This window comes from Chelonoidis abingdonii, chromosome 19 (genome assembly GCF_003597395.2).
Source record: "Chelonoidis abingdonii isolate Lonesome George chromosome 19, CheloAbing_2.0, whole genome shotgun sequence".
Taxonomy (NCBI): domain Eukaryota; kingdom Metazoa; phylum Chordata; order Testudines; family Testudinidae; genus Chelonoidis; species Chelonoidis abingdonii.
In genome coordinates this window covers 22,624,081-22,768,259 of record NC_133787.1, presented here as the reverse complement: position 1 = coordinate 22,768,259, position 144,179 = coordinate 22,624,081, and the positions used below count along the sequence as shown (strand labels likewise).

At 41.1% G+C, this 144,179-nt stretch overlaps 5 protein-coding genes across 13 annotated transcripts in view; 1 reads left to right on the top strand and 4 right to left on the bottom strand.

Annotated features, from left to right (window-relative positions):
- TDRD12 (tudor domain containing 12) overlaps positions 1 to 12,300 on the bottom strand; it is a 164,081-nt gene extending 151,781 nt beyond the window's left edge. Inside the window, exons 1-6 of the mRNA XM_075073652.1 lie at positions 12,258 to 12,300; positions 11,837 to 11,893; positions 9,339 to 9,392; positions 5,050 to 5,202; positions 3,882 to 4,018; positions 250 to 369 (exon numbers count right to left, since the gene is read on the bottom strand). Coding sequence (XP_074929753.1) covers positions 250 to 369; positions 3,882 to 4,018; positions 5,050 to 5,202; positions 9,339 to 9,368 — 440 coding nt within the window. The 5' untranslated portion in view covers positions 9,369 to 9,392; positions 11,837 to 11,893; positions 12,258 to 12,300. The remainder of the gene's footprint in view (positions 1 to 249; positions 370 to 3,881; positions 4,019 to 5,049; positions 5,203 to 9,338; positions 9,393 to 11,836; positions 11,894 to 12,257) is intronic.
- A 12,169-nt stretch (positions 12,301 to 24,469) lies between these two features.
- On the bottom strand, positions 24,470 to 29,500 carry NUDT19 (nudix hydrolase 19). Its single transcript, XM_032773374.2, has 3 exons — positions 28,781 to 29,500; positions 26,630 to 26,837; positions 24,470 to 25,396 (listed from the first exon to the last, which is right to left on the bottom strand). Exons 1-3 carry the CDS (start codon positions 29,486 to 29,488, stop codon positions 25,158 to 25,160), a joined length of 1,155 nt encoding a protein of 384 aa, XP_032629265.2. The 5' UTR covers positions 29,489 to 29,500; the 3' UTR covers positions 24,470 to 25,157.
- Positions 29,501 to 31,100: 1,600 nt separating this feature from the next.
- ANKRD27 (ankyrin repeat domain 27) lies at positions 31,101 to 134,193 on the top strand. 8 transcript variants are annotated; one of them, XM_075073622.1, is made up of 29 exons: positions 31,101 to 31,216; positions 65,623 to 65,753; positions 71,523 to 71,633; positions 72,879 to 73,035; positions 74,226 to 74,380; positions 74,713 to 74,772; positions 74,867 to 74,920; positions 75,016 to 75,081; positions 75,179 to 75,255; positions 76,333 to 76,454; positions 77,718 to 77,796; positions 79,011 to 79,143; positions 86,053 to 86,142; positions 86,931 to 87,058; positions 87,582 to 87,664; positions 88,483 to 88,598; positions 89,673 to 89,765; positions 90,162 to 90,359; positions 90,705 to 90,764; positions 90,864 to 90,983; positions 95,161 to 95,205; positions 111,317 to 111,439; positions 113,468 to 113,665; positions 118,069 to 118,188; positions 118,827 to 118,988; positions 122,147 to 122,258; positions 126,996 to 127,077; positions 130,998 to 131,070; positions 132,603 to 134,193. In XM_075073622.1, exons 2-29 carry the CDS (start codon positions 65,652 to 65,654, stop codon positions 132,882 to 132,884), a joined length of 3,201 nt encoding a protein of 1,066 aa, XP_074929723.1. In that variant the 5' UTR covers positions 31,101 to 31,216; positions 65,623 to 65,651; the 3' UTR covers positions 132,885 to 134,193. The 8 variants fall into 8 exon arrangements, with proteins under 8 accessions (XP_074929723.1, XP_074929722.1, XP_074929720.1 ...); XM_075073621.1 differs by lacking the exon at positions 31,101 to 31,216 and adding an exon at positions 56,467 to 56,600; XM_075073619.1 differs by lacking the exon at positions 31,101 to 31,216 and adding an exon at positions 56,467 to 56,693.
- RGS9BP (regulator of G protein signaling 9 binding protein) lies at positions 53,551 to 56,440 on the bottom strand. Its single transcript, XM_032773376.2, has one exon. The coding sequence runs from the start codon at positions 55,829 to 55,831 to the stop codon at positions 55,118 to 55,120; it is 714 nt and encodes a 237-aa protein (XP_032629267.1). The 5' UTR covers positions 55,832 to 56,440; the 3' UTR covers positions 53,551 to 55,117.
- Positions 134,194 to 135,062: 869 nt separating the features above from the next.
- Positions 135,063 to 144,179, bottom strand: part of PDCD5 (programmed cell death 5) — an 11,158-nt gene continuing 2,041 nt past the window's right edge. Inside the window, exons 4-7 of one of the 2 annotated variants that reach the window (XR_012657243.1) lie at positions 143,352 to 143,443; positions 140,148 to 140,219; positions 139,416 to 139,561; positions 135,063 to 138,638 (exon numbers count right to left, since the gene is read on the bottom strand). Coding sequence is in view for 1 of the 2 variants with exons in the window: in XM_032788536.2 (XP_032644427.1) it covers positions 138,591 to 138,638; positions 140,148 to 140,219; positions 143,352 to 143,443 (212 nt within the window). In the remaining variant the exon portion in view is untranslated. The remainder of the gene's footprint in view (positions 138,639 to 139,415; positions 139,562 to 140,147; positions 140,220 to 143,351; positions 143,444 to 144,179) is intronic. The other variant, XM_032788536.2, reaches the window with a different exon arrangement.

The following is a 144,179-nucleotide window of genomic DNA, read 5'->3' as shown; positions in this document are numbered from 1 at the left end:
TCTCACAAAGGAATCCTATCCAGTCCTTTGCAACCGAAAAAAATATGCACAAGTGGTACAGACATATAGCAACGCCAAAATCCAATAGGAATCCCAAAGACCCTACTAAGGAGGAAAAAAAACTATCAAAAGGTAGATTATAAAAATTAAATTTCTTCTTTTTTTCCACAATTAAGCTGTGCATTTAAGTAGAAAATGTATTATTAATTTTGCGTACAGTACACTGTATTTCTCTCAAGCCATACTTACACTATTTCTGCAGCGTCTTCACAGAAATCTATATGCAACGTGACTGGCTTTGTGCAGTACAGTCTAAACTTTTTCGCTCTATATGGGAGTTGCATAAATGCTTCCACTGCGACCCGAATGCTTAAACAGTGAAAAAAAGTTTTCAACATAATTAGATGTAGCAACCTGATACAAAACTCAATGCACTACACATTCTAGGGCACAGCAGGGCTCCCACATCCCACTCCACTGCAGTTGGCAATACAGTGTTAAGAAACCAATTGGCAGTTGAAAAAGCAGGAAATCTTGTTTTCTACTTCCAGTCTAAGAATAACAACTGTGTGTGAGAGGATAAGATCTTAGTTCTAAAATCTTGAAGGGACACAGTGACCAAAAATAATCAGTTCAGTTTACAAACCTACAAATAATACTTCCTTTGATTAATAATAAGTTAGGTTTAAACGCAAAACATGTTTCGGTAAATTTTTTTCTTCTGTATCCAGCACATTTATGGTAGTTTTATTCGTTAAAAAAAATTAAATGTTTTTGTGCATTTTAATTGAATTTCCTTCCAAATAGAGCTTGACACACAAATAAAAAAGTTATCTAGTAAACAGGAAATGCATCATTCACCATTTTCTAACATAATGAAGTAAAAATTAAGAATCTGAATAAATGTGAATTAAGTTATATAATTGCTCAAATAAATGCGTATACATGTAGTGCATCCATCTAGTTAGGAAAAAGGAGCACCAAATTTAGTATAAAGGATATATTGATTTGCAACTAAATGTGTTTTAATGGTTACCAAGCAAGGAGACTCAGTTTTTCTTTAGGAAATAACTAAGAAGTCCAAATGCAAAACATAGTTTAGATCGGGGTGGGCAAACTTTTTGGCCTGAGGGTCACATTGGGATTGCAAAACTGGATAGAAGGCCAGGGAGGGAAGGCTGTGCCTCCCTAAACACCCTGGTCCCTATCCCCTATCCATCCCCTCCCACTTCCTGCCCCCTGACTGCCCCCCTCAGAACCCTAGTCCCATCCAACCCTCTCCCCATTGCTCCTTGTCCCCTAACTGCCCCCACCTGGGACCCCCTGCCCCTAACTGCTGCCTGGGACCCTACCCCCTATCCAACCCCCCTGGTCCCAGTCCTCTGACAGGCCCAATCCCATCCACACCCTCGCCCCCTGCCAGGCCCCCTGGGACCCTATGCCTATCCAACCCCCCCTGCTAGGCAACTGCACACTTCCCTGTCTGCAGACAGGTTTCCGGACAATGGGAGTTGAGGGGGTGGCACTTGGGGCAGGGGCAGGGACAGGGTTCGGAGTCCCCTGGCTGCCCCAAGGGTAGGTCCTGGATAGGGGACATGCCGCTGCTTCCAGAAGCTGTGCGGAGCCACGGCACGTGTGGAGTGGGGCAAGTCCCCGACCCCACTCCCCGGTGGGAGCTCGGGGGTCGGATTAAAATGTCTGATGGGCCGGATGTGGCCCATGGGCCACAGTGTGCCTACCCCTGTCCTAGAGGAATGAACAAGTCATTGAACTGAACTAGCTGAACAGACTGAAATCAGGAAAATATTCTCTGTACTTGCATAAGTATCTGCTGTCAAAAGCTGGTTTAACACTTAGCAAACCCCATTTCCAGGTGCTTAGTCTGTAAATTCTACCATCTCAGCTGACTTTCCTTAAAACTTGGCAGTAAATATGTAGTCCTTAATATTATTTTTATTATTTAAATTATTGTAATAGGTTATGGTAAGTTTACACTTTCATATAGGTTGCCAATTTCAAATTTAGTTTTAAATATGTTTTTTAAAACATAAACCTGTTTTCTAATTTAAATTTAAAAAATACTTTTTAAAAAAACATTGATTTTATGCATCCTTTCTAGGAGACACACTGCCATTGGCTAACCGGGCAATCTTGGTTTATTTCTCTCTCCAATAGAAAGTTGAAGATGTGGAAGCCAGTTACTGCTAGCTCCACCAGCCATAAGCTGGTGGAGCTAGCAGTTTTATTTCTGAAATCAGTATCACTAAAGCGCGCTTGTTAAGGAAAGTAACTGAATCCTAGTTCTACCTCCACCCAACCAATCCCAAGACATTGAACAACCCTCCCCCTCACCAAAAAAAAACTACAGCTTTAATACTTCCTCCAGTTTCTGAGGCCAAAGGGAGCATGCTGCAGAGATGCTGCTCACTTCCTTGGTATTTGGAGGCTTTTTCGCCCAGTTTGATCCCTTCTGCACCAAAGAAGGTTTTTTTCGTGAATACTGGTGCATTTTTTAGGCTATGTCTACACAGCACACCACTGGCAGAGCACAGGATATGCATCGCCATACACTGCAATGAAAAGCAAGCTGCATCCACACCGCAGTGTCTAGCATAACTACTCATCAGTTAAAGGCTCTGGTGGGGGAAAGCAGTGGAAAAGGCTCTGGCAACTCCCTTGACTTTCACTGCAATGAGGAAAGGTTCTAGCCTGAGGGCATGGGAGGGACTGGCAGAGGGAAAAGGCTCCAGATGGTCCAGGGGTTAGGATTTGGCACTTTCACTGCCATGGCCTGGGTTTGATTCCCAGTCAAGGAAAAGTGACTTTAAACCAAAAAAAAAAAAAAAAAAAGAGTTTCAGTTATTCTTCACTTGCAATGTAAACAAATCCAGCTGGTGGAGCCTTTCCTGACTGCCTACGTCTTTCACTCCATGAGGAAAGGCTCTAACCTGCTGCCAGTCTGCGGAAGGAAAAGACTTTCAGTGAGAGCTACCCTGCTAAAAATAGTAATGTAGATGAGAGAGGCACTGTTTGTGTGTGTAGAGAGCCCTGTAGGGTACATATCCTAAGGGTTAAACCATGTCTTTACTCACCTCAGCAGCACCTCACCATCTACACTGCTATTTATACCTATGCTCCAGGGTCATGCAGAGTATGTACTCAATACACTGCTGTAAGGAGTGTGCAATGTAGGCGTACCCCTAGAGCAGCAGTTCTCAAACTTTAGCAACCTGAGGACCCCCATTTTGATTTACATTTTTTTGTGGACCCCCAAACTCCCCCACTCAGCCCCAGGCCCTGCCCCACTCCACCCTTTCCCCCTCCGAGCATGCCCCATCCCCACTCCTCCCCCTCCCTCCCAACTGTTCCACGGTGTGCAGGAGGCACTGGGAGGGAGTGGGAAGAGTTGATCTGCAGGGCCGGCAGCCCCAGACATGATTCCGCCCCCTCCCCGGAGCATGCCCCATCCGCACTCCTACCCCTCCCTCCCAGAGCCTCTTGCACACCGCTAAACAGCTAAACCCCGACATGCAGGAACAGTTGGGAGGGAGGGGGAGAAGTTGATCAGTGAGGCCAGTGGACCCCTTGGAGTACCCTCACAGACCCCAGTATGACAAATGCTGCCATAGAGGCATCTAGTCTCTGCAGTGACAAATGTAGCACTTGATACTGTAAACAACATCAGGTAGTGCTTAATACTGAGCATGATCCCATTATATGCCTAGTAGTGTTTGCAGGACCTGATTCACAGTCTTCACAATTTAAACTACCATGGCTCTCTAGTTTTAGTCAATATAAATCAAGATTAAAAATACTCAAGTGCATTAATATGAAAAAAAAAAGCCTCCAGCAATAACTTTGTAAATCACAATAATACATACTTTTTTGTTTTAACAGGAGTATACTTGGCATAATCCACAAGGAAACACTCTGCCAGGTAATGATCAGCACAGAACAGGATTGATTTAACAACTGCTCTACACCAGCATTTCAGTTCCTGACAAAAAACCACACAAACCTGGGGAAATAAAAGATACATATATTTCTGTACATGAACCTAGATTTGTACAAGTTATATATTCACTTCTTGAATACAGAAATAGCTACAGCACAAAGTCATTTATAAAGAGAGAAAAAAATACAGTTTTATTTCCAGTGATGTCCTCCAAAAAAGTATTTTGCAGCTTGTGATATATATATTTTTTCTATAAATGTATAAAATATGTACAGTAAAAGCTGTACTATCCAGCAGTTTGCCAACTGGAAAGCTCTAAAACCCAGCATTTCAGGAGGGGATGCGGGGCGCAGGCTCTGGGAGGAAATTTGGGTACGAGAGGGGGCCTGGGGCAGGAAGTTAGGATGCGGGAGGGGGCTCGTGGTGCCAGATCTGAGCTGTGCTCACCTCAGGCAGCTCCCCACAAGCGGTGACATGTCCCTGCTGCTCCGAAGCGGAGAAACAGCCTCTGGGGCTCCATGCACTGCTCCTACCCCAAGCGCTGGCTCTGCAGCTCCCATTTGCCACAGTCACCAGCCAATGGGAGCTGCGGAGGGAAGCGCCTGCGGGCAGAGGCAGTGCACAGAGCTGCCTGGCCAGACTTCCACCTAAAAGCAGCAGGCCAGACTTCCACCTAAAAGCTCCCAAGGTGAGCACCGCCCAGATCCGGTACCCCGAAACTGCTCCTGTGCCCCAAATCCTTCTCTCTTAACCGGAATTTTTGACTTACTGGCACCCCCCATTCTGCCAACATGCCAGATAAAGCTTTTACTGTATATGTGCTCATCCTCTAACTTAAATTATACAACAAATTAAAAAGAACTGCCCAAACATTCAAAATACCTCTAAACCCATACCACACACTTTTCTCAAAAACCCAAGAAAAAGATAGTGTAGTTACATTTTAATGTACTGCAATGAAAATACTTTCAGGATAAAAAATACTTATAAGCTGTGATTCTAACAAACAAAGAAACCTCTAACGACCCAATAAAATACCAGATTTTTCTACTTCCCTCACAATCTTTATGTAGCAAAATGACTGAAAATGTTACCTGCCCTTCTTCTAATGTTAATGGCTTTACTTCCTCCACATCTCTGTTATAGAACTGATTCATTTCAGCATGCAGTTTTTTATATTCCATTTCACGGTCTACAAAAGGCCCACATCCTTTTACAATGACCCAAAAGCAACCTGGGTCTTCAATCTAATCAAAAGGTGAAGCATAATTAAAACCACAAAAAAAGACGACAAGTAATATCAGGTGCTGAGATTAAAAACAAAAAACACAACCAACCTAAAAGCCACACATTTCCAAGAACATCTTAGCAATATATACACACAAACTTTCAATGACAAAATGGTCACTAATGTTCAAATCACATAACTGGCAATGTAATATGAAAAATGTTATTAAAAAGTCAGAGCTTCTAGTGGCTTAAAAAAGTCAGAAATCTTCTGACACTTACACTTTGTCATTAAAAGGTGAATGGAGGGGCTTCTGTAAAAAAATAATTAAGATAATCTGTTTAACATTCCAAACAACAGCATTTACACATTTAAAGTATTACACACTATACTCTTAGCATAACAAAGTCCAGTTCACCAGCTGCGTTGCCAGGAACAATTTTGCATTCCAGGGCCTCCAGTCCAGAAGCATACTGAAGACACCTGGTCTTTCCTCCACACTCTGGTCTTGGGGATCTGGAGCACAGCTTCTTTGGAACATGGTTTCACCTTTCCACTGTGCTTTGGGCTTAAGCACTGACATACAGGTTTTTCCAACGCCCACCTTTTCAAGGCAAGCTGGCTTCCCCAATTTTTTTAACTCATAATTTTCCAGAGTTTTGGATGAACTCAATAGCTTAAGAAATGCTGGTAACTTCCAAAACTGTAATATAGTCAACTTCATGTTTCCTTAACATATTTAACCCAAGATCTGTAACAGACTTAATTAAAATAATCCATTCCTTCTCTGTGGCATATGTTTACCAAGAATATGGAGGCTTCAATCATCTAAACCTAAGAAATATTTTTTTCCTCTGCCTACTGCCTTTACATCCAACATCTTCAAAACAAGACACTTTGAGCAGTGAGTAAAAAAAAACAAAAAAAAAAACACACACATCCCAGGAAGATTATTGGACTGTTTAAACTGTACCCAGAGATACAAAAATTGGGGGTCAAGAAAGGTTACTGACACACCATATTTTGTAACATTCCTGTCAAATCGCATGGGCTCATAATTATGTCTATTTTATAGTGGTTGGAAAATACAGAGATACAGGACCAAAGGATTCACTCAGCATGTTTCCTAATAAAATTACCTATCTCTTGAGGAGTGAGTTTACAGAAATGCTTTATAAGCCTCTTCAAAAGATTTAGGGGTTGCGATGGTTAATCAGCTGATGTGAACTCCCAGTGCAACACTATGGTCAAGAAGACTAATGTGATCCCAGAATGCATAAACACAGGAAATCTCAAACAGGAGCAGAGATGCTATTTTACCTCTATATTTAGTACCCGTGCCACCGTGGCTGGAATACTGGTACTGGAGTACTGGTGCCCACAATTCAAGATGGATGTTGAAAAATTAGAGAGAGTTCAGGGAAGAGTCACAAGAATGATTACAAGACTAGAAAATCTCCTCTATAGTGACAGATTGAGCTCCTTGAGTCTGTTACCTTAACAAAGACAAGGTTAAGAGGTGACTTATTACAATATATAAATTGCTATATGGGGAACAAATATTTAATAATGGGCTCTTTACTCTAGGAAAGAAAGGTATAACAATCTAATGACTTTAAGTTGAAGCTAGACAAACTCAGGAAATACGGTATACATTTTTAACAGTGAGAGTAATTAACCTTTGGAACAAATCATCAAAGGTCACAGTGGATTCTCCGTCACTGACAGTTTTAAAATCAAGATACGATGTTATTCTAAAAGATATCTGCTAGGAATTATTTTTAGAATGTTCTATGGCCTGGGAAATCAGAACTTAAGCATGTTTTCTGCATTTATAAAACATAAGCTTTCTTTCTGCATGATTAGAATCATCTACAGACAATTCTAATAAAGACACAGGGCCAGATGATAAATGAGTCAAGTCCCTTTTATGCTGCTTCTAGCCTCCCTCATGAGCATAAAGATTTATACTGCTCCTGCAGCTAGAAAAGCAAGCTTAACTGTTCTGCCCTTCCATGCAGGACTGAAGCATGGAAGAATAACTGGGACATCTTTTTCTATGCTTGCTTCTCTTTTGTTTATTCATCTTTCCACTGACAGCAAAGATAGGCAGAAGTGTTGCCTATGCTCTGCCTGTTTCCAGAGAAGGCTAATTAAGTTAAAAGGTTCAACTAAATTAATGGATCAAAGGTCCCAGCCCAGCAACAAGTTCTTGCTTACCACCAAGAAGGGTACAAGTAAGATAAAAGAAACCCACTGAAACCTGTTGGACATCAAGCCGAGAAATACTTGGTAACCACCAGCCATGGTCTGGTTCAGAAAGTAGGATGGGAACAGGGCTTGCTGACTGCACTGCAGGAAGAAGTTAACACCATGTACATGGGGAGGAAGGACTAACAGCAGTGTAGAAAAAGGACAGTTTTGTCTAGTGAGGGAGCACAGGATGGATTTTTAACAGAGTATTTACAATAAAAGGAAATGTTAGTTTTAGTTCACTATTGTACATTTAAGATATTTAGAAAATGTATCTCATATTGATGCTGGGCATAAGAAAACCCTATATTGTCAATTTAATTATTCGTAAATGACGTAAGTTAATCATCACTAGAATATTACTGAGTTCTGTTAAAAACTGACTGGGTAGTGACCGAAGATTTGGAGCTGGAGACTACAATTCTGGGTTTAGAAGCATCTGTTTCCCAACACAAAAAACTTAGCATTGAGTCCTGGGAGTAAGGACACATTTCATGGTTTCACAACAAACAACATTCTCCTCCAACAATCTCCTACATACAAGGCATACCTAGGATGCATCACACCTGCCCTTCCTTGAATTAAACCACAATTTGTTAGTTCCCTCCTCAGCTCAAGAATAATTTAAGGAGAATCCTAATTACTACATTTTCGGGAATGGAAGAAAAAGAGCAGGCAATTGGAACTGAGCTCTTCAAGTGGAAATGTTCAGTTTTGTCAGAACCACAAAATTTCTGTCTATTTTTTCCTTCTAGCCTTTGTTTTCTTTCTGTATTTACAGTTCAATTTTTCTGGTATTCAGAAGATCCCAAACCAAAGCAGCCTTACTAAATCATATTAACCTAGGTGGAGGATCACTGAGGTAAAGTGTGCCAGGGTTGGTAAATCTTTGTAAAATTTTTGCAAGTGCCCTAAACCATGCATAAAGACAATCAATCTATAATATTATGGGCCTCTCTTACACAGAGAGCAGGAAATGTCATGAGTGCCTATTCTCAGAGTTTCCACCAAGAGGGGTTGGCTTTTCCCACCCCGAGGAACAGACAGTGAATTCAATCATTAACACATACAGATCTTCTGAAATCTACATGGATCACAGGTAACTTGTGGAATTCCAGCGCCTCCGTAATAATTCCCACTATCTTCACAGTAGCCATGCTCCCACAGAAGCAGGCTCCTATCAGTCCCAAACTTGTTGTTATACTTTGTTTTGTAGAAAAGAGTCTCACCATAACAGAGGACAGTGAGTGATAATACCTACTTGGTCATCATTATCTTAACTGTTGCTTCCTCACTTATTTCCAAGGAATGACGCTGTCTCCCCAGCAGGCCTTCCATGTGGACAGGCGAAAAGAACATACTACTACAGAGCCATAGCTTCCTGCTTTCTACCCCTCACTCCCCCCAGGATCTGCTGAAACAAATGTCTCTTTTTCATAGAAGCAGTGGAAGGACAATCCAGATTTCCGCACGCACCCAAAAAATCACACTTGTTTTTCCACTCGTTGTAATAACACCCAAAATTACTATAGCTAAAATGTATTTCTCTATTTTAACATTTTGTTTACTTTGTATATATGTGTATGCCCAGTATCACATGTTGCTTCTATGGGGCTTCATGCACTAAAATGGGAGAAAAAGTTAAGAATATTAAAGTATCCCTGCAAATAAAAACTGGCAGAGAAAGTTCAGGAGCAGATAAATAACTGAAAGTACTTTTAACTTTTTTAAAATTTACTAGATTTCAATTTGATTGTATCCCCAAAAGGTCTGGCAAAAAAAAAAAAGATTGAACAATTTTATTCTGGATATTTTTTTCCTGTCCCTAAAGTTTCTTGTGTTCTAATATATGCACAAGTTCTTTACAATACTGAGACTTCTTTTAAAAGAAAATCAATATACCTTCAATACCAAGACTTCAATCATTTTCATCTATTGAAGTCCTCTTCTGCAATGCTGAAATGAGACGTAAAAGATAACTAAGTGCGTAGCTATCAATTTTATACAAATCTTATAAATGTTGAAGCTAAAATTGAAGTGATACTAATCATATTTAAAGAGTCTATAGATTTAAAATAGACCCTCTTAGTTGGCTGTGTTTTTAAAGATATCTATCTAGCTATTAGTGAAAGCTATATTTGCAGCTCTAAGTAAACCATTTTTTCTTAATGAGACTTAATTTGAAGCCTAATTAAGATTAACTACCCAACACATAACCATATTCATATAAAATATCTGTTTAGTGCAGTTGGAATATCTGGAATACATAACTTATTTTGATCACATATCTTACACTTCTATATCAAAACTCAATAGAAAAACTTTGCCTAAACATAGGGCAGTTGCAGATTAATTAACTAATCATGGGGCTAGGCAAGAAGCCACCTGAGGTGAAATCTTGTCCTCACTGAAGTAAATGACACATTTCCATTTGACCTTAACAGGATTCAGGAGTGAAATCCCGACTGCATTCCTATTGTCTGCATTATGCAGGAAGTCAGACTAGATTGTCATAATGATCTCTTTTGGCCTTGAACATCTCTCTGCAAACTTGGACAAGTCATTTATGTTGATTTTCAGAAGTGCAGAGCAGAGCACACACTGCTCCCACTCACTTAATTGGAGCTGTGATGCTCAGTACCCGGGGAGTGGGGGAGAAAAACCACACCATCACCCTTTTTTCCTCAAGTTACCTATTTGTAAAAAGTGATGTTTCCTCCACCTTGTAAATCATTTCGAGATGAATGGGTGAAAAATAGATTACATGTGGTAAACAACAAGATAATTAAGCTGTAACTGTTTGTATTCAGTTTTAATTTATACTTCAAAGTCCTATTAGAGGTTTAAACTATGCACAGGACTGAAATAAACACTTTTTCCATCACTGTACTTTCCACCCTACCTCACCCCAAAAATTGTATTTTTTCAGTGAACAACTGCTCACGCGAGATATTCAAACAAAAATATGTACTGTACCTGCACTAGTCCACTTACCAAATTACTAGTGCTGAATTTTCCAAAAATCTTACAAGGAATTTAAGTGCTGTAGTAGAGTTAGTATTTGTGTTTATGAAGATGTATTTGTTACTCATTTTTTCTCTTAATGAACTGATCTCTGAAATAACTGAAGAGTTCAGTTAATAGTCTTTCCTAAAAACAGAAATTTGGGGCAAAATGGTGAAGTGGTCAGAGCTCAATTATATGATCCAGTGACTGATATCCCGTCTTACAAAGGAAAAAAAAAATCTACCTTAGTGAAGATTCATAGATATAAAAGAATGAAAAATGGATACAACCAAACAAGAAAGATCCTCTCCTCCACATCTCTGATACAAAACAAAACAATGGGCAGGGAAAGATGAGTTTTATCTTCGAAGCTACAGTGAAAATTTACAAAGCGCATTAAGTCCATCTACAGAAACACATAATGTTTAAAGATATACCATCAATTTAAAAATCACAAGTGTCTGAAAATCGCTTAAGTAACACCTAAGAATTCTATAAATTAAAATATTGCAGTAAAAGTTTTTTCTAGTTTTTGTTCATTTGACAATCTTTTTGTCTAGTAATTTTTGTTATTTTTTTTAATATGTAATCTGTCATTTTTTTCTTTTGTTTCAGTGTTCCTTTCATACAGCAACCAGGGAGAGAAAAAAAATTAAAAATAAGAAAATATGATCATAAAAACCAAAAAATGTGGCAGGGGAATATGTAATGGCTGGTGTGATATCGGAAACAACTTTCAACTCTTTAAATAAATATCAAGCTGACAAAATCCTATACATATTTTAAAGGGAGCCCAATCATGGGAAAGCAGAGGAAGATGGAGAGCTGAGAAAGTTGACATTTCAAAGTGAAAATGAGACCAAAAGAAAAAAAGCTGGTAAAGAAAAAAAAAGGCTGAATTTAATAAAGAGCCTGAACCTGAAATCTAGATAGAAAGGGCATATTTCAACAATGACAAAGTGATCCCATCTCTATGGCTATATTATCACAAGAAATGTGACAACCCTCTTTCAGCCTAATGCTCCCATCATGCAAACTCTAGTTTAGGGGATCACATGTTAGGGAGAAAATGACTTCCAATCATCTCTCAATTTAGCAATAAATGTCCAAGTGCAAAAACACACACACACACACCTCCATATTGGAAATAAAACACAGAAGGAATATGTGGGGTTTCCTAACCCCTTCATCAATGTTATGGCTAAAATGTGTGGGACTGATGAGGGGACCCACACTTCCTCATATTGGGGATAAAATGTTTGGGAGCATGAGGGTTTGTCTAAATCCCACATTCACCATATATGAAAGATATACATGGGGGATACAACTTCCCCATAACCCTCCCCCCGCCCCACAATATTAAGAAAGACACACATCCCTAGCTTGAGACTCACATGTATAAGGAAAGCACACAGTTCTCCTCCCCCTTCTGCCAGGGTTAACGCAGATCCCTGGGGAAAAGAGAAGACAATAAAGGAGGCTCTAGTGTTAACAAAACACTAGGGATAGAAAAAAATTACTTTAAGAACATTAAGAAAATGCCCCCCCCCCAATCTCCTTCCGCCCGGTTTTATTTCTCTGTTGCTCTTTTGGGTTTTCTCAGAGGGAAGCCGCATCCTCTTCCCCACCACCAGCTATGACCCACGCAAGAGCCCTCACCCTCAGTCACAATCCCCATCCCACGAAGATACCCGTCGGCCGCGCGACTACTACTAACAGCCGCCCTCAAACTTCTCTCAGAAGCTTCTAAAAGAGCCTCTTTCCCCACTTACCCTTGTCACCTACACCGCCTCAACGGCCAGAGGCGCTAACCACCGAGGACACTCCTCCCTTCGACGCCCGCGCAACTCCAACCATGCGCATCTTTACTGCGCCTGCGCATGGTGAAGCTCTGCCTCCCGCCCCGCGCTTACGCAGTGAGAGCGCTACACGAGCACACGTTACCTCTGTTATGGCGACCGTATGAAAAGCCCGGAGCTACCTACCTTACGCGGATATGACATTCCCAAGCGCCTGCACAGCATCCACCCCAGCTCAGCCTCCCCCCGCCCGTACTGTAATGGCGCCAAACTGTCTCTGCTTAGGTGTGTTATGCACGTGCAGGATTCCAACTGTATTCTCCCTGGCAGCTCGGGAGGGGGGAGGGTCCATCCAAGGCGCTGTTGGAGAAGGCGGGAAAGGGGCGATGTGAGGCAGAAGGGGAAGGGCGCGAGGAAGGTGTAGGATAATGTTACTTCTTCCTTGGGACTTGTAACGCTCCAAACGGCTGCCACAATCTTGCTATGCTAAAGGAACCTGACACAAAAATGGCCCCTCCTTGCATTCCCCCCTATTATTCCTGCTCCTGCAGGGATCGATCCAGCAGGGGTCTAGTATAGACGCAAAAAATCGTCTGCTGAGCGTTCTCCCATTGACTCTGATGCCCCACCAGAACAAAAAGCGCAGGCGGAGTCCACCAGAGTGCCTCAGCTGTCAACTTACTGCAGTAAGTAGATCTAAGTAGGTCAACTTCAGCTAGGCTATTAATTCAGGTAGCTGAAGTTGCGTATCTTAGATCAATCCCACACAGTAGTGTAGACAAGCCCTCATCACTGTCATGCAGCATAGCTTCTCCAGCTACACCAACAAGTCCCCACCACCTCGGGGCTAGAAGAGATCTCCGAGTCCTATAGTGAAGGAGAATCCCCTTTTCCCACTGAGAGGAACCTGAGCTTTTAGCTCTGGCCAGGCGTAAGAGAATATTTTAGTTCTGGTATAGAAAACTTGCTCTGATCATTTTTATTTAGTATCAGAGGGGTAGCCGTGTTAGTCCGGATCTGTAAAAGCAGCAAAGAGTCCTGTGGCACCTCATAGACTAACAGACGTATTGGAGCATGAGCTTTCGTGGGTGAATCTCATCCGACAAAGTGGGTATTCACCCACGAAAGCTCATGTTCCAATACGTCTGTTAGTCTATAAGATGCCACAAGACTCTGCCATTTTTATTTAGTTTTTTTTTACAGCTGGCTCTAAGGCACGTCATTGACCTGGCATAACCAATCCTGCTCCAGCTACACTGCAGGCATAGGAGAAGCATTACCAATTAAATTCCTGTCAATTCACTAAAACATCTCTAAAATTGCATTTTTATAACATGTCTCTTACACAATACAGGAAAGTGTGGTCTTCTTGCTGCTTCTTTGAGATAACCAATTTATCAGCATCCTCCACTCAGGCTGATTAAATTTTTATAACACTACAATGTTTACTCTGCTAATTGTATTTGTGTTTAAATGCATAGTATATTTAGTTCACATACATTAACCTTGTATGGGTGTGAGGAGCAAACATGATTATTATTAAAAACATTTATATTTTGTTTTACTGTAATTAAACTGTCTTAATTTCTTCCAATTCCAACAAGTCTGGAAGGTCAACAAACAAATCGGTCTCAGAGCAGCTAGGTCAGAGGTGGGCGAACTCTGGCCTGCTGGACCCTTCTGCCCAGCCCCTGAGCTACTGCCCCAGGAGGCTAGCCCCCAGTCCCTCCCCTGCTGTTTCCCCTCCCCTGCAGCCTCAGTGCTCCCCGCGAGCTCCTGGGGCAGTGCAGCTGCAGAGCCCACCCTGACCCGGTGCTGTGCTGTGCAGCGCAGCATGGCTGTAGCACCACCAGCCACCAGTGCTCCAGGAAGCCCAATCAGGGAGCAGGGGGGTTTGGATAGAGGGCAGCAGAGTTTTGGGGGAGGTGGTCAGGGAGCAGGACAGTCAGAAGGTGGGAAACAGGGGGGTTGAATGGGGGCAGGAGTCCTGGGGGGGGGGCAGTCAGGCAGGAGGGAGGAGTGGGACAGGGTGTCAGGGGCTGTCAGAAGCAGGGGTTCCAGAGGCAGTCAGGGGACAGGGAAAAGGGGTGGCTGGATGGGGTAGGAGTCTCGGGGCCATCAGGAATGAGATGGGGGTTGGATGGGGCAGCGGGGGGCAGTCAGGGGACAGGGAAAAGGGGGGGATGGATGGGGCAGGGGTCCCAGGAGGCCATCAGGGAACAAGGTAGGGTGGATGAGACAGGAGTCCCGGGAGCGGGGGCATTGGAGTAAGAAGTGAAGGGGGGTAGATAAGGGGTGGGGGCTGGCCCACGCCTCCTTCCCCTAACTGGCCCTCCATACAATTTCTGAAACCCGATGCAGCCCTCAGGCCAAAAAATTTGCCCGCCCCTGGGCTATTTGTTTGAAAAAAGAACTCTTACCATTTTTCCTCTTTTATTTAAAGGAATTTATATTTTACTCTGATCTCCATGCTCTACCCTACAGCAAGAATCTAGTGTCTCACATTTTTCCACCACTGATTTTCGTTCAGTCATTAGTATCTTATAACAGTTCAGTCTCCTTTATAAATAATGTGCAAATGGTATCTAACTCACTTAATATTTCCTTCTGACATTGCCTTATTTTTTATACCTAAACCTTTCTCAATTTATTTCAGATTTTCCTCTTTTTTGGCCTGGAATATTCCCTGTGCTGGATTGCTTTTGCATATATTAGTGTGTAACAGAACATACATATCAGATCATACAGACATCAGTAAAGATGGAAACTACTCACTTAAGATTTAAAATGTTACTGGCCGGTGATCCCTTCTCTTAAAACTCCCTTATAAGAAGGAAAGGATATTTCTTGAATATTTTCAACTGAACACGCTCTCATGTAATAAGAATTTGTTTGTAGTTTATCTTTCTACCATGGAAATGAACCTTACTTGATTTTAAATTTCCCCTTTAAATTGTTCAATAATCTTTTATTTCAAAAGTGTTTTACAGAAAAAGATCTCACCCAAAGAGGTAAATTAGAAGAACAGATAGATGTCAGTAACAAACTAATACAAAAAAACCTTGAAAAAATAGATTTTGAGACAGTAGCAGTCCAAAAGAGTAAAGAGGTATTGTGTAGTGCTGTACTGTCTTCCACAATCAATGAGGTAATCCCCTGCATGTCATCTATGCTGCATTTCTCCTCACAGCTCATTTTAGTATATAGATGAACGGCAATAAGTGAAGTAAAGTGAGCCTGATAGTATGGAAGTGGTGAAGGTCTCATGCTGAAACTGATGAGCTATAGTATAAAGATTTTTAAATTCTCTCATCTTCCTAGCACTTATCTAATTCCCCTCACATGCTAAATTATTGGTTCATCATTCTCATTGTCAACCCCCCAACTGAGGCCTTGGCTACACTTGCAAGTTGCAGCGCTGGTGAGGGGGTTACAGCGCTGCAACTTAGCAGGTGTCCAAACTTACAAAGCTCAGCCAGCGCTGCAACTCCCTGTCTGCAGCGCTGGCTGTACACCTGGGTCCGCTACGGGTGTAGCGAATCCAGCGCCTGTTCATCAGTGTGGACACTCAACCGCGCTGTAATTGGCCTCCAGAGGTATTAGGACTTATCCAGCATACCTTTTCAGCCTCTCTGGTCACTGCTTAGCACTCCACTGCTCTGGGCTCAGGTGACCGCCCTTTAAATGCCCTGGGAATTTAAAAATCCCCTTCCTGTTTGCTCAGCCAGCGTGGAGTGCAATAATCAATCAAATCAACTAGTGACCATGCCTCCACGCCCCAAACGAGCCCCAGCATGGAGCACTGCCGAGCTGCAGGATCTCATCAGTGTTTGGATGAGGAAGCCAGTTGCAGCCCCCGGGGCTTGGTAGTGAGGAACCAGCAGAGGAGCCTGGTCCTGTAAGAAGCTTTATTATAAGGATGGAAATGTTTTGGGAGCAAGGGGCTATGGCTGCCTGCAAGCATGCTAGATCTGGAATAGCCCATTGATTTCCCTGTAGCTGCTCTTTGCTTTCCCCAAGTCACAGAACCCATGGATTGCAGAGACAGCAGCCCCCTCCCCCCGCCCCTTCCCCTTCCCAGGTGAGCCGTGTGTGCAAGATGGCTCTGAGTACCTGCTGTGGCAGATGTGGGTGGAGGGTTCACTCCTATTTCCCTGTAGCTGCTCTCTGCTTTCCCCAAGTCACAGAAACCCATGGATTGCAGAGACAAGCAGCCCCTCCCTCCCCTTCCCCTGTGAGCCCGTGTGCAAGATGGCTCTGTGTTATTTCCCTGTACCTGATCTTAGCTTTCCAGAACTCACAGAAACCCATGGCTTCCAGAGTCAATCATTCCTCCCCTCCCTTCCCAGGTGTGCTGCGTATGCAAGATGGCTCTGTGTTATTTCCCTGTAGCAGAACCAATCAGACCCCCCCTTCCTCTGTGAGCAGCTTGTGTCGAAACTCACTATGTCAATTGTATCACAGACCGCATCCAGTCTGTGCTAATGTCACAGTGTGTGTAAATGATGCTACAAATACTCTTAAAAACAATGCTGCCTCTGTATTAACAGTTTATCTGTGTTTTTTTAAAAGTGACCTTGAGTACTGCTCCACCAGCGCAGACTTCTGAAAACTGCGAACTTAAGAAAAAAACCAAAGAAAAGGAAGGAAGACATGCTGAAAGCAGTAATGAATGTGTATTCCAACAAAAATATAAAGTTACAAGAGTGGAGAGAGAAACAGAGCCTTAAAAAGGAGGAAGCTGCCAAGAGAACCACAGATCGGCTGCTAAGCCTCATGGAACGCCACACAGACCTCATGCAGTCAATGGTAGACGTGCAGGCAGAGCACTACTGTGGCTGCCTCACCCCATCCCAAAACTCAACCCATTGTACCCCACTGTTTCCCCAAAACACCTTCTCCAGCATCCTGGTTCTTACCACCACCACCTGCCCCAACACCAATACGTTCACCTCACAGCCCCGATAACTACGACCCTTACCCTATGCACTCAACCCCATCACCATGCACTTGAGGATTAATATGCTGCAGCAGGCAGTGCAGAGCCTCAAGGAAGAACATATTCAAACCTGTGACTGTACTGCTCATCACCGTACCCCCCTTCCTGTTTTATGTACTGTATTTTTAATACAGGATTTATTGTCTTTAAAACAGTTTTATTATTATAGAAAGTTAAACATACTGTACCACAAGTGAAAAATGGCACTGCAAATAATTGCAACCACTGCAAGTAACTGCTGTGGGCACTGCACTAAACTGCTGTGGAAGGCACCAACATTACTGTTGCTTTCAGCCTCAAAGTGCTCCTTTAAGGCATCCCTAATCCTTGAAGCACTGTGCTGGGCCTCTCTAGTAGCCCTGCTCTCTGGCTGGGCAAATTCAGCCTCCAGGCCTTGAACCTCGGAGGTCCATTTTGTCACTGAAGGTTTCACCCTTCCTTTCGCAAATATTATGGAGGATACAGCACACGGTTATAAATCGCTGGATGCTGCTTTCCCCATGTCTAGCTTCCGTGGAGACTTCTCCATCTCCCCTTTAAACGGCCAAAAGCACACTCCACAGTCATTCTGCACGGCTCAGCCTGTAGTTGAACGGTCCTTTGCTCCTGTCAAGCTTCCCTGTATACGGTTTCATGAGCCAAGGCATTAACGGTAGTAAGCGGGTCTCCAAGGATCAATGGGCCTTTCGACATCCCCCACTGTGATTTTTCCTGTCTGGGAAAAAGTCCCTGCTTGCAGCTTCCTGAACATGCCATTGTTCCGAAAGATGCGTGCATCATGCACCTTTCCAGGCCATCCTGTGTAAATGTCAGTGAAACACCCACGGTGATCCACAAGCGCCTGGAGAACCATAGAGAAATACCCCTTCCGATTAATGTACTCGGTTGCCAGGTGGGTGGTGCCAGAATAGGAAAATGCGTTCCATTATTGCCCTCCACAGTTAGGGAAACCCATTTGTGCAAAGCCACCACATTTCCTGCACATTCCCCAGGGTCACAGTTCTTCTTAGCAGGATGCGATAATGGCCCTGCAAACTTGCATCACCACTATTCAACGGTCGACTTTCCCACTCCAAACTGATTTGCGACCGATCGGTGCTGTCTGGAGTTGCCAGCTTCCAGACTGCAATAGCCACCCGCTTCTCCAGTGACAGGGCAGCTCTCAGTCTCGTGTCCTTGCGCTGCAGGGTTGGGGCGAGCTCAGACACAGTCCATGAAAGTGGTTTTCTCATTCTAAAGTTCTGCAGCCACTGCTATCATCCCAGACTTGCAGGACGATGTGACCCACCACTCAGTGCTTGTTTCCCGAGCCCAAAGGGTGGCGTTCACGGTGCTGAGCACTGTCCGTTACTGCCACAAGCAATTTAGTGTCAGGCGCGTCAGGCGAATCTATTTCATCATCGCTCTCACTGTCACTTTGGAGCATAAGGAATAGCTCCACTGCCAGACGTGATGTGCTGGCAAACTTCATCAGCAATGTCCTCAGCAGCTCGGGCTCCATTTCTCTCTGAAATCACGCGACAGACTCACAATGGCCCAAACGCTGAAAAGGGAAGCGATGCACCACGGGTGGTTGGAACAGGAAGCGGAATGACCCGCACCCTTCCATCCCCTTCCCACAACCCACAGCGACAAAATGGGACGAGGTGCTCTGTGGGATAGCTGCCCACAATGCACCACTCACAACAGCGCTGCAACTGGTGCAAGTGTGGACACACTGCAGCGCTGGCCGTACACAGCTGTACAAGCACAGCTGTAACTACCAGCGCTGCAAAACTGTCAGTGTAGCCATACCCTCAGAGTCCCTCACTGCTTTCACCTTCTTCCATTTCAAATACAAGCTTATTGTGCTTATCTAATGCCCTTTACAATTAACCTACTTCTGTAATCTTATTACATTAAGCCCCTAACCCTCCTCTCTGACTCCATCACTTGAATGGATGTATGCTACCATGGCCCCACCAGTGACAGATTCTCTTCCTTATTTTCCCCTTTCAGACTCCCCTGTAATTCCATGGCAGCTCTCTTGCCTTCATAATGCTCCTCCTTGAAGATATTTTATTACCAAAACATAGCTCATATAATCCTCAACAAAAAGTAGAAGTCAGATCCTAGTGAGGTAAATAGAAAGGAGCATAAACACCGCCAAATTAAGTGTAAAAATGTAATAAGAAAAGCCAAACAGGAGTTTGAAGAACAGCTAGCCGAAAACTCAAAAGGTAATACAATGTTTTTTAAGTACATCAGAAGCAGGAAGCCTGCTAAACAACCAGTAGAGTCCCTGGACAATCAAGATACAAAAGGAGCACTTAAAGACAATAAAGTCATTGGAGAAACTAAATGAATACTTTGCTTCAGTCTTCACGGCTGAGGATGTTAGGGAGATTCCCAAACCTGAGCCAAGATAGTTAAGACCAAAGCAGATTTTGAAGAACTTCAAAAAGATCTCCCACTTAGTTTTGTGCAACAAAATGGCAAATGAAATTTAACGTGGATAAATGCCAAAATGCACATTAGAAAAAATAACCCCAACTATACATACAATATGATGGGGGCTAATTTAGCTACAACTAATCAGGAAAGAGCTCTTGGAGTCATCGTCAATAGTTCTCTGAAGACATCCATGCAGTGTGTAGCGGCAGTTAAAAAAGCTAACAGGATGTTAAGAATCATTAAAAAGGGGATAGAGAATAAGACAGAGAATATCTTACTGCCTTATATAAATCCATGGTACACCCACATCTTGAATACTGCATACAGATGGGGTCTCCTCCTCTCAAAAAAGATATACTGGCATTAGGAAATGTTCAGAGAAGGGCAACTAAAATGATTAGGGGTTTGGAATGGGTCTTATATGGGGAGAGATTAAAGAGGCTAGGACTTTTCATCTTGGAAAAGAGGAGACTAAAGGGGGATATGATAGAGGTATATAAAATCATAAGTGGTGTGGAGAAAGTGAATAAGGAAAAGTTATTTACTTGTTCCCATAATATAAGAACTAAGGGCCACCAAATGAAATTAATGGGCAGCAGGTTTAACACAAATAAAAGGAAATTCTTCTTCACACAGTGCACAGTCAACCTGTGGAACTCCTTGCCTGAGGAAGTTCTGAAGGCCAGGACTATAACAGGGTTTAAAAGAGAACTAGATAAATTCATGGAGGTTAAGTCCATTAATGGCTATTAGCCAAGATGGGTAAGGAATGGCGTCCCTAGCCTCTGTTTGTCAGAGGGTGGAGGTCAGGGGCAACTCAAGTTTTTTGCCACCCCAAGCACAGCAGGCAGGCAACCATTGGCAGCGTTTCTGCGCGAGGTCCACCGGTCACACAGATTTGGTGGCAGCTCTGCAGGTGATCTGCTGGTCCCGTGCTTTCCGCGTACTCGACGCCGAATTCCTGCTGAAGCTGCAGGACCAGCAGACTCCCACAGAAATCCCGCCAAAGGCTGCCTGACTGCCACCTTCACTGCAACCGGCACATCGCCCCCTGCAGCTTGCCGCCCCAGGCACACGCTTGCTGCGCTGGTGCCTGGAACCGCCCCTGGTGAAGATGGATGGCAGGAGAGAGATCACTTGATCATTATCTGTTAGGTTCACTCCCTCTGGGGCCCCTTGCATTGGCCACTGTCGGTAGACAGGATACTGGGCTGAATGGAACTTTGGTCTGACCCTATATAGCCATTCTTATGTATTAAACATATTTCACTTCCCCACATACAGAGAATAGTCCTTAAAACCCCACTCTTCCCAGCAGGCACATCCAACCAGCCTCTCTGCTGAGAGTCCTTCCCATACCATATTCCAGTATCTTCCACCACGCCTAGGCTCCTTCTCAGTTCTCTTCTATCCCTCTGCCAGGACAGCCACCCCAGCCCTTCCAGTTACAGTAAAACACCTCTTCCTACAGCCTCTCTTCTGGGAGATCATCCTCGAAAAGAGATTATCCCTCACTCCTTGTGCCTGTCTTAATGTTTCCCTGAGTCCAGAGCTCCAATATGGAGGTGTCAGCAGATAAGCCCCTCCACTGTTCTCCAGCCCTCAGCTTCGAGTCTCCAGCTTTGATGGCAGCAAGCAATAATCTCTTGCTACTCTCCAGCCTTCTCCCAGGAATCAATCCCAGCTTCCTTCCAGGACCTTCCATTGTCCCCCTGGTCTCTGGCAGCTCTCACCTGCCTTCTTCCTGACTGAATCAGTCTGTGCTCTAACACAACCCTCATCCACAAGGTCTCTCCCTCTCTAGGGCCCCAAGCTGCCCTGTTTTAAGCCCAACAGAGGTGCACTGGTCCTCCTTCCTCTTAAAGTCAGTGTCACCCTCTGACAGTCTGCTTCTTTCATGCCAACCTATGTGCACAGATCTCAGTCCCCAGACTAGTCCATAAAGCCCTTACCCTATCCTTAAAAGTCACTTTTACTGCAATGCCTTTATGACAAACTCCCTGGCAATACCAGCTAGATAGATGGACATCTGCTATTTACTTAGGTTTATTTGTATTCTATATGTAACACAACTAAGTAATAAAAAATTAACCATTTCAGCATTTTTGAATTATTTTTCAGACATATTTTCAATGTAACTCTAGTAAAAAAAAAAAAAAAACAACAACTATTAGTTCACTGCCTGAAAATTTAGCTATGAAGACTTTTGCTATTTTAAGTGACTAAACGAAAGTTTAAAAAACAAGCTCAAGCTGGGGCATTTAAGTGACCACATACGCAAACAACAGAACAGAAGCATGTTCTACCCCTCATTCTCCTAATACTGCAGTGGTTAAGACCTGAAATAACATGAGAGACTAACCGACAAAATCTCCCAATTCCCACTTTTTCCTTCTTCTTGTTGTTGTCTAGAAGAGGTAGTTTCAACTTTTTTTGTCAATATATGCTGTTTCACAGAGATTTATTGATTTGATGAAGTTTGATGGTAAGGTCTCAGAGACCCAGGGTGGACTCCCCAGTTACTTACTATTTGAAAATCTGAGCTTTTTGATCTGAAAATGTATGTTTCAACAATTCTGTTTGTGAAAGTGTTCAGATAGTTTTGGTTTTGTTCCAATGCAGAACAATACCAAAATTTGAAACCTCAAAAGTTGCCATGAAATGGAACTGTTGTTATCTGGCAAGCTCTACTATCTAGGGTCTAGCCTCGAATTACACTGCTCTACAGCCAAAATGCTTCTGAAATAAATGTAGTCAAACTTTACTAATTCTGGGTCACTGAGAACGAAAATGATGCTTAAAATTGTTGATTGGCTCTACGTCTAGGCAGTTGGGCTCCAGCTACAGCAGTGGCTCTGGCAGGTGATGTTAGGTTTCCATGTTCCGATGACCGTCAAAAGGATCTGTCCCCATTCTTCTTCAATGGAAGGTGATCTGTAGCACTGCAGACACATCGATGGTGTGATGTGCAGCCCTCTAACATCGTTCAACCTTGATCCCAGATGAGTGGAGACTGTTCATTGATCAATCGAAGACGATCTAAAGCTGTTTTTGCTGTATAGATGGCAATGTTTTAACATCAAATTCAGTTGGTCATTAGCAGTCCATATGAAGGAAACCTATGACAATTGAAAACAATTTTTGAGGTGCAATAACTATGACCCACAATCAAGTGGCTAGCTTTGTGGGGATTTGAAGGTTTGTTGCTCTTCTTGCTTGGGTCTGCAGACTGGATACACAAAGTACTGCCTGTTTTCTCTGTGAATAGGATATGTCATAGCAAGAGATTCCCACTACATCAAAGAAAGATTGGCCACATCCGACAGTCATTTTGGAGCCTGGGAGGAAAAGTCTTCAAGATTCCACCACTTGGAAATCAAAGAGATTGTTAACCACCCTTACACATCAAGCTGGGTCTGAATGAAGAATTTTTGTCACGCCATGGACAAAACACAACAGCCTTTCAAGTACCTCTGTGGAAATTCCAAGGTTATAGTGAAGCTAAGATAAAGGAAGGTGTCCTTTGTTGGTCTCAAGATTCGTGAAACTTCTTCGAGATGATGCATTTGACCACGATGCACTGTGTGGCAAGGAAACGAACGGCAATGGAAAGCTCCATTAGGGCAATAAATTTTTCCTCGAAAACAACAAGGGCGAGAACAACTACAGGTTTTGTGGAAAAAACCTCCTCAAGGCATACCAAAAGCCTTTGGTTGCAGAACATGTCACTAAAGAACATTTTTGCGCTCTCATCTAGATTTTTTCCAACCGAACGCGGAGCAGTGAGCGACTGAGCACGTGAGTCGATTTAACCAGGACATTGCAACAATGGAGAAACGCTAAAATCTAGGCAAAATGGACCATCATATGCTTGCAAGACTATTGCCTGGACAGACAAGAGATGTCTCCATTTAACGAATACAAGAGACAAGCCAAAGAAGCACCGAGTAGAGTACTGAATAGGAGTAAACTATGTACTGTTTTTTGCCTTTTTGTTTCAATATAAATTTTATTTATATAACCCTTTTGCTGATTTTTAAAGTGTTACATAAACAGGACAGGTGAAATACTATCATGTAAAGCAACCATAAATACATGAAAAGACCTAGGTTTACAATTTATGATTACAACTCTATCTACACAATATACATAGAGATAAAATGTAAAAACTTAAATATCTTAGAAACAGTAGCCAATCAGTTGTTTTAATTGTTATATTTGAATTCAGCACATCAAAATACATAATAAATATCAGATTTTATCTCTGAAGCAGATGACTTCTCAAAAATTGTAGACCAGCGTTATCCTCTCTCCTCCCTTCTAGGTACAACGTGGAGCACCTTTATATAGATCTCATATCACTAGGTCTTGCTCTGAAAACTCCACTTGTAGAAGAAAAGTAGCAGAAATGAACAACAGTTTGGGAGCTATGTGAGTTGTATTCCCACACCATGAGACAAAGATAGCAAGGCAAGATACAACCAGTATAATAGTCAAGGAGCAAATGTGGGATGTTTGACGTAGGACAGTAATGTTTTCAGGGCTCTACATTTTCCTCTTCAGTTGTTCATACAGTAACATTAATTTCTGTATTCTCAGAACTATACGGTAAACAGTATTTTCATCTTTTAAGTTGTTGAAATCTTTCATTTAAAGTAAATATGGTACTAATTAAATGGAATGACTGCTGCCAAACCAGTCCTTTGATAGTTTGTTCTTAATTTGGAAATAAACTTAAATTTTAAAGGGAATAAATCTCTCAACCCTCAGTACACCTTAAGTAATACAGATAAAACTACTGAAAATAAACATTTATTAAACAATTAAAAGCAAAATAATGTTGGCAAATAAGTTAACTTAATGAACACATTGAGACCCAAAGATAAGAGTGGGAAATGCAGTCATACAATGGAAAACTCCTTCAATTACATTTCTAGACACATTAACACATTAATGTGATCTAAAAGATATCTTTTGGAAGCAGAATAGAAGAGCTAGCTAAATTCTGAGCATGACAAGAATATTTCAGCACTCAGTGAGAGAAGGGAACTGAATTGTTCAAGGGACATGGGTTACAGACTAGTCCACTTTTATTACATAAATTGTCAATGCCCAAATATTATTACCATATAATGGCTCTTTGGTGAACAACATGAATTAAGTTGGTAGTTTACATCAAGTTCTCAGTGAGCATTTGTCCACATCACAACTGGCACATATGTTCAGTTTCAAAGCATTAAATATATATGAAGTCTGAACCCTCCTCTTACCCAAAGTAGCCTCGCCTGATCTTGTTTGAGATACACTGGCATGGCAACATAAAGAAGCTTGTACTGTTGACCCCATGATGTACCTGACCTGTTCTTTGGCAAATGAAGACTTCAGCCTCCAGGGCTAACCACTTAGCAACTGTCACAAAGGACTAACTGCACTAAAATAAAAATATATGAAATTTGATACATACTGAATTAAAGAGATGGCATATTATAGTCTGCTATTGCAATCTGCATTACTTCCAACTATATTAGAGTCCATCTTTAGTGGATTGACGTGTTTATATTTTGGTTGGATATTAACATGGACAGTAAGATTGTTAAGGCTGTGTATTACAACTCGGTGAAGCTTACTGTCTTCTTTCATTAGCTCTTCAATCTTCTTATCTGTTGACAAAAAAAGTTTCTTTTCTCCTGTATAATCTGGATCTTTCGGATACAGCTCATCTCCTGAAAAATATTAAGTTTTAATTCAATAATTTTATTTTTCAGTGATCTAGCAATTTTTAGGACAACAAGCTACTTTATTATCAGTATTTGAAAATCTGTGGGAATGGAGTTCAGACTACAATGAGATTTAAAAGAAAATTACTTCCAATCTTTCCCCAATTTCAAGATGGCCATGAAATTCTTTAGTAGCCACCAGGGATTCAACACCGCAGGTTCCACATGTTGCAATAAATCTGGAATCCAATAGAACATTCAAGTTCAAAGGCAGTTTTTCCAGATACTAAAATGTCATTTTTTTTATTACATACAAATAAAGAAATATCCAAGAACCTCATGTACACATCTCATGAATATGGTATCAGTGCATCCTTGACATAAATAATTAGATATTATAGATGGACAAATGAGGCAGAGATTAAGTGACTTTCCCACTTTACACAAGAAGTTGCAGCAGACTAAGAACAGAATAGGTGGAAGGAGTTGTCCAGCCTTTTATGGAGAGCAAGCGTAATATGATGAAAATATATAAAGGAAATTAGGCGGCAGAAGAAAGACCAACTGTAATAAATAAGAAAATTAGAGAGAAGATGACCAGAAAAAAACAAAGATATTAAGAAGCAGAAAATAGCAACCTAAAGATACAATTGATGCCCTTTTGAAGAAAATAAAAAAATCAACAGGAGAGAAAAGAAGGTAAAAACTAAAATGTTTAAATAGGCAGGTAGCAGCAAGAAATAAAGATTAAAAAGATGGACTAGCTAATAATCACTCGGGATACTGCAATGTTTGGGACACTTGCTTAGCAAGAAGTGCAGGATCAGCTCCATTGACCAAATAAGGCCAGTAGGACAGGGCTCTAACTCATCCTGCAGACAAAAATTAAAAACAAATAAAATAATCATATCATTCAGCATGAAAAGTATGACATAAATTAAAATATTAATGCCCCCCACAATACCCTGTATGAGAGTCAATACTCGTTGACAATCTGATTAAATGTAGAAATTACCATACTGATCAGATCAGTGGTGTGTCTAGTCCAGTATCCTAAGAATGGCCAATATCAACGACTTCAGAGGAAGAAATCCTGCAACAGGCAATTATGGGATAATCTACTCTCAAGGAAACTCTTTTCTGGATCCCTAGTAGTCAGTTGGCCCCAAAGCTCAAAGGTTTATATCCCTTCCAGTGCTCTTTTATGGTAACAAAAGCTGTTTCACTTGGTTAATTTACCTGGTAACAGCTGAATGTAGCCATCCGAAGCAGCCAAAGTAACGGACATCCAACGTTCACACCCTTCTAAAGCACGGTCAGAACCAAACCTATGCAGGTCATGAAGTGAAGAAAAGTTGCACAGCCTACATAATTCATAGAACTGAGGTGGAGCAAACCATATTTCTTGAGACTTAAAGAGTTCAATAGCTTCTGGAGGGGTTGACCACTGTAAAACGAAGACAAACTTGAAATAGAATTTCACCAAAAGAGCTCAAGAAGAAAATATTATCAATTGCTTAAACCTCACTGAAACCCTTAGCAGTGGCAAAGAAGGCCTTGTGTGAACCTTGGGATGGACAACATCTTATCTGAACAGTTTACTCTATTAGTGTTCTGGATTCCAAAAAGAGGTATAATTTTCAGTTTGTTGCCCGCAGTTTGAGATTGAACTAATTTAAATGTGAAATGGAACTGTACTGGTGAGTTATACACACACCAAAAAAATCCACACACAAACACACACTTTCAAAATGGTAAAATTTTAAAATATTTCTTCTGCAGAAATGTTGATTTTTTTTTTTTAATTCATAAGATACTTGAGGACTGCACATAGGTGTGCCAAATTTGGACTTCAATGTTGTTTTTAAAAGGGGATATTAACTCTACTTTCAGGACATGATAAAGACTTTCACTGAATAATGCAAAACTCAAAGCAAATTCAGCTATAGAATTGCTACAAATGCCTTCATAATTAAGTGGAAAACTACCTCAGACCACTTGCCTCTTAGCCAAGGAGAGCATGCAGTTTTCAGAAATTAGAAAAACCAGATACAGAGTATTAACTTCATGTCAATTGTATTTTCTGTATGCACGGAATTCTTACATTACCACCTAAATGTTGGTTTAATGTATCAAGACTATGGTGTGTGGGCCTTTACTGACACACCTTTTATTCCATATTCTTGTAAATGACATCCACAATAAATTTCTGATATGATATTGGTAAAAAGTAAACAAATATTTATAATCAAATATTAACTTGTTCAAAACAAGTACTCTGATGTTTTAAACTTTGGATTGTGTTTCATGGTATGTAGTTTTTATCAGAGACAAATACTCACAAAGAAACATTGGTAGTGTCAAAAAATTGTACTGACCTTGTATAAGGGACCACAGTTATTAGACAACCATCTTTGTCTTGAGACCACCCCTGAGTATCCCCAAGCATATAGACTATCAAGGGTCACATCCCACTAATACTGCATAATGTGGGTGTATGATGGGTGATTGTAACAGGAGGATCTGCCCATTTAATAGTTCAAGGAGCAGCCAACCCCCCACCCCAGAGAAAATCGCAGACACAGATTCTAGGAAGAAACTGAAGCAGCTAATTAGCATCCCATGACAGGCCCATACTCTCAGCTGGACAATGTAAGGAACTCAGTTCCATAAAAGGGTAGGATTAACTAACCATCCAGTGAACAGAGCAGGAGGCGGCAGGCAAAAGTTCTTGAGCCTCCTGGGGTTGGAAAGGGCCCTACCCAGTAACTGACCGAGAGCAGAAGACCCCAGTCTGAACTCCTATCAGAGGGTTACTTGTGTTGGAAAAGCATGCAAAAGAGTTTCTCTCTTTGTGGAGACAGTAAACAGAGCCCTGAAGAAAGGGACAGAAACCTAACATGAACACACAGTCTATCCCCAAAAAGTGACCAGGGCCACCAGTATACAGTGATCTAGAAGTGGGTCACCTTTTGATGGTCTTCTGTGGTTGATGTAATTATCCTCCGGAAATCTAACATCTCCCACTAATCACATGACATGTGGGTGCATATGGGTTAATCATCTAAAATCCAATCACCTCCTACCTTGTACAAAATATGTAATATATAATAGGTTTCAGAATGTCAGTAGGTGTACAGACATCTGGAATATGGCAAATCAACTCCAAATAGTGCTGCACAAGGGTGCAGATTACCAGATGTCTATAGGCAGTATATTTAGATAATCACCTACTTGACCAGCACTATGTTGGAGGTCTGAAGGGGGGGGGGGGGATAAGGAAATAAGTGTTGCATAGGGGTGGCCCCTCCTGGGCCCTGCTTACAGTTTCAATGGGATGTAAGGGAAGTACAGAGAAAGATATAAGTTATCTGTGGTTATGAAACCTACCTGGAACCCTGTCACCTCCTGATCGTCCTGCGACGCGTGCGGAGGCCGCTCCTCAAGGCAGCACAGGTAGAAGGCAGTGTCGTAGCGCCGGTGGCCCCGGCCAGCCCTGGGCACCGGAGTCAGCCAGTTGCCCCACTCATGCAGCGCCCAAATGTTGGGGACGCAGCGTAGGTAGCGGCAGAGCTGCAGGAAGCAGGCCGGGTCCTGCTGCACCCGTTGCCGCCACTCGGCAAGCTCCGGGGCCGGCGGCAGGTGGTGCTGAGGCAGCAAGCGGGCCGGGCCAGGATCAGAGGCGGGGCCCGGGCCCGACACCAGCAACAGGATACCCGCCTCTTCGAAGGTCTCCCGGATGGCGCAGATGCGGAAGGCCACGTCCCCCGGCAGCGGTGAGCCAAGGCTAGCCCGGTCGGTGGCGAAGACCGGAGCTCGGTTACCGCCCGGCGATGACGGCCGCACGGAGCCCAGCCCGCAGCGGGGTAAAGCGGGCAGCAGCCCCAGCCAGTCAACAGAGAAGTCGGCTGCCTCCAGCAGGCCGCCCGGGAAGACGTGGGCTCTGGGCAGGAAGCCGCTCCGAGGGCTCCGCTGGAGCAGCAGCATCTCGTAGTCAAAGGGGCCTAGCGGGCACCGCACCGGCCGGGCCGGCGCCCCGCTCCTGGCCGCCAGGAGAAGTGTAGCTGCCTCTCGCCAGTGCCGTAGTTGCGGGTTCATACCGCCATGAAGGACAGGAAAGGTGGTCGATCCGCTCTCCTCGTGTACTACCCATCCCGTCTCCATCGCCCCCAGCCCCCTGGGAGGAGCCACTGCACCTGTGAGGCTTAAGCATGCTGCTTAATGGACAAAAACAAGGAGTACTTGTGGCACCTTAGAGACTAACAAATTTATTTGGGCATAAGCTTTCATGGGCTAAAACCCACTTTCTTAGATGTATGGTCTGGAAAATACAGTAGTCAGATATATAGATATCGATTATATATATTCTCTCTCTCCATTAAAAGATCGAGGTTGCCTTACCAAGTGGGTGGTCAGTTCTAACTAGACAGTTCAATTAAAGTGGAAGTGGGCTATTATTAACAGAAGGAAAAAATCTCTTTTGTAGTGGTAATCAGGGTGGCCCATTTCAAACAGTTGATACAGACTAACATGGCTACCACTTTGAAACCTGTCTTAATGGACAGTGAATAGATCAGTAACAATGCCTGTGTTAAAAACGATTAAATTCCAACACACATGAATATAATCCCCAAAGAGAAGACCCATCAGCGTGACAAAGGCATATCAGAAACTGACAACAAGGAACCTGATAGGGCAAACATTTAGGCAGGTAAGTAGTCTAGTCTCCATGTGCAGAAGCTTAGGAATGCACAGTGGGACATGAGAATCAATGTGAGTGAAGCTTGTATGATTAATTGGTGCAATGAAATGAAAAAAAAAATCTACATTTCTTGAGATTTTTAAACCACCATTATTACAGTAAGAAAACCTATGATTTAATAGAAAATCTAACCCAATAACAAGTGGATGTGAAGATCTTGAGCTCTGGTGGCCCTATTTCTTCTTCATTATTATTTGCTCCTGACCTCCCTAACTCCAGTAGCTGGAAGTCAGATTACACAAACTTTCTCCACTATGTCACAGTGAAACATAAACTATTCACAGGACTCACATCTACCATTAAAATACAGCTATTTCAAGGATGAAACTGCATCTATTAACAGAAAGTGAAAAATATTTGTAGAACTGCAGGGAGGATTTAGAGAGATGGGATGTAATTACACAATTTGAAATGTAGCCTTTGTTAATACCCTGTTTCCTACTTTTGCACACACCAAAAATAATTGTGGGATCTTTAATAAGCAGAAGTGGTCAGGACTGAGGTTTTACATTTCATCTGAAGAGTGACATATGCAATGCTAGAATATTGGTTCAATACTGTTTCAGAGAGTACTAAATTATTAATGCTACCTTCTGGTGCACCTTGGAGTTCCTTGTAGGTTTTCCATAATTGCTGAAGTAGTCCAGCGCTGCCTGACTTGTGAGTTTATTGTTTACAAGAGCACAGCACAAAGTAACATGGCTACAGGCCATGTAATACATTTTATTTGTAAAAAAACTTCCTTAATACATTAACACAAAATGTTGACAGGAGTCAGTCCTCAGCTAAAAAAAGAGTAAGGCTTTAAGAAAAGATTTAGAGAGAAGTGGCTCGCTGGCTCTGAGCCAGGGTGTTAGCAGAGTTCCCCATACATGAAGCAGCAGAAGTGAAAGTGCACTCCAAGCATTCTCTTCAGCATCCTCTTCGCTAGCTTTGTGATATTAAACTCTCTAGAAGAGAGAGACAGAGGAATAAAATATAAAGAAGACTCTAGTTAAGACCATCAGCTTGGAGGCCACTGAAGCATACTAGATACCCACAAAGCATGTAGACCTATGGAAGAAGTAAGTCAAGATAAACAGTGTTTAAATATAAGAAATTATTTGAGTGGATCAGATACTCTACAGAAAAATGTACATCAAGCCCAAAGAAATTATATTTTTTTTAAATGAGGTTAAAAGAAAGTAAAGCTTCCAAAATCAAGCATTCAAAAGTTAGGAAATGCCAGAATTAAGGTTGCCTATGAAACTTTAATTCGGCCACTTTGTGTATATGCATAATGGCGTAATCTTTAATTACTTGATCACAGACTATTTTTCTAGAACTCTGGTTCATTCAGTTAATTACTGGCATTTCCTATCTTTTGAGTGCTTGACTTCACAACGTTAACATTCGTTTCACAATTTTTTTATGTAGGAGGAACTAACAGTGATGCTTACATTTAGACAAGCAAACATTTTTCCTTGGTGATACATGCCTTTTTCTGAGAAGCTCTACTACCTCCATTGCTTACAACATGGTTTTGATCTTTGACAAGGGAAAAGCCCAGGGACCAGATGTTTTTTGTTCATCTCATGAAATTCTATTCAGATTTGGCAGTTACAAGCTGTTGAAAATCACTTTTTCCTTACTGTGTCTTATGTTTTTAGAATTTCATTTTGTCAGCATGCCAAAAACCCTGAACATTGTAAGGCCAGACTACAGCTGCAATAGCTGCATCATACTGGGAACCCCAGGGTGCAGAAATTTAACCCAGCTGCTGTGAGCAACTTTGTAGCAGTGGAAGAGAGAGAGTCAAGTCTGGTTCCCCTCAGTCAGCCTGTGGACCAGTGCCACACTGAGCATTCACAGAAGCTGGGAGTAGAATATAGATGTCTGATATAGCAGATTGTTGGTATGACTCTCATCCACATAGCCATGCTGCCTTTCAGAAAGAACCTGCTGTATGTTTGTCCTTAGCTATGCTATCTGTAAAAGTATCAGAGGGGTAGCCGTGTTAGTCAGGATCTGTAAAAGCAGCAAAGAGTCCTGTTGCACCTTGTAGACTAACAGACGTATTGGAGCATGAGCTTTCGTGGGTGAATACCCACTTCATCAAAGGCATGTCAGATGCATATCAGTAAAAGGTTTGCTATCTGTATCATTCATTGTTAACCTACTGTTTCAGTGTGCTCTGGGGATGAATCAGGATTGTTGCATATTGTGGTTCTTTGCAGGAATTCTGCCACATTTGCTCTAGAAGTTGAAAGTGTGTAAAGAATGAGGCAGGGTAAGATAAGAAGAGAAAGGATGGGTTTATGGTTAAGGCTGGTTTAATGACACACACAGAAGAACTGAGTTCTCTCCCTGCTTCTGCCACAAATTTCCTTTATGATGCTGGACAAGTTACTTAAACCAAATTTTGACAGGTGGCCACTAAATGTGTTCTTAATTTTTCTAGGTGCTTGAAATATGTAGGGCCTAACTTTCAGAAATGCTACTAAGCACTCACAACTATAACTGAAATCAGTGGAAGCTCAGGCCACTTAGTACCACAGACAATAAGGCAATGAGATCTGGATGAATGAGCACAAGATTGGAATTCAGGAGATCCGGAATTCTCATCTTGACACTGACTTTCTGACTGATCTCAGACACCACTCTTCGTCTCAGTTTCTCCATCTGTAAAATGAGGATAACAATAATCTCTTGGCTCCCACGGACATTGTGAATATAAATTCTTTAATGTTTATGAGGCATTCAGATATTGTATTACAGTAATGAGCACCATGAGGAAATTAATTCATTGTAGGATTTGGATGGTGTACAGTAAATAAGGTGAGGCTATATGTTAACCAATGAAGATAAAAGGGAATGTTGAAAACGTAACTCAGTCACTGAACACTGCCTCCAACTGGATGAGACACAGGTTCTGTGGAAAAATAATATATGGTCATGGAAAGACTATCAGAATAGATACGCACTAATGGGCAGAATTAAGATTCCATGCAATCTTAATTCTAGCATTTCTTTCAAAGGCTTGACTTTGCAATCTAAATAACTTTATTTTAGCATTTTTGTATGTGACTTATTTAGACTTTTCAAAAGCCTTTAACAAAGTCACTCACAAGAGGTTATCAAGCAAAATAAGAAGTCAGAGAGTGAATACTGTCATGAATTAAAAAGTGAGTAAAATCCATAAAACAAATACTAGGAATAAACAATCTTCAACATTGCAAAAAGTTAACCAAGAAGCGCTCCCAAACATCAGTACTATAAATTATAGTTAATATGATTATCAATTATCTGGAAAAGGGTGAATAATGAGATAGCAACTTTTAAAAATGACACAAAATTATGTAGATTAACCAAATATTCAAAAAGGAATTAACACAGCTAGATGAATGGTCAGTCTGATGGCAGATGAAATTAAAATAACATACACTGAAGGGTAATAGTCAAACTACTCAGAAATGTTACTGTGTACTAAATAATCTGTATTCAGTCAGGAGAAATAACTGGGCATATTAATGAAAAAATTTATTCCATGTATCCCCCTGATTTGTTCTTCCTCCCTCTGAAATAAGAAGTTGTCCTCAACAAATTTTTTATTTTGCTGTATGACTTTTCCAGGAGATGTCTGGATAGTTAAAGTCCTCCGTTACTACCAGGTCTTGTGTTTGGGATAGTTCTGTTATTTTTTCTAGAAATTCCTCTTCTACCACCTCCTCCTGATTTGGTGGTCTAGTATAGATCCCTGCCATGACATTGCCCCTAATTTTCACACATTATCTTCTTCTCACCTCCTCTTGGATCTCAGAATAAGTATATATGTTCTTTATGTACAATGCAACACCTCCTCAATTTTTTCCCTGCGCAGACTTCCTGAACAAGCTATACTCTTCTATACGAGTATTCCAGTCATGAAATTTATCCCACCAGATCTCTGTGAGTCCAGTTAGGTCATAATTTAGCTTGTGTACTAAGACTTCCAATTCTTCTTGTTTATTCCCCATATTCCTTGCATTTGTGCATAGATATCTAAGCAGTTGAGAAGATTCCCCCACTAATTTCTCACTTGTTGCTCCTATACGTTATTGTAATTTACCATTTCCCCCACCCCTAAACATTTAGTCATCTGTCAGACTCTTATACCTACCTATCCCCTTTGAACCTGGTTTAAAGCCCCCCTCACTAGATCATAGAGTCAGTGTATGAAGTTGTTCTTCCCATTCTTTGTTAGGTGGACTCTGTCTCTTCCTAGCAGTCCCCCTTCATCCCATGGTTGAGGAAGCCAAAGACCTCCTCTTGACATCATCTGCACAGTCATGCATTTATCTCCAGGATATATATGTCCCTGAATGGGTCTTACCCTCAACTGGAAGGATGGACAAAAACACCATCTAGGCCCCTAACTACTTCACTGTCTCTAAGAGATCTGTAGTCACTACTGATATGCTTAGGGTCACAGATGGCAGTATCATTAGTGCCTACATGGATGAGCAGCATGGGGTAGTGGTCAGAGGGTTGGATAAGCCTCAGCAACCTTTCCATAACATCTTGGATGCAAGCTCACAGCAAACCTCCCAAGATATCTGGTCAGATCAGCAGATGGAAGTTTCATCCTTCTCAGAAGAGAGTCACCAACTGCCAGTACCTACATCTGTTTCTCTTGCAGGTTGTGGCCCCTGACCCTTGGAGACAGGTGGCTCCTGCTTCTCAGATATTGGGATCTGCACTTCTCCTGTTGCCAGTACAGCATTTCTAGTTGTTGACCTCAATGGATGGTGTCACACCCCACTGCCCCCTTCCCTCAGGGAGTCCCCAGGGAAGGCAGATCAGCACTGTATGTGGCTAATGCTGTTGCAAGCATTGCAAAGCATTTTGGGGAGGGTCAAAGGTGTGTAAGTGGGGAATGAAACATTTCTTTGTGGTACGAGAGGCCAAGGGAGGGTAGGGGGGGAAAAAAAGCAGACTAACTTGGCACTTTAGCTAGCTCTGTGTGAAGATAAGACGCTGGCCATGGCCCAAGGTCATGGGCTCAATGAGAAATTTACAAACAAGAAATTTACAGCTGCCCGGTTGTGAGAAGAGAAGAACTAAGTGGAGCAGAGCTGCCAAAACAGCAGTGAAAACAGAGCAAATGAGGCAGCGATGGTGAAGACCAACAGAAGGGAAATCCAATTATCCAAAACCGGTGTGTTTTGGGCAGCCAAGAAGGCCACAGCAAGTTAATTTAGACTGGTACAAAAAGCAGCAGCTGGACAACAACACCCCCAAAGGAACCCAGGTGTAGTGGGGTGGTCACCCGCTCCTGCTCTGAAGGGCTGAAAACAGCCCTGGGAGAGGGCTGCGGCAGGGCAAAGCACCAAGGCTGGGCTGATTAGGGAAGCAGCCACAGCTGGTCTATGCCCCAATCAGGCCACAGCTGGCCCTGTAAAGGGGCTGCTAGGCTAGAGCTTAAAGACTCTCTCTCTAGCTTGCTGAGAAAGGAGGGCCTGGCTGATGGGAGCTGAACAGGGTACCTGAATGCAGCAGGGCTGGGGAAAGGCTAGAGGAGCTGGGGAGCTCCAGCCTGGAAACTCCCTAGGCTGGAGGCCTTGATAAAGGCCAGAAAGGTACTAGGATGTAAGGGTGTAGCCCAGAGTAGGCAGAGGCAGCCGGTCCTAAACCCTCTTGCCTGTGATGATTGGCTTATACAGACTGCAGTCAGCCCCAGTGAAAGGGGGATAGATGGTGACTGGCAGTAGGGATAGTGGGTGGGGGTTCCCCTGCATGGGGAGACCTAGAGAGTGGGTGTACTGCTAGGGGACAGCGCCCAAGGATAAGGGACGACATGTCTGGAAGGAACACAGGGGCCAGTGGCAGCGAGGCACCAGCCTGCAGAGGGTGCTCTGGGTCAAAAGAGCTAATTCCCAGGATGACCGACAGGAGGTGCTCCAGTGGTGAGTCTCGCCCCATTACCAGGACTTAAAAACCCTCCTGAGAGCTGGAGTAATTTGGAAATTACAGCAGATTCCCTGGATGACCTGGGCCTAGGGGAAGAACTCCTGTCCACCCCTCCCACTCTTCTTCTTACATTACACCCAGGCCTGGCCAGTCTTGGGTAGTGCATGTGTAAGTATAAAAGTGGGTTAGAGCTTGGGGCTCTAATGTGTTCTTTCTTCCCCTGAGTAACATGGAAGTGTTCCCAGCACTCTCTGCTGTATTTTATTATTTTATTAATAAAGCTTTAAAACTTAGACCCTTGATGTGCTTCATCTCCTCCCTACAAAGATCCTGAAGCATCAGCCTAATCAACTGATGCCTGCAGGCAAATTGGTAACAAAAATCTGTCACAATGGGCAACCGGATGGTGGTGGAGCACCATCTACTGCCTGAAGTGGCAGCCAGTCCTCCTTCCTCTGGTGCCACTGTAGTCTTCTCTAGCTGGTTAGTATTCTTTGTCCTGGATGTCTCATGTGCATCCTGTCAATGAAGTCCTCATGCTCCCAGATACTACACAGATAAGCCACCTCTTTCTGCAACTCTCTTACCTGCTTCCTGAGGGACTACACCAGCCAACAGCTCTCATGTCAGTTGTTTCCCCCTGCCTGGCTTTCTTTGTCATGCAGGCCACCTTCCCAGCAGGTCAAGACCAGATTCTTGGTAGAAGACTCCAGGGTCAGGATGCCTGTTTGGCCAGGTCCCCACTGGTGCAGGCAGAAGAAGAGCTAGCAGTGGTGTTGTTGACATGCTGTTTTCCTCACTTAAGCAGGTTCTTCCTTGTGGAGTATCAGCAAGTTGAAGAAAAAACTACCTCCCTGCCTCCTTCCGCTGACAAACTCAGTTGGCTAACTCGCTTTGTCTTCCAGCTGCCTTTGTCTCACTAGCCACATGTCTTATAGCATTGAAACCCAAAGCTTAGCTGGATTTTAAAAAAATTGTAATAGATTTTTCTATTATTTGTGAGAACATCCATGGTAATATTATACTATACAGATTTTATAAGGGATATAATCTCTCATTCTTGAGGATATGAGCCAACCACTGACCCAGGGGAATTAGAATACTTTCCTGATGGGCCAGTTTTTCTATTATGTTTTTTTTTGTTTTGTTTTTTCAGTGTTAAAGAGAGATCAATTTGAAATCTAGTAAATTAAAAAAAAAAGTTAAAAGTAGTTTCAGATTCTATGCCACCTCACCATTCTCCAGCCAGTTTTGCGGTCTTAAAATCACTTTTTTCCTTTTTAAACATGTTTTTCTCTCCCCAGTTTCTTTGTGAAAGACCCCTCAAACAGGGGAAACAGTGAAAATGTAGTGATAAATATTTGTTCCTGCACTGAGTGGTATCAAGTGCCCCAGGTGAACAAATAATTTTTTTCCTCATGCCTTTTAGTTGTAGTAACACAACTGACATCATGTCGTAACAATAGTAGATTAAAATAAAAAAGTCAGGCAAATGTGATTTTTAAATTGACTGTGTCCTGCTAAACAAGTACCTGAACCTATCCATAATGCTATTACTGTATGACCCTGAACTGTATTCTCTACAAGAGGAAATGTTTTTGTTCTTTTGTATTAATTTGCAGAGATAATGCCAAGTATGGAGGAATAGAATGGAGAGGTGAATATGAGGTCCTGGAGACAGGATGGGGCCATTTCATGGATAGGTTCTAGAACAAGGGGTGTTCTGGAATGAGGGGTGCTCTGCACCCCCTGGCTTGAAGTGATTTCCATTATATACAGGATTTACAGTTTGGTTCAATAGCTCTCAGCACAAGGGTTTCCAAGTGACCACTTTTTGACCAGAACACCCAGTCGAAAAGGGACCCTGGCAGCTCTGGTCAGCACCACCAACCAGGCCGTTAAAAATCCAATCAGTGGCACAGTGGGGACCCGGGTTTAAGGAAGGCTGCCTGCTTGCCTGCTTTATCTCTGCACAGCTCCCAGAAGCAGCTGCCAGCTCCCTGTGGCCCCTAGGCCAAGAAGGCTCTGCAGCTCCCATTGGTTGGGAACCACAACCAATGGGAGCTGTGGGGGTGGCGCCTGCTGGCAAAAGGACAGAGCACGGAACCTCACTGGCCAGCCATGTGCTGAGGGATGCAGGGACCTGGGAGCTGCTTCCTGGGAGCCGAGGTAAGCGCCGCTGGGACCCCAAACTTCATCCTGCACCCGTCCCCCAGCCCTCAGCCCCCTTCTGCACCCCAAACCCTAATTCTCTGGCCCCACCCCAGAGACCATACTCCCAGCCGGATCCCTCACCCCCCTCCACTTCAACCACCTGCCCCAGCCCAGAGCCTTCTTTTGCACCCTGAACCCCTCATTTCTGGACCTACCTGTAGCCTGCACCCTCAGCCCAGAGCCCATACCCCCTATCTCCGCACACCCCAACCCTCTGACTCAGCCCAGGCCCCTCTCCTGCATCCCAAACCCCACATTCCTGGCCCCACTCCAGAACCTGCACCCCCAGCTGAAGCCCTCACCCCCCTTCCACATCCCAACCCCCACCCCAGACCAGTGAAAGTGAGGAAGGGTGAGAGTAAGCAACAGAGAGAGTGGATGGAGTGAGCGGGGGCAGGGCCTTGGGGAAGGGGCAGGGGGTGGGGCAGGGGTGTTCGGTTTTGTGCAGTTAGAAAGTTAGCAACCGTACTCAGCACCCCAAGTATAAAAATTGTTCCAGCAGCCCTGGATATGTTAGAAAACCAGGATGACAAATTTTAATTTGATTCGGAGATAGACAAGAAGCCAGTGAAGGTGTTGAAAAACATGGTTTCATTTATTTGAATGATGACATAATCTTGATACTCCATTCTGCACTCTACATTGTTTGAATTTGCTGCAAATTACAGAGGAGAAGACTTTGCAGATTTTTAGCTAGTTTTTCATAAATATACACCTTTTCTGATTGGAGGGTTTTTTTATACCTTAATATTTGAAAAAATATACTTGATATATTCAAGATGGCATAATCTTGAACGCAGCCATTTTAAACAACCATTTAACTTTAAGAAACCTTTTAACCTCTTTTAAGGTGACCACATTTTTGAAAAAGAAATGTGATTTGGCTTTCTCATCTTGGTTTCTGGAATTGTAAGGGATCAGGTTGGGGAGGGGAAATTGTTGTAAAGAGTAAGAAGTGGAGAGGGATGCCAACTTATGCTTGTGATAGAGGATGGGTGCCTATTTGTGAACCTTCCCATCCATGTTGTGACGAAGTGGGACTGTTCTTAATGTTTCCTCTGAATACTATGTGGGTGCCTCAGTTTCTGGCCGACACTCTGTCTCCTGGCAACTAATGGCCTGGGCCTTTCTCCCCTGCAAGGGGATGCTAAAGGTGTGGGAGAACAGAGAGATCATGTGACCTCCTGGCCTGGGAAAGAGACAAAGGCCAGAAAGGAGGTGCTGGAGTCCTGACTGGCTTTGTGCGGAGCAGTTCCAGAGCAGTGCCCGAGGACGCTGTGCGACATGTCTTTTTCTTCCTTTTTTTTTTTTTTTAACCTCTTTGTCAGTTGTCCAAATTCCTGTGCCTGGTGCTGCTGACCACCTAGTTTATTCCCTTTCTAAGTTAGGTTAACTTGTAGCTATGTCTGTGCTGTGTTAGAGTTGTAGTATTTCCTCAGTCAATTGTTATATACTCTGAAACCTGAAATACTCTAAATTCCACAGCATGCCAATGTGCACAAAACAGGAATTTGGACTCCGTTGTGCATCAGAGTGCACAACAACAATTCAATGGTGAGATGTTGCAAGCTGCAATTGGGTGTAACAGACACAGCTGGGCTACAAGTTCATCTTGGTGCTAGGGTGGCAGACTGTAGAGCACAGAAGGTCAGCCAGCTGGCTGATTATACTAAAACTGGGACAAAAGACCAGCTTCAGTATAATCTGCCAAGCCACAAAGCCATTCCCCACCCCAACCCCCAAACACACACATGCAAAACCAGGACATCTGGTTACCCTGCCCTCTTTATTTGTACTCCCTCATCAATGATAATGTTTAGCATCCTAGGCTGTGGAAGTTGAAAGGACACCCCTGTTTTTGATTACTGCTGGAAGACATTTTGTTTCCAAAATCAGAGCTCAGATGAAATTTCTCTGCCTTTTGTACTCTTATTAAAGTTATCTGTTTTTCTGTTGACTGTAAATCTGATTAGAAAATGTGCTACAGCTTAAGAGAAGGTTTTAAATGGTGAAATATTCATAAACAAGTGAGGTCTTCCTAGACTTAATGTGCAGTGGATCTAGATTCTGCTGATCAAAGATTCAGATTCAATTATGCTATATCATTCCAGTGTAAACGCATTTTTAACCAGTGAGGACTCATGTATAGATAATGAACAACATCATTTCCAAATCTTCAATATAATATCCCAGCATATTTCTTATAGGCAGCTGTCTTATTCTGGCAAAAATTCAATGTTGATTTCTGGAACAGGTGGTCATTATTTCATAACACATCCCCTGAGGAAATCCTGATAATGGAAAACAGTGTAGATCATATTGTCATCTTATAAACTATGATTTTAACCTGCTCTATCAGCAGTAACCTCTTCTTATCTCAGTAAAAATCTAAAGGCCAAATCTTGTTAGTGTTTCTTAAAAAAGTAATCCCATTAAAAACACTGGGTCCAATTCATCAGTGTAATACAGCCCTATATGGTGACTCCAGTGATAAAAAGTGGCCATAAACCTGGCAGATTCAGACCTTAGAAATTCTCTACTTATAGGGGAAGTCCTTATGTATTGTAGAGCTGGAGCAGGAGCTCTGCACAATCCTGCTTGCTGTCCCCTGCACAGGTGGCATGTAGGGGTCATGGGCAGAGACAAGAGAGTCTAGCTACTGCACATGGCTATTCCCGGCCGCTGCAATGGTCCTTTGGTGTCACAGCCAAAGGCTACTCTAACCTGTCCCATGGGTTAAGCTGGCTCAGGACAGTCCCAGAATAGAAGAGGGATAAAGCCACCTTTGCTTTACCCCAAGACCCTGCACTGAGTGGCTCACAGGCTTAGCTGAGAATCAGTCCCAATGGCTTCAATGGGACTACTTATGTGAGTCTGGCAAACAGGATTTGGTCTTAAATATGGCATTTTTTGTTAACTACTTTATTTACAAAGTAGACAGCCACTTCACTATACCAAACTAACTTTTATAAAATGTGGCCACTTGTTAATGTAGTTTAGCCAAGTAAATCCTATCAGATGCAAATATTTCATTAATAATCTAAAATAAACAAATTTATAGCAATAATTAATTGTATTTGTAAATTATACAAAAATAGTTAAATCTAAATTTGTTTGATAAGCAGTGATGCAAATTCAATAACTATGCACAGCAGTTATACAGTTGAGGTGCTGGCATGAATGACTTACATTGCATAAACTGGAATTTATAGAACCAGACATTATAGATGAAGTAACAATATTTGTCTAGTGGCCATATCCAGATCACACAATATTCTCAACTGCTTTCAGCAGTTTAATTTTAAATTTCTCAAGCTATAGACCTTCCAGCACTTCTGGTAGATTATCCCAGTCTCATAGATAACACTGTCTTAAAGTTTTTCCTGTTATTTAACCTATTTTTCCTTTTTCAAATTTTATCACATTAACTCCTTGATTAAAAAAGAATCCTTTTCCAATTTATCAATCCCTCCCTCCTCACATAACCCAAACAGAACTTGCATCAGGTCAAACTGTCAGCAGGGGTTCATTCAGTGTTTCCCAAAAGAGAACTAACAACATACTAAAGGGACACCATCATATAATATAGCCCCAAGTTTTAGGTTTTGTGAAAGAAAAGAGCTACCAAAAACTTTGTTTGGATTTAAAAATTCTCCTGCAGTGTCTGCATCCCAGATATACAAGCATTGTATTAGGATATGCGTAAGGGACTGAGGCATAGACAGTCTTGCCTAGTGGTCAAGGATGGTAGCAGAAGCTGAAGGAATCGCTACAGCCAGGTTCAGTAAGGAAGAGTCAGGGTCAGGCTGGAAATCAGAGGTAGTACGAGGCTAATATCAGGAGGCCAGAATCAGACTGGAATCAGAGATCAGGAGATGAGTTGAAGTCTGGAATCGCAGCAAACCCAAAGTCTGTGTGGTTGCCCACACAACTTTCTGGTGCACTGTCCAGGGTCAAATAGAGTGCTTGGCCATCAGAGGGCCGTATGGTACTGTCACTCTGGATTACTTGTGGTACTCCTTGTGGTGCTTGCTCTCCAGAGTGCTCCCCTGGGTATTGTTTTGGATGGCCTCTCAGTGGCACTGTGGGCATGTCAGCTGAATCTGGGCCCCAGGTCTGTAGTACTGGGTTCTAATCCACAGATCCTTACAGGATGAGAGGCACAATGTGAGATTGATTAGTCTGTTTTCAGTGTCCAAACTTATTTACAATAAATATAACAAGTTAAGTAGTCATAGTTTTGTGGAAGGATTTCATTTTAAGTTTAAAAAAAAAAACCTTCCTGTGCAATTCCTGTTTCTCATTTCTGGCCAGTGTTAAGGTTCCATACGTAAGGCCTGTCAGGTAAAGGAGATGGTTAAAATGCTCAGTTGATTTTAACACATAAATTGTGCTCTGTCTTGGCTCTGTCCTGTTGCCCATTGAGTCTTTTGGATCATCATTAGGGAACTGCACAGTCTTCTGCTCAGTTGTCTCCTTTATAATGTAGCTACTGAATTACCAGTTTCATGTGCTGCAGATATGGGCCATAGCTATCCAGTGTACTCAGTTTATCCCTCTTTACTTTGTGCACCTGGCAAGATCAGAGCCTGAGGTGTTATGAATGTTCTGTAACTTACTAAACATAGCCACCACAACTGGAGATCATCAGGAATTTTTTGATGAAACTTTTTTTCATCAGAAAATGCTAGCTCAGGCAACCAAAACATTTTGCAGGAAAGGTTCATTTTCAATTAATTTCTCCTTTCAAAGTATTTATTGCAAAAAAAATTAGAAATTAAAAATTGTCAACTTTCCAATTTGGCATTTTTTAAATTAAAAATTCTGTTTTTTTTTAAACAATTTTATTCAAAAAATTAAGTTAATTTATAATTTTTTAAAGTGAAAGTTGAAACAATGTTTTGAAATTATTGAAACATAATGTTTCAATTGACCAGAACCCTTTTTTTTTTTTTTAATTTTGATTCATGAAAATTTTGGCAATTTTTGACATTTCATCCTAATTCATAACTGGGAAAAAAATTGAAATATTGAAAATTATCACAGTTTTCCACTCAGCTCTAGCCCCAACCTATTTAATCAGGATTGTGTATGTAACCCTACTGCCCCTCTGAATTTGGCAGCAACAAGGGCCGGGTTCAGTATCCAGGGGTTCTGTTTCAATAACACAATGACAAACCAGCTCGAGCCCCCACCCAGTGATCTGGGAAAATCTTACACACACCCCTGGGTGCCTCAAAGAGGCAATGTTTCCCCTCTCGCAAGCACAGAGTCTCGGTGTAGCAGAAAAAAAGTTTAATTACATGAGATAAACAACAAGCACTAAATTGGGAAAACACCTCAACTAGAGTTCCTAGACCAAACCGCGCGCAAAGACCCACCCCAGGAAATTGGAGCGTGCCTTTTCCCCTGGGCTCTTGAGTCCAGCAACCCCCTCCCAAATCACCCACAGTCCCAAAGTCCCCACAATCCAAAGTCTCTGTCCTGGGTCCGTGCAGCCCCCAAAGTTCAAAGAGTCTAGCCGCAGAGGTCCCCTCCCCCCAGCCTGTAAGAAAGGCACCTTACTATGGTCCGGGGCCAAACTGTCCCTGCCTCTCGTGGGTTCTGCTTCCGCCTCCCACGAACTGGCTTGGCTTTTTTCCAGCCACTCCAACTCGCTCCTGCCACCGTCCTCACAACTGTCCGCTCCCAACCTAGCTGTTCTGCTCCACAGCTGTCACTTGAGCTGCTCCAGTTTCCCTGCAAACTGCTTGGCCCTCTGCTTCTCTGTGGCTGCTCCCCCCTATTTCCCAACAGCTACCTGCCGCCAGTCCGTTCCGCCCACCAGCTTCCGTGATCCGCTTCCACCAGCTGTCCCGTGATCCGCTCAGCCGTCTCCCACTCCGCCAGCGCTCGTTCAAACAGTATAGCTTCAGGCTCCCACCACTAGTTACTACAGTACCAGTGCTCTCCTCAGTGATTTCACCCTCTTTAGTGATTTCAGCTTCTTAGTAGGGAGTCCCAGTGCTGGTGCATCCATTACCCAAAATGATTCACTCCGTAACCTGTACACATGATTCTTAGGAAAAAAAAAATCAATTCTGAACATTGCCACGTAGAGTGAGAGGGGGTGAAACTATTTTCTGGCTCCACAAGGAGACTATACCACCAGGCACATACGTCCCCAGCCCCACCCAAAAGCCCCAGTCCCCAGCCACCACCCCACCCCAGCCCCTCCTCTCCCCCTCCCCTCTCCCTCTCTCTCTCTCTCAATTCACTGGTTTGGAAACCCCCATTCCCTTGTCAAGCAACTACCCACCCAACTGAGTTGAGTCATTTCTGTCACAAAGCAGTCCCACAGCTTGGCAGTCTGGGATGGGGTGGGCGTGCCTATGCAAATATTTGAGATTCGCATTCCAGACATTCTTTCCACACTTCCCATACTTCACCACCAGATGTCAGGGTCAAATATTTGAGATTTCGCATTCCAGACATTCTTTCCACACTTCCCATACTTCACCACCAGATGTCAGGGTACAGCTCATCCTGACTCTGCTTACATGTATATACATTGTGTTGCCCACTATGTTTAATAAGTTAACGAAGAGATCTTCAACCTTAGGTTATGCTGTTGTCAGATCTTGTAAGCTAAATAGGGTCATTCCAGATCTGTTACTGGATAGCAGAACTCTGAAGAACACATGGCCTGTTTAATAGATGGCACGCACCCCTCTAGTGATTAATTACATATGCCTTTTAGGCAGGACTGGCATTACTGTTTTTAGTGCCTAGGCGCATGGCCATTTCGCCACCCCACGCGCTGGTCCGCTCCGGTGGAGCTGCTGCAGGCATTCCTGCGGAGAGGGTCCGCTGGTCCGCGGCTCTGGTGGAGCTGCCGCAGCCGTGTCTGCGGGAGGTCCACCGGAGCCGCCTGCCACCCCCTGCCGGCAAAATGCCGCCCCCCAATAATCCTGGCGCCCTAGGTGTTTGCCTAGGCCACCTAAATTGAAGCGCCGGCCCTGCTTTTAGGGGACACAGTGTGGCAGAGCTAGTTCAGAAAATATTGCCAAATTCCTAGCTGCAGAGAACCTCCCCAAGTCATGGAGTCTTTACTAATATTTGTGTTGTGTTTACTGCTCATGTCCCAGTTCCACATTGTGTAAAGGATGAGCTGCTTCTTGCTGATTTCAAGATCAGTGGTGGAAATAACCCAGGCTTCCTTGTTAACTATTTCATAACTGATCAGTTTAGCAGAAACATGCCTACATCACAATCTCAAAGTGCCTCCTGTGCCTTCATAGGTGCCAACAGAACCAGCTGTCTCTGTCCATCTGCCCCCAGCCAACTTCTAGAATGTGGTAATGCATTTTCAATACAAAACTGTGCAGCACATTGAAAATTATACATTTGGGGGCAGTGTACAATTACATCAAATGAAACATCACAACAATACAGTATAGATTGGGGATCTTCAGTCTGATCATGGCTCAGGAATGTGGAATCGGTGTCAGCAGTTTTTCCTAAGTTCAATTATTGCCTATCAGACTGATGAAGAATATTAGATCAGTTCCTGGCGAAAAAAAAAAAAGAGGAGGGTATAGGAAAGACTGTACAACTGGCTTTCTCTCTTTTTTAACATCAGATCATTAACCCACCCATCCTCTACATCTTACATGCCAGGTCTTGTTTTTTCCTGCTACATCCTTTTCTACTCCATTGGTATGCAAGTTACATTACTTTTGCACATGCGCTGAATGCCAAATCATTGCAAGTTACAGTACTTTTGTGAGTCAAACCAGATGTATAACTAACACCTCCATTTCATCACCACTTAATTTGTCTCAAAGGCTTCCATGTGATTTTCATATAATTACAGTTGAGCCTTTGTCTACACTACAAAGGCTTTGTGGTATAGCTTTACCAGTGTAGCTATACTGGCATACATCCCTAGTGTAGTCGTACCTTATGTTGAGTGCCAACAGAAGGAGTTTTTCTCTCAGCACAGTTATACCACCTCCCTAAATGATAGTAGCTAGGGTGAATGAAGCACTCTTCTGTTGGCATAGCTGTGTCTACACCAGGGGTCTTGCTGGTGTAGCTAGGTGGTGTATGTTTTTTTCCACATTTCTGACTGATGTAGCTATGTCCACAAAACTTTGTAGGTTAGTCCTAGCCTAGGTCTGAGTTTGGTCAGACGTGTTCAGCTATATTACAGGACATCTTTCCATACTTTGTAATCTAAGCTTAAGCTTAATGGCCAGCTATTAATTTTGTAGTGTTAAGTCTATCTGTGCTTATATTTTCATGAATTTAGTTATTTTGCATTTAATAAGAGGTTTTCCTAATGTCTACTAAATCCAATCATTAGATATTATGCATAAAAACTCTTCACTGTGTGTTTCTTCAGAACACCTTTGGGAGACTGTTTCATTATCATGCATGGGAATAGATTCCCTCAGGCAAATTCATCACTGATGAAAGCCCACTGAGTTCAGTGCTGTCACACCAGAAACAGACTTGGCAGGCAAAGGGTGATATAACTTCTAGAATCATATTGTTACATTTAAATATTAAATGCAATACAAGATGTAGTTAATAATAGGCAAGACACCACCTTCACAGGCTTCTGTGAGAATCCACCAGGAACAGATTGAGAAATATCCATTTGAATATCAAAGACACTCAGTAGAGTGAGAAGTATTTACCTCATAAACTTTCACAAAGGTGTAATGTGCAGGAGTGCTGGTAAGATACAGAACGTTCCCTAGTTTTGTGATCTGTTTTAATTTAGCTGGAATATAATTTAGTACACATACACCTAGAATAGCTTTCATATTTACTTAGGCACTCAGTACAGTGATAGGTACAAGAATAGACATGGAACAGAATCTGTTTTCAAGATTTACTACATTTTTATTCTGAATCTGAAATTTTTATTTGGGAAAAATATTGTGAAATAGCTTAAAATAAATCTGTATTTTATTTGTATTGCGTGAGGTAACCAAATCCAGTCTAATAGCTTTTAAACTTGCAGTATGAAAGAAGCTGTTTGGGGAGTTATAGGAATGCCCATTACACTCTTCTAATTTTTGAAGATACTGTAATTGAAGAGAGGGGTGTATGTATGTGTTTTATTTTATTTTATTATTTTGCTTCTGGTTTGGACCATTTATACTGCAGCAGGTTTTGACCACCAGTACATTTTACAGCCAAACTGTAAACTATCTTAAATATTACACAAATGTGACTAACTTAACTCTGCTCCTTTCCTCAGTGCTGATTTGTGCCCACCCTCTAAAAGGCTCCTTAGGCAAGTTAAGCAAATGTATCCAGCCGATAGAGCTAACAATACCAGCATAAACACTATGGACCTGATTCTTCTTTCATTTATGCCAATTTTATACTGATGTCACTCCACTGAGCTCAATGGATTTGCTCCTAATTTACAGTAATGTGAGAGAAGAATCAGACCAGGACATATACAATTTATACATAGAAAATTAAGGCTGTTGATAAACTGTATTTGTAACACATCCTCTCCCCCCAGATTGAATATTTTAAACTGAAAATGCAAGCTATCAAATAACGCACCCCCCCCAAAAAAGTAAAAAAAATAGGGCTCCAAATCACATTCAACTGAACCAATGTGTAAGCACTAACTAAGAATAGCTCACATTATGCTTTGTAAATGTGTCATTGCTCCATTTATTTTCTCAACAACCATACCTACATTTTACAAGATATTAAAGATGTGTGTTTATATAATATACAACACAGTTTAATCTAACTCAGAGCAGTACATGGATTCAGGCAATGTTGTTATCATCAGTGCTGTGCTGTATTTTAGATGCCACATCTTGGACTGGAGAATGATACAAAACTTCTTTTTGGATACCTAGGGTTCAGCACTGGGATAATTCCAAGACTCCTTGATATGATTTTTTACTTGTTCAGCAGATAATTTATATATCGAAGCCATGCTGAATCTTCTGATCTAGCTGTATAGTAAAATCGCTTGAGAATTCAGCACTTATATTCTTTTCCTTTCAGAAAACTGCAAAATATATTTTGAACTATCCTTCAACTTTGGTCAAATAAGGACTGATATGCCACATGATTAATCCAAAGTAACTCATTCTGAAATGAAGCATTTTAAAGTTTAAAATTGTAATCACTTTCATTATATAGTTAATTTGTATTATTTTCCTTTTAGGACGAGATGTACTTTACCTTCATGTTTAAAACTATATAATAGCATAACAATATTTATAGGAGTCATACTTTACTGTCATAAAATTAAATACATATTTGCCCACATACCCTGTTTTCCTCCCTCCCCGACATGCACGGGTGAATGAGCTGTCAGTAAGATCTTTCCATTGTTATTCAAGTAAGTCAGATATAACAAACAATTCCTTCACTAAGCCCCCTTTTACTGTATGCTTACAACAGCAAATGACTGCTCACGTGTAGACCTACTATTCTGCCCAGACTCAGCCTGCATTAAAAGACTAACATAATCGTATTGTGAGAAAGCATTAAGAGAACTATAATCCAATGGTCTTCCTGAAAGACTTTTTATATAATGAAAATCTGTGAAGAGTAAATATGTGGACCAGAAGCATCGAAAACATTTAAACATTTCTGTATATATGATCATTCCTTGGCATAATTCTTTTTAAAAGGCTATAATCAATCTTTCAGGTTCAGGGGCGGCCCCAGGCCCCAGGATGCCAAGTGCGTGCTTGGGGCAGTATGTCGCGGGGGTCGCTCTGCAGATCGCCAGGAGGGCGGCAGGCGGCTCTGGTGGACCTCCCGCAGGCATGCTTTCACAGAGAGATATTAACAGGCTCCATCCCTCCCGGGTCCACCGGAGCCGCCTGCTGCCCTCCCGCGACCGGCAGAGCGCCCCCCGCGGCATGCTGCCCTGCTTGGGGCGGCGAAATGTCTAGAGCCGCCCCTGTTCAGGTTACATATATGTTTTATTTTTAAATCCAAAAGCTCCTTTGACATTATGCAATTTGTTCAGTATTGTTACTCTGAATAATTTAGAAAATATTTTACATAGTTCTGTATATTCAATGCTGAGACTTTAATCCTACCTCATATTCATGATGCCATGAGGTTCACATTGTGCTGTCAGTTTAGAACATGAGCATTACCAATTTAGTTACAGTCTGATGTTCAAGTAGTTTATTAACTAAAGCCCAGATCCTGCAGACTTACACATATGCTTAACTTTATGCATGGGGAACGATCCCAGAATTAATCTTGTCAAGTTTAACAATTGCAACATTTCACAGAAACAGGTTAGCTGCCACTGTTGTAATGAGAGCCACAGGGCCACATTTTGTGGTCCTTCAGTTGAGCAAAACTTCTATTGCAGTCAATAGGACTTTTGCTTACTCAAGACCACAGAATTTGGGTCCCAGACATTAGAGATGGAAAAGATGTATTATATAATTTAAGAGCAGACTCTAATGATATTTAGGCTCCTTACTTCATTTGAAATCAATGAAACTAGAGTGGGCAAAGTATATAATGTACTGCAGGAAATAACGCTGTAGTGATGGGGTTAGGGACTACGGCCAAGATCCACAAAGGTATTTAGGCTCCTAATTTTGGAGCTTAAATACCTTTGTGGATCTGAGCACTAGTCCTTAACCCCATCAGTGCAGCATTGTCTTCTGCAGTACAGTATATGCTAGTACTTTGTCCACTCTACTTTTATATGTTCTAAACAATGGGATTTCTGTCACAGATAGTACATTAAAATTAGAATTTAAGATTTATCTGTAGTCAGAAGGTACTTGTTTTTTCTTTAACAGGAATGTAAAATTCTGGTATTTGTATCTGAGATTTTGGAATATCAGTCAGATGATTTACGGAGAAATAGAATCATCTGGTTTATTGAGCTAATTGTCAATAGACATATTTGAATTTTTTTTTAAATTTAATTACTGCTGCAAGTGAACCAGATAGTTAACAGAACATACTTTATTTGAAATAGAAGAAATAATAGTGACAGTAACTAGTTTTACTGCAAGTATAGAATGTCATTCCACCATACACAGGATGGAATGATGCAAGTTCATTCAACTATAAGATTTTAATATTTCGTAGATTCATACTAAAATGGATATGCAATATTGATAAGACAAGTATTTTGAAATAAAACCTGATAGTTTGAAAAAAAAATGCACATTGCTTAATTTCTTTCTGAATACACAGAGTAACATTTGTGGTGCCTGGTTAGCATCATAGTCAAAATATTTTTATTTTTGTCACACACTGAACATGTACAATATTATAAAGCTTGATTTTAATAATCTTTATTTACAAAAATATTCTTCCCAATCCCTTCAAACTACAATTATAAAGTTCATTCTTAGAGTGAAAATCTATAAACTGAACAGAATTTTCAGAAAAAAAAGGATTAATTTGATTCAAAAGAAACCAAATTTCATTGTTTAATTCAGCTTTTATTTTTTTAAAGGTATTAGATGGATAAATAAATTGTAATTGCTAGTTAATGTCTTTCAGGTTGCTCATTGGGATGTTTAATATTCTCCCCATATTCTTATTTGTAAAGTTTCTATTTATAATAAGATTCTAACATGATACAAAAAGCTTTCTAATAGCAGTAAGAACCAAAGTATAAAACATTTACTTGGGCGAGGAATTGCTCTTGCTCCCATTTAAGCCTAACGCAAAATTTCAGATTATTTGATGCAACTAGTATCTGCTCCTCGATGCAGACTTGCACAAAGGGTTTTTGTTTATTACCATTTGGATTTTATGCATGTAAGTTTCCCTGAACTATGTCACATTGTACATACAGTTGTACTGGGTATTTTTAGGAGATTAATGGTAGGGTATTAGCCAATTAGGTGATGCCAATCCTGCTGTCAGGCTTCTATTTATCTTTTAATATCACATACCTTAATGGAAGCTCAGTTGATAATACTGATGTTGTTGAGACAAGTTAATAATGTGTAAATCTGCAGTTTGTGCTGAGATAGAAAAGTTTAATTTTTTGGAATGATACAGGGTCCAGTCCTTCAAAGGCTTATTTGCGGGAATAATCATGTTGAAGTAAGAGGAGCTACTTACATGAATAAGGGCTACTCACATAAATAAAGATTTGAGTAACGGAGTCTGTGTGTCTTGTATACACTACAGATTTACAACTTATTTACCTGAGGCTCATTTTTGAAAATGTCAAATTGTTTACTGTTAAAACACTTATACAACTAACTGAAGACAGACAGTGTATGCAGTTCAGGACTTTGAGACAATTAATTTTGTGGATATTATGATTTATTATTCATCAGATACCAAAACTGCATTCCTTGGACACCCAAAACTCTTACCAAAGTTAAATGAGTGCAATAGGAGTAAAAGGTGTGCAAGGAAAACAGGATAAGGTCCTAGCTCTTATTCAGTTTCTTGTAAACTGAATGATGGGAGAGTGCAAATAGTGAACATGAATATCTAGTGATTGGTGGTGGCAATCCAAATCTATAGTATTAAGGTTTTCCAGCAAACTCTTTTTTCCCCTGTATTTTTAGAAAGGTGGCCTTATGGTTGTGAAGGAGACCTTCACTTGTAAGTCAACACACAGCAGTTTCAGCGAGTCTCCATCTAGACAGATTTGGAACAGTGGCACCAAAAATACAAACTTTCTCTCTCTTCTCAAAATAATCTTTGTGACCATTAAGCAATCAGATTAATAACCACATACAAAATTACCCCAGTAAAATGAGTGAAGTGTATTGGTTAAAAATATACAGTCTTGCTGTGAATCCTCACAACACACAAAACTTAGCCTGGGCTAGACCCATATTCAGAATTCACATTAGCATCTATGAAAATTCCACATGCTGAGCAAGGGCAATATATGGCCTTAAATTCAGACTGTTGTAGCATGGATTAGTGTTTCCACTTAGCATTAACTGACCACTTCAATATGAATGGTCCCTTGAAATATGTGTTAAACTGTCTGTTCCAGCTTATATTTAGCTGTGACACTCTGAGGATATTTCCCAGACCTGAAGAGCTCTGGGTCAGCTTCTCTTTCTCACCAATAGAAGTTGGTCCAATAAAAGATATTAACTCACCCGCCTTATCTCTCTAATATCTTGGGACTGACATGGCTACACACTGTATAGGTTCAAATGTGACATACAAGAGCTTTTATTTGCCCTCCAAAATTCTAACTTTACTAGTCTTCAGTTTTAAAGGATAAACTCTGGGCGTGGGGCACTAGGAGAAAACTGGAGAAGCCAGCCAGAAACTCCAGTCAGTAAGGGCAGAAGCAACCAAAGCAGGGATTTTTGGTCATTTGGAGAACTTTCTACAAGTTTTGACTGTGCTTCCTCTCTCCTGTGTTGATTGGGTGTTTGCTCCAACCTTCCTGCTCCCCCTCCTCCCTCAGTCTCTTCACATCAGCTTCACTCCACACCTGTCCCATTACCACCTTCTTCCCTGCCCTGTCCCTTCACTCTGTTCCTATTTACCTTATCCCCTCTAAGTAACTCCCTCCCAGGACCGGCGCTAGTGTTTTTAGTGCCCTAGGTGCACGGCCATTTCGCCGCCCCACGCACTGGTCCCGCGGCTCCGCTGGACCTGCCACAGTCGTGCCTGCGGAGGGTCCGCTGATCCGCGGCTCTGGTGGAGCTGCCGCAGGCATTCCTGCAGAGAGGATCCGCTGGTCCTGTGCCTCCAGTGGAGCTGCCGCAGGCATGCCTGCGGGAGGTCCACCGGAGCTGCGGGAGCAGTGAACCGTCCGCAGGAATGCTTGCGGCAGCTCCACTGGAGCCGCGGGACCAGGGGACTCTTCGCAGGATGACTGCGGCAGGTCCACCGGAGCCGCCTGCCGCCTCCCCCGGCAAAATGCCGCCCCCCAATAATCCTGGCACCCTAGGTGATTGCCTAGGCCGTCTAAATGGAAGCACCGGCCCTGCCCCCTCCCCCCAAAAAAGTGACTTTTGCCTCCATCACGTAGTTCATTCTGCACGTGTGTCAGAGCATCTTCCTCCAATCTTGTCTGTTTAGACTGTAAGCTCTCACTGCTCTGTGTTTGTACGGTACCACACATAATGGGGGCTCACTCTTGGTTGGCCCTTATGCACAACTGTAATAAACATGATTAATAATAATATTTTAAAATATGTTTGTCTTCTTTTGAACTACAAAATTGTTTTATTAAGAAAGCTGACATGATTTTGTTTAAACACACATACACACTACTACATATGCACAGTAACTTCTTGTCAACAAATTTCATGGTGAATTTTAGTAATGTGTCCTTTATGGTCAATTCAGAGGCATCTCTAATTTATCACTTTACATTTTAAACCCTATAAAGCAGTGCCTTGTCTTTATATTTGCCTGAACAGTACAATCTATGTCTGTGGCATTGTATAGTTACTCAAGAATCTGTGTGCATAGGCGCAAGTCTACTTTAAACAGAACAGATGTACATGATTTGTATATTTAAAAAATGGATACATGCAAGAGATCACAGAAATTCTCTTCAAAGTCAGTATTGTGTCAGTGGTCAGAGTTTTATTAGGAGAGGGAAAAGAGTTTAAACTGTCTACATGTAAACAATCAAATAAAAAGAAAAAAAATGTCAAAGTTAGGCTTTATTTGTTCTCATAAAACTGCACAGACATCCAATCAAAGATACCAACTATAGGCCCAGTTCTGCATTTCTAATCATTTCAATTGGCCTAATCAGGCAAATAAAAAAGACAAGATTGACCCCTGCAGTTCTGGTTTCCTCTGGATTCCTGCAGATATGTATATAGATCTCATTAACAGTAAGAGGTCAACATGAGATTAGACCTCTATTTGTGCTGCAGAAATAGAGGCAGACAAGCTAGAGCATCAGTTTTCACTTTACATGATTTTGTTAGTTTGCCACAACCTGTTCTAAAAATTGCTACTACCAATTTTGGATAAATGTAGAATATTTAATTTTGCAGCTGATGTGAAGTTCAACCACTTGCATGGAAAGAAGATTTTGGACAAGTAGCAAGAATTAGCGTTTCTGATGGGGAAAATAAAAAGAGATATATAAAAGGGAGGGATGGAGCCTGTTAATATCTCTTTGGGAAAGCTGTTCTACAGACGATATTCTCCATCTTTTTTGAAGATTTGGATTTCCTTTAGTGATTATTAATGTGTGCTGTGCCAAAAAGTGCAATTAGGATCTGTACAAACAGTGCATTTGGTATCAAACATTGATTGCACACTCTTCTAGGTTTAGACTCCAAGGATTGAGAAAATAGACATTGTTTACATCTTCTTACTGGGATTTTCCATTTTTTCTTCTGGGCAGAATGTCCCGTGTTTGAGAGGAAAACACACACACGTCTATTAGTTTTGCCACAGCCATCCACCTTGTCCAACCCCAAATCCTGTGCAATTCTCAACTACTTTGTAAACATGGACCAGCAACGAACATCAGAGCCTACTGAACAATAATTTCAGGGTACTGAGAATAGTCATCTATTAATAGCAGACAAATCCCTGCTATAGCCTGTAGTGATAATACCCGGATACTTTGCACACAGTTAACTATTACAAAACCAGCCAAAAGTCATCCTATATTGTAGGCTGTACCTTTCCCCCGTTTAGAGCTTTCAAACAAACCAACCAACCAAAACCACATACATCCAGATGCTGGAAGCAGGATCAGATTGTATGCTATCCAAAGATTTGTTTGTATATGCAAGATATTATCAGCTCTTCCAAGTGACCCGTCTTGAAACGAACCATACTGCATGAAATACTTGTGAGGGAGTGGCTCTGTCTTACAGCAACACTCAGCCAGCCTATGAGAGTTTTACCACACACACCGCTAAGACAACAGCAATAATGAGCACCGCGGAGAAAATGATCCCAGCTAGAACTTTGCTGATATCGCAAAAGGATTTGTTTTCCTCCACGGAGATCATGCCAATGGAGGAGGCGCCCACGCTAATGGTGGTTTTGAGTTCAGCCCCAGGGTCCTGTTTAGCCTCTACTGTCCACTGGGGGACATTCACCTTCATCTCCATCTCGTACATCATCTCTCCTACTTGGTTGATCTCGTTCTCCAGGTCTTTCAAATCCACTACATCTATGTTGTGTTCAGCCTCGTATTTCATGTTCTGGACGCTCATTGCCCTGGCGGCCACCCCAGAGGTTCCCCCGCTCATGCCCGTCTGGATCAGGTGCTTTTTGGGCACGTTAAGGGGGAACTCCTGGCCCAGCTCCAGGGCTCTCCTCATGTCAGTCTCCAGGATTTCCATGCAAGTGGAGAAGATCACCCAGAGCCTCTCGAATTCAGCCTTGTCCTCCTTACTCACCGTCTTGTCCTTCAGGACCGCGGTGAGCTTGTTCCTGTTAGCCACCGCCAGCTCCTGAGCTTTCTGCCGAGTCTTCTTCAGCTCCTCCCGCAGGTTCTGCGAGTCCGAGGTGCCCCCGATGGTCAGCACCATGTGCCGATAGCAAGCAGTAACCTTGCTGAGCGCATCGAGCAGCGCTTTGCACTCCTCCTTCACCATAGCTCAGGCGGGCTGCAGACTCCAACAGGGGGCTGGGCTGTTAGCTGGGTGTCCCTGCTGGTCTACCTCCCGCGGCTCAGTCCAGATTACCCTCTTTCGGACCAGGGAGCTGCCAGCGCCAGATGTCACCAACATGCATGGTAATCGCGGAGCTCGGAGCCTGCATGCAAATACCTCGATCGAGTCCCTTCCAACCGCTCACACGGCTCCAAATCCTCCTACGGTCCATGAAAGTGGGAGAGGAGTTTGGGGAGCGAGTGGCATCGCTTTGCGCATAGGATCCAGCATCCGAGGGAGGGTTGCCCCAGTCCCTGCTCCAGACACACAGAGATGGAGAACAGCTGCTGTTTCCTGCAGGAGGCTCCAGTACAAGGAAATCAGAGACACGTTGTTTTTAAATGCACCAATCCGAGTTGCCGGGAAGAAATGAATACCAGAGCGAAAAACAAGGCAGCCTTTAATTAAAGCCCGAGTGTTGCCTCCAGGTGACCTGGGGCCGGTCTGCAGCGCCAGGAAGCTCGCCTGTCCAATACCGCCTCGGCTACTGACATTAAATACTGCACAGCTGGAGCACCTGGAGGAGTCACGTGGTTCCGAGCAGGAAGTAGCTCCGCGGCTTCTCTTTCTAGCGCTGTGCTGCTCGGCGTGCTTAAGCTCCACCTTCGTAAGCTGCTGATTGAGTGGACGCTGCCTCAGTCGCGGGAGAAGCCGGGGCTCATTGGCTTGGCGTAGCTGGGCTGCTGTGGTGCGCTGTCCGCCTTGGATTCTGGTAGGGCTTGGTTGAAATACACAGCAGTTAGGGGGGAACCGGACGGCTAGTGGTTCTCTGTGTCTGGGGAGGAAGTGAGACAATGTTACCTTTGTAAGTAAGTAAATTTTGTGGTATCTGTTGACTCCGGATTCTCTAAGTGAGGCTGTGGGGACTTACACTCCCTCCAGGGAGGAAAAGAATGACTTTGGGGACTGCTGGCTAAGTGGGGCCCCTTCTCCTGGCCTTCTCAGCACTGACTGAGACGTTTCCTGTGGTAAAGGGTAGCATTTTCGGGGGCTGTAGCTGTCCGTGCAGTGCCCCAGCTCATCATTAATAGTGGGGGGTGACTGAAAACAGGGTTTGCCGCTGTCACATGGTTTTCATTTTAAATTCTCTTCCTACCAAGGCCTGTGAACTCAATCTTCGAAAATCACCTTCCATCCTCCTCTTCTACCCCAGCGCAAGAGATGGGATGGAGGGGGTGTGGGAAGCATGTTTTGTTCCAGATCTGTGTCCTGGCAGTGCTCTTGCTTCTCTGTGGGAGTTAAGTTACAGCGTAATGCGGCTGTGTGGAGCTTGTACACAGAGCTTCGGTTGGCTTCCTTTTTATACGCTTCAAGGGAGACACCGTTGCAAAGAGAGCGTGTGTTTGTTTTTTAGAGTGGACGTGTTTCAGAAGGGAAGTATGCAAATACTTTTTCCACTCTCAACACAGTGCAGGACTCTGGATGGGACTGTTTCACCTTCTGAAAAGTTGAAACAGCAACTCCGTTGTCGATATCAGATCCAAACGATAGGTTTCGGTCCAAACATGTGACTTATTAGCCCTGAGGAAGTCTCCATTCTGATTGTCCCGTTGGGTGGGGAAAGCTCCAAAGATATTTTTTAATTAATTGGGAGGGGGGTTACATTATGTTGGGATTAAACTGCATGCAATATAAACATGGGGTTAAGGGCCTTTGATTTAAACACAAGGTTATTTTTTTTTTCTTTGTGGTTCCACCTACATTAGATGCTGAAGTTAATAGAGTTGTTGCTGATTATTTCTCAGACAGTACGAACTTTTTTTTTTCCCCCATGAGTAAATACTGTTTCTGTCAGGCTAGGAGAACTGATATTTTTCTGCAGCTTTAATCACAATACTTTCTTAGACTATTGTTTTGAATAATGCAAAATTGAATTTAGCATGTTAGCATATGTACAGAAGCTGAATCAGACTCCTTGGTTAGTAGTATCAACACATTTTGCTTCCTTCCAAAGCTTATGATACAGTACGTAAAGTAAAAGGTTGTGTTTCTCTGTTTTGAGATCACTTAAGAGAATATGAACTGTTTAGGAAGTTTTGCAGCAAGTGTAGCTGTTGAGCCAAGGGGATTTACTTGCACCTGGCCTTTTTATAATTGTACATGCAAATTAGTGGTAAGTTAATGTGACAAACTTGAACACTTGTTATAAATTAGTAAAATAATGTGAATTGAATGCTTTGCAAATATATTGTAGAAATGCTAATGTAATAGTTGTTAGTGGTGAGTAGTGAATATCTCATACTGTGCTGAGTATATTATAATTTAAAAATTTTCTTGGTAGCTATATACTCAAATGGTAATAGTGAGTACTGACCATTACACTGTAAAGTAATTTATGCTATTTAGATAAATATGTACTGGTATGTTGCAAAGAGGAGTGCCAGAAAACTTAATTGCCACAGTCTCCACACCTCATTCACCCCTGGTTCAAGGAACAGCCAGAGGGCTTGCTGAATTAAGTGACTTGAAATAGATACATTCTCATATCTCCATAAAGAATGAAAAAAGAGCAAATGTAAATGTAACGTATGCCATCATAGTGGAACAAACAAATACCATATGTTGTAAGTGGTATCTAACTTTAGAAACTTCCTTGAAATTTGTCATGGAAGCCCCAAGATCAATTAAGTAGCTGTCTACCAGTTTGAAGGCAATGTTAATCTAGGGAGATTGAGCCAAAGAGTGTGGGATCTTGCATGGTAATGCAATGACACTAGGTGAACTTGAACTACATGTAAGCAAAGATTTGTAATTGCATAATAGGCCTAGTCAGGTGGAAAAAGGGTAAGCCCTAGCTCTGGATCTAAAGTCTTATGTGACTTGATGGTGATAAGCTTATGATTATCCAAGTTATGCATCTATTTATACTTTTAAAGGTTTACATGCAAAAGTCTGATGCATTTCAGTAATAAGTTACTACTTATTTCAGTGCATTGGACCTTTACATTAGAAAACTTGCCTGAAACTAGTTGGGAGACTAACTGGTTGAAGGAATGTATTTGTCAAGAGGAAACATAATGTTTCAGGAGCTTCTGACTAATTATTTACATCTAGAGGCAGCAATAGATAATACCTGTAGTCAGAGTTCTTGACAACAAATCTTTACATTTATTATTACATGGAAGAAGAAGAACAGTGTTCTTCTCTGGAATAGCTCCTTAAGTTGATGACTGTTTTTTCCAATACCAAATCCCAGACAGTACCTTTACTGCAGATTCAGCCACAGCTTTGTTAAAGGAATTGTCAAATGACAGGTGGTAGATCCAAAGACCAAGACATACTTTGTTTAGGGTAGAGTACTCTTGCAAATGTCTTTCAAGAGCTACATTTTCCAAACACATTATAGAGAATTACTTGCTAAATCCCATACCCTTTTAGTTTACCAATGGGCTCCCCTGTCCTAAGATAACTAAATTGTCTTATTGAATCATTGAAAACCCTTGTTAGTTCTGTTTTTATAGACATAAATTAACAAACCTTAACTCAGATTTACTAACATCTGAAGTAAACTCAAAAGTTAAGTACCATCATCTAAGAAAGTCCTGCCTATAGTTTGACAATATAAGGGTTGTGTTCATGTCTCCTCTTTTCCCCCTCGAGGAGGAAGTGTGTGTGTGTTTCATCTAGATATAGAGAATCGAGAGAGCCTGAAAACTTTGAAAATCGAAAAGCCTCAGCCGTTATTCAGGCCTGTGCAATATTAAACCGGTTTCCTTCAAATAACAAACAAAAACATACTTTGATTAGTTCACCACCTGTCTCAGCTGTACCTACTGTGCAAGTGTTTTGAAGAGTGGCTTGAAAATGTGACCATAGTGAACATGTTCTTGATTTTGTTTATCACAAAGCAAAGTAGCAGCCAAGTCTGATGCTGGTGTGTCTGTAGCTACTGCAGTGAGAAGCATACAGGTTAGTTATTCTGATACACTGTATTATGTACCTTTTTAAAAGGCCAGTGTTGGCAGAAATGTCACTAAATGTTTTAGTAAGTAAAAATTAACTATGGTGAAACTGTTTCTTAGTATAAAAGATAGTAGAAACACTGGTATTGAAGTGGAATACTGCTCTGATAAGTGACTCTAAAAAGTTGTCATAGGACTCCGTGATTACCATGTGTTAGTGAACTCAAATGAAAACTTTTTTGAAAACTTTGCCTTTAATGAGAAAAAAATACCTTTCCCAGTTCCTGGTTTTAAAAAAACTGCACAGGCTGTCAGTCCATCCCACCCTTTTCTTCCATGCTACATTTTTATGTGCTGAATTCCAGACACACACACATTCAAATCTGTTGATCTCCACATGGTATAATAAATATTTCAGTGTACTAACTCACCCTTTCCCTTTACTATTTTCTTTTCTTTAAAATCAAATACTAAAACATCACTTAATAGCTAAGGACTCCAACCCACAAAAACTAGACTAAAGGGAGGAAGGAGGTAATGAGGGGAAGGAAATTCAGAATTGTGGCTCCCAGAGCAACTGTCACTTGGCCATATTGCAAGTATTTAACCCCCTGTGCAGCTATATAATACTATTCAAGCCCAAGGGGACTGAGTTGCAATTGTGGAAACTGTTAATATGCTAAGATATTCAAAGTTTAAATTCTCAACCAGGATGTTTGGGGGTGTCATGCAGAGAGGATAAATTCTATTCTGAAGTCCAAGGTATGTTGTGGCCTTTGTACCCTTTTATTAAGGCATGGTATATATTTGCTATCTTAATTACAGAAGTGTTTTAACTAGCTTTTATTTTTGAATGTGGATTTGTTCTTCTGTATCATTTCATTTTGTTGGTGCTCTAGATCACACTGAACTATGCTCAGTATTCTGCTTGTCCTATGGCTGCTGCCACTAAGCAGTTTAGAACTAGTTATGTGATATGTAATCTCATGTGCTGGGAACAGAAGTAAGATCACCACACTGAACTCTCTTCCTGCAACCATCTGTCAAAATCAAAATTATTTTAAATCACTCTAGTCTGTCTTGGATTTGTATTGTGTTCTTTTTAGGTCCAGGCAGTGAATTACGAACAGCACAGTTATCTAAGCAATCTATATTCCTAAATTAAATTCAGTATTTTGCCCAGGAGTTGGGATATGATGGTTAAAGATGGTGTGTTTCCGATTAGCTTTATCACATGGTTAAAGAGACAACTAAAGCTTTTTTCACTCTTCCCTTCCAAATGGAAAGAAATCTTAAAATTATGTTCCAGGGATATATGGCAGAAAGACAGTTCAACTTTCTTTGGTCATCTTTCTGAAAAAACAACTAAGTAAAAACTGTGACCGGCTTAAGGATGGTTTTTGTCCTCAGTCTTTATTTTCTCTTTCCCAGTCTTTTTGTGGTATAGGAGACTTAAACCCTGCATTCTAGCTTCGTGACTTAACATATTAATGCTCTCAGAACTTTTCTTTAGCTTGTGAAATATCATTTAGCAGTAGCATATGACTAAACAGTTCAACTATTGATGAATAAGAATAGTTCCTGGCAAACCAAATGTTAAAATAGAGTATGTTGGGAAATACATGATCTCAGAACATAGACACAAATTGGTTTCCTGCTGAGAGCCATGTAACTTTTTTAGTTTGACTCTTTAGACAAGAAACTGTTTTTATATGAACTAAAATCATGATGCATGCAAAACTAAAAAAGTTATCCTAATGTTGCTGCTGCTGGGATAAATTTAAATCTGACTCTATGGATTGAGCCATATATGTGAATCTCTTCTCCTCTCCATGCAAAACCTCACATGATCAGTCTTGGCAAACATTACTCCAATGAGTAACTTCAGCTTTAAAGAGGATCAGACATATCAGTTAAGTTATTTGCATGAGTAAGACTTCTCAGGATCAGAGACGAAGGTTCTAGCCCAGATAGGATCATTATAGTTTATCTTAATAATAAATAACGCACCAAAAACTACATTGAAATGAACATTAAGGATGCTAAGTCAAGCACTACAAATTTAGGAAATACCTGAATTAAGATTACATATGTAACCTTAATTCATCCCCCTCCTGTATATGCATTATGTTATAATTTCTAATTACGTGATCTCATGTCTTTTTTTTCCCCCCAGGACCCCAGCCTCATTCAGTGCACAGGATGGATAGTGCTCTGGGAATGCACCAGGTGGCATTTGAGTCAGGTGTCTTCCTTTTCTTTGCCTCCTGGGTGCCAGCAGGGGGAGCCTTGAGAGCACAGGAGAAAAGGTCTCTCTGCTCTATTTCAGGGCCCTGGCCTGTAGTAATGGGAGAAGCAATTGCAGGGAAAATCCTGGTGAGCTGTTGAAGCATGCTCAGTACAGGCAAAGTCTTCAGAGAATGTAGCTGCCTAACTCTAATAATTCTCTGAGTATATATGAACTGAGACTGGCCATATTATCAGCCTTTGCGCAGTTTTCTTCTGGGATCAGCAAAAGGCCCATCCTTGATGCTAAAGCTGACAGACTTCCCATTCTTCACCAGTTTTTAAGTCTGTGGTCTGAACTATGGAGCTGCTAGAGCTTTTCCATGAATCAGCTGTAGGACATTTAAAAACTTCCCTAATCTAATTTTTGGGAACAGCTAAACTATCTTAGCTGAAGCTTTTTGAAGAAGTTCAGCCCAAGGCAGATACCCAGTATGAAAAAGATCAGCCTGAATGGTTATTCTTTGACAAAGTATAAGCAACTGAAAACAGGGTCTTGCAATGCCAAGTATCAGGCAGCCTTAGCTATAGGCTGCATTACTAACTCTGCCTAGAATAGGGGTAGTTCTCAGTCTGGTATAGGATCATAAGGCTACATCTGATGCATAGTGTAGCTGCCTCTTAACCTCCAGTTACACTGTTTTGGAAACTCACATCTTGCTGTCACATGCACTTCCTGGACCCTAGGGAGCCTCAAAGGAAAGAGGCATTGTCCTTCAGCCAGCATGGTATACAACCAAGAAATGCAAGAATATTTACAGCTCACTAATATGAACAGTGTGAAAGTATGAGAGAAATAAGAGAACATCTGGCATTTTTATTAAAAAACTATGTTAAGACTGCAACTGCATATAATGAACAAAAGGTTTAATGGGGAAGAAAGAAGGTTGGGATAGCATAATTAATTCAACTCTAAAGGTTCTTGAAAGAGTACCTGGAGCAATAAGTGACCTGTTGTATGCTGTAGATATAGCAAAACTTAGAAGAATAATTAGAATAAATATCTCATCCTCTATCCTCATACACTAAGTGAATAGTGCCATTTTGTTATTTCCTCATGGTCTATTCAGTACTGTACTATAAACTTTTATTTTTTTCATGAGTATGTACTATGTTTTTTATTAGAATTAGGAAAAACTGATTCCAAAATAGGTGGTAAAATAGACTTTGTTTTTACAGAGTGCCTCTGACCTACTGTATTATAACCAGCAGTGCTTATAGGCTCCAGTCAGACTGTATAAACACTTAAGACATTGTCTGTCTCTGTACCAAAGATCTTGCATTCTATTTTGAGACAAGAAGAAACAAGTGTGTAATGAACAATAGGAAGGAATGTGGTGACAGAACTAATGTAATGGTCATGTTATGTACTCTGACAGTTGGCACAACCCAAAAGCTCTGCCCATAATAACTTATATTTTAACACGAAGTGTGTTGCTATTTTTCTCTGTGGCCTTGTGAACAGTGGTAGAAACTGAGCTGAAACAGCTTCTAAAAATACCTGACATAGATTTGTTGTAGATGGGCACGGCTCTTCAAACTGATATTTGTCTGGTGCATGTAAATGCATTTCCCCAGATGACCTCTGTCAAACTGAAAACTGTGAGTGAATTTCTCTAAAAATATGTGCTAAAGTTAGGAAAGCTCATCTAAAACAAAAGTATCCTTTAAATGTTGTGGACAGCACCCAGATTCCATGCTCTTTTGAGTGAACTGTTGGTCTTAAGTCTAGCCTCTTTTGAACTTGGGGATCCCATTACAAACATCTGTTACCTTCTACAAAGGGGATTGTGTAGACTTGCCAAGACATCCTACCATAGAATAACTTGTGAAGTCTTCAGGTTTTGGTTGAGAGCATTGATAAAAGGATATCTTGTAGCGTAGGTTCCTCTGCTACAGTAGTTGTTCTGCTTAAGGGATAAAGGTGGGGGAAACAGATTTTCCAATCTAATACATTAGGAATTTATGTCCCAGACATTTGTAACCTTGACTGACCTCCTTTCCATCCTCTAAGTAGACTAAAAATTCTGAAGTCATTACAGAGGTATCCCATTATGAGTCACTGAACCTCAAGTTTGTGAAATGTGTACTGTAGAACTTCTGTTGAGAATTAGAACCTAGGAAGCCATAACTTACATGGGGTTTTAGCATCTTTAGAAACAATTTTTTCATTCGTTAGTTTGGTAAAAATAAAAAGGTCGTTCTTATTATAACTAAAGTGTACTGTATTTCTGGACTACTTCCATTAGGCAAGAGCTCATAGACAAACTGAATGTTATAAAACCTGAATTCATTAGGATAGGTTCACAAATGTATTAACGACTGATCAGGTAAAACATGTTTTTAGACTCTAAGCCTAATTCTTTCACCTTGAATCAATGGGATTACTTCTGGAGGTAAGGTATTCCTTACAGTGAGTAAGTGTGGTAGAATGGGACACTTAATTAGTTGTAATTATTGTTAGTGGTGGCTGTCTCAGAGCACCATTAGTCCATATTCATGGGGAGAAGGGCAGGCTTGAAAGTAGGAATTAGTTTTTGACTAATTTTTAAAAGAGATGACATGGACCAGTGTTTCTCAACAGCCAGTCCATGGACTAATGAGGGTTCCTGAGATTTCCCTGACAGACTTTAGGAAAGGCAGCAAGCTGGTCCTTGGTATCAAAAAGCTTGAGAAACACTGGCATAGAACTTCTTGATTGTGTGCCTCCTTTGAAAATTTGGTTCATAATAGATGGACTATTTCATATAATGGAATTTTTTTTCCTTAAGTAACTTTTTCCCCTGAGGATAGTGTAATGAAATACCTGTGTATGACTGTTGTGCAATTTACATTGGTGTCTGTGTACAGAATACTCATGTTGCCTGTGTGTATGTCCATGTTTCTAAAATAAACAAGAATGTCAGCATCACATGACAAGGCAGATTATAATGTATGTACAAAGAATAATGGTAGAAGTGGTTTTGTTATCTTCACAGGGTTTGTTTTTCGTACACAAGTTGTTGCTGCAGTAATGAATGTTGTAAAGGTTAATGTGTTCTTTTTTTGTTTTGTTTTGTTTTTTCCCAGCCAGTATACTGCAGTAATTCTTTATAATACTGCTTGAAATTGAGTAGATTGGGTTGTTTGAAATAATCAATTTATAGTTATAGCAGCATTCAGGCTCCAAACAGATGTTGTGCAGATTTTATTGGACGAGGTGGTCCCTGCCCCAGTAGCATAAAGTTGAACTTAACACACAAGCGAGTGTAACAGTTGGAAGAACTGGGGAGGGATGATAATAGGAAATGTTTGGTTATGAAGACTAATTTTGCATGAAGTTCCATGGTTCTGTATCAGTCACTTTTTATATTGTAGCTAACTCCACATGTTCTGTATCTTGATGTGAGAGAAGGAGAGTAGTTTATACTTCTCTAAAACATGAAAGGAAATATACCAAACAATCCTCTTCTATGTTCCCAAATGTTGTTACATCTGAATATGAAAACTAAACAATAGAATAGCTGTTTAACTTCTGTAATATTAACACTAGTATCTCTCTTCTAGAAAATATCTTTGGAATCTCTGACGTCCATATGGCTATGTATGATGAAGATCTCTTGAAAAATCCTTTTTATTTGGCTATTCAGAAACGTCGTTCTGACCTTTGCAGGGAAGTTGCAGAATTCCATGGTATTGTAAGTAAAGAGTTTGTTTTAAATTGACTGACTACTGAAGCAATAAAATCTCTCATTCTCACTAAAGTTTAGGAAATGGTGAGAGCAAGCCAGCAAACTAGATCAAAACTGAGAGATGTAAAGTATATGACATGGTTTTTATTTTAATATATACATGAGGGAATGCATTAGGTAGTAGATGTAAGAATCCCCACCATACATTCCAATTATGGTTCATGGACAGACCCAAAATATAAATGCATATTTTAAATATGGGATTGGCACTCTTGTGTTCAGGAGCGTATTGAAGTCCCTGGCTTGTAAGGGAAGAGAATAATGGTCCTTTGACCAACAAGCTACTTTATTTTATGTGACATGAAGCTACAAATATCATGCCACTATTGTTTGTGTTCAGTTTTATAGACTGCAGGTAACAGTTGAATGCACTACTGAAAGGCTGTCTATACTTGATGATGGATCTTTATTTATCAGAAATCTTCTTATCAAGCCTTATCTTCTAGTTGTCCTTGCTGGTCTGAATAACTTGTATATCTAGTACTGTTTGTCATAATTATGATGTTGAGAGACTGGGAACCGAAGCAGCATTTTGCAATTATTATGGCTTTATATTGTAAATCAATATGCCCAAATCTGTTCTGGCATTAAAACATCAACTAATAAAAAGCAGGAATAAACCAGGTTTGTAAGTGTTTGTAAATGAGGAGTTTTGACCTATGACTCCTATGAAGGATGCTATATAAACCTTATATTGTTCACTTTTAAAGTGCCTAGCTGGAGAATGCAAATGACTTGCATGGTGGCTCCTGGATGGCCATGTCAATATTTTTTTTTTTTTTTTTCTGTATCACTTCAAAGTGTTGCTAACAGTAATGCAGTTCCATTCATGAGAGTGCTGATGTAAATGAAACACTAGCAGCTGTAGGTGTAAGTGCTTTGGTGTTTATACCGTCCTTTGAAGCAGGTCTAGATAAAACAGCACTTAATTTGAGGGTGAGAGGGGAACTAACCACTGGCTCCTGGTCCTCTGTCTGTCCTCCTTCCGAGCACTGTTGCCACTTATACTAGCCATGGGAAATTTTTAGGGGAAACATCCTAGCATAAACACAGCTTGTGAGTAAACCTTGCTTGCAAGGTTTACAATAATTTTACTGCTCTCTAACGCAATCTGGCCAATCTTTCCAAATGGTCTTGGTTTCTATTTTTATTTATTAGCTACATAGAACCTTATTTAGAGAGTAGTTCTAATTCCAAGCCTATGGACATCTTTTATTAGGTTAAATAACCTCACTTAATCTTAGGCTTTTTGATCATCCATTAGCAATGGCACAAGAAAAATTAGTCGGCCTATTTATCTTAAAATCTTGGAGAAAGCCCTGATAATGCATTGGTTTTTTTTGTTGTTTGTTTGTAAAAGTAGGAAAAAAGCAAGTGTCAAATCATTTCTGCATGAGCGGTATTCGAAGTTTAGAAACTTAACTATCTGAACATGTGTGTGAATGGCCTGCAATATGTAGACTACGTGGAGTAAGAAAGCTAAAATATTGGGGTTGCCGCCTTCATGGGATTTGAGCAGAAATGTTGAGTATGAAAATAATTGTGGTTTTCTTAATATACAGGCTTTGTCCTAAATCAGTATTAATAATTAACATTTAACCTTGTCCACATACACAAGTGGTCCTGTGCAGTATCCACTTTTTCCTATAACTAGTGTATGAGAACAAGGCACAATATTGTTGGAACAGGCTTTCAGTGTTAACTGCCTGTTAAGTTTCTATAAACGGCTCCATTTAAACTTTTAAATATTGGCAGCACAAAACAAAAGGAGTTTTTATTGTTAATTAAAGTTTACGGTACTTTTAATTCAGTAATATCTTCTGCTTGTTGAGGAATAAATAAGAGGCAATATGGTATGCTTTTAATTTTTAATTGTATACCAAAGGAATGGAGAGAAGGGGACTAAACAATGTCCAGTCAGAGTGCTTTGTGAATGTCTGAAACTGCAGTGCTGCTGTTAGAAATGTAAATATTTGCAGAACTTACATTTGTCAAGATTCCTGATATCTGCTGAGATGAGCAGAGCATCAGGACTGACCTCCTTGTGGAGGTGATTCTGCTGCTGCTAATGGTATTGCTTTTTATGCCTCCAGATAAGAGCACTCTTGCTGGAAATATTAACACTCCTCACAGAAACAAATGCTTTTATTCTGAAGAGTAGAAATGCTTCTGTAAAAAGTATCTTTCAATACTGAAAGGGCTTTAGTTAGGAGAAATTGTAAAACTTTGCACTGTTCCAGAGAACAGCAGGAATAGACAATATCTATTTTTTCATTTGAAAACTAGGCATGTGTACTGCCAGTTTTAGATCAGTTGAGTTTCTTGATGGAAGAATAGGGGCTCAAAATATTCACCAGGTAGTTTTAATGGTAGTTAGGGAAACTTGTGTCTGTATGAAATAATATGCCATTTGCCCTGGTTCCTTTTAAGACTTTCTTCTCTCTGGTGGTTTTGACCTTCTTTTGGGACAAGCATCCAAATGCCAGTGACTTGGGAATGCAAGAAACAATGGTACTGCTACCTCATCGGTATAATTGTTCTACCAGAGAGAAATATTGGCCTGTCACAGATTAGGATGTAGCTAGTTCGTTGAAGTGCTCCTTTAAATGTAGAAACTGGGGTGATCCCAGTATTTAAGTTTGTCCCTCCATTGTATGTGGATTTTTTAAATGCATAGCTGATACAGAGAACAATGAAACTGTTTTAGAAAGGTGTATTAGATTTGTGAAAGACTTTAAGAGCTATGTAGACTAGTTCTTAGAGGTAGTCACAGTCCCACTTCCTATTCTGCTCTGAATATATCTTTTCAACCTTTAGTTCTAGGGCTGTTCAGAATTCTGCTATGCTACTTCTGTTTTAAAGTCTAGCTGTTAGCAGTGGTTGCTGAAATTTTTTTTCTGCATGATTGAGTAAATTGATTTCTTCTTTCTGTGACTGACTCACCTCCAAATTTGCTTAGTTACAGCAACTCAGGTGAGGATATATAACTTCTTGCTATTGAGGTGGTCGGCAGCGGGGGTGGGAGGTTGGGCAGGGTAGATATAAAAAACAGTCTTGTGTAGGAAGAGTTCTCTAAGGCTATGTCTACACTACAGCTCAGATCAATGCTCTGAAATTGATCCACTGGCAGTCAGTTTAGCAGGTCTAGTGAAGACCTGCCAAATCGACACCAGATTGCTCTCCAGTCGACCCCGCACTCTACCCCGCAAAAAGAAGAGTAAGGTAAGTCGATGGGCGGCTTTCTTCTGTCGACCCCTCGCAGTAACTCGACCCAAGGTAGGTCAACTTCAACTACATTATTCACATAGTGTAGGTTAACTTTCTGCGGTAGTGTAGACAGCCTAAGTTTTGGGGTTTCTTTTAAATACAGCTTCTGCTCAAATAGCCCAAAATGGAATAATTTCTGTATTTGATAATCTAACACACAATGCTTCATTCTCCACATAGTTCTTAGTTTTTAGGGAAGAAAGCAGAATTTTCTTCCCTAACAGTCTCTTATAAGATTGTTTCTTAAATTAGTTGTGGATGCCATTATGTCCTAGATAAGCAGTGTTAGTGAAACTGAGGCTATGCATAGCTTTGTGGGTCTTCTTAAAAAAAAAAAAATACACCAAACATCTTTCAAAACTACTTTAAAGTTGGTGGTTCAAGTAAATCCTGCTATTTTTCCCCCCCCCACTCCCAGGTAAAACCTTTGATATACTCAATATGTGCTGAAGGCTTGGTCTGACAATTGCCAAGGGAGCCTATAAACAAACTCAATAGACTATCTAAATGACTCGCAGAAGACTTCTCAAATTTGAAGGCCATTATAGCAATATCCTGGGTTTCTCCAGTTACCTTACTTATAACTATGGTGCCTGAAGAAACCGCATTCCATCTTTTCACTTTCTTTTCTCTCTAATCCCAGTTAAAATGAAGGGCTGAACTTTAGGAAATGCTTCAAAGTGAAACAGTGAGCAAGTATGTTATAATGAAGAAAACTCTGATTGCAGAGGGGGCAGACTTTTTTTTTTTTTCTTTTAAAAACCTTTTCATACAGCTCAAATCCTGGTGAGGATAGTAGCAACTGCAAGTCACTGCTCTTAAAACTTCACCACACCGCGGTTGAGTGGACTGAGGCCACTACCAGTGGTTATGTGTTTAGAGCCAGTGTTTTGCATAAACAGACTAAGCAATTGCTTAGTGCTCCAAGCAGCTCCAGAGGTCCTCCCATTCACTTTTTTATTGTAAGAACTTGCCTGTTTTAGTATTGGGGATTGGGAGGGGGGAATATTCCTGCTTGGGGGCTAGCACCGGCACTGTATGTTTGCATTGTGAATCCAACTCGGAGAGTACCAACTGCCAGAGATGTAGAGGATTGAATTAGCAAGGTGATGGATAAGAGGATAGTTTGAGATTTCTCCCAGGTCAGGGTTGAGGAACAATGGCTGGGCAGCATGAGGGAGGGAAGCTTGGAGTATCACTGGGCTGTGTCCTGAGTATGAATATTGGTCCAGCATGTTCCATGAGCACTAAGCTCTATCTCAAAGCTGAAAACAGACTGTACTTCATTTCAAATGATTGTATAGTTAAGTACTATACATGTTCTTCTACTGATTCCATAATTCACTTTAGACCGGGGTTCTCAGCCTTTTTCTCTGAGCGCTCCCCCCACAGCCCATGTGTGCCACACCTCTTTTTCTGTGTATCGAGTAGATTTAAAAAACAGGGCCAGGGTAGCAAGCAGGACTTTTTCCTGGGAATCCCACAAAGCTAAGTTACTCAGGCTCCTGCCCCAGGTGGTGGGGCACTGGCTTTAACTGGGGCACAGGGCAGAAAGCCAACCTAATGCCAGCCCAGCTCTTCAGTTTATTTTGGGAGATCCCCTGAAACCTGCTCATGGCCTCCCCAGAGGGCCCCATATCCCTGGCTGAGAACCACTGCTCTAAAGGCTGCACTAACCTGTTAATGGGAGGAAGCCTCACCGTCTGTGGTGTGGGTTGGGGTGTGTGGTTTGTGTGTTTGTCACCCCCCACCCCCCCAGTTGTCTTTGACTTGGTCTAGGAAAATATCTTAATGAAGACTTTAAGCAGCTTAGTCTCAGGTTTTTAATTTAATGTAAAAATGTCAGCAATATAAGAGTTGTATTTATGACTGGGGGTCTTGCTAGAGATGTTAGTTTTTTGCATCAAGTTCCATCTGCCTTTCCTTTTGGGTACAAAGTGCTCTGATTGTCCCCAGCTTGCTATACACCTCTATCTCGATAACACTGTCCTGGGGGGGGGGGGCAAAAAATCTTACCATGTTTATAGGTGAAACCATGTTATATTGAACTTGCTTTGATCCACTGGAGTGCACAGCCCCCCTCTTCCCCCCCCCCCCACGAGCACTGCTTTACTGCCTTATATCCAAATTTGTGTTATATCGAGTGGCGTTATATCAAGGGAGCAGTGTACTTAAGAGATCAGAGTATAGATTCTATCTCTTGCAGCTAATTAGAAAATCTTTTTTTTTTTTAAATTTTTTATTCTGTGATCTGAGATGTTGAGCAGGAATCTTGGTTATGGGCTCTACTTATTTTGTTGCTTTTTTAAAAAAAAAAGTTACAGATCTGATATGAAGAGTGCTTGATGAGGAACATAAAACAAAAGTTGGTTGATTTCTGAAGCAGTTGGCATACTGCATTTCGTCCTACAGAGGCATGCAACTGACTGATTTTTATTCTTTCTCCAGATATTAGTACCGTGCAAAGGGAGCTTTTCAAGCAGCAGTCTCTCTAGCTGCCAATTTGATTCATATGTTTTAAAACCAGTGGAAGAAAAATTTCAGACCTTAAATGGAAAGGTATTCTCTTGTTAATACATATTTGGTGGAGGGGTTCTGCCTGGGAAAATGATAGATGAGAGTGAAAGGGGAGAGACCAAACTTTGAGTGATCCTAGGGTAGGCAGTGTTTGAGAGAGTGCTGTCTAATGAGTAGGGCAGATAACTGGAGGTCTGGTCTCTGTTCCTGGTTGTGCTACTGAGAGTGTAACTCCAAACCCATTTTACAGAAGGGGAAATGGATATACAGCTTCAAATTAACATCACTGCATTTGTGGAAAGTATTTATATTTATTCATAGAGCTAATTAGTAGGATGGGTGTCTGTTCTGTCCATGAGAACTTTGGGTTGAGTTCTGTGCTTGTACTCTAGCTGTACTTGTATAGATAGTAAGGGGGAAGTTCCTCCAGAAGAGGATGGCACAGTCTCTCAGACTTTTTTCCTTGTGTTTATAAATTGCAGTCTCCTCACACTCTGCACAAACTGATTCAGAATATGTTCTGGTGACTTAATGTTACAAAGTTAAAGATGTAGTAAAACTGGACAGTCATACTAATTGCTATAAATGAGGAGTCCTGCCATGTGGCATGCTAGTATCAGTTAGTGGCATTGGTTTTTTTCCCAGTGCAGTTTAAAATAAAGAAGTTCAGAATTCTTGTTTTAAATGGGTGTTCTTTGTCCCTAATGCCCATAGAATAAGTTTCAGTGCACCTAAAGTTTAAAAAAAAAAAATGCTAAAGGTGAATGTGGAAAAGTGTGGCGGGGGGTGGGTTTTTTTTTAAAGTGTGGCTAGTGACTCTTGGGTGCCCAACTCAAGGCACCTTTAAAAGGGACATGACTCTATCAGAAGACAGGTAGTAAGCATTTTCTGGAAATTGGCCCTTTTAAGGTGTCAAGTTGAGTAACTTAAAAACTTGAGCACCTACCCACGTCTGAATCTTGAACAAATGTGTCTGAATTTTCCTTGAACAAATGATGCAGTGGAGAACAAACTGGTGTGGGGAGGGGGGGGACACAAAATCATCCCACATTAGTAATCTTGATTTTTAAAACAAAAAAAAAAAATCACTCCCTGCAGCACTGACTTGTTGAAGCAAGGAGAATGTGAAAGGGTCTCTGACCAAAAAAAAGAAGACTTAAGACCAAAAAGGCCATTACAAATACCCCCTTTTCCTAGTATACAGAACTATGTATTCCAATTGTCAACTTCCTGTTTTGTTTTTTTTTCTGCTCAATATTATGATTTATTTTACTTTTTTGATTTCAGGAAATCTTTATCCAGGGAAACTTGATTATTTTAGGAACTGGTTTTAATCATCATCTCTCAGTACCTGTTCTCTTTGAGGAAACATTCTACAATGAAAAAGAAGAAAGTTTTAGCTTATTGTGTATTGCTCATCCCCTGGAAGAATCGGAAATCTTAGGTGCGTACAGAAATGCCAGGAAAACACCAACAGTTGTTCTGCTTTGGTGTGAAACAAGGCAGTCCTCTATTTTATAGGGTTCAGCATAATTCTTGGTTTGTCTTACAAAGCAGTACTTTGGATTGAAAACTCAGGATTTTTTTTAATTGGCATGCTATCACTATTGATAGTGCAGCTAGGCAAGAAGGAAACTGTATAAAAAAACGGGGGGGGGGGGGAACTAGCCAAGGTTTATGTAGTATGACTTAATAAAATTTATTTTTAAATGGCCTCAATTTGAATTGGAAGTCAACTCTGTGAAATGCTTGTTTTGAATGTAACATGGAACTAGAATTTCAGATAGGTCATCATCAGACAGCTTATTGTCTTGACTCTGTTTAAAACTAGTACTTGTATCACTATTAATTGTGTTGCCCCTTTCTACTGAGATCTTGAAATAAGGGTAAACTCTTTGACATGGTCAGTTGCCGTCTTTAGAAGTTGTCTGTCTGATAACTGTTTTTTGTAGCAGCTTTTCTTTTGGTGATGCCTGACTTTAGTATTAAAATTTTTAATTCTTTCTTCTTAAACTGGCTGCATTTGATATGGATCTGAGTAAGAACACTTTCCTGCTCTGGATTGGAGATTAGGGAAATATTGCCAGAGTAACTGCTTTAAAGCAGTATATGTAGCTTTTTTGCAGAATTTTGGCAAGTCGTTGCTGCTCACCAAGGGTAAAATAAAATTAAAAAGCAAAATGGAAACTTCTCAGAATGAATGCTGTTCCTAAAAGTCTAAACATACTTGACTTTACCAGACCCTCTGCAAGACAAAATGTGAAACTGGTATTAGGGAAAGTGGAGTAATAACTGTCAGGAAGTGTGAAAACTGGATTTAAACAAGAAGTTTAAATGAGTCCTGATTTACTGCTATATGGAATCAAACCATAAACCTTAATCTGGCTTCTTCAAAAAGAGAAGTTTTATTTTCAGGAGTGCATTTTTTTTTAAATGTCCGGTTATTTACTACACCTTCAGAAGAGCAGTAAAAGACTACAAGGTTAAAGTCTGGTTTGGAGGGAATGAGAACCGAGCTTGCTTTGTCTGTAAGTGATGGTTAAGTTGCCTAGATTAAATGGGAGCAGATTCTGCAATATAGATGGTAAAAACCTGGATGCTTTGTAGTGCACTAACTATTAACTTTCATTACAGAAGAATTTAAAACCTCACCAAAATCTTATTCCCTGAAAAACATTGAGGATGTGAGAGAATTTTTGGGAAGACATTCTGAAAGATTTGACAAACACATTGCGTCTTTCCATAGGACTTTTAAAGAACATGAAAGAAAAAGCCTACGACATTACATAGTCAGTATCTTACTTTTAACCTTTGATCACCTAGAATTTTGACCTAATGTTTGTACCTAGGTAATTCACTATTTGAATTTATTTTATTAAAGCTTTTCATGTCACAATATTTTGTAAATAGAACTGTGAAAATATGGGGTAGCTAGTCATAAAGGATTATGGTGGTTTGCATTTATTTAAAAACAAACAAACACAAATCCTGCTTGTCTCCGCACTTTAGTACATCCTGCTAATTGAATGGGACTACTTTGTCTGTCTTAGATAATCAGGATTTGTCTGTGTTCTAGCATTGCGTTGCTCATATTTAAATATCTCATGTCTTGCCTTTTCAGGATTCTGTTAATGCACTTTACACCAAATGCCTCCAGCATTTACTGAGGGATTCTCACTTGGTAAGTGCTACTTCAGTAAATCTGTACTGTGAAAATAGCTGCCTATTGCTTAGACAATGTATTTAACCCAGTGCATAAATTCCCATATTTTTAGAGGGTGCTTGCAAAGCAGGAACCGCAGATGAATCTGATGAAACAAGCAGTTGAAGTAAGTCTCTGAGGCTGGGCAAAAACATCAATGGGTTATTTTTTATCTTGTCCTTCCTTTTCCTTCCTAAACTGTGGTGTGTGTTTGTTCCCTAGATGTATGTACATCATGATGTTTATGATCTGATCTTTAAATATGTGGGAACTATTGAGGCAAGTGAGGTAAGGGATTTTCCCCCCCCTTAATATAACTAATCTATGCAAGACTGATGGACAAACTTCTGTACAACTTCTAAAAATTGTTTTATTCACTGCTCAGGATGCAGCCTTTAACAAAATTACAAGAAGCCTCCAAGATCTCCAGCAAAAAGATATTGGAGTTAAGCCTGAATTCAGGTGAGTTGCGTGATGAGGGACTTCTAAATGACACTCCATCAGGAATGGATTAAAGTTTAAGTAGGTCTCAGGTCAGCCAAAAAGCAACTCTCTCTCTCTCTCTCTCTCTCTCACCCTCCCCAAGTCTAACTACTCCCAGGGGAGGAATGTCCATTTCTTTCTGCACTAGCCCCTGTGGTGTTCTCACTTCTCCAAAAGATAGAAAAGTAAAGGGTTTGAGGGTGTCAGCTTGGGTTAGCTGCACCACTGATGATGTTGTCTTTAATTCTTCATTGTTTCTGGTATCTTAAAATCTCCTTTTATTTTACTTTTGGAGGCGCTGACTTTCTAATGTGCTGGGGGTGCTCGATCTCTGCTCCACCCCCGAGCACCCTCCACCCTCGCTGCTGCCTCCCCCCCGCAGACCTGCGTACTGCTTACTGAAAAGAACTGATGCCCCAGAGCGTCGAATTGGGCAGGGCTGGCCAGGCGGCCGTTTACGTGAGAGGGGTCTGCCTAAACGGGTTGAGGGGAGCACTTGACATTTGGTGGGGCTGCAGGTGGGAGAAGCACAGTGGGAGTGATCAGGGGGCTGGCTGGAGGGCGGCTGAGTACCACCATTCCCCTCCCCCCGCCCCTGGTGGGTGTCCCGGGCTGGCTGGGGCGGGCTCAAGGCACAGCACTCGCATGTGTGGGGCGCAAGCTTGCAGGGGCGGCTCTGCCGGTTGCAGTAGGGCGCAAGGCAGGGTGCCTTCTGCGGTCTTGCCGCGGAGGGTTCCGCTGGTCCTGTGGCTTCGCAGAGAAGCCCTATGAGGGACCGACCCCTCCATGCTGTGAGCAGCAATGTTGAGCTGCCCCTGGGCTGGAGCTCCACATGTCAGCGCCTGTGTGCTCAACAACATTTGGAACAAGTCCCACCTTTTTATTCAAATGCAAATCTTTCTGATTCCATGGGTGTGCAGAAGTGTGCTCTGCCTCTTGGGCTTTAATTCATGGTATTGCCTGAAATTTGAACCACTGCACAAGCATACTTAATTAGTACATCTCATAAATCTGGCTTGTATACTAAGGCTTTTATCTTTCAAAAATATTTTATAGCTTTAATATTCCTCGTGCAAAGCGAGAATTGGGTCAGCTGAATAAATGCACCTCCCCACAACAGAAACTGATCTGTCTTCGAAAAGTGGTACAAATTATTATGCAGTCTCCTAGCCAAAGAGGTTGGTATTCAAAGCAATGAACTGGTAATTAATTTAAATATGTGGCACTCTTATCTTGAAAGCACTTCACATACACTTTCTAACTTTAATTCTTCCATATACAAAAATAATGCAAATAATGTTCAAATAGAATACTAAGGGTCTGGCTTGCAGAATATTAAGTACAACAGTCAAAACTAGGGTGACCAGATGTCCCGATTTTTTTTATATGGCTAGTCCTGATATTTGGGGCTTTGTCTTATGTAGATGCCTATTACCCCCTATCCTGATTTTTTTTTTTTTTTTTTTTTTTTTTTTCACACTTGCTATCAGGTCACACTGGGCAAAACAGACCCTTGAAGTAGTATGCTTACCTTGGGCATAAACATGGTGTGGGGGAAAAACACTTGACTTGCATTGATACCTCAGCAGAGAAAAAGCTTAATGTTTTTCTTTCTGCTGGAAAGGAATATTTTTCTTCAAGGAGTTGAGTGATTTCATTGTAGCGCTGTTGAGTTGCTACTACACTGACATCTGCCTTAAAGACCACGATAATATTGTAAATACACTGACCCCCAAAGGATATTAAGTTGAGACTTTCTTTACAAAACTTAAATAGAATAAAACTGTGGAACAATAATCCTGGAAGACAGATGTTTGTTCCCACTATTGCATGATGCCTTTTGTTAATCCATTCAAGATGTAAAATTAAGTTCCCTCTAATGAAACCTGACCCTCTTGAAGTCGGATATCAAGTGTTGGTATAGTCACACCAAACTGTTTTAATGGGGCTGAAGTGAAGGGGGGGCAGTAGCTCTCCACAGTCCATGCCTCTCCTCCCCGTCACAAAGTTATTTTTTTTATTTTACTATTTTAAAGGCAAGCTCATTTCCTGCAAAGCTGTTCATTGTAGGGCTGTGCAGGGTTTTGGGGGGGAGTAATTATTCAAACCCTAAAGTCATAGAAACTCCTTTTCTTCTTGAGGGAAGAGTTTGACAGAGGTGACTCCAGGGTATTTTTTGCACTCTACCGTAGGCTGACACTTCTCGACTAGGCTGTCTACATGGGTCACCTAGAAGGTGCATGGTCTGTTGGGCGGGTCTGGGTCTGGGTCCGGGTCCTGTTGAGGGTATCAGACTGGTTACTTATTCAGTATTTTCTACTATCTGAAATGAGTTTACAGAAGCTTAAATATTAAAATCAGTGTTCAGTCCTGGCTCTAATCTTTGGCCTGTTGTGGCTTATGTTAAAGTTTTTCCTATTACAAACTCTTATTTCCTTCAGTTAACATGGAGACCATGTGTGCAGATGATCTTCTCTCTGTGTTACTGTATCTGCTAGTAAAAACAGAGATTCCTAACTGGTATGTAAAGTTTCTTTTTACTGTACAAATGTATTTGTATCTTGTACATAATGTTGCTGCATAAATAAATGCTTCTAGAAACAGCTAGCTCTACAAGGACAGGCTTGCTGGGGGTTTTTTTGTTTGGTTTTTGTTTGCTTATTATTATTATAGTTTTTATAACAAATTTCTCAGATTTGAAGGGATCTTTAACCTCAGCAATAAAAAGGAACTTGTCTCCCATCCCTAGAGAGAGAGCTGTAAACCTTGCTTCCATTTCCCTCCCATTTTTATAGCTCTTCCATAACACATCAAATGTTGCTTGTTTTTGCCCCTTCCGGACTTCTTGATGTTACCTATTTCATACTAAAATTCTTGACTTCATCTGTCTCAAAGCAGCCAGGAACCAATCCTCAATTCCCAAATTGGTTCCTGGGGAACTTGACATTCAAAGGCATAGAACACCTGGAGATTGATCAGTATCCTGAGGGATAACGTAACTGGAATGTTGCTGAAATAACTTAATTATTTACTGCTAATATCAAACATATTATTAATCTCTAACCTAGTATCCATAAAGGTATGAATCTTACACTGGAAGTACATTTTAGATGTAACAGTTGCATTAGCATTGCAATGCTGGATGTGGCTTTTAACAGAGAGAGAGATCTATATAATTTTTTTGCCTTTGTAAAAAGGCATCTAAAATTAATGAAGTTCTTAAGTTTTCAAGTACCATAGAATTTAGCACCGCCTCATAATCCTGGAAAGTATGTCCATACTGAATGCTAAATGTATCCATATCTTGCATAACTCTTCATTCTTTCATCTAGCAGTTTAAGGGCATTTTGTATGTAAGCTCTTATCTCCCCTTGCTGGACAATTGGTTCAGTCTCTTCCATTATCATCTTTCTGCTCAGTTTCAGACAAATACTAAAATAACCCAAAACATAATGTAATTTAACATTTCACTTCTCTTTCATATAAGAGATTCTCACTGTGGGTCACATCCCTCATGAGGTTCTTGGCATAAGTTTCCTTTTTTCCTTCCTAGGGCTCTCAACAAGCTCAGGGGTCTGTAAATATAGCTGCTAGCTCCTTGTGATAAGAGAATGTGAATTGCCTTCTAGTTCCATCCACTTCTCTCCCCTTTCTGAGTAGCAATATTAAAATAAGCCCCTGTCCCCCGCATCTTCATGAATCCTTAAAGATAAGTGTTTTATTTTTACTTTTAGGATGGCAAATTTGAGTTACATCAAAAACTTCAGGTTTTGCAGTTCAGCAAAGGATGAACTGGGATACTGCCTGACCTCTGTTGAGGCTGCTATAGAATATATCCGACAAGGAAACCTCTCCGACAGACCAACAGTAAGATGATTTTTATGACAATATTTAGCACCTTACAAGTATTAACTGCTCCCTCCAATACTTTTTTAGAGGTAGGTATTTTCCTTCTCTTTCCAACAGAAGTGGGGAGGGGGAAGCTGAGTGACCACAGCTTCCACATTAGCAAAAAGAAGGAAGTGTCAGCCAGTTGTCAGACCTTGAGATTTCCATGTCTCCAATCTTGCAATGAATCTGTGCATCTCTGTCTGTGCTGGTTTAATAGAATTCAGCAGAAAGCATTCTGTCTTCCAGGCCAGTAGTTGTGTTCAGTCTCTCAGTGAAGTTTGGCTTCATACGCTTAATGGTGATCCAACAACAGGCTACTTAGAGTGAGGTTCCATCCTTTGGGAGAAAATCTCAAACCCAGGGTCTCCAGCTTCTACCTGCACAGCCAGGAGGGAGGCAAAAGATCCCACTGCACTTCTTTGAAAAGAGTAGTGAGATGGTGTCCTAGTTAATGACCTTTCTCAAGTGTGGGTGGGGGAAATGTGAGTTTCACGAGCGAGCACATAACATCTGCTGCTTTACTTGACAAATCACTGGACTACTTTACCATCCCCTAGTTGCTTTATAAAGCAAAATAGCTGAGTGGTTTGAGCATTGGCCTGCTAAACCCAGGGTTGTGAGTTTTTGATCCTTGAGGGTGCCACTTAAGGATTTGTGGATTTAGTTGGGGATTGGCCCTGCTTTGAGCAGGGGGTTGGACTAGATGACCTCCTGAGGCCTCTTCCAACCCTGATATTCTACGTTGGGGACACGTAGCATGTTAAAGATGCCAAATTCTTACTCTAGCCTGTTTATGTGGATCAAAGGCTTTCAATAGTCCTGAGGATAAATTAACAATTGATCTTACATTCTATCTGTTGCTGTTGAAGCATTATTTATCTAGAGTTTTGGGTCTAGAAAACGAATGGAATTCTCTAACTGGCAACAACAGTTAGATATGAAAAGGAATGTGTACTGAGTAATCAAATTTAACTAAAGGCAAATGGTAATCTGTCAAAGTGGAATACCTTGGGTGAAAATCTCTCAAATACACATTGCACAGTACTTAACAAGATGTCATGTAACCTGAAGCATACAACATCATGAACTGCTGTGGCTGGTTGTACAACACTATACAAAACCTGATCTTTAAAACTGTATTCTTAAAATAGTTACTAAGGAAACATAATGGTTTTAGTAACTTTTCTAGCATTTAAATAACTTTTTTTTATCTGTATCAGTTGTCTTATTAAATAGCAGCATGGTTTTAACCTCAATACAGTCTTACAGAGCTCATTGCCATGCTTTCTCTTAGAAAAAGGCTGCACAGCATTCTTTGATGTTTATTTTAAAAACCCTGGCTAAAACCTACGGAGTGGAAGTGGGGGGTGGGTGGGAAGGTTGCAGTATAGATCAAAACAGAATTATTCAGCAAGCCTTGACCACATAGTGCAGCTTCTAAATGTTTGGAAAGTATAAATGGAATATAGTGGGCACCAGCTTTGGATTTCCCTCTTGTGATGCTGATGACATTAACAAATGATTTATGCAATGCAAATAATGAACTTTGTGGCACCAGCATGATAGCCCAGTGGTAACACAAAGCTGTGATGCTGGACAGCAGAGTTTGAAGCCCAGGTTTGCTCCTGGATCTCTAACCTAGCGGGGGTCCGAAATGCTGCAGATGCAGTGAATTAACTTCATGGTGGGTGAGCATGCCTTCTGTCAATCAGCTCCAGTCCCTGCAGGCCAATCAAGGGCTAGTGCTGATGTGACTTTAAAAGCTGTCATGGTCAAAGGAGAGCCCCTGTGACTGACTTAGGGTAGGGAGCCAGCTTTTTACATGCGGGAAACAGACTAGGTCCTGAATTTAGATCACGCTTCTCTTGTGCCAAATGAGGAGAGCCTAAAAAGACATGTACCTGTTTCGGGGGGTGGGGGGATGGGTGGGTTGGTTGGTGGTTGTTTTTTAAAAAAAACAACAACAAAAAACAAGTCCTTCTCAGTAGCTTTTTAAAAGTGTACTGTAGTCAGTTTACTCTGTTTTGTAACCTGTCTTGGTTGTTAAGCTCTCAAAACACTCCAGAGTTTCTGCTCTTGCAAAAATAGGTGTTCCCTGTGTGACCTGGAAACCAAAGGATGTGAACATGGGACCAGAGAGACTGAGACTTGCTGAATTATCTGTCAACTGCATAGCACTGGAATCTGGATTATTGTGGCCTGATTGCTTGATTGGCTCAATGTACAGGGTTTGGGGTGGGACAATTCCAGGGCACAATCTTAACAAAGCAAAACCTCTTAGAGGTAACTTCAAAATTTTATTTAAAGAAATACTTTTATGGTAATATGCTATTTTGCTTTTCTGTGGTGATCTTTCCACAAATCTATGGCACTCTGAACTATTGAACATTTAGAAAAGAACATGACATTTTGTATTTAGTATCTCTTGTTACATTGCTATATTGAATCCTGTTAAGAAAATATAATAAAGTGTTAATGTTAAAAACAAAGCTTGCAACTTTTTTTCCTTTTTAATTTCAGCCATCATGCAGCTATCTCAGTTCTTATAATATAAATAGCAATAGTCCCAGCTCACTCTCAGGCCAGAAATACTTACATTTTTAAAATTCTCTTTGTAAAACAGCGCATGAACTAACATTGAGCATGCCAGTAAAAAACTGTGTTTGGTAGATTGTGGTCTCATCTTTTGGAGAAAAAAAAAAAGACAATTTTTTTTATATAAAACAAGTTGCTCACTTAAAAAGAAGGGACAAAAAAGAATAAAAATTGCCTTCCTCTAAGTCTGGTCCCATCTGTCTTCAGATAACTGAATAAAGCAATTCTTTACATAACAGGAGATCTCACTATATATTAAAGGTTGTTCCAATTTTCTGCCATTGCTGACAATCTTAGATGTCTGTTCAGCGAATGAACACTAATTGATTCTTCTAGAGTTCCAAAGAGGAGAACCAGAGACCCGAGCAGTGCCTTGGAGTATTTCCCTGGTACCAACTTGTTGCATTTGAAATCTGAAGCCAGAGTAGTGATTCCAGCCTGCAAGGTTCATAAGCCCTTCAAATGACTGAGTATAGTGCAGGCTGAATGTGCTGGTGGTTCCTAGTTTTCCTCTCTCCCTCTGGGCTTCCTTCCTACATCCAACTTCCATTTCCATTGTTACCTAGATGGTGAATGTTGACTTCTAAGGAAAGCCTGCAACACCAGAGAGCAACTAGATCAGCTTCAGGCATTTAGGGAATCTTTCTTGTGTGGGTCGTCCCGTTTCTCTTCCCACCGCCCCAGTTAGTGCCATTCCTAGGGATGTGTAAACCAGGGAATCATATAGTGCTCCTTTAGCAGCTGCAGCACTGGGGCTCGGGGTATCAGCAATAAAGCTTATTCTAAGAAAGAAGGGAAGCCTGAAAAAGCTAGGACCCCCATGGGGTGGGAAAATGAAAATGGGGCTACCATTCATCAAAACTCCCCTTCTCTGTTGGGGTCTGGGCCAGTCTGAATCTGCTGGATTACCTCAATATAAAGGGATCTGAGAACAGGCATTGTTTCTATGCAGTGCACTGTGAGCCCTGTGCAGTGAGGAGTAGAGCTGAGAACTAGTACAAGCCACCCAGCAGCTACTGAACAGGAAAGAGCAAAATTCCCAGAGTGAAGGGGAGAGGTTGGGGTGGGGTGGGAGGACGACAGTGTATACAGAAAAAAGGGGTAAAAACTCAGGGTAGTAGTGTAGTCTCACCAGCCCTCAGCAACTGACGACATTTGAGTGTTGATCCCTAATCTCCTATTTAGTTCTGCCTCAGCAAAGAATAAATGGGTTAGTCTTCAGTTTCCTGGCTGGGGCACTAGTCGCTAGGCCAACTTTCAGGGTCTTTGCTGAATCCTTCACTCCATTCCAAGGTATCCAGTACTGGTGGGGGAAACAGAGGAGTTAAATGGTAAGGAAAGATGCTGAATCTCCAGTTCTGCTGTGACAACTCCTGATGCTGCTTGCAGTGGGGACAGATGGCTTCTGAAGGAGCTGCTAGCAGTCAGCCTGCTCCTTCTTAGCCCCTCCCTCCACCAGTCCCTAGAGCACCCAACTGTGGGCAAAACACAGGGAGGAATCAGCCTATCCAAGGCAAGGCAACTGGCCTGTTGAGAGCATATGTCTCTTAGTACTTTGAAAAAGCAAATGAGGAAAAGATTAGAGGCACAATAGAGAAAACTAGAAAGATTGAGGCACAGCTGGGTGACAAGTTGAAAAGAGCCCGTATCTGGATGGACCTATTGTGTGGGTGGTAAAATGGGTAGGGACAGGAGGAGCATGTGAGTTAAGAAGGCCCTTCTTTGAATTTGTGCCTGTGGATAGTGGGGCTTCATAACTCTTAATATGCCCCAGTGGCAGGGGCCAGTAACAAAGGGCTTTCATTTAATAGGCCAGAATGTAGCAACAAGTTCTAGTTCAGAGATTCTGAAACCAAACACCTGCCCCTTTTTGGGGAGTGGGAAGAGAAGACTTTCACACTGAAATACATGGACAATAATGTCCTCAACCGTCCAAGAGTTCTGCATATCCTCAGAAGGTCTAAAGTGGTGGTCATTATAATAAAATCCCCTCTAACTAGTGACCCACATGAGCACTGGTGGAAATGGAGGTGTTTACTGTTCTGGACTCAGTTATTGTCTAAGGATTTTGGCAGGGGATTGAAGGCAGGTTCTAATGTATTTCACTATCTCTTTTGTCCTGTAGATAAGGGATGATATGTGCTTAAGTTGTGGGGATGCGATCTATGTTGTCCTACTGCAACACAAGCAATGTTTTTGATAATTATCTAGAGTATTCTAACCAAAACAATCCATCCAGGGGCCCATGCTCTACTCTCAAACAAATGAAATCCTCATTCTTACTCACTGAAGTGTAGAACATAGCTAAACCAGAACATGCAATTTATCCTTTCAGTTGATTATCTTGTAGAAATGGTCAATACTCAGTGCTTCAGAAGGTTACCCATTCATTATTTCTCTTTATTCCCATGTGGGAATATGTGCCAATTATGTATCAGGGCAAAATCTTTCCTGATATTTCATGTGACAAGCTTGTACTCTGGAGCATGAGGATTGTCATCATTTGTGAGAGGGGGAAATAGTGCTGAACTACTTGCCTGGGATTTCTGGTGTTCATTAATTCCATAGATTGTAATTACTTGCACTATTAAACTGTCTCTGACTAATTGCACTACACACTCAGGCCAACATTTTCAAACCTGGGTGCCTCTAATTAGGCACTAAAATCCACATTTTCACACCTGTCAACTTATCCAGTGGGAGCAGCAGATGCTACTTCACCAAAACCTCTGAAAAAACCTGCCTACCTATTTAGGTACCAGAATGCTAGGCACCAAGGTTTGAAAACATTGATGTCTGTCCTGCTATCTTTTGTGTGTAACTGAAACACAAACCAAAACAATTTAGAGGATATACATGTTCTTTAGTCTCACATCACAGTATTGAGTTTTTAAATCTCTGTATTGAGTTTTCCATTGTGGGTCAGTCATACGTATTGTTTAAAAACTTCCATGGTTTAGCATGCATAACTAAATACAGGGGCTACTAGTGATCAAAACCAAACAAGTTCTTAGAATAGTTAGTGCTTTAAAATTTTGTTTGGAAAATTCAAAGAAGAAAACAAGCAATGTTAAAGATTGTACACACTTTGGGAGAGAACAGCTCATATATGTGCAAGCAAATTGAGTTCCTTTTAATCATCTTACAACTGTGTAAATTTAATGACTAATGAAATTGCTGGAAGGAGAGCACAGCTCATGTGAGGCTTATGAAAAATAGTACATACACCCATAATCCTTTGCAAGTTTTCATCCTAAAATTTCTCCATATCAATCGTTTAACTTTTGAAAGAAACCTTAATTATAGCCAAATTATCTAGAAGCCCCAGAACAGATTTCTGTTTCTATTCAATTCTTAAAAGAGTAGTTCTAGTGGTAATGGTGGCTTTATAGATGGTTTTAAGAGGCTTTCTCCATGAGATCACCGATTGTGATCTTAACATTGAAACCTTAAGGATCCAAGTTTCCAGAAAAGCTGCTGGACTCCACATTCCAATACCACCAGGAAACCTGGGTGATCTTGTGTTCATTTGCTCTGAATTGATTTTTATAATGCTTCAGTTTGATATGCTGCCTTATTACCTTCGCACACAGGGCACTGGCTGAGTATTTGTTACATGCAAATACAGTTAATTGTTATTTTTAGATTTAATCTCAAGTGTTGAAGAATGTGTCTCTGTCATCCATTTCTTCTCAACTGTTAACACAAGCGCCAACTTTGCAGATTTTGTGGCCATGTTTGGTAGAGAAGCCTTCAGACGAATCCAGCATGATTCTGAGGGGCTTTCTGATTCTGGGGCTTCAGCTTTACTCTGCTACATGGCTGGCAGCAGATAGTATCTGCCCTGGGCCTGTTTTTAGGCAGTAGCTTTATGACTGTCCATCTTGCTCTTTGGCACACCCCATTTAGCCTATATTTTATATGAAGCACACCTCGCACTAACTTGGCCACTTCAAAAGCTGCTTTTACTTTGGTCTGTCTTATAGAAAAACTTACTTTTATTTTGTTCATGAAACAGATGTTTTAGTACTAAAATGTCTAAGGTGTGCCCTGGGATTATTTTATGGAGTAACATCCGATTAGGTGACCGGGAATGCTCTTGTACAAATGTACAAAGACATTGATACAGAATTTTAAATATTAAATCAAACTTTTAGGCTTTAACCTGTTACATAAGCTAAGAGCTGGTAAATATATGTATCGCATATTTAAAAAAAATAACTTTTTATAAAACTACTTTCTTTTTACTAATATATGGAACACTGGTTGACATGGCTTGTTTCTTTGCAGGAATCTGAGAGGGTTAGTGACAAGTTCTTGAGACAAAGAATGAACTTGCTGTCCCAGATGTCCACAACCCCAATAGATTGCTTGTTCAAGGTGAAAAATCTGCATTGCAGAACATTGTACATATATAATCTCTTACACACAGCTTTCTAGACTATAACACACACTTCATAATGACTTCACCATGCTGCTTGTACTTTGGAGTGCCAAGAAGCCATATGTTAGACTATAAAGAGGTGCTTGGGTAATCAGTGCATTGCAATTCTGTGCCAAAGCTTCTGCAGGTTGGCAATGCGTTTTTACAGATTCTAGCACAGAAACAAATGGAGTTGGAATAGTACTGCTGTAATAGTCAATGGCCCATTAAAACAGAGATGCAATGCCAATGGCTGTTAGTCTACAGAGACTTTGGTGCCTAAAACCAAGAAGTTTTGCTGAAAAAAAAATCTAAAGTGCAGTCACCTCCCATCTCCTACATATTATGTTAATCTCATAATGTAATGATCAAAAGAGAATTTCACCTGTACAAAGATAAAACAGAGCTACTAATTATACAGCTATGGCTAGAGACTGCTAGTAATAATGTGTCTGAACAGAGAGAGGACATTGTTGTAACTGAGTCTGGAAGACAATAATGTGAATTTTGTTTTAAAGTGTTTTTTTTTTTTAATGGAAAGCAAACTAAGATCAGATCTAAGGGCTATTTATACTGAAAACTCATTAGGGATTATGTGCAGCAGCCCTATCCAGCCTTGCACCAGTGCTTCTAGTGCTTCATTCATAATCGGTGCGTTGGTTTTGTGCTTCAGTGGATGAAGTAGGTTTTATTTTAAGCTTCTTCACATCAATGCCTCACTCTTTCTCCTCTTGGCTTTTTGTAGTATATTGCTTCAGGTAACCAGGAGGAAGTGGAACGATTACTAAGTCAAGGTGACAGTGATAAAGACACTGTACAGAAAATGTGCCACCCACTCTGTTTCTGTGACAATTGTGAGAAGCTGGTTTCTGGGTAAGGATTCTTCATCTCCATATGAAAAGCTTTCTAAAGGTCTGTGTTCCAGGATTTCCATTAGAGTATGAGGGCAATACTGGAATCTGCAGTGCCTCGTCCAGAAAATGCTTCTGGTTGGAGAGGATATTGGCTGCATTTTAGGATTGTGTATGTATGTATCTAGGTTGAGAGGGACAGAAGAAATTGTAGGTGTCTCAGAATTATGCATGCAGATTTGAATAGGAAAGTAGTGAAAAGCTGGGAGCTCAGTTTCCCATAGAGGGGAGATAGTGTGACGTCCTTTGGACACATTGAAGAGTGACTCTTCTCTCTGAATTTGGATTTTTTTTCTTTTGGCTTAGTAAAAAACCCATATGGAATAATCTGTTAATGAGAAATAGTAGAGGGTAAATAGATTTGAAAACTTAAATAGGTTTAAAAACTATGGTGTGGGCGGGGGTGTGTGTGTGTGATTTGTAAACTTTTTCCAGTACCTGGTATACAGATAACCTATGTTCTTGAAAACTACCCTGTTTTATAGGAAAATGAATGATCCTTCCATTGTCACTCCGTTTTCCAGAGATGACAGGGGATACACGCCACTTCATATAGCTGCTATCTGTGGTGAGTATTGCTGTCTTTCCATGACTGTGTAATATTTACCTTCTGTGTACTCTTCATTAAGTCCTTGAAAGGGGACATATTAGCTTATTTTTCACCTTACATTCTGTGATGAATTTTGCATGAACTGTATTTTACTTATGGGTTAGACGAACAGAAATCCTGGCCCAGAATGAAACTCTTATATTCTTCCCTTTAGCCCAGGTGCTCCTGTCTGCATTTTCTTTTGGCTTCTTATTTGTTTTTGCCTTGGTGGCTGCCATGGTGGCATTTCTTTCAGACAGATGGGTAGATTAGGAGGTATCCACAGAAAGGAGATATCCAATTACAAACTGACAGCATATGTGGCAAGTCTTATATACATCCTGTGATCTAGTACATGTGTCATGATATATGCTATCCCTCCCCACTCCTTAAATGTGGGTCATGGTCCTGACCTCAGACTTGTAAGCAGACGCATTAATCTACTCTGGAATTTTTTTTTACCTGTTCCTCTTGCTTTTATTACCTTTGACTTGCACAGTATATATGCCAAGGGCAGAGCACTTTGTGTGACATCAGTTTACTTTCCATTCCCTGTTCACCCTCAAGATATACACGTGCAGTTTAGCTGCAGTGAGTGGCCCCCTTTCTGAGCTGTGTCCTTAAATAATCTGTAGTATATTGACTGTTCATTACAAAGAGCAAGCACTAAAAAAGCGAATATGCAGTGTGTACAAGAATGAAGAGTGTCAAGGTTTGAAGTTCTCATTTTAGTTTGAAAGTAACTTTTCCTGTGAGATGTTTACTTCTCAGTTTTAATGACCACATATTTTCCATAGGGCAAGCGTCATTAATTGACCTGTTAGTTTCCAAAGGAGCTGTAGTCAGTGCTACAGATTACCACGGTTCAACACCTCTTCACCTTGCCTGTCAGAAAGGATATCAGAACGTTACAGTAAGCACTGAACGGCTTAACCGATGAATTGTTTTAACACCTATATAAATTGAAGAAAAAAACAAATCTAACTATTGCTGTTCTACTGATACCATTGTTCAGAGATGTAAAAGCTTCATTATAATTGTGTGCTATCACAATTCAGGGCCTTTAAGCATTTTAATTAAATGCTAAACTTTATAGGTTTATAGTCCAGATGTCAAAATTTTCTGTGATCTACAAGATCTCATGTTGGGAATAAATTCTTGTCCCCTTTGTCGTCTTGGTTAAAGTATTTTTTTAAAAAAATTCTATTTAACATTTTCTAAATTAGTTTGAAAACTAGATTTTGAGAGGTTTGCCAAATTAATATGCTTTTCTGCATTGCCATAATTCAAAGTAGCCTTATTATCTCCAGTTACCTTTTGTAAGTCCATTAGTTCAGAGTAGGATTTGTATGGCTTGTCATTGTTGTCATTAGTTGTTAGTCATTATATATTCATAGTATTTTTCAATATGTTTTTTTAGTCATGTCTAATGTTTAGCATAGACTGATAGGATGGTGGAATCTCTGCTCTGGATTGATGCAAAAGAGCTATTATGATCAGTCAAGTAAATACAATGCTTTAAAGATTGTTTTGAAAATAGATTAATCATACAGTTCAGTTGTTGCAGACTTGAATTTTTTAACAATTTTTTTTGTAACATTGCAGCAACTCAGATGTTCAGAACTAAGAAATTCAGAGAGAGGGATGAAATGATGCACTTAATTAAAGCCATTTCCTTTACAGTGCTCTTAGAACGCTGAGTGAATATCCATGTTATCTGTGCTGTAGTACCTCACTACAGTGGATGATTTAGAGTCAGTTTGCAGAGATACTATGTGGTTTTTAAATAGTGTGTGACAAGAACTGGAGCAAAATAGTGGCACGAAGCCAAGGACAGCCATCTTTATTTACTGGTTTTAAAGCAGAAGAGATGTGGTTCTATTTGTACTATAGTAATTCATCATCCTGGAAACCTAAAGGGTGCTACAGCAGCAACAATTGTTTGTCCATTAATTTTCTGTTTCTTAGATGTTGAATTTCTTTTTAGCTTCTCTTGTTGCACTATAAGGCAAGTACAGATGTTCAAGACAATAATGGCAATACTCCACTTCATTTAGCCTGCACTTATGGTCATGAGGATGTAAGTAATTGTTTTGTAACAAACTTAATAGACATCCTGTGATTGTGATGCCAATTTGGGTTACATTTATTTACTTTAAAAAGTAAATAAAACACAGTTTTGCGGGATGACTCTTTATATTATAAACTGGCACCTTATTGTATCATATTTGTTTAATGTAGGTATCCGTTTACATTGGTGTAGTTGCTAGAAAGCCTAGTTATATGAGTCCCTTGTATTGTTTATTTATTATGGCCTTTTAAAAAATGATATATATTTGATAGGACCTGTAAAACCTACCCCAGAGAGTAGATTCTAGGATCTGCAATAAAACCAGCATTACTGTTCAGAATGCACATATTATGTGGATTGGGGACCAGGCATATAATTCATTGGTGGCTTTTCTTTTCTCTCCAGTGTGTCAAAGCTTTAGTCTATTATGATGTACACTCTTGTAGACTAGATACTGGTAACGAAAAAGGAGATACTCCCCTCCATATTGCTGCTCGTTGGGGCTATCAAGGAATAATAGAAGTGCTGCTGCAGAATGGAGCCAACCCAGATATTCAGAACCGTATGAAAGAGACTTCCTTGCAGTGTGCATTAAATTCCAAGGTATTCTTCCCAATCTGCTAGCAGGGAGGTTGTTAAAATGCATTTACACAGTGATTTAGCTGTATTTGAAGCTTAGTTGTGAATGGGATATGTGGGCATATGCTCTTAGAATTAGAAATAACTTCCATTCACTTTTAAGAAAGGAAGCTCATATTTTACATCTTAAAATGCATGGCAGTGGTTTTTTTTAATATGGAATGTAAACAGTGCAAATTGTCGCTTTAATCTGATCTGTCATAATCTGTTTTGCTGATATTAAGTGGTTGGCTAATTTCTGTTTCCATCAGTAAATTCCTGTTAAAATTGAGTTACATTTGTATATCTTCATTAATATTTTTTCTGCAGATTTTATCATTGATGGAATTAAACTACCTAACGTTTGAAAGGGGACAGAGTGCTTCTGAGGTAACAGTATGAGTTGCTAATCTTTTGCATATATTTTAGCTGTTTAACATGAGGATGTAAACCTTCCGTTTTGTTTTGTTTTTGTTGACCTGATTAAAGTCTCCAGTTAAGTCTCCTCAGCATTCAGCAGACACCTTCAGCAGAGGGTCATCTGTCTCCAGCTTGTCATCAGCATCAGCAGATACCAGACAAGAAGAAGTTACAAATAATTACAAAGAGGTAAGAGTAATAAAAGCTTGGTATTTAGCAGTGCAAAGGTAGCCTTGAGTGCCAGTTCAACAGTGTCATTTTAATTACTCCCCCAGACATAGCTGTCTGGAATAGCTAATTAACAGTAAGCAATAAGTATAAGTTAGTCCAGCACTGATAGTAAACTAAGGGAGAGCTCCAGGAAAGGGCAATGGAAGTTTTTTCACTTCAGCCAAAGGGAAAAATCCTCACTTGTGTCTCCTTTAAACACACTATGACTTTCCTGCTCTGAGAAGGATTCCATGGAAAGAAAGCACATGTATTATACTTTCTCAGCACTTCACTAAGAATAAGTAAATAGTCAGAGATGGTTTCACAAACAATTGAGGTCTTTCAGTACTGTTGCACTAGGTAGGAATCTTCTTGGTACAGGAGCACAGAGTGGAGCACCCATTGGGTTGGAATACTGTGAATAACAAGCTCCTGCTTTGTGTGTGAATCAGAAATGTGCCAAGTAAAGACATTCCCCAGGTGTGAGGAAAACCTCTGAAGACACCTGGCACTACATATATCTGGGTGTGGAGGAGGCACACTACTGGTGTTAGGGCAGATGGGGAAGCACTGCTATTCCGAGTTATTGGCTATCACCTTGCTATCTAACCATACATTTTTGCTTGACTCTTAGGAAGTGTTCATGATGGAACTGTATTTTTTTTTTTAAAGTGTACCTTGTAGCTGTTAATATTGCAATGTGGTTAACTGGGTGCTCTGTGTGCGCGTAAACTCCTGGGGGCTTTCACTCTTTCATTCTGTCTGTAAAAGTCAGCATCAGAATCAAATCACATCTTATATGTTTTAAAATTAATAATAGAAAAAAGATGATTCTACACAGGGAGTTGACAAGGAACGTGATGAAATGCAAAGGACTAGCTTTTGTAATAAACCACAGGAAGTCAGTTTTCAGAGCATCATAAGGAATATATCTCATCTGCTGCTGTACCTGCATGTCACTTGTCTAGTTCCAATATATCCAAAATGTGGCTGATAAAATCCACTCTTACCAGGTCACTCTTCTTTGAATTTCCACACTCACTTCCTCTCACCTTCCATCTCAAACCCATACTTCTCATCTTCCCTTCCCAAGCCCCACTCAACTCCACTCTGACCTCTCAGGTTTAATTTCTTCTTCCTCTTCCTACTTCTCTGTTTCTTTCAAGCCACCCTCTTAAATAATTTTGTCTCCTTCCATACTACCTCTTGCTTAGAATTCTCTTTCCTTCCTTTTACAAAAAAAAAGACACATCTCTCCTCTCTTGATTCAAATCTCTTCTTAAACATTTATTCTAGGAGGTTCTTAGATAATTACTCCAAAAAGCATGAAGGAGCATGAGTGGAAAAGTGAATTCACACTGTGGTGTTATCAATCTCTTCTTGGATACTGTATTTATTTGTGTGTACACTTTTTCCAGTGTATAATTTACACTGTAATATCTTTGTAACAAGTCCATGTTGGTGTGGACATAGCCAAGCCCAGTAACATTGCTCCATAAATAAGGTATAATGCACACAAAATCTCACCCAGTAACAGATTGAGGATTTGTTTTTTTCTTAGAGGGACAAACTTATCACACTCCAAAGGCTAAGTCTGTAGTTCAAACAAGGAGAAAAGATTACTAGCAGTTTATACCTTAGTCTGTTGAGGTTAATGGCTTTTCTGTAATCCAACTTTAGTTCGTTACTGTTAGCCAAGTTTCACATGGGCTCACTGCTATTACTCCCACTAAGCAAGAAGACCAGAGTCTAATTCTGCAAATTCTCCGTGTAGGGAATTGCCGTTGGAATTAATAGGAGACTGGCAGTATTGGCTCTACAGGCTGTAGGATTAGATCATGGGCTAAGGGGTCAATGCAGTCTTAATTCATCCACGTTTCTGGCTGCTAAATAACTTTGTCCAAACAATTCAGTGAAGGAGAGATCTATTTGGTGTCCTACACAAAGGACTTGCTATGACTTACTGGCAGCATGGAAAAGAACCATTAGTAAAGAGATGGGCAAATAATTTTGGAAATTTCTCATCTCAGGATCTTGCAATAACTGCTTTACCCTCTGGCAATGGAACAAAATAGCAAGTAAGTGGGTGAAGTGAAGCAGACTGTGTCAGGTGGAATTCTGCATCTTGTGAGCTTGCATGCAAAGGAAGGTACAGTTCTTCCATTGAGGAGAGAAGAACCTAGAGGGGTGCTAGGCTTTTTTATAACCATTAATGAATCATGCATAAGTACACAACAAATGGCAATGTTCCTCTGACTAGGTTGCTGATGATAAACTCCTATGCGTTCCTGGATGCATAAGGATGTGAGTGTTTTAACAGAAAGATGACCAGAGAGCTGTGTATTCCTACTATCCAATTCTATTACTGTAAGGCTGTAAGCTATAAGATCAGACTTTGACAATAGTCATGACCTTATTTTGATCTCTCTGGCAGAGTTGGACACAGGTTTAATGTAACAATATGCAAAGTAACCTGTACAAGTCCCCATCCAAGTCCCTCTTCAACTTTGAGTAGATGCCGCATTTCTGCATGCCCAAGACATCTCTGCTGACTGTGACAATCCCAAGATTGTGGTAAACCTCCCTTGACAATTGAGGTTTTACAGTCTCAGGTGACACCATCCCGCATGCATAGCCTGGGGCACCAAGGGAGTGAAGACAAAGCATAGCATTCTAAATGGGGAGCAGGGAGGAACAGAAGAGCCTTTTCTGCACTGTAGTAAGTCTCCTAGCCCAGTGGTTCTCAACCAGGGGTATGTGTACCGGTGGGGGTACTCAGAGATCTTCCAGGGGGTACTCAACTCATCTAGATAAGTGTTCTCAACCTGGGGGATGCAGCCCCCCAGTGGTCATGGGATGGGTTTGGGGGGAGTGGTCACAAGTGTAGGGATGACATTAGGAGGTGTCATGCAGGGCAGTTGCCCGGCGCTCCATGCCGTAGGGGCCTCCTGTGAAGTTAAGTTACCTGCTTCGCCCCTGGGTGGTGGGGCTTGGGATTCAGACAAGGCTCACAAGTGAAAAGCAGGCTCAAGTATCGCACTGAAATATAAGTACAATATTTATATTCCAGTCAATTTATTTCATAATTATATGGTAAAAATGAGAAAGTGAGCAATTTTTCAGTAACAGTATATTTTTATGTCTGATTTTGTAAGCAAGTAGTTTTTAAATTAGGTGAAACAGGGGGTACTCAAGACAAATTAGACTCCTGAAAGGAGTACAGTAGTCTGGAAAGACTGAGAACTACTGTTCTAACCTACAGTGTTAGGCAATATGATGGCAAAATGGCAGAGTCCTGTCTACGCTATGGCTTCCACAGTTGCTATGGCTGGTGGAGAGCCACACTGATATTGAATGATGGCTGAAAAGTTTGCTAATGTAGCTGCTGCCTTAAGGCATTCAAACTATGCCGTGGGCTACTATGTTATGTGGGAGCTTCTGAAAGAGCCCTATGCAGTTGCATTGCTTCAATAGGCATAATATCTCTACTGCTCTCAAGTGTCAATTTCCTATAGTAAAGTTACAGTCTGTTCCATTTCCCAAACAACAGCACCTGATTGGTGGATTGGGAATAGGATTGCCATGTGGTTTCAGTCCAGAACGCCCAGTTGAAAAGGGGCCCTGGTGGCTCCGGTCAGCACTGCGGACCTGGCAATTAATAGTCCAGTCAGCAGCGCAGCGGGGCTAAGGCAGGCTCCCTAAAGCTTCTGGAAGCAGCGGCATGTCCCAGCCTGGAGCACCTTCCTGCACCTTTTGCCTATATGCCTTTAATAGCTTTTATTTCCCTTGTAATGCTGGATCCTAAATAAAGGTATGCGCATAATTGCTGGTGAAGTCAAAAAATGTATTTGCTGTCTTAACTAGCATGGGCTTATTTACATATGCACCATATGTGTTCTATATTTAGATAAGTAATGATTATCTTCTGTTGCGCAGTTCAAAAATCATCGAATGGCTATAGGCCTTATACAGCTTTTGTATTTCATAAGTTAATAACATTTTCCTTTAAAACTTTATCAACATATCTGAAATGGGCCAGCTGTAATCCTACAGCATCTGATTAGGAGGTTAATAAAGGACACTAGATTTTCAGAGTACAGTTTAATACTAGTATTACTAAAGCAACTAAAATTCCCTTTTCTGATTTTATATACAGATAGAAAAACTCTTACGAGCAGTTGCTGATGGAGATCTGGAAATGGTAAGTTCTTAGAATGACTTGATGTGGAGTACTGAATTCCCAGCTATCCTACTGAAGTTGAGGAAGCTGTTTACACATAACACTGAATGGAGAGTTCTTAGTCAATTTCATTTAAAAAAAATATGAATCAAGTGCTGATTAACTTATGCTGCTGTGAATATTCATTTCACATTCCAAAAGTACTCAGCTAACAGTATTTTTAAGTTAATTTGAAATTACTTGGTGCTCTAGAGAATAATTTAGATCTGAGCAAATATAAAATATTGTCTGTTAAAGGAGAAAACGATGGATATAATTATTTTAAATATGTTCCTCTTTATTCATTGATTTGAAATATATTAGTTTTATTCTTTTATTTGGTGATTTTGTGATTTTAAAAATAAAACAAACTTCAAGCTGATGTATCCTATGCTTACTTCATTTAGAACTGAGTTTCTCAAATGTCCTTTGTAGCACTCCAGCCCCAAGAAAGAATTGGTCATAATGGCTTCCAGCTCAGATAGCAGCTACTTTCAGGGCACTATATAAATGCATATTAGAAACTGCGTTGATCATTATTTTTGTAGCACCAAACAATAATCTAGGTGGCAGGCCTACAGTTGCCCACCACTGGTGAAATTGGGACATTAGTGAATCCCAGAAAAAAACAGTGTATGATTCTCCTCTTGCTTATGCTAGTTTTGGTCTGGTGTATCTCTTCACTAGAGTTTCTTCAGATTTATTTCAGTATCAGCAAGAGAAGAATATGGCGAAGTCACTGTTTCTGTATTACTGTTTTCCTTTCTTCTGTGTTTTCTGAATCCTTGTTCTTTTTGCTGCTCCACAGGTTTTTGTCTCCATCTCTATGAATAAGGCTTATGGGTTTTGGAGTTCTTTTGGGTGCCACATTATTAGGATATTGTGTTTTTTTTTTCTGTTATATTCCCTATTCTGTTTTTTTTTTTTTATTCTGAGTAATTTATACACTATTGTTCCTTGTGAATTAAAGCCAGCATTTAAAAAATGTGCACATTACCCTAGTTTGCATGTGCAAAGAGCTGAGACTTCAAGAAAGTTCACAATTTGGTTTCCTTTCATATGTTATAGCAATTATGAACATTTGAAGTTGGCAAATACTTCCTGAACCCCAAGTTGCCAGTACCTTTAGTAGAGACTGATCAAAGCTCAAAATCAATCTGAACAGAGTTTCAACTTGCTAATTTTAAGCACTCCCTGTTCACAATGTATACACAGTACATATGTAACATATTTGTGCATGTGCTTATACTGTAGGATGGAAGTCTGGCTTTTCTTATTTAGTGTTTGTGGCAATAGCAGAGACCATGAATGAAAAGTTAAATTGGCATTTGTATGTCATCAGCAAGTACAGAGTAAAAATGAGTTTAAATAGTACACAATTTGGGTATATTTTGACTTTTGTACTTCACTTCCAATAAAGAGCTGACTTCTACAGCAATGTGAACATGAACATTTAGATCCTGTAATTTGCATTACTTACTGTCTGTCTTATTACATTTGAGCTACTATAGCAATTTCCTTCTTTTCTTCTGAAATACTTTAACATTATGGTACTTTTGAAGACATTTTACTGAAAAATAGCAGCTGAGATTTAAAAAAAATAGAGCTCTAAGTTTGGGGGTATACATTTGTTTTTTTTTTAATACTCATCATAAAACAGAAGAATGTGAAAACCCTGTAACAGAGTATAAGATATACTGGGTTTATGTACACTATGTACATAATGAATCTTTGTAAAAATTCCCATAGGGTAACAGATATATTGATATGGCATCATACAGTAATCTGTCTGAATATAATATATATTATGTAGTTGATTCTCTACTGCAGTGGTTCCCAAACTTGTTCCGCCGCTTGTGCAGGAAAAGCCCTTGGTGGGCCGGGCTGGTTTGTGTACCTGGTGCGTCCACAGGTTCGGCCGATCACAGGTTCCAGTGGCCGCGGTTCGCTGCTCCAGGCCAATGGGAGCTGCTAGAAGCGGCGGCCAGTACATGCCTCGGTGTGCACTGCTTTCAGCAGCTCCCATTGGCCTGGAGCAGCGACTGCACTGCTTTCAGCAGCTCCCATTGGCCTGGAGCAGTGAACCGTGGCCACTGGGACCTGCAATCGGCCGAACCTGAGGACGCAGCAGGTGCACAAACCAGCACAACCCACCAGGGGCTTTCCCTCCACAAGTGGCAGAAGAAGTTTGGGAACCACTGCTCTAGTGTCTTCTGTATCAGTCAGATGGTAGGTATAAGTTTACCTACAATCTGATTAAGAAAAGGAAAGAACCATCAGTAATACTGTATACTCTTTTAGTTAAGTAAACATGTAAACCCCACATTTACACACCTGACCTCATTGATTAGTTCACGGTCACCCAGCAAGTCATTGTCAAAAGTAAGAGTAGAACACAGATTAGCTGGTTGCTAGAGCTATGTCTAGTCCTTATGGCCTCCTGTCGTTAGATATTTTAACTTTGTGAGACCATTTCGTAATCTGTAATGTGGGATAGTAACACCCACTTGTCTGGGGCTGGGGACATCTTATATGGTGTTTATTTTCAGACTCACATAGAGTAAATATTGTTGTCCTGTTTTACAAATGGATAACCTGAGACATAGAGAGGCTAAGTTCCATATTTCTGAAAATGGTCGTTTATTTTGGATGCCCAACTTCAGACCACTGTGAGTCTGATTTTTTTCCCCAAAGGTGTGGAGTCCCTGCAGTTCCCGTTGGCTTCAGTTGGAGTTATGGCTGCTGAAAGCTGAAAATTAGGCCCCACGTGGCTCAAGTTGGGCATTCAAAAACTCAGCCATGTGTAATAAGAGGAGGCCACTTTCGAAAATGCTGCCAAAGTGTCTTGTCAGGGAGACACTTGTGATGATTTAGGGGTCTTGTCTGTACTGCTTCTGAATCAGAGATGATTTTACAAAATTGTAGCATGAAATTACTGTGCCATGGAAAGCTTATATGTATGTGGATCAACACTCAGTGTTTTTCTATTTAAAGTCAAATACAGTAACTCCTCACTTAGTCGTCTCGGTTAATGTTGTTTCGTTGTTACGTTGCTGATCAATTAGGGAACATACTCATTTAAAGTTGTGTAATTCTCCCTTCTAACGTCGTTTGGCAGTTGCCTGCTTTGTGTACTGCTTGTAGGAAGAGCAGCTCCTTGCAGCTGTCTGGTGGGGGCTTGGAACCAGAGTGGACCAGCAACCCCCTATCAGCTCTCCCTATCAGCTCCCCATTCCCCTAAGTTCCCTGTGCAGCAGCTGCCTGCAGTTCAGCTGTGTACCTCTCTCCACTGCCATGTGCTGCTCCTGCCCTCTGCCTTGGAGCTGCTCTCCGAGACACCTGCTTGATGTGCTGGGGGGGAGGGAAGGAAGAGGGAGGCTAATGTCAGGGTGTCCCTCTCCCTCCTGCTCCTGCACCCCACTTACCCCATCTTCCATCAAGCAGGGCTCAGGATGGAGGGAGCTTGCAGCAGCTTTGGTCTCAGCAAGCTGATCTAATTAACAAGGCAGTGTACTTAAGAGAAATGCGCATATCTCTCTCCATTCCTGCTGCCTTGCAGAATGAGAGAGTTAATCCTTGAGGGCTCAGCCAATTGCTAGTTCATCATTTAGCAGTAAGGGAAATATCCTACCCTCTGACTCCTCCACCTCCTGGATAGTGTAGTGGTTAAGAGCGCCGCCCTTTGATACGGGAGACCGCCCTTTGATACGAGAGACCGGGGTTCAAATCCTGGTTGGTACCCAACTTTCCAGTAGGGGGTCCTTGGCAAAAAGACCCCCTAACGCTTCACCTGCCTACCTCAAATATGAGAGTGACACGAACTAGGAGAGTCATGCCGGCTCGGATGTCGCCCAGATTAACAAGGTCCGCGCCAGATGTTGAGGAACCAGGACAATCTGACGATAAGTGGGCTACTGGAACAAACCATTCATGACGAGACAAGAGAACCTGGAATTGATGGAATGCTACTACAACAGTAGACCTAATGAGAGGGATATATGAAACGTATGAGGGGACTATGGATGGACAAAAGACCTACATCCACACTTACTGAGAAACAGCTAGTTACCCAACGCTTCAACATAGTAAAGAGGAAGCTGCTCTCACAGCTTGAGATAGACCAACTCCACATTACATCCCAGACTCAAGAAGACCTGGAAGAACAAGTGGATGTGCAGCCCACACCTGAAGCTGAAACTTCACTGCCACCCCCTCCATTGCAGAGCACAGCAGCTGATATGAGGCATAAGATCATGGAGAAACTAGCTACAGTCAATCCTCGAGACCGATTACCAAGGCTCAGTGGAGAAGTACCATCAGATAGTATGTTAGAAGATGCCAATAGAGCCCTCATGACAATCCCTACTACCCATAACTCAAACCAATGAACTGGTATACGCTACAGCCTCTGTAATCCTGGAGATGCTTGGCTACACGATCAAGAAGAACAACAGTATGTACCCACCCTGGAAAATGAGGTTGGAGGATAAGATCAAGGCGACTCGGAGAGAAGTTAGTCAGCTGGTGGAACTACAGAAGGGTGTAGAGATTAAGGATAAGACTCGGCTACTGAAAAAATACAAGGGCCTGACTCCATCTGAAGCCCTAGAGACTGCTAAACAAAGGCTCACAGCACTGGCTACCAGGCTAAGGAGATACACTAGAGAAGCAGAGGCCAAAAAAAAGTAAATGCCCTGTTCTCCAAAGAACCATCCAAGGTGTACTCCCAACTGCAGTGCAACAACACAATAACAGCAGAGCCACCAGCAGCAGAAACTGAACAGTACTGGAAGAAACATATGGGAGAAAGAGAAGACTCATAACACCAGTGCAAAGTGGCTGCAGGACCTGAGAACAGAGCACAGCAATCTCCCAGAACAGAAACCAGTCACCATCACAGTAGAAGACATCCAGCAGCGGGTCAAGAACATGAAGAGCTGGACAGCACCTGGACCAGACATGATCCACACCTACTGGCTAAAGAAACTAACAGCAGTGCATGAACGCCTAGCAGCACAGATGAACCAGCTGCTAGCAGCAGGCTCCCACCCAAACTGGCTAACACAAGGAAGGACAGTGCTGATCATGAAGACCCCTGCAAGGGAACAGAACTGTCCAACTACGGCCAATAACCTGCCTCCCCACAACATGGAAAGTCCTATCAGGCATCATAGCGCCAAGCTACAGGACCATATGGGCCAGTACATGAGCACAGCTCAGAAGGGCATTGGGAACAACACCAGAGGCTCAAAACACCAGTTGCTCATAGATAGAGCAGTCGCGCCCAAGACTCAAGGTCTAGACAGACCAATCTGAGCACAGCCTGGATTGACTACAGGAAAGCCTACGACTCAATGCCGCACACGTGGATCTGTGAATGTCTGGCGCTATACAAAGTCAACAGGACACTAAGGACCTTCCTCAAGAACTCAATGGGACTATGGAAGACAACACTGGAAGTCAACTCAAGGCAGCTTGCACAAGTGGCCATCAAGTGCGGCATATACCAAGGTGATGCACTGTCCCCGCTGCTGTTCTGCATAGGCTTAAACCCCCTCAGCCAGATAATCACAAGGACTGGATACGGGTACAGGTTCAGGAGTGGAACTACCATCAGCCACCTCCTCTACATGGATGACATCAAGCTGTATGCTAAGAATGAACGAGACATCGACTCGCTAATCCACCTGACGCGGATCTACAGTGAGGATATCGGGATGTCATTCGGACTGGAGAAGTGTGGCCGGATGGTAGTGAAGAGAGGGAAGGTAGTCAAGACTGATGGGGTGGAACTACCAGCGGGCCACATAGCAGACATACAGACCAGCTACAAGTACCTTGGCGTCCCACAGTCACATGGAAACCACGATGAGGAGGCAAGGAAGACAGCAACATCCAAGTATCACCAAAGGATAAGACAGGTCCTGAAGAGCCAGCTCAGTGGGAAGAACAAGATCCACGCCATCAACGGATACGCCCTGCCGGTCATCAGATACCCTGCCGGTATAGTGAGCTGGCCAAAGGAGGACATGGAGGCTGCCGATGTGAAGACCCGGAAGCTCCTCACAATGCACGGAGGTTTCCACCCCAAGTCCAACACCCAGAGACTGTATACCAGCCGGAAAGAAGGCGGGCGGGGCTTGGTGAGCGTCAAAGCCACTGTCCTGGACGAAACCCGGAACATCCAGGAGTACATCAGTAAGATGGCCCCCAAAGATGAGCTGCTGAGAGAATGCCTGAGGCAGCAGCAGACATGGGAGGAAGACCAAGCAGAAGAAGTGCCATGGCAAGACAAGACCCTGCATGGGATGTACCATCGACAGATAGCTGAGGTGGCTGACATTGGGAAATCCTACCAGTGGCTGGAAAGGGCTGGACTAAAAGACAGCACTGAGGCACTGATCATAGCAGCACAGGAACAGGCACTGAGCACCAGATCCATTGAAGCAGGGGTCTACCACACTACTAGAGAGGACCCAAGGTGCAGACTGTGCAGAGAGGCCTCAGAGACAGTCCAACACATAGTGGCAGGATGTAAGATGCAGGCAGGAACAGCATACACTGAACGGCACAACCAAGTGGCTGGCATTGTGTACAGGAACATCTGCACAGCGTATGGGCTAGACCCTCCCAAGACCAGATGGGAGATTCCACAGAAGGTTGTGGAGAATAGCAGGGCTAAGATTCTGTGGGACTTCCAGATCCAGACGGACAGGCAGGTACTGGCCAATCAACCAGACATCGTGGTAATAGACAAGGACCAGAAGACAGCGGTGGTGATAGATATAGCAGTGCCAAGTGACAGCAACATCAGGAAGAAGGAATATGAGAAGCTGGAGAAGTACCAGGGCCTGAAAGAGGAACTAGAGAGGATGTGGAAAGTGAAGGCCAAAGTGGTCCCAGTGGTGGTAGGAGCACTCGGGGCTGTGACTCCTAAGCTGGGTGAGTGGCTCCAACAGATCCCAGGAACAACATCAGAGCTCTCTGTCCAGAAGAGTGCAGTGCTAGGGAACAGCTAAGATACTGCGCAGAACCCTCAAACTCCCAGGCCTCTGGTAGAGGACCGAGGTTGAGGAAAACACATACCACCCATAGGGGTGAGAGGGGAATTTTTTTATATATATAAAAAAAAAAAAAAATTCCCCTCTCACCCCTATGGGTGGTATGTGTCTTCCTCAACCTCGGGTCCTCTACCAGAGGCCTGGGAGTTTGAGGGTTCTGCGCAGTATCTTAGCTGTTCCTAGCACTGCACTCTTCTGGACAGAGAGCTCTGATGTTGTTCCTGGGATCTGTTGGAGCCACTCACCCAGCTTAGGAGTCACAGCCCCGAGGCTCCTACCACCACTGGACCACTTTGGCCTTCACTTTCCACATCCTCTCTAGTTCCTCTTTCAGGCCCTGGTACTTTCTCCAGCTTCTCATATTCCTTCTTCCTGATGTTGCTGTCACTTGGCACTGCTATATCTATCACCACCGCTGTCTTCTGCTCCTTGTCTATTACCACGATGTCTGGTTGATTGCCAGTACCTGCCTGTCCGTCTGGATCTGGAAGTCCCACAGAATCTTAGCCCTGCTATTCTCCACAACCTTCTGCGGAATCTCCCATCTGGTCTTGGGAGGGTCTAGCCCATACGCTGTGCAGATGTTCCTGTACACAATGCCAGCCACTTGGTTGTGCCGTTCAGTGTATGCTGTTCCTGCCTGCATCTTACATCCTGCCACTATGTGTTGGACTGTCTCTGAGGCCTCTCTGCACAGTCTGCACCTTGGGTCCTCTCTAGTGTGGTAGACCCCTGCTTCAATGGATCTGGTGCTCAGTGCCTGTTCCTGTGCTGCTATGATCAGTGCCTCAGTGCTGTCTTTTAGTCCAGCCCTTTCCAGCCACTGGTAGGATTTCCCAATGTCAGCCACCTCAGCTATCTGTCGATGGTACATCCCATGAAGGGTCTTGTCTTGCCATGGCACTTCTTCTGCTTGGTCTTCCTCCCATGTCTGCTGCTGCCTCAGGCATTCTCTCAGCAGCTCATCTTTGGGGGCCATCTTACTGATGTACTCCTCGATGTTCCGGTTTCATCCAGGATAGTGGCCTTGACGCTCACCAAGCCCCGCCCGCCTTCTTTCCGGCTGGTATACAGTCTCTGGTGTTGGACTTGGGGTGGAAACCTCCGTGCATTGTGAGGAGCTTCGGGTTTTCACATCGGCAGCCTCCATGTCCTCCTTTGGCCAGCTCACTATACCGGCAGGGTATCTGATGACCGGCAGGGCGTATCCGTTGATGGCGTGGATCTTGTTCTCCCACTGAGCTGGCTCTTCAGGACCTGTCTTATCCTTTGGTGATACTTGGATTGCTGTCTTCCTTGCTTCCTCATCGTGGTTTCCATGTGACTGCGGGATGCCAAGGTACTTGTAGCTGGTCTGTATGTCTGCTATGTGGCCCGCTGGTAGTTCCACCCCATCAGTCTTGACTACCTTCCCTCTCTTCACTACCATCCGGCCACACTTCTCCAGTCCGAATGACATCCCGATATCCTCACTGTAGATCCGCGTCAGGTGGATTAGCGAGTCGATGTCTCGTTCATTCTTAGCATACAGCTTGATGTCATCCATGTAGAGGAGGTGGCTGATGGTAGTTCCACTCCTGAACCTGTACCCGTATCCAGTCCTTGTGATTATCTGGCTGAGGGGGTTTAAGCCTATGCAGAACAGCAGCGGGGACAGTGCATCACCTTGGTATATGCCGCACTTGATGGCCACTTGTGCAAGTTGCCTTGAGTTGACTTCTAGTGTTGTCTTCCATAGTCCCATTGAGTCTTGAGGAAGGTCCTTAGTGTCCTGTTGACTTTGTATATAGCGCCAGACATTCACAGATCCACGTGTGCGGCATTGAGTCATAGGCTTTCCTATAGTCAATCCAGGCTGTGCTCAGATTGGTCTGTCTAGACCTTGAGTCTTGGGCGACTGCTCTATCTATGAGCAACTGTGTTTGAGCCTCTGGTGTTGTTCCCAATGCCCTTTCTGAGCTGTGCTCATGTACTGGCCCATGTGGTCCTGTAGCTTGGCAGCTATGATGCCTGATAAGACTTCCATGTTGTGGGAGGCAGGTTATGGCCGGTAGTTGGACGGTTCTGTCCCTTGCAGGGGTCTTTCATGATCAGCACTGTCCTTCCTTGTGTTAGCCAGTTTGGGTGGAGCCTGCTGCTAGCAGCTGGTTCATCTGTGCTGCTAGGCAAAAAAAAAAATTTCATGCACTGCTGTTAATTTCTTTAGCCAGTAGGTGTGGATCATGTCTGGTCCAGGTGCTGTTTCCAGCTCTTTCATGTTTTTGACCCGCTGCTGGATGTCTTCTACTGTGATGGTGACTGGTTTTCTGTTCTGGGAGATTGCTGTGCTCTGTTCTCAGGTCCTGCAGCCACTTGCACTGGTGTTATGAGTCTTCTCTTTCTCCCATATGTTCTTCCAGTACTGTTCAGTTTCTGCTGCTGGTGGCTCTGCTGTTATTGTGTTGTGTATATATATATATATATATATATATATATATATATATAATCTTTGTCTGGTGAAAAAAATTTCCCTGGAACCTAATCCCCTCATTTACATTAATTCTTAGGGGAAATTGGATTTGCTTAACATCATTTCGCTTAAAGTTGCATTTTTCAGGAACATAACTACAACATTAAATGTGGAGTTACTGTATCGTGGGACAGAGGGTTTGCTCTTGCTGAGAGAAGATACTTCCTCCTCTGGTCTGAAGGGAGGGTGGGGTTATAAGTAATGGAAATTTACCAGGCGGAGACCAAAAGAAGCAGGTGACCCCAGCAGGAGTTTTATGAAAGGACTGGGGCAGAGCCATTCTGCACCAGATTAAGAGTAGGGACCCTGCTGCATGGGCAAGGTAGGCAAGGGGGCAGAGAATCCTGCCTACCTCGTTGACAGAACACAGATGATTCCTCTTGGACTCCTAGTGAGGGATGTTGTGTTTAGAATGTTTTATTGTTTTGTATGACCTTTGCGCTCCTGTGCTGTGCTGTGACTGAATATAAAGATCATAAAGATGGTAGACTGTACAAAGTGTGTGTGTGTGTGTATGTTGACTGCTTCACAACTACTGGATGTTCCTAAAGGAGTTAAACGGTAAAGCAGAAGGTTCAGGACTGTTGTCTAGCGCATTAGAAATCTGAGGCCTGGGTCTTACTGTGTACAGATACTGATATGTTGTGAGGTCTTGGGAAACTCAAGTGAGTTGCCTGACCCTCAGTGTCTCATCCATAAAATGGGGGTATTTACCATCTTCATGATTAAGTCTGTATATAAGAATAAAGTAAACGTGCACAATTTCACATTAATTTGCACACGTGATTTTTTTCACAGTTTTGCCAACACCTAAAGCATATGAAAAAAATATTTAAGACAAATGAAACAAATTACTGAGGTTTCAGCTGGAAAGACTGAGTTCCAACACTGATGAACCAGTATTTGACAATGCAGCGTACAGATTAGTGCAATCTCTGCATTCTGATTACAGATCTCTTGAGTTTATACCTTGTGGCTTCTCTTACTACAATTGCTGAATGGAATTGCTGTATGTCCTCTTGTAAAACTGTTCATTATGAAAGGAGTTGTCTGACTGGCTGGCACAGGTTCCAACTATGGGTATCTGTTAAAAATATGATTATTTCAAAGCCCTTATCTTGTTCTTGACAATCTGAAGTCTGTTTCCATAGGGAAAGAGGCAGCAGTAGAGTCATTAGCACTGTTATAGATTTCTGCTGTGACTGCTAGCTGAGCTTTGCAAGAGCAAATTTTTAAACAAATCCTAAGGAGACTGAAGATTTTAAAAATTCTTATACTGTGGTTGTGGAGGAAGCCACAAATAAACAGTTCTTTGCCTCCATCATAGCATCTGGAAAAGCTTAGACAGCAGATTTGTTCGGGCTGTAGATAGCCTGGTTAATCCAAAGTGTCTTTGCTTAGTGTCTGGTTCTTTGGAAGGAAACTTCTTATTTCACAGATAAAAGTAATTTGATTTTTGGCAAGCTGTTTGGTGGTCAGTTTTTTTTTGCGGGAAGGTAGCTGGGAGAAAACCCTCACAGAAATGACTTAGTTTTATGTCTGATGTTGCTTTCTGAGGTACTGGAGTAGTTGGGGAGAGCTTCATGCCATGACCTATGCTTTTGATTAAACATGAGATATTTATGTCCTTCCTAGAGGGTGAAGACTGTGTCCATTATTGGTGTAGAGTGCTAAGAGTTGTATTAGAGAACGCTCACTACCAAATATTTTGAAGGAAACTTTTATGTGGTTTTTGCTCAAGAAACCACTGCTTGGAGTGAATGATGATTATCAGTCTTCCATTTCTGAGTAAGTCTGCTGAGAAGCTTGTGGTAAAATAATTCTCTTAATATGTGGATGCTTCAGATCTCCCTCTGCTCTAGCACCAGACTGACTTTAGTACAGAATCTGCCTGACTGCGTCTTGGATGAAGATCATGTGTTCCTGCTGGTATTAGAAGATCTATCAGTTTTCAGACCTATTAGAAGCCTTCAGTTCTATTGATTATGGAAGGGTGTTGATTTTTCCACAAACTTTATCAGGAGTAATTGCTGCTGTTCAACAGCTTTGTTCTTTTCTCTATGAGAGGTCCCAATGGGTGTTAGCTAACAACTGCCCATTTCATAGAATCATAAAACTGGAAGGGACGTCGAGATGTTCTCTAGTCCAGTGCCCTGCACTCACAGAAGGACTAAGTATTATCTAGACCATCCCTGACAGGTGTTTGTCTAACTTGCTCTTTAAAATCTCTCATGATGGAGATTCCACAACCTGTCCAAGGCAATTTATTCCAGTGCTTAACCCACCCTGACAGGAAGTTTTTCCTAATGTCCAACCTAAACCTCCCTTGCTGCAATTTAACCCATTGCTTCTTGTACTATCCTCTGAGGTTAACAAGAACAGTTTTTCTCCCTCCTCCTTGTAACAACCATTTTTGTACTTGAAAACTGTTATCACATCCCCTCTCAGTCTTCTCTTATCCAGACTAAAGGAACTCAGTTTTTTCAATCTTCCGTCATAGTTCACGTTTTCTAGACCTTTAATAATTTTTATTGCTCTTCTCTGGACTTTCTCCTGTTTGTCCACAACTTTCCTGAAATGCGGCACCCAGAACTGGACACAGTACTCCAGTTGAGGCCTAATCAGGGCGGAGTCGAGTGGAAGAATTATTTCTCATGTTTTACTTACAACACTCCTGCTAATACATCACAGAATCATGTTCGCTTTTTTTGCATCAGTGTTACACTGTTGACTCATATTTAGCTTGTGGTCCACTATGACCCCCAGATCCCTTTCCGCAGTCCTCCTTCCTAGGCAGTCATTTCCCATTTTGTATGTTCCTTCATAAGTGAAGTACTTTGCATTTGTCCTTATTGAATTTCATCCTATTTACTTCAGACCATTTCTCCCATTTGTCCACATCATTTTGAATTATAATCCTGTCCTCCAAAGCACTTTCAACCCCTCCCAGCTTGGTATCATTTGCAAACTTTATAAGTGTACTCTGTATGTTATTATCTACATCATTGATGAAGATACTGAACAGAACCGGACCCAGAACTGATCCCTGCGGGACCTCACTTGTTATTTCCCCAAGGAGTCTCAACTGTGGGATCTGCAGGTTCCACTTCCTTATCCCTCTTACTCGGTTTATAGATGGGGCTGGTTGGGGGATAAGGGAGAGGGCACGAAGTGCACTGTTTTCAGTATGTGGATTACACTCAGTTTTAAATCTTCCTTGACCAACCTAGATGACACAGATGAGAAGCTTAACTATGTCTGTTTTGAGACTGAGGTGTGACAGCTAAAATTCGGTCCAGATGAGTTTGAATTGGTGCCAGTAGGTTGAGGGAAGAAGTTAGAGGATATGGGAGAGACACCACTGGCCCCTTTGAGGGTATTTATCTGCTATCAGTTGCCCTAAATGGCGACTTGGACAATGTGTTAGATCCTCAGTAGTCTTCAAAGAATTAGTTTAGTAGGGACCGTAATAGTTTCACACTATCAGCGTCTGGCCAGGGGGATTACAACAGTTTCTCTCTGATGCAGACCATCTTACAGAACAATTCAATATGGAAACTGAAGCTGGTGCAAAATGCAGCAGCCTGCTTTCTTAAATGGTATATTTCATTAAGAGCCAGTGCTAGGGGACCTGTATTGGTGCTTACTGGTTTCCAGGTGGACTTTAAGCTGTTGGTTTTACCTATAAAACCCTCAGTGGCTTTGGGCCTGCGTATTTGAAAAATTACCTTAAAGAACATCTCTGAAATAAATTTAGATTATGTCTGATGCTTAAAATGTGGCAAATATTTTACAGGGGTGATTATCTGGGTGGGGGGATGTTGGTGTGTTTAGGACTAGCTCTTTATTTAGGCAAATAGGAAATGAAGTCAGTGGTGTTTTGCCTGCCAAAGGCAGGCTTCTGTAGGTCATGCTATGGTAAAGTCAGTTAGTTCTTTGAACCACATAATGTGTAGTTACTCCTGACATTAAATTGTAGTATTGTTGTCATTGCCTGTTCTTGTGTGTCCTAGTAGAATGTTTTATATAGTATACTTCAGAAAGAGAATCTGTTACAGAATAAAGAGATATTTTGGGTATCTAGGAAGCTAACAGTCTTGCAAAACAGAGCTCTTTAGTCCAGGAGTGCGGTACTGGTTGCTTTTCTGGGTTGCATCTCGCTCAGAAATGTAAAGAAGCTATGAAGTGACATACATTAATTAGCAAGATTAGATTATAACAGCTTCATGAGATACTTAATGTGTATGTCTATTTAAAAGTGCATTTAACCTTTTGACGAAAATCCTTGGTTAATCCATTGTAATTGTAAACAGATATGCTTGGGTAGCATGTTTTAAAGTTTTGGTGAGACATAAATTCAAATCTCATCATTAGCATTCTGAAAGCTTTAATGGGCAGGGATAGGATAGGGGGCGCTTATGTTTGTGATTGTGATTATGTTACTCTGTGACAATACAGAGTTGGAGAGTAGGGTCTGCAGTGTGAGGGCCTTGCAGATTCTGAAACTATTTAGGGTACTGAAAATTGTTTTCCTGCGGTCAGGGTGCTGCAGTGACAAAACACTGCCCTTTTTAGCTGTTGCTGGACATGCACAGATACACTGAACAGTAAACCTCGCTAATCTGCTCTTATACAACTGCATACTTACCCAAGAAAAGTTCTCAGCTTTGCAGTTTACTGCACTTCAGAGGTGAGACCTTACTTGTGAAGAGGGAGAGGAATACAGGTGCAGTCATACTCTCCATGGGATGGTAGGGAGGACAACATATCCCTTTTCTATCTCTATCCCCCAGCACTTAATACTCTAAAACAGGCTTAAGGTCCTCACTGTTTGTCCTGGTGCTCCTTCTAGCTGCTTCTGCCTGGGGGCAAGTCCAGCCATTTATGCTCTCGTGGCTTACTGAACCACCATGGGGATAAGCAGGAGACCTTGCTGGCACCTGCAGGATTGAAATGAGTGGGTGAAATGGAAGAAGCCTGTAGAAAAGCTGCCCCTCTCCCTTCCTCTTCAGCAGCAGCTTGGAGATCCATTGCCTGTGCACTCCTGCAACATCAAGCCCTGGTATGGAATCCATAAAGATGCTCTTATGTCTGTCTTCAGTTGTAGTGCATTGCCCTCCAACTTTGCCCTATGTTGGAAGGCACAGGGAAGATCTGAGAGAGACTCTCTCCCTCAGCAATAAGGCCATAACCTCCATTTTCACATGGTCCTGCTGGGGCTTTTAGTGCTGGAGCAGCACATGTGCATTTGTTCTCTTATAAATGCTGCTGCCTAAGAGGAGAGGAATAAGATGGCACATGTTAAAGCTTTGCACTCTCCGTGCTACTGTAATCCTGCAGCTACTAGACGAGTTCCTCTCCATTCCTGTGGCAGCCCCAGAAGAGCTACGTGAGCCCTGGAAGCCCTTACACTATGCACCAGTTGGAGGGGAGGAGCACCAGCACCAAATAAGTGCCTTTACCCTTGTTTCAGACTGTTCTTGAGTGCAGGGGTGAGGCCAAGGATAACATAATGCTTTGCCCACTTTGACCCTGCCCTGACACCTGGAGAGGAACCATTGTCCATTTGTTTGGGGCACTACCCTCGGATTTGAGAGACCTGGATTTATTCCCTCCTTGGCCATGGACTAGCTGTATGACCTTGGGCAAGTACTTAATCTCTCTGTGCTTCAGTTCCCCATCTGTAAAATGGGGATAATAGCACTGCTCTTCCTCCCAGGTGCTGTGAGGATAAATACATTAAAAAATTGTGAGGAAGTCAGATACTACAATAATGGGCTCCATATAAGTACCTAAGACAGATACAATTACTTGGTACTCCCTTAATCTCATTGGTCTACAATAGGTTAATGAGGTTCTCTGTAAACAAACAAAAAAGAACTACTTAATAGTGTTTTTGTTATTTACAACCACATGTGACATTAACATTCAGTGAATATTCACTATGTGCAGCACTAATGTGTAGATTGTCTTTGGTGGAAATGTGTCTTACAAATGAAGGAATCATGTTATTTAGACACAAACTTAGGCCTCCCTTCTAGGCTTTGGAAATGCATACAGCTCATGAGAAGTTACAGCTCTGAGGAGAAAATGTATTATACCTGCACAGTTTATATGCTGGTTAAACCTCATCATCCTTGTCACTTTTATACTTTTAAAAGCACATGATGAACAAAGAATCACGTTGACATGAACTGACATAAACTTTGGCCTAATCTTCAGCAATCCAAGCTAAAAGGATTTGAAGGGTTTGAGCAGAGTTGAACACTGAAGTCTTGATTAGGCAGTAGGAAGTCATTTATAATTTACTTCATTGTTACTTGGTGAACTGCTGCTGGCTGCCTTGTCAACTGTAACATTAATTTTTTTTTTAATTTGGCCTGCAGGGGAACCAAGGTTGGGAGTTGGCTCGTTCAGGCTCTCCAACTTATTCTGTTTTTGTGACATTAACATGTACATGTTTGTAATTATTAGGAGATAGAGATTTTGGGCAATATAAAGTGGGACTTTGTTTTTATGCCAGGTTCGCTATCTTTTGGAATGGATGGAGGAAGACGTAGAAGAAGCAGACGAAGCTGACGATACAGTGAAGCCAGAGCTCTGTCACCCATTATGCCAGTGCTCAAAATGTGAGCCAATACAAAAGGTTGGAATTTTTTTCTGTTCTGTAGACAGAATAACTTTTGCATTCCTGTAGTTAGTTTTTTTAGCCCAGGGAAATAATATTCCTATTCTTCTGCACAGCTGCATCTCTGCTCACAAGAGGCCTGTGATTAAGTGTACACAGATCTTAATAGAGTTCATCACCTTAAGGATGAAGTTGCTGTACTTGAAAATCAGGCTGTGGAAAGGATTGGAATAGAGAAGCAGTGTTCAGAAACTCATTTTGTTTTCTGGAGGAGTGGAACACTTGTGTGTTTGGATTTTCTTCTTCACCCCGTTTGTATTGTTTTGGTCCAGGATTTGTAGTCGATGCTTTCAGTAAGTTCTGAGTAACTTTGTAAACGTGAGGGTAAAGAGAAGCTCTGCTCTAAGCCTCCCAGTTGTTTCCTTTACCCCCTTCTCTGCTCTAGGCCTCCCCAATTTCTCTGGTTATCTGGGCCCTTGATAACTTGCCCTCTCAGCCCATTGAACATTTTATTCTTTGGTAATATCTTAGCAGGAAATTTCTTGTCCTCATAAATATCAATACAATACTAATAAGACCACTTTATTGTTTATCATATCTTTAATTAAAACTGTATCTAAAAAACTAAAGAGCTAAATAAAATTATGGAGAATTGTTGTCTCCCTTACTCATTATTTATCATACAGTGTAAAGAGAAACGGGCTATGATATGGGATTAATCATGTTCCTTGTTGGAAGCCACTGCTGTGCCTTCCAGTTAGTAAAAGTATTGAATACATAAATACTGATAACTGTTTCCTTAGAACACGTTTTGGGTCTCATTTGTGGAAATAAGGAATGCTCATAATTTAAAGAAAATAGAAAGCTGATTATCTGCAACTCAGAAGGAAGAAGGATTATTGTGACTGAGTGATGGAATCTCTTGGTTACTGAAACAAGGGCTTTGAGACATTTTAGTTTAGCTAACTGACTACCTGGCTCTTGAATAAAAATAAGAAGGCATTTGTTAAGTAGTCTTGCAACTAGACACTGCAGTTGGGAAGAGGGAAGAATGGGATAGGTTCGCTGCCATTGTGAAACTTTGGCTTCCATGCAGTCTGAGAGCAGTAGAACAGGACATTCTCTAAGTAGTCTGTAGGCCACATCCCAGTTGGATCTTAAGCGACTTTTTCCTGATGGCCTCCAAGGAATTCATGCCATATAGCCCCTCCTACTGTTCTGTCTCAGTCAGGGTACTGTTTCCTAAAGGGCTGTCACATGAATGCAGATCAGTAAGGTTTAGCACATCTGCAGAATTCCATTTCCACAAATGTTGTGATTTCCCAAAGACTATAGCAATTATTAGTATACACTATACTGGTGCCATAGATTGTTTCCATAGGACTGGAATTAATTTTAGCTGTAGCTGTAGCCCTCAAAAGCTGGACCTTCTCATAGCAGGGAAGTAGACTAAGTAATCTCTAAGAATGCAGACTGTGTTCAGTTCTACAATCAAGTATGTAAAACAAATGTGAGGTATAACATTAACTCCTACCAGTCATACCGTACTGTATCCCATAGAGCTAACAACTAATGCAAGTCTGGATTTCTAAATCACATGTCAAACTGAGCAGTTTTCAGTCTCTGCTAATAATAATCTTTTTGTGAAATTTCTCTGTAGTAACCTATCTTGTTTAAGGAAGGGAAAAATAAGACAATTATCCATCACCAGTGCTTGGGGCCAGTTCTAGGGGTGGGGCAGCAGGGCAATAATTCCCGGGTGCCAGTTTTCAGGGCAGTATGCTGCTGTGGCACTTGCCTTCTTTTGCTCCCGTCTGATTGGCTGACTGTGTGAGGGCTTGGCTCGGGCTGCTGGTGCCAGTGCCACCCGACTGCTTGGCTTTACCAGGTATCTCACTGAAGGTCTTAAACAAGACTCCCTGGACAATAGTGTTTGTAATGTCTGTCTGCCTGTTTTGTATATACTATGCAGGTATTTAACTGCTCTTTACTCAATAGAAAGTGTTGTGATCAGTTTTCTGTGGTTTTTATTCTTTTTCCCAACAGAAGCTTGCAAGAATCCCTGCTAATGGACTTGGAGTAAATGTTACAAACCAGGATGGCTTTACACCACTACATGTGGCTGCGCTGCATGGGCACCCTGAGTTAGTCTACCTTTTGTTGAAACACGGTGCCAATAGCAGTGCAAAGAATATGAACCATGCCGTACCTCTTCACCTGGCTTGTCAGAAAGGTCACTTTCAGGTAACTGGTTCTCTTCATAGCTATAAGCACAGCAGGCAGATTTTATTGGGGCGTGGGTGGTAGCTACGTAAGTGTTTGTCCTTGGAGGGAGGAGACGAGAATGGGGAGGAAAGGGGACAAATAAGTAAACTCCTATCCCCGCTCTTCATTCCAGGAAGTGGGAGGGTTGGTTCAGGGCAGCAGAAGCCAGAGTGTAAAGGGGACTTCATGGTATTGTTCCTGGTGCTGCTTTGTGCTGAAGAAGCAGACTGGGCACAGTGAGGCTCTCTCTCTGCTTGGGTAAGGGATAAAGCCTCTTTCAGCACGGACTGTGCAGAGCCAGCCTGAGGATTTTGTTTTGAAGGAAGAAGTGAGTAAACTAGACCAGATGGGTCTGGCCCCTTGTGTTGGAGAGGGGACACAGGATGAATATACTCTGTGTAGTTCTAATGAGGATGAATGTATTCTTTCTAAATGTTAAACTTATATGCTGCTTCAGGGACTCCCTCTCGAATCCAAAACGGTGATGGGACTTGCAGGACACTGCAGCATCCAGCAGTTTTTCTAACAAGCCTGTCATGCTTTTCAGGTACCAAGCTACGAAGGCAAGCTATTGTCACTTTGCAGCAGTCAAATGCAAGTGGGTTATAGCTCTGCTTTTACTGCACAACCTGAGAATCCTGAGGTCACCCCACACTCCTGAAAATCAATAGCAGTTTCCAGTTTGTGTGTATCTTCTTTATATTAGCGAACATACACATGCAGATATCAGAATATATATACAAAACACTTGGTTATAGGCAGTCTGTCATAAAGGCACGTATGAGTCCTCTGCATCCATTGTATTCCCTTAGTCAGCTTCTGTGTATGGTACAGAGATAGAAACTAAAGGTATTTCAAGGGAATCCGTGATCTGAATAGGTGAGGCCCTTGATGGTTCTCATTAACTCACTGGGATCCCAGTCCTACTTCCCTTGGAGATTGTGGGAGTTTTGCCATGACTTCAGTTGGAAGCATAATCAGGTCCAAGAGACTGTCTTGACTTGTCACTTGGCAGAAAGTTGTCAACATGCAGTGAAAATTAGGCCTCCTGGAGTGAAAGAACTAACCCATTAGCTTGCTACACTAATCTGCCATATACATTTCTTCAATCCACAAGCTACTTTGACACTGACTCCTCACAGCTCACCTTGGGTAGTGTATTAACAGTGAGAAATGTCTTTACATTCAAGTGAGGCACATCTGGGTATATTAAAAATTATTTGAGCTTCAGCAGTTTAAAGCTTCCATATATAGGCAGCTGGATACTTCTCATTACAAGGTAGAATGACTTATCCCACATTAACCATTTAAGAAAGGCTTCTAGACTGAAAAGATTTGAGTTTTGTGATTACTTTAGCCTCCCAAGCTCGGACACCTCTCTGATACCTATGCTGTGGAGTAGACTTTTAATGTGGTTTCCATGTACATTTTTGTGGTTGAAGTTGATTTAATCAGATTATTAACTCCTTAGGGCAGGGATTGTGTCTTCATATGTGTTAGTACAGCACCTAGCACAGCAGGAATCCAGTCCTGTTTCGGGGGGTGGGAATGGGGGTTGGCCCTCCAGCAATATTACTGATAACATTCTCAGTCAGAGTGTGTATTTGTAACATCACTTACTAGAATAGATTTGTTTTGTTCTGGAATAGAAGGCCTTGACCCCGATCTGTATCCCAAAGAATTGTCAATGTTTACATTGTTGTTTCCTCTCTGCTTTTTATATTGTATTTGGCATGGATGTGTCAAAAATGACAAATTGAGCTTTCAGAGTAATAGTTCTAGTCTTCACAAAAGTAATATATACTACAGGATATGTCTCTTCATCATACATATGCTTAGAAAAACATATATACCCAGTAACCCACTCTATGAACTATGGGTCAATCAAACATTTTTTATGTGAGAGAATTCTTTTCACTTCAAAACAAAACAAAAAACAACTTCCTTGTTGGTGGTCTGAACTTTGTGGCCAAACAAGCAAAGTTTGTATCAGGCAGTGCTATCTGCTACTATTTCATGTTCCAAAATAACTAAGTGGTAAACCTGACATAGAGCAAAAAGGAAGTTAAAGGTTTTTATGTCTTTTAAAAAAAACCTCCTGTCCAGAAAACTCCCCTGAGAAAGAGAGAGAAGATCCCTCCCATGCTGCAGTAACCACTCCCTCAGTACTGAAATTGTTTATATATGAACTTTCTCCTTCTTAATGGCCTGAAATTACTGTATAAATGTAAGTGTTGGCTCAAATGGAACCATTTCATATCAAACACGTTACAATAAATGTCTTGTGCAACCAGCTTTTCATACATATTTTTATTCATTTAAGACCATTTTTAAAAATTTCTGCCTCATGTTTAAAGATTTAAAAAGAAACTAATTTAATAGCTATCTGCTAGTAGCAGAATTTCTGCTAACAGACCTCATGAAATTAGCCTTACTGAGACTGGGAGTGACACTGTTTTAAGTAGATTTTCACAAGATTTCATCCTCTCTCCATTTCATTGCCTGGCTTAGGCTCCTTTGTGGCTATGTCTTCATATACTTTGAGTCATTGTTTTCTTTGTGTTGTGCTCCGTTCTTATCTGAGGACGTGAAGCCATTAAGTTTCTTTTACATGCAGTTACTGCTGCATTTTTAGATGGAATGTGGTCAGTGTTGGACACACCTGAGTTTAGTTTTAGCAAACGCTGATCCAGGGATTGAAATTTCCTTCTCCCCTTCACAAAACTGTAATCAGGTGGATCTTTCTTGTCCAGTGGCATGTCCATCTCCTGGGCTTTTCAAAGGGTTTGTTCAGTTTCTTTTGAGAACTTCACAGAGGAAGAAAATAGTCTCTCCCTTCAGAGTTCAAGGGTACATGTGTGTGTGTGTGTGTGTATGCATGCACACATCAGTGTCCTTACTGTTGTGGTGGAAGTGCTACATGCTTCTGCTCTTTAAACACACAGCCAGAGCAGGGAGATGTGCCACTTGAAGCTCTGTGAGCGGTGTTCAGTTCCCTGTTTGGTTCCAGGCTGAGCTGAAGACATGGGAAGTACTGAAGGAGAAAAATAAGCTAGTTGAGGGGGACTGGGGGAGAGAAAGTAGGTGAAGAGACTGATATAGGGGAGACAGTAAATGGAAGGGGAAAATATTGGATGTGAGAAAGCAGGTGGAAAGGACAGAAATGGAGAAGGGGATGAGAAATCAGAGAAATGGAAGAAAAATGGAAAATCAGGAGTGTGGAAAGGAGAGAGGAAAAGGCAGAATGAACTGAAATGATAACTTTAAAGAGAGAGAGAGAGAGAGAGAGAAAATGTAAACAAAAAGAAAAAGGAGGAAAAGATGTTCACAACTCCTAAGTCAATGAATGTTAGTTCTTTGATGTTAGACTGTATAGTACTTCCGTGCCAATTATCCTGCAAGTCCCTAATCTACTAGGATGAGAGATGCCAGGATGGCGTTGCTGTGGAGCATTCATCCTTTATAAGGTCATTGGCTGTGTGTGCGTGTGCGTGCGCGCATATAATTCACATGTCCCAGAACCAGGTTATTTATTTTACTGACTATAGGGACTGGTGGGGAAAGTTTCAAATTAACTTTTTTTAATCTCTAAGGAGCAAAAGATTAAAACAAAGTAGGTAGAAAACTGTGCCAGTGCCATCCTTCTGCTGCTTGTCAGCCATGATGATTGCTGTATCATCCAGACAGTTACCAAGCAAAGCATCCAGACTTCAGACAGAGGAAAAATCTTTTCATTGTCTGGATTTTCTTTGAATGTTAAATTTATATTGGATCCTTTAAGGATCTCCTCCAGCCTGCTTGTTTTAAAGGAAAGTAAATTGCATGTAGCATTCCTAGATTAGGTGCTTAAAATAACTAAACCTTCTTATCATGACCAGTGGAAACATATACTGAAATGACTGCTTTTTCCATCTGTGTTCATTCTCCAGGAACTTAACTTCCAAAAGTTGACTGGTAAATTTGGGTGCCTCCATTTTTGGCAGCCCTACTTTGAACAAGCCTAGTTTTCAAAAAGTGCTGAGCATCCAAAATCAGTAGTCACATTTGAAAATACAGGCCCATATAAGTCTGATGGGCATAAATAACAAATCAGCCTTTAGATTGTCTACATAAGATGCTCCTTATTGGCATTATAACAAGTTGGCACAATATAGGAACACAGAGCAAGGGGTGCCCAAGGTTCAATACCTCAGATTCTGATTTTTCCTAGTTCTTTGCATCAGTGGGACTCTTAAATTAAACCTGGTTCTGAGTATTTGAAACACTTCACTCTTGATTTACAGTATCAGAAAATGTATTCCATTAGAAGTGTCATTAATGGTGATGGAGTAACTCCAATGGTATTTTAACTCAATGGCATTTTAATCTCTCTCTTCCTATAGGTAGTAAAGTGTCTAGTGGATTGCAATGCTAAACAAAATAAAAAGGATGTACATGGAAATACTCCCTTAATTTATGCTTGCTTGAATGGCCAACATGAGATTGCTGCCTTGTTGTTAGAGGTAAGACGTCTTCACAGAAAAGTTTGTTTAAAATATTCATTCTTCTGTAATATTTAAGATGGAACCTTTAATATTACATGTACTGAATACAAAACATTCGTATTAATACTAGTAATGCATTTCTCTTTAAAACTTTTGGAAGGAAATTTAGGGGGCAGTTTTGCATCCCTCCCCCATGGTGTTTTGTTTAGATTAATACTTCTGTAATGTTGTTGCAAGTAACACTTATTATTTAACAACTTAGTGCCTGGTGTCTAGCTTTTCTACTCCTGGTATATGTATCAGAATTCCAGATAACTGGTAGCAAAAGTTGATAATATAACAAAAGCATTTTCTTCTTAAAAACCTCTCTCAGGCCTCATCAACATGAGCTGGGATACGTAGCAGATGTATGCAAAATGAGATAAATTGATTCATGAAATTAAGGGGAGAATGATCGTTGTAGGGTTTATTGTTGTTGAACTCACTGTGGCAATCTACACTTTCTCTATGTAGCTGAAACGTTTCTAATTGATTGTTTTGGTATAGTACTCTATGTACTTTTTTACAAGAGACAAAGAGAAAGGTAGTGTGCTGCCTCCAGTTGATGCTGTTTTTTCCTTATAACATTTAATTCAATTTTTTACTTTTCCTTCCAGCATGGGGCCTCTGTTAACCTTTCCAACAGCAAGGGAAATACAGCACTGCATGAGGCTGTGATAGGAAAACATGAAGTCTTGGTAGAGCTGTTACTTCAGAATGGTGCTTCGAACCACATTAGGAACAAAAGGCAATGTACGCCTCTTGACTGTGCTGAGCTGGTAGGTGAAGAAGTCCACTTCTAGTATTAGTTGTCCCATTTTAGCTTGTTCGAAACCCCAGTATCGATCTCTTAGGAGGGAAATGGAATCGTACAGGCTTGTCACATAACCATTTTCAGCCAAACATAAGCGAAGATTGTCAGGAATACTGTTAATTTAAAATGATAGGCAACGGCAGGAAATCCTGAAGCACAATGAAGCTCTAGTGCTAATTTGATAAATCTTGTCTTTGTTTAACATCTTACAATATCATTTCTCTCCTTCTCCTTCAGTTTTGTTTTATCACAGGTCTGTTGAGAATTTCCAGCTAAACAAAATTTCCTTCTGTTTGAACAGCCACATTTGAGCTCTTCAGTAGCATTCGAACTCTTGTTTCCAGAGGACTAGAAATTGACTTATTTTGGTTCTTTTAATTCCATGTAGCTTCAGTAGGACTGTCTGGCTAAAACAGCATGTAGCACAAGGAACTGTGTTGCAAACATATTGGTGAAAGCAAAATAGAACTGGGGTATCCATCTCTGTTAACTCTTAATGAAAAACTGGCATTGGTTACTTACTGAAATCCACAGCAAAATATGCCATCAGGGAGGGAAAAGACAAAACAAAACATACTTTAGTTAAAGAGGATGGAAGCTTTATGTATATACAAACCAAGTAATTCTCTGACTTAAATTATCAGTGGATGTGCTTCATGGTTGGGGGAGTCAGAACAGTCTGAAGGACCATATTGTTGAGTACTAGAATTCTTTTTTCTCCCTTAGGAGAATCCTTGCTTGTTTTATTTCTGAAATTAAGCATATACTATGTAGAAGAAAAAATTAGGCTGGAAACAGCATAAACACATACAGATGTACAAATGTGTGAACGTTAAGTTAAAATTCAAGCTGGGAATGGCAGAGGGGAGGAAATAAGTTGATTGAGGGAAGCTGAATGCTTTCTACCCTAGATGATAGTGAGGCAGATTGTTCAAAGGAATAAGGGCTCTTCAGATTGTTTGTTTGTTTTTCTCCTATCATATATTTCCAAAATCCATTGTCAGGGGAAGCATTGTTTTAGACCCATTTGCAGTCCCTCTTGAGGACATCCCTTAGGTGCCTGGCTTGGCTTTCTTCTCTTCACTGTGTTCCAGTCACTTGCCTCTCTGGGTTGCAGTGCCCTGTGTTTCAGTGCCTGTAAATATGACAGGCCTAACAGTATTAGGCACCTGCAAGAAACTTTCCTTTGGGAGCCTGTGAGCCGTGGCTAATTATAGTTACCTCAAAACAACTTCTTCAGAACAAATGTATTGTTTATTCACCCAAAGGTGCATAACCTCGCAAGCAAAGAGAAAAGGGTTAAAACACCAAAAGTCTATATGAATCTGGTCTAATTTAAACTTTGCTTACAAATTATTATATCCATTTCTGTGCTGGGAGCAACATAGCCCTGCTGAAGCTTCTCTCTCTCTGTGTTTCCCCCCTGAGCAGCTGCTGCCGAGTCCCGATTTCCTCTCTAGGTGAGGGTTTTAGTATCCCTTTGGTCCTAGGTTCTGGCCTTGGGGGAATAAATCAGGAATCAGGTAGGCAGGCAGGCATTTCCTGATTCAATAGTGTATCTCTTCCCCCTCTCCTCACTTTCTGTTAAAGACTCCTAGTATTCTTTGTGGAGATTTCGATCTCTTTTTTCATTTCCTGCTTGTTTTTTTTCCCTAACTGCCCCTTTGATTTAAGTCTGTGTAGTCAGACAATTTATCGATCAAATAAACTGGGGTACATATAAAATTCATGCAAAATAATACAGCTTCCCCCTCATTCTCCACATCCAGACATACCTCTCTCCTGATGCAAACCTTGCTCACTCCCTGATTGATGTCTCACCTTGATTACAGAAAACTTTTTTCCAGTCCTCCATTTTCTTCTCTCCCCCTCAAATTTGATATCAGCTCCACTGCTAGTTGTATTCCTCATTCCAGCTATCTCCACATTTTCCCTTCACTCCCTTTTACTGTTTCTTACCATGTCAAACTCAAGCCCTTCTCAGACTCCCCTTCAGAGGTCATGCATGATCTTGCCTCCAAGTCTTCTTGCTTCAACCTATTGACTTTTCTTACTCCCTACTCTCTTCCTAATCCAGCCTCTTTACCACTCCTTTTATTGTCCTTTTTCAGACTGCTACCTTATGCTTGGAACAGTTCCCACTCCTTGCCTGCCTGGTGCCCTCTCTTCCAAGAAGAAATCTTACACTAGTCTCATCTTCTCTAGTAACCTCCTCACACTTTCCCTTACCTGAATTATTGTCTGTTTGCCCTTTGGGGTGTGTCTACCTCTTGTAACATACTGTGTTCAGTGAGTCAGGGCAATTTAAAGTGACTGTACTTTTTTTTTTTTTTTTTTTTTAAGAGAATAGGAGGAAGAGTATATTTTAAAATATAAATCAGCAAATGCCTCCTTTCTGAGCCACATGGGTATAGCCACATGTGTATAGTCATGCTCTGAGGGAAGAGCACTCTGGGAATCTACTATGGTTGCTCCCCTAGTTATTGCTTTAGTAATGCTTTAGAACTCAAGACAAAACTGGGATATTCTAATTGGCTGTGAGTGATGGGAATCCCACCTAAATAATGTTTAGTTAAATGCACAGATCTAACTTCCCCATTTAGAAAGAGCAATAAAAGCTCCACAATATTAAATTAGACGGGATTATTGCACTGCTTGGGTGATTACAGTCACGCTGCTTTCAGCTTTGTGCTCTATAACAGCCCCTAAGGCACATGATAGTGGCCCTAAAGTGCACTGCTGCCTGGATCTTATTACTTCTATTATTTATTCATAAATTACCCAGTTTAAAACAGCAATTTGTAGAATTGGTAACTTTCATCTTTTCTAAATCTGGAATATTTTAATGGTAGAACATCTGTGAAGAATACAACCTTAGCTCACCAGTTTGGAATAGCAGAGCTTGTGGAACATTAGACTAATTTCTGCTTCCATTTAAATTTGAGATTAAAATATTCATGTAATTGAAGGTTTGTATTCATAAAGGTGTATATCATGCTGTTTGTTGCAATCATTTTAGCTGAAAATGATTAACCAGCACGTTTTACATTGACTACTGGAACCCTAATGTATACTGATGTCTTCTTTGTTTTAATAATGGTGAAAACTGAAACTCTTGTTAAGAATTCAAATATCATGAAGTTGCTACAAACAGCACCAAGCTATGCACCAACATCAGCGGAGGGAGGAGAAACAGACTATGAGCAGCATGTTACTATCAATATCAGGAAAAAAGGTATGTGTCACATTTTTATTAGTATAAACAGAAGAGATTTGGGGATGAATGTGTGCGAGACCAGATATTCTGTAGTATTTATTTTATACATAATATAGCTTTAAGGAACAGTCAGTGCTTTACATACTCTTTATTACAAGTAACACCTAAATTTATTGTAACTGAAAAAGATTGGAGGAGGGAAAGTAATTTGGCTGTTAAATTTACCTTGTGCATTTGATGTTACTTTGTGCAACTTTCGTAGTCTTTTCTGAGTAGTCAGTTTTCTCCCTTTGCTTGTGAGTCTCTGGGTACGTCTATACTACGGGATTATTCCGATTTTACATAAACCGGTTTTATAAAACAGATTGTATAAGTCGAGGTGCACACGACAACTAAGCACATTAATTCGGCGGTGTGTGTCCATGGTCCGAGGCTAGCGTCAATTCTCGGAGCATTGCACTTGTGGGGTAGCTATTCCGTAGCTTCCCATAGTTCCCGCAGTCTCCCCCGCCCCTTAGATTCTGGGTTGAGAGCCAGTGGCTGATGGGCAAAAATCATTGTCGCAGGTGGTTCTGAGTAAATGTCGTCAGTCATTCCTTCGTCGGGAAAGGAACGGCAGACATCATTCGTGCCCTTTTTCCCTGGATTGCCCTCGCAGACGGGATAGCACGGCACCATGGAGCCCCGTTCCCTTTTTTTTTTTACAGTCATCGTGTGTTACTGGATGCTGCGGACAGAGGCGATACTTCCAGTGCTAATCAGCAGCATTCATTTGCTTTTGCATGATACCAGAGACAATTATCAGTTTCTGTACCGTCTGCTGCTTGGCGTAAATTGACAATGAGATGACGTTATCTGTCCTTCTGTACTGTCTGCTGCTATCGATGGGTGCCCCTGGCTGAGATCGGCGGGGGGTGCAAAAGCAAACTGGAATGACCCCGAGTCAATCCTCCCTATGGTTTCTAAAATAGAGTCAGTCCTCCTAGAATATGGGCAAGTGTACTAGAGAACAGTGTATCCAAGAGCACAGCTGCTCGTCAGATCCCGCAGAAAACCCCACCCGTTGCTTCCCTCCTCCCCAACCTTCCTGGGCTACCGTGCAGTGTCCCCCCAATTGGGGCCATTAACAGAATTAAAGAATGCAGGAATAAGAAACAGTGACTTGTTAGTGAGATAAAATGAGGGGGAGGCAGTCTCCCGGTGCTATGACAGTCCAGGCAGGACATTAAGCGGTGCTGGGGAGAAAAACCCAGCATGCCGCTGCTATGACAGTCCAGGCAGGACAGAATCTTTTCTTTACACAGGAAAGGGAGGGGGCAATGGAGCTCAGCCCCCAGTTGCTATGATGAAGACGGTTACCAGCCGTTCTGTACCATCTACTGGGAATGACCGGGAGTCATTCCTATTTTTACCCAGGCGCCCCCGGCCAGCCTCACCTGAAGCCAGCCAGGAGCACTCACGAGTTGATAACAAGGACGGTTACCAGTCCTACTGCGCCACCTGCCACCCGGCAGGGGAGAGAAGTGGATACTGCGCTTCACTGCTGCAGCATCGCGTCTACCAGCAGCATTCAGCAGACATAGGGTGACATTGAAAGAAGTCAAGAAACTATTTCTTTTCCTTTTCCTTCACGTGTGTGTGTGGGGGGGGAGTAAATTGAGGAGCTATTCCCTGAATCACGCCAGACAATGTGTTTGACCCTAGAGGCACTGGGAGCTCAGCCAAGAATGCAAATACTTTTCGGAGACTGCTGTGGACTGTGGGATAGCTGGAGTCCTCAGTACCCCCTCCCTCACTCCCTCTCTCCATGAGCGTCCATTTGAATCTGTGGCTTCCCGTTACGCTTGTCACGCAGCATTGTGTAGCCTGTAAATTTTTTTTTTCAAACGCTTTGGCATTTCGTCTTCTGTAACGGAGCTTTGATAGAACAGATTTGTTTCCCCATACAGCGACCAGATCCAGTATCTCTCGTACGGTCCATGCTGGAGCTCTTTTTGGATTTGGGACTGCATTGCCACCCATGCTGATCAGAGCTCCACGCTGGGCAAACAGGAAATGAAAATCAGAATTTCGTGGGGCTTTTCCTGTTTACCTGGCCACTGCATCTGAGTTCAGATTGCTGTTCAGAGCGGTCACAGTGGTGCACTGTGGGATACCGCCCGGAGGCCAATACCGTTGATTTGCGGCCACACTAATCCTAATCCAATATGGTAATACCGATTTTAGCGCTACTCCTCTTGTCGGGGAGGAGTACAGAAACCGATTTAAAGAGCCCTTTATATCGATGTAAAGTGTGGACGGGTACAGCATTAAATCGGTTTAATGCTGCTAAAATCAGTTTAAATGTGTAGTGTAGACCAAGCCTCTATCACATGTACCAACAGAAGAGACATTTAACAGTGGGGAAAATATGGCAGTAAAACCATCACAGCTGCTGGACAATTGAGGAGAGGGTGGTACCTGACACTGTTTTTAGTTTACTTTTTAAAATTGTGACTAGATTTCAGGTTGGCTGTTGCTTTTACACAGTGTGGAATCTTTAATGTACAGAGGTCCATTTGTGTTTATACAAAGGGAGAAGAGAATTTGTTAATTCAGTATTCCTGTGTGTTTACTTTGTGGTCTTTTCTTAATATATGTAAGGATAATTTTTAAGAGAGGTGTGTGGAAAGAAGAGAGAGTTAAGATCTATGTTACTTCACCGAAGACCTATTTCATCTGAAAAAAATATGTTCAAATAGTCAAGTAAATGGGCAGAATCTGAGTTTAAAGTTATTTATGGTGAAAAACTGCCTTGGAAACTGAGTGAAGGAAGTACTCTCAGTAGTTGTGCTAACTAGCTGCTCATGTTTGGAAACAAATACAATCAGTGATACTAACTCTGCACTAAGCTATGGCAAAGTGCCAGTCTTGCCTTAAAATCCACCTGCAGCTCTTCAGTTTCTCAGATGAGCTGATATGAGGGGGAGCAATACAATAGGAAAGATAAGTGGCATTTTGCATTCATGCTTAGCATCAGAAAAGGGCAGCACCTGGTGTAAGGAAGACTTAAGTCTCTGCTTTTGTTTGTGTACTTGCAGCCAGTTCATCAACTTGTTACATCCCAGTTGATCACTAGGTGGTAGCATTCTGTACCTATGCTGAAATACACACATTCCTTGAATTTGAACTCAGGGATAGCAGTGGTTTTTGTCTGCTACAGCAAGCAGTGGTTTTTGCTTTACTACGTTCATAAGGTAACCTGTGGGTCTGGTCCTGAAATATCCTTACACCTGGTGCAATCCAAACCAACACACTGAGGCACACGCTGCTTGCCTACCTAATACATATGTAATGTAATATATTTTGTGTTAGCACTTAGCATCAGGAGGTATGTCTACACTGCAATTAAAACTCACAGCAGGCCCATGTCAGCTGACTCAGGGCTTGTGGGCTCTGACTAAGTCCAGCATTCTTTCTAATTAGCTTGTTCCCATATGGATGTTTTGCCCTACTTGCCTATGCTTCAAAAGCTCATCCATCTTAGTAATGTTCCGACAGGGAAAAAATCTTATTTCTACCAAAATTAGTTAACTTATTTAATAGATAAAACTTCAGTATTGATTTTTTTGAGGACTGTTTTCTCAGTCTGTCTACAAACGTTATGGTAACCAAGTTACATAATTATCACATCAGACACTTTTGGACAGGCATTAATAAAGTTGAATCAAAATATGTCTCTCTCTCTTAAAATAATTGATTTATAATGATGTCCAAATGCATGAATGCAGTTTGGTTTTCAGTGTTGCTACTGTTTTCAAAATTATAATGCTATCCCTGCTACAGGACTAATCACATCTTTTCATGAAAAATACATTAAAAAAAAACGAGAGTTTTAGTAGTAGTTTAAAATAATGTTGGGAGCTAATTAGAGTCCACGGTACACAACGACCATGCCTGCCTATCTTGGGAAGTTTGTTGCGGTGACAGTGGTCACAAGCTCCACAGCAGGTTTTTGAAGCTAGAATGTGATACTAAGAATGTGGGCCCTTAACATGTGATCAGTTTAAACATAATACATCAAGGCTTTAGTTAACAGAGGGATTTCAGATTTTGGTTGTGGATCAAGCAGTAGGTCTTAGTATTGTGGATGATGATGATTAAATGAAGTTGAGTCACTGCTTTAAAAACTTTGGCCAACTTGCAAATTTAGGTGAGCTTTTACAAATGATTATGGTCATTTTCTGACATAATTTTTCTTAAGAAAGATGATAAATGTTTTGTAGTTTAACATGAAAGTTAGAGAAGTATCCTGATGTGAGAGGCAGAAATGGTACTTTCAGGAATGATCGTGGCAGTTTCATAGAACGGTAACATAGCCATGACATAATAAATCTAAATAACACTGGGATTATGTGGTGGTGGTTCATCAACTGATTCTGACTTGGAAACATTTCAACTGAAGTCCCTGAACTCAAGAACTATTTTTACATAGTTTAACAAAATGCTCTTGTGAAGCTTGGACAGTCATGCTTATCTGATCAGGGCTATGTTTCTTTCTTTTTGCAACTTAAAATGGCTTAAAACGTCCAAGAAGAAGAAAATGTGACTGGTTCAGATGACTTCTATTATAGTTTTTAATGTGATTTTAAAAATTAGGTTCAGCAGATACCACTTTTCTGTTCAAAACTGTTCTAACTTGATTGTAAAATATGACTGAAATTTAATTTCTCGCCCCCCATCTCCATCCTCACTCTTGGTTTTTTGAACCTGTAGTAAATGTTAAGTTACCTGAGACAGCAGATGATCCCATCAGCAGACGACTTCAACTGGTCCAATCAATCAACAGATTTAACAAGTAAGCATAGAAACCTCCTTGAAATACCACTGACATCATTTCCCAACAAGTAAGAAACCTAACTTTTTAAATAAAGAAAATGGGTGAAGCATATATCACACTCCAGATAAGCTTTGGGTGGGGTTTTCAAAGCGGTCTAAGGGATTTTACTACACACTTCTCATTCATTTCAATGTGTGGCAAAATCATCTAGACTGCTTTGAAAATCTCCTCCAAGCATTTCTTTACTGAGATATTTGAAAACTGTGATGATGATGATGATGATGATGACGACTCTTTTAATAATTGCAGATACTTGTATTTAAGCTCTTATACATAGAATCATAGGACTGGAAGGAACCTCAAGAGGTCATCTAGTCCAGTCCCCTGCATTCATGGCAGGACTAAGTATTATCTAGATCAGTTGTTCTCAAACTAGGGCCGCCACTTGTTAAGGGAAAGCCCCTGGTGGGCCAGGCCGGTTTGTTTACCTGCCGCGTCCGCAGGTTTGGCTGATCACGGCTCCCACTGGCTGCGAGTTCGCTTCTCCAGGCCAGTACTCCCTCTTAGGCAGAAAGCAGTGTGGGCAGAGGGACGTGCTGGCCACCCTTCCTGCAGCCCCCATTGGTCTGGAGTGGCGAACTGCGGCCAGTGGGAGCCGCGATCGGCCGAACCTGCAGGTAAACAAACGGGCCTGGCCCATCAGGGGTTTTCCCTGAACAAGCGGCAGCCCTAGTTTGAGAACCACTGATCTAGACTATCTCTGACAGGTGTTTGTCTAACCTGCTCTTAAAAATCTCCAATGATGGAGACTCCACAACCTCGCTAGGCAATTTATTGTAGTGCTTAATCACCATGACACTTAGGAAGTTTTTCCTAATGTCCAACGTAAACCTCCCTTGACCCAATTTAAGCTCAATGCTTCTTGTCCTAGCCTCAGAGGTTAAGAAAAACAATTTTTCTTCCTCCTCCTTGTAACCACCTTTTACATACACCTCTACCCTGAAATAACGTGACCCGATAGAAGACGAATTCAATATAATGTGGTAAAGCAGTGCTCTGGGAGGGTAGGGATGCACACTCCAGTGGATCAAAGCAATTTCAGTATAACACAGTTTCATCTATAATGCGATAAGATTTTTTGGCTCCTGAGGACAGCGTTATATTGGGGTAGAGGTGTACCTGAAAACTGTTCTCATATCCCCTCTCAGTCTTCTCTTCTCCAGACTAGACAAACCCAGTTTTTTCAGTCTTGCCTCATAGGTCATTTTTGTTGCTCTTCTCTGGACTTTCTCCAATTTGTCCACATCCTTCCTGAAATGTGGTGCCCAGAACTGGACACAATACTCCACTTCAAGCCTAGGTCAGGCTAGATGACCATAATGGTCCCTTCTGACCTTAAGTCTATGAATCTAATCAGTGCAGAGTAGAGTGGAAGAATTACTACTTGTATTTTGCTTACAACACTCCCGCTAATACATCACAGAATTATGTTCACTTTTTTTGTAATAGCATTACATTGTTGACTCATATTTAGCTTGTGGTCCACTATGATCCCCAGATCTCTTTCTGCAGTACTCCCTCTTAGGCAGTACTTTCCCATTTTGTATGTGTGCAACAGATTGTTCCTTCCTAAATGGAGTACTTTGCATTTGTCCTTATTGAATTTCATCCTATTTATTTCAGACCATTTCTCCTGTTTGTCCAGTTCATTTTGAATTATAATCCTATCCTCCAAAGCACTTTCAACGCCTCCCATCTTGGTATTGTCCACAAACTTTATAAGTGTACTGTGTATGCCATTATCTAAATCATTGATGAAGATGTTGAACAGAACCAGACCCAGAACTGATCCTTGGGGGACCCATTGTTATGCCCTTCCAGCATGATTGTGATCCACTGAAAACTACTCTCTGGGAATGGCTTTCCAATCAGTTTTGCACCCACCTTATATTAGCTTCATCTAGATTGCATTTCCCTAGTTTCTTTATGAGAAGGTCATGCGAGACAGTAGCAAAAGTTTTACTAAAGTCAAGATATACCATGTCTACTGCTTCCCTCCTCCCTCCCCCCAATCCACAAGGCTTGTTACCCTGTCCAAGAAAGCTATCAGGTTGGTTTGACATGATTTGTTTTTGACAAATCGATGCTGACTGTTACTTATCACCTTATTATCTTCTAGGTGTTTGCAAACTGACTGCTTAATTATTTGCTCCACTATCTTTCTGGGTACAGAAGTTAAGCTGACTGGTTTGTAATCCAAGTGCTCCAAGTGTGTGCCTGGGGCAGCAAGCCATTGGGGGTGCCCTGCCCCTGTGAGGGCGGCAGTCAGGCAGCCTTCGGCGGCTTGGCTGCGGGAGGTCCACTGGTCCCGCAGATTCGGTGGCAATTAGGTGGCGGGTATGCCAAAGCTGCGGGACAGGCGGACCTCCTGCAGGCAAACCGCCGAATCCGTGGGACCGGGGACCTCCCGCAGGCAACCACCAGAGGCTGCCTGACTGCCATGCTTCGGGCAGCAAAAAAGCTAGAGCTGCCCCTGTTTGTAATTCCCTGGGTTGTCCTTATTTCTCTTTTTATAAATTGGCACTATATGTGCCATTTTCCAGTCTTCTGGAATCTGTCTCATCTTCCATGACTTTTCAAAATAAATTGCTAATGGCTCAGATACCTCCTCTGTCAGCTCCTTGAGTATTCTAGGATCCATTTCATCAGGTCTCGGTGACCTGAAGACATCTAACTTGTCCAAGTAATTTTTAACTTCTTCCCCTATTTTAGCCTCTGATCCTATCTCATTTTCACTGGCATTCACTATGCTAGATATCCAATCATTACCAACCTTCTTGGTAAAATCTGAAACAACGAAGTCATTAAGCATCTCTGCCATTTCCACATTTTTTGTTATTATTTTCCCCCAGTCATTGAGTAACGGGCCTACCCTGGCTCTTCCTCTTGCTTCTAATGTATTTGTAGAATGTTTTTTCTTATTACCCTTAATGTCTCTAGCTAGTTTGATCTCCTTTTGTGCCTTGGCCTTTCTAATTTTGTACTATATACTTGTGGTGTTTGTTTATATTCATCCTTTGTAATTTGACCTAGTTTCCACTTTTTGTAGGACTCTTTTTTGATTTTTAGATCATTGAAGATCTCCTGGTTAAGCCATAGTCATATCTTGCCATACTTCCTATCTTTCCAATGGAGTGGGATAGTTTCCTCTTCTGCCCTTAATAATGTCTCTTTGAAAAACTGCCAGCTATCTTCTATTGTTTTTCCCCTAAGACTTGCTTCCTATGGGATCATACCTACCAACCCCATGAGTTTGCCAAAAGTCTGCCTTCTTGAAATCCATCGTTATTATTTTGCTGTTCTCTCTCCTGTCATTTCTTAGAATCATGAACTCGATCATTTTATGATCATTTTCACTCATGCTGCCTTCCACTTTCAAATCCTCAATAATTCCTTCCTATTTGTCAAAATCAAATCTAGAACAACCTCTCCCCTAGTAGTTGTCTGCACCTTCTGAAATAAAAAATTGTCTCCAATACATTCCAAGAACTTTACTGGATGATGTGTGCCCTGCTGTGTTGTTTTCTCACCAGATGTCTGGGTAGCTGAAGTCTCCCATCACCACCCAGTCCTGTGCTTTGAATGATTTTTTTTAACTGTTTAGCCCATCCACCTCTTCTTCCTAGTTAGGTGGTCTGTAGTAAAATCCAAAGTATATTCTATGCTCAAGAGTTGTTTATCCACAGAAAATACTAGTAGATTTTTTTTCTGTTTTTGTTTTTAATATGAACACACAATTCAGGTACTCGATCTTTGGATGTTATTGAAATGTTGCCATCTTGTGGCTGATGAGTCCACAATGTTATGTTGCAGAGAGATTGTCATTAAAGACATGTTGCTTTGTAGTTAGTTCTAATCCTTTTTAAATATATTTTTAGATCAAAATATTTACGGAGAACAATAACAAGAGATAAAAGTGTCCCTAATTTTGATGACGAATTATTGCATCAGGTAGGAGAAAATGTTTGCTTGAGTTCTTTATATAGCAATTTTATTTGCTTCTCCACTTATGGAGTCCTTGGGTCAGTTCTTACATCTCCTCTGTTTAGTCACTCATTGCAAGCTCCATCTGTGCGTTGTCTGTGTCCTGCCCGGAGCAGTCTGGGATATATATCAAGCCTTAGAGGGCTAGAGCGTATGAGAAAAGAGCTGTAGTCAAGCTGAGATGAAACTGACATTATTGGGTTTTTTTAAGTAGGTTGAGCAAGAATCCTAGAAGAGACCATTAAGATGAAGACCTTGGTGTTGAGATTCAAGATGGCTCTTACATTATAAGTGCTAAGGTGCCCATTGTTAGGGAGGGATTGTTTGCAAGTAATTAAGGCAGCAAACTGGGTGTTAGAACTCCTGATTTCTATTCCCAGCTCTGCCACAAATTTCTTTTGTGACTTTGGGCAAGTCACTTAATCAGTCCGCCTCTGTTTCCCCACCTGTAAAATGGAAGACTGCTTTTCTGCTTCATAAAGTTATGAGGCTTTGTAAAGCACTTTGAGATCTTCAAATGAAGATACTCAATACATTATTACTTCTAACCAATACTAACCATAACAGTGGGATTTCAGATTTTTGGTTGTGGATCAGGCAGTAGGTCATACCAATATGGTGGTTTCCAAAAAGTTGATGTGCAAAAGGAATATACAGCACGTCTGCCATGGGTGGCTATTAGCACTATGGTTTTACTAGAGCTTTGAGTTCTAAATTATTACATTAGTTTGATTTTTGGAGATGCCCATTCTGAAACTTTTGGAAGATTTTTGTCTCAGGAAAAGCTTTTGGTAATGACTCTTTTTGGTTATTCTTATTTATAGATCATCTATCAATATACCTGGACTTTATTTTTCGTTAAAGTAACTAAAAATACTAAAGGAACTCCTGTAAAGTATCCAGTGTTTCAGGAGAACCACCCCTTTGCCAAGCAAAAAATAGTCAAGATGGGGAGGAGTAGGTGTGAAAAGGGGGAATTAAAATAGTTAAAGATACAGTGAATGAAAAGGAGAGGCCTTGAGGACAGCTACAGAGACACTATGGCAGACAAGGATCCTGCATCCCATCCAATTACGCCTGGAAGTCTCAACTGAGATTACTGACAATTTGGGTGATCTCAAGAGTCTTGGAGGGTAGAAATGGTGGTTGCTTAGGTACGTGAGTCCTTGATTTAGAGGGGTGCTGTGGCCAGAGTGCTGAAAATGACACAGCTTGAGTTTTATTCCCAGCTCTGCTGGTGACTTTGTTATAGCCTAGACAAATTACTTAACATCTCTGTACTTGTTTCCCCATGTGTAAAAATGTAATGATTATGCTTCTTTATAAAGAACTTTTAATCCTTGGCTATATGCCTTAAGTAGTTTTTGATAATACTGTATAATAAAAGTAGACCTTGGAATGAATCTGTAGGCTTAATATTTAAAATGTAGTCTTTTGACTTTTTATGGGCAGAAAAATACACAGTGCCTTTAATATGTACCACTTCTTCTTTCCCACAGTTAGCTATTAAGAGCTTTGATAAGACCAAGTTAAAACCTATTGACCAGATGTTGGACCAGAGCAAAGTTAAGATTATTGATGCAGAAAGCAATGGTGAACCTGTGAAACAGGATGATGTGATAGATGCTCCTCTTAGAAGTAAACTAATGCACCGAAGACATACAGTTAGTGTGGCACTTTCAGCAGAGAATGTCAGTGACGACAGTGATTTATCCAACACAAGAGATCCAAGTATTTCACTGTCAAAAGACTGTTCTGGTGACTTGCTATCAAAACACTAACAAGGAAGTGTGAATTTGCTGTCAAAAACTAAAGAACCAGATGGTGCCAGTTTCAAAATCCTCCTGCTGGGCATTAAAGAATTAAATGAAGCTTAGAAACTGCTTTCAAAAATGGATCATAAAGATGAATCTTTAGCAAAGGCAGAATGTTCCCGTACGGCTTGCACTTTTGAAGACTGAATCCTCTGTTTATCATGGAAACCCCTCCCCAGCCAATTTGTGACTGATTTCAGGAAACTGAGACATATTGAAATGTCAAAGTATTTAGACAGAAAGAAGTGATTGTTTCCCATTCCACTTTCAAAGCACTTATTAAGAAATTACTTATAACAGTAGAGGGGAGAGGCTATATGGGTACTTTCTAGCTGCCTACTCCTGTTTTTTAAAGGGCATTGAATTGTTTTTTTCTTTTCAGTTTTGTCACTAAATTGGTTATATTTATTGCCAGAAGGAATTCAAAAGTCCCTATTTTTATTATAATGCTATGAACCACTATAGTGTTTGTTTAATAGCATTTTAGACATTAATGTAATTTCTGTATGTTGCAACTGGCTGCGCAAACAGTCCATAAAAATCTACAGTATGATGTAAAGACCTTTAAATGAGATGAACATGAACAGTAGTATCCTGCAGTCCCTATACAGACAAAGCGCCCACTGATTTCAGTGGAACATTTACCTGCATAGGGTCTGTAGGATCATGTACTACTGGGAATGAAATAAAGTAAAATGCTCTTGACACAGAACAGCTTTGGACTGAAGAATGTTCAGATCCCAATTAAAATATTCATGTCTGTGCAGAAACAAGCATACTTAACACACACAGTTGGCTTTTCTCCCTGAACAAATCAGACAAAGCCACACACATTCACACTTCCGCACGAAGCCTACAGCTACTAGGTAAGTGATCTGGCAGGGAAAGTAAGAGTTTGCAGAAACTGGCTGCATGTTATCCTATTTTAAAAGGTGATATTTTAAAGGATGCTCATAGATAACTAGATGGAAGCTTAGATGTGGAACCTGTTAACATGTTTTCAGTTTAAATTTTCTTTTAAAAAAGTGTGAGTTAAAAAGAGACTGCAGTAGCACAATTCAGATTCTTAATGATAGTTTTGGTTTACAGGTGGTCACATCCAATTAATCTTTTGTTTTTTTATAAAATAGTAATATAGAACATTTTGATTTTTTATGGTGATATTGATACTATGCTTAGGGCACTGTGAAATTGGAGGACTTCTCATGTGATTGTTTTCAAATAGATGTTTAATGAGAGAAGTAAAAGGTGCAGCCTGTACACACCACTGAAAAAACTCTAAGATGAAGGTTGCATGTATATTTTTCTAAATAATTTGGGTTCATTTAATTTTTTAACTTGCCTTTGGATTTGTGCCAAATATTGGAAAAGAAAAATAGTAAAAGTAATGATTCTTAAAAATGTTCTTAACTTTGACTACTTATTTAAAAACTGACTCCCTTTAGCACTTTCTTCTCACTGTTGGTGGTGTAACTTAATGTTTGACTATTTTACTTTAAGCCTAAGGATGGTTTAATTGATCTTTTGGAATAGTTACATTAAGTTGGGATGGCTTCCTCTTCCCTACACCTTCATATTACCACAGAAGAAATGAACATGCTTTTCCCCCTTTCAACTTTATTCTTTAACCTAATATAAAGGCCTGCATATAAAAGGGAAAAAGTTGCAGAAGCAGTTGGATTTAAATGGGTATTTCCTATTTCTAGGTGACTTCTATGTATGTCCTTCCCTCTCTGCCCCATACTGTACATTCTAGTTATAAACAACTTGAGAGAAAGGATGAGCCTGTGCTTAAATTACAGCAGGAGACATGGACTGTACTTTTGGTTCTCAAAACAGACTTTGAATGTGACCTATGGCAAATCCCTTATTGTTACTCTATGTAAAACTGGATTAATTACCTACGTACATAGGGTTGTTTCATGGACAAATTTATTTTCTATAAAGTGCCTGGAGATGTTTAGCTGGAAGGTGCAAGGTATTATTTGTAAATTTAAGATTAAAATATGGGTAAACTTATTTAAAGAGAAAGCTTGAGCACATTTTTATAATTGATTTGTGGAGATTAACTTCAGTTTTTAATTACAGCATTCTCTTAAAAGATTGCCTGTCTACCTGCTTCAGTAAAAAATGAAGTTGGATGAGTCAGTTAATTAGATGCTTTTAATAGTTACAATAGTATATTACCATCAAGTATAAAAAGAGATATGGAAGTAAGAATTCAATGCAATATATTCAAAACAGTCCAAGTGTACTTTATTAGGTATTTATTATAAACCTATTATGCAGACCAGCCTTAGTAACAAGATTTGTCATGCTGTTTATTCAGTAACCTCTCCTTTGGAAAATATACTTCTAATCCTGCTCTTTTACTCCTTTTGGGGAAAAACTAGAGGTAAATGTAAGTGGATCTGAAATTAACTAGTTAAAGCTTTTTAAATGTTGCTAGTAGCAAACTAGATGTAACTAACAAATTTAAATACAGTACAATACTTACTGCAAAATATTTCATACTTCAAATGTATTTCTATGCAATTAATAAAACAGCTCCCGTAAGTGTTTGTAATAAGTTTCAGCATTGATAGGTTTTTTTGTTTTTGGCCTGAGTCTGAGCTATTTCCCAATCACTGTCTAACTTTTCATTTGGAGGACACTACTTGCATCTTCAGCCTTGTCTGTTGGGATACTATTGCGATTGCCTCCTTGAAAGCTTCTCAAAAGCCCTCCCCTGTAGAAGTGAACTTATCTCAGATACTTCCAGTAATAAGTAGGCCTGAGCATGGGTAACATGGCTGGATGGTTCAAAACTGCTACATCACTTCAGTTATCAAAACAGGGAGACACAAAAATGATGTGCACATTGAACAAAGTGTTTGTTTGACTAGAACTGCCCAACCACTGATTGGTTGGGGTGAAGTTTTTTAAAAAACCAAGACAACACTTAGGTTAAATTCAAGGTCATCCATCCATCCTTTATAGTGCAATACATACAGCAAATCACACTGAGCAAACCAAGACTCCCCCGCCCACAGCTCTCCCCCAAATACCTCTTCAAAACAATGGATTTGCAGTATATAGTCTGCATGTGGTCAAGTTCTTCTTGCTCTGAAACAGCATGTGTGAATTCTAAAGTCAGACTGTTCTACTTCAGGGAGAAGCCCCCCACCTCAGCAGTTCCTTCTTTGCTGTTACTATGATCATACATGGCACAGAGAAGGGGCAGTCCTTCAAGGAAGCAGGTTCCAAGACATTTAAGGCACTTTTTTTTTTTTTTATATAAAACCTACCTATTTTTTTCAGCTGAAATGTACAGGTCTGCACTATAACTACTGATAAGTCTCAAACATCTAGTGAAACATATATCCCACTCCATTTATAAGCACTATGAGAAACATGACTGCTTCAGTCTCAAAGCTTTGCTGTTATGAAGCAAACTTAAGTTGTGAGCAAAAAGCAGAGCCTGCTCACAGAATCTGGCAAGAACAGGACTTATATTGCAGAAACAGATATTCCTAAGCAGTGCTATGCACAAGAACACACACACAGAGACATTCCAGAAGGATGGTACCAGAAGACCCCATACCAAGTATGGTACAAACACCTCCCTGAAAAGATAATGAGAGTATACTGACCCCTCGTAAAGATAAGGTCAGGATGACAATATGATGGATATGATCAAATCATCCATGTAATGGATGGTAACAACCCATGTCATGGAGCAGTAACGAATCACATCAAAGGGGCAATATGTAACTTGTTTGTATTGATGTATAAAATGAAGTCTGAGGGAGTGTCTTTGGCTGGCCTAGGGGATAATGGAAAGTCCTGCCATTAATTGAGCTAGTCCATTGCAACGGTGTACCTGTACACTAGGACCATGCTTCAGTGACAATAAACCTGACAGTTCTTTCGCTACAAACAGGTCTGTGGTTATTGGGCAGTGCAATCAAGGTCTGCTGGACCAACTGTCTGTGCAGAGCTGGGACAGCACACAAAACACACATGCAGCCGAACATCTCACCACACTAAGCAGTTTCACTCTTCTGATACGTAAGAAAATGGCCTAAACTAAATTTAAGTAAATTCAGTAGCATCTTAAACCCATCTAATGGAAGATCCTCCTTTAGTAATAATGAGATGGTTAATGTTGAGAAAGATGGAGTAGACTTAAAGAGCATTTTAGACAGTTTACCAGTATACCCTACAACTGCAGACTAAAGCCCTGATATCACGAGATTCAAATTGTACTGGGTTTTCATATCTGACTTATTTACGATGAAAAAGTAGACATTACTGCAAAAGCCAGTTCGCTCTCTGAAAGGAGTCAAATAGTTTTTTTAAACAAATAGGCTTTTCTGTTAATTTCTCACTGCACTAAAATTAAATGGTTGGGTTTTTAGTAATATGAAGAGTTGCACAGAGGTATCACCTTTGTAGAAGCTAATCGCTATAGCCTACAATTGAGTGCCATTTTAAATAAGGAAGTTGGTAATGTAAACTGCAAGTTAAAAATACAAAATTGATTACTGCAGCTAGTGTTTGTCAAAGTTTTTACAATATTCACACAGATGGAAAAGTCACTACTGCTCCTACTTTTTTTAAACAAAATTTTAATCAATTCCAAACCGCTACAGTTGGAATAATGTACACTGTTGCTCTTAAATGAAAGCAGAAAACAGCTCTTCTCTGGTAGTGAAGTCTCTCCCCTTTTCACTTCCATCTTATCACACAAGATGTAATAGTATTTGTACCACAAATTTTCAAACTGTATTTTCAAATAAGATGACAACACAGGGTCAGTTTTACTTTATGCATGCAAGTCACATGGAATTTAGAGCAGGTGCCTTTCCTTTTCTGACAAAAGGAAACTCCAACCATTTAATAAATAGGAGAATAAAGAACATGTGTTACCAACTATCTGAATAGAGTTGTATTACATTAATTATCCAATTAAGTTTCAACCACAACTGTATATCCACTCTACTCAACTTTAATCTCATTCTGCAGAGACAGACACCTCATTAGTGAGAGACAACTTAACAGTTTCCAGAAGAAACTGGATCACTCAAACTATATGCTATATACGATTTCATCCAGGAGACTACATGGTAAGATGTCCGCTCAAGGAACCACCTCTCTTCTCACCGATTTGTTCATCAGCCGTTCTGTTCTGCAGACTCCAACAAAAGGTTCCACCAGCCATAATTTGAGAACCAGTGAGGTATTGGATAACCCCTCAACTAAAGGATATCTTGTTTCTATATCAACTGTTGTGACAGAGTTGTCATTCTTTCAGCCCCTACAGGCTTTGGCTGTTTGAACCTAAGACACTTTTATTGCCTTCTCAAGACCTCTCTTATGGTAGCAACAACTTACGCAGTGGCAGGTGCTGATAGCATAGCTTACATGCTGAGTAGGACAAAGGAAAGTTCATGCTAAGAATAGGGTGGGAAAATCCATACCACACAGGCCTCTTTAATACTACAAAAAGTTAAGCTATAAAACCCTTCTCAAATTTTGTTTTACAGAACATGAGTTCATTAATTTATTCACCTTTATCAAAAAAATGCAGAAAGCAAATACATTTAAATGTTTTGTCAGAACTTTCAATTTGCCCATACAGTATGTTTTCTTTGCCTTTTTCCAGGTAGTTAAGCAATCTCACAGTAGCATTTAATCATCATCCTCTTCATCAGAATCCAGTACTTTTCTTCTGTTGAACTAGAAACAAACAAATTCAGTTTACAGCAACTCCTTCCAGCTTCAAAGATTCAAGACTCAAGTTAATCACTAAGGGCAAAGTTCTCCATGCTCATCCAAGTTAGTAGTCCACATGGGTTGTGTGTGGATGGAATCTAGAATCCTTCCCCTCCCCAGCATGGCAACATGGAGAAAAGGCAGTGGGCAACCAGTCTATGGTAACTTATAGAATTGTAGCTGCTACAGCCTGTTGCTTCCTGTAAAAATATTTGACCAGTGGACCTATGTGGTTTGCAGGCCCTACAACTCCGGCCCACAAACCTTCCCCCGAAACTCAGCTCCAACGTACAAGGCTAGAGTCCCCAATACAGTATTTCTAAAGCCTGAATTCCCTATCCTATAGAATTATGGTTCTGTTGAGTTTTGGCCTTGCTACACATTTAGAAGAGGGAATTTTTGTCTAAGTGTTTAAATAGCCTGTCACAACATTCCAGAACCTCTTATTATTCCAGAAGTAATGCAGATTCACAGTGAGCATCACCAAGGGCAGACACAGTAGGAAAAATAGCTAGCACTAAAATATTGTCCAACTTCTGTGATCAAAAGCTACTTCCATATTTGAGTACTTGGTTACTTTAGTACTATTCAGGGTAAATTAGTTACTTTAGTACTATTGGTTACTTTAGTACTATTCAGATAAAATTCTATGATATAAATCAAAATTAGACTTAATTTAATATTCTAAAAAACTTAGTAAAATTAAATTTGAAATTAACCTACATTAAGGGCTAAACTTACCTATTAATCATTAGAAAAATAATTCAAGTAGTATATGTTTGCTGCCAAATATTTAAAGAAAGTCAATCATCTGTACTGGTCACTGGCTAAGCACATGGAACCAAAGTTAGAAATCTGGAATCAGCTTTTAAAAGCAGTAGTCTCTTCTGAAGGTGCAGAGAGAATATTTTCTTTCAGTTTATTCCACTAACTCAATTCAATGACTAGCTAATACAAAGTTGAAAAACCAACCAGGAGATGAAAGTGGAGGAATGATATTTTTTATTCATAGATTGGAAAAGGAAAACTGAGGTATGAGAAGATCTGCCAGTTCTAAAATCTTGAAGGCTCGCTGGCCAGTTATAAACTACAGATACTTCCTTTGTTTAAAGAATCACTTTTAAATGCAAAACATGTTTTAATAAAAACTTGTGTATTCTGTGCATTCAAGGTAGTTTTATTTAAAAAAAAATCTGATTGAATTCCACTTTTCATCTAAATGCAACCTGACAAGTCATGAGTAAAAAATGATCTAGTAAATAAACGCATGGACTATTTTCTAACTAAAATGTAAAATTAAGAATCTAAATGTATATTTAAGCAGTTATATAGCTTAAAACATACAAATAGTGTATCCTCCTGAAATAGCATTAAATATGTGCAGCAACTATTGTTGACCCTACCCTTTTATTTTTCTGCATTGTCTGAAAACAAGTTTGAACCAAGTTGACACTGCCTTTGGAAAAAATTTACCTTCACTGTTGTTTTCTTTTCTGTTTGCTGGCTCACTTTTTCAAGTATTTCTATCAATCCTTGTTCTGATACCTAGAAAGACAGAATAAACGCCACACACTTTATTTGGAGAAGCGGCTTAGACTCAGATAACTGAATCTAGTACAGATCTCTTGCTTCCCTTTCCCCATTTGTGTGCTTGCAAAGGTGTTCAATTGACTCTTGAGACTGTAACATACTGTTTAGTGGCTCACACGCCAAAGAGACTGATTACCAATTAGGGTGGTCAATTAATCTCAGTTTAATCATGATTAAAAAAATCATGAGTTATTTTTGAGTTAATCGCTGTTTTAGTCATGCTGCAAAACAATAGAATACAACTGAAATGTATTGAATATTTGTGGATGTTTTTCTACATTTTCAAATATCGATTTCAATTACAACAAAGAATACAAAGTGTACAGTGTTCCCTTTATTATTTTTATTACAAATATTTGCACTGTAAGTGATAGTATTTTTTACTTCACCTAATTCAAGTACTGTAGTGCAATCTCAATCATGAAAGTGCAATTTATAAATGTAGATTCTTTGTTACCTAACTGCACTCAAAAACATAACGTAAAACTTTAGAGCCTACAAGTCCACTCAGTCCTACTTCTTGTTCAGCCAATCGCTACGGCAAACAGTCTGTTTACATTTACAGGAGATAATGCTGCCCACTTCTTAATCACAATGTCACCTGAAAGTGAGAACAGGCATTCAAATGGCACTGTTGGAGCTGGCACTGCAAGACATTTACATGCCAGATGCACTAAAGATTCATATGCCTCTTCATGCTTCAGCTGGTGATGCTTGTTAAAAAAAATACATTAATTAAAATTAGTGACTGAACTACTTGAGGGAGAATTGTATGTCTCCTGCTCTGTTTTACCCGCTTTCTGTCATATATTTCATGTTATAGGAATCTCAGATGATGACCCAGCATATGTTTGTTTTAAGAACACTTTCACTGCAAATCTGACAAAATGCAAAGAAGGTACCAATGTGAAATTTCTAAAGATAACTACAGCACTCAACCCAAGGTTTAAAAATCTGAAGTGCCTTTCGAAGTCTGAGAGGGATAAAGTGTAAAGCGTGCTTTCAGAAATCTTAAAAGAGCAATGTACAGATGCGGAAACTACAGAACCCAAGCCACCTTCTGCTAGTGGCATCTGACTCATGATGAAAATGAACATGTGTCGGTCCGCACTGGTTTGGATAGTTACCGAGTAGAACCCATCATTAGCATGGATACACATCCTCTGGAACGGTAGTTGAAGCATGAAGGGACATATAAATCTTTAGCACATCTGGCAGGTAAATATCTTGCAATTCTGGCTACAACAATGCCTAGCAAATGCCTGTTCTCACTTTCAGGTGACTTTGTAAACAAGAAGTGGGCTGCATTATCTTCTGAAAATGTAAACAAAACTTGTCTGTCTGAGCGATTGGCTGAACAAGTAGGAGGATGGAGTGGACTTGTAGGCGCTAAAATTTTACATTTATTTTTAAATGCAGTTTATTTGTACAGAATTCTACATTTGTAAATTCAACTTTCATGATAAAGAGATTGCACTGCCGTACTTGTATTAGGTGAATTGAAAATTATTTCTTTTATTTTTTACAATGCAAATATTTGTAATAAAAAAAGTGAGCATGTTGTAACTGAAATCAATATTTGAAAATGTAGAAAACATCAAAAAATATTTAAATAGATGTTTATTCTATTGTTTAACAGTATGGTTAATTATGCGATTAATCACGATTTTAAGTTGTGCGATTAATTTTTTAAACCATGCGACAGTCGTATTACCAGTGTGAGATATTACTGCCACTAGAAAATATTCCTGTGGAAAGTTACAATATGGCTGATAGAAAATTGCAGCATTTCCATACCAATGACAGCTATTTTTAAGAACTACTTATCCACAGTAACTTGTTCTCAGATCTTATTGCCCCAAAAAGCCCTGCTGCAGGAGTCATGGGCCTGGACAGTTATAGATGAAGTGCAATTCTCTCAAGCTCTGTGTTTCATTTACAAGGCGTGTAAAAGTCCTGTGTCCTCTAGTAGTCCTAGTTCCCCATCTACCTCCAGAAGCCTTAATTAAAGCCTCCCTCAGCACACTGCCCTCCTTAAAAAAAAATAAAAATAAAAATCAGCATTTGGTCTTGCTGCACTATTGAAAGAACAGCAATTTGTGAACTGAACTCTAACCCTAAGCCTTTCACTCCGAGGTACTGGTTCAAATCGAAATTAGATCGGTTGTGACTAATTTGTTACCACTTTAGATAGATGGTCTTTGGTATATGAATAAGTTGGTAGTCACACTCACAGCTGATTGACACTACAGGTTGACATAAGGCTACACTACAGCCTTCCTCCCACCAGTGTAAGTGCCCTACTACACCAACATAACTCCACCTCCATGAGAGGCATAAGGCTTATGTCGGTGTAGTTAGGGTAACAGTATTTGCATAATACACTGTAGATTCACAAGGCTACCATCCAACTCAACAAGTGAACCCTGATGGTGAGACACTAGAATGTCCGCTAGTTCGTAACAACTAGTTACATGATCTTATTCACTTAGACTTGCAGCCAATAGCTCTTAACCTCCAGGGTGTATAAACTTCCCTTCTCTAGGATGCTCATGGTACCTTGGGAAGCCACCTAGGTAGCAAAACTGATTAAGATGAAAACACAATACAGTTTTATCACATTTGAGGTGAAGCTTAAGGTAGCCCCTGTCTTTGTGGAAGCTGGTATAATGTGGGTTAGCTGTCAGTACCTGCAACTCTGGAACTCCCCAGCTGAGCCAATGGCCTCTGTGGAGGCAATGTCAAAAAGGAGAACAAATGCTTTCAGTTACAAGACTGACAGTCTTCCTGGGCATTAAACTGCACTTCTCCACTCCAGAACAATACTTCAGTTTAAGACAGCTAAACCATAAATATTTAAAAATAAGTATGGACACAGTGTTTACATACAAATGTACATAGATACATACACACACAGCTTAAGGATTTGAGAATCATTCATATACATGCTGTAGCTCACACTTTAGCATGTAATACAAAATTTTATACACTTCAGTGTTAAAGTTCTCAGTTTGTTTCATTGAGTACACTTGGTTTGAAAGTGACCAGCCAAAAAAGAACTAGAGTAACGTAAGAAATTTAACTTACCTTCCCACCTAACTGTCCAAATCTTGCCATCTGTATAAGGTAATTCTCTACAGCTTTTGCCTTTTCTGGCTTCACAAGTGCTAAATTGCTTACTGCAACAAAAATAGGTACTGTTCATTTTTGTACTTTACCTCCATCTACTATACAAAGAAGTGAATCAGATACTGTACAATTTATCTACTATACAACAGAAGTTGTACTGTACAATTTAGTCCTAAATTCATGCTAGGATATGAAAGAACCATGAATTGAAGGGAATGGTTTTAATTTATACAAAACACTACAAATATGGTCCTCCTAAAGATTTGCTAGGGGTTCAAATCTCTTATTACCTACAAGAAGACAACCCTACATACTTACCGGTATTCCACCCTGCTACTAAACTTAATGCTGCAGATCACTAGTAGCAAAGCCAAATTCCTCTACTAAGCACCACCTCCATTTTTAATATATACAAATTAAAATCTCAAAATCAGGTTATGGGAAATTGGCAATGGACGAAAATGCCTTTCACTCCTAGGTACTGGTTCAAATCGAAATTAGATCAGTTGTGACCAATTTGTTACCACTTTAGATAGATCGTCTTTGGTATACGAATAAGTTGGTAGTCACACTCATAGCTGATAGACACTACAGCCTTCCTCCCACCGGTGTAAGTGCCCTACTACACCAACATAACTCCACCTCCATGAGAGGCATTAGGCTTACGTTGGTGTAGTTAGGGCAACAGTATTTGTGTAGACACTGCATCCCTCATGTTGGCTGTCTTGTCAATTTCATGGCAAGAAAGTCAGGTAGCTAGAGCCCAGCTGCCCGCCCAGCTCCCAG

Excerpts from the sequence above, each read along its gene's own strand:
- NUDT19 (XM_032773374.2), bottom strand. The coding sequence starts at position 29,488 with ATGAACCCGCAACTACGGCACTGGCGAGAGGCAGCTACACTTCTCCTG. Across the intron at positions 26,838-28,780 it reads AGGAGGTGACAGGGTTCCAG|TGGTCAACCCCTCCAGAAGC; the intron begins GTAGGTTTCATA and ends TTCGTTTTACAG. Across the intron at positions 25,397-26,629 it reads CTACATTCAGCTGTTACCAG|GAGATGAGCTGTATCCGAAA; the intron begins GTAAATTAACCA and ends AATATTTTTCAG.
- RGS9BP (XM_032773376.2), bottom strand. The coding sequence starts at position 55,831 with ATGGTGAAGGAGGAGTGCAAAGCGCTGCTCGATGCGCTCAGCAAGGTT.
- ANKRD27 (XM_075073622.1), top strand. The coding sequence starts at position 65,652 with ATGGCTATGTATGATGAAGATCTCTTGAAAAATCCTTTTTATTTGGCT. Across the intron at positions 74,773-74,866 it reads TACTGAGGGATTCTCACTTG|AGGGTGCTTGCAAAGCAGGA; the intron begins GTAAGTGCTACT and ends CCATATTTTTAG. Across the intron at positions 118,989-122,146 it reads CTCTTGACTGTGCTGAGCTG|AATTCAAATATCATGAAGTT; the intron begins GTAGGTGAAGAA and ends ACTCTTGTTAAG.